Raw genomic sequence first — 144179 nt, 5'->3', positions numbered from 1 at the left:
TTCTTGTATAAGGGAATGGATTTACTAAAATGTTAAATCCTACTTATATTTGTGTTAGGTCAACGGAACAGTTGAATGACATTTTATTAAAATAATACTTGGATAGTTTTATTTTTATTTGGATAGAATGGATATTATATATTTATAGTAAATGCCATGATATGAGCTTGAATCTCATGATTAGTGGTTAGGGTGTGTATATTCCTAGAGATGTGTAGCTGGATATAGTGTAGTTGTGTGCTTTGATAGGTCTAGGTACTCATGGACTATAGGTTAAGGCAACCCTATAGTCTAGTGAGGTTCCTTTAATGTGTATATACATATATACGGACTATTAGTTATTATTGAATTACTTAGGATGTATATGAGTTCTGAGTCTCTGTATGGGATGTAGTAGATTAAAACTTGTTTGTAGGCCTGACCCATCATTATCTTTCAGGTGTTCGTTAGTTCCAGGCTTAGGAATTGTTCGTGCTGAGTAGAGACGATCTATTCACTCCTTCGTCTTAACGTAGAATTTCCTTCTTCATGTTTTAGTTGGATATTATTTTATTTCAGTTGGATTTTGGATTAGGGGTCCACAAGATGGATTCCCAAGTTTAATTAATTACTGATATCAGAGGATTTTGTTATTGGAGGTTTATTATTGGATTAATTAATGAGGTTTTATTACTTAATATTCGGTCAACTTTTATTCTTTATTTCTTTGTTCATTTTGTATTTCGTGCTTGTTAAACACTTTAATTGTTTGATATTCCCTCGAGTTTGGGCTTGGCCTGATCAACCAATGTCTCAGAGTCGAAGGGTATCACAGTTGGTTTCAGAGCATTCCAGGTTCAAGTGTCTCTAGGGATCTATTGTTATTTGACTTCCGCGTAATGTGTTCTTTTGTTTAGAGCCTAAGTTTAGGATTCATTGTATTCCTGTATAGTCCGTTTAAATCGTACTGATGTCTATCTTTCTATGTTAACAGAATGGTTAACGCTAGAAGAAGACGAGACAACTAGAGGAACTGGCAGCGAAGGTATGTTAACAGAATGGTTAACGCTAGAAGAAGACAGGACAATCAGAGGAACTGGCAGCGAAGGGGAGTAGCACATAGGTAGTAGGATTTCCTACGGCGTCACCAAATTGAGGAAGAGCAACAACTGCCTAGGTTTCAGGAGGAGAATGAGTAAGAGAAAGATGGTCAGTTGCACGTCGAGTAGGAGGAAGTACAGCAAACTCAGGAGTCTCATGATCGAGACTACAATTAAGGCAGGGATCCAGAGTATCCTCCTCAGATAAATGACCTTATTGCTCGGGATATAAAAGCAGATGTAGTAGCTGCACTTCGAAATCAGCCATAGGTTTAGCAGCCATATATACCAGCACTAGTGGTTCAGACTGATTCTTGGGAGAAGGTTAGGAGTTCTTTCATAAAGGGGAGCCCACTTGAGTTCTCAGGCTCCACTGTAATGACCCGGTCATTTCCTTCCTTTCTTTTTTCCTCAGAATTTTACGGATGAATTTTTTTCGTTGAAATTTCTTTTCTGAGTTTAGTTTCTCATCGCTTAGTGTCGTCTCGAGTGCTCGAAAATAGTTTCTGAGACTCTTTTCTTTGGGTTGACAACTTTCTTTAAGGACCGAGTCATTTCCACATTTTTCGTTTTTCGACACTATTCACTTTTCGTCATTTTCCCTATTTTGTCTTTTTCCTATTTGTCACTTTATTGACATAACTTCACTCCTTGTGTTCGGAGTTGGTTTTTGACTTCACGTATCTTCATCTTAAGTGGTTTCCATGAAATATGTATCTTTACTTTTGCAGAAAAGTACTCTGGTTGTTCCCGGTGTCCATAGGGCATGGATGCACAGTTCTTTAGAATCTTTTTCTTTTCTTGGGGTGTTTTTCATAAATATCTTTTGAAGATATTTTATTTCAGGGATATCTAAGAAAATATCTTTTGGAATATATTTTCATCTGGGGCAGTTTTTCAGTTAACCCTTTTTGTAGGGGTCATTGTGCAATTAACGAAAGTTATTGCAAAATACCTTATTTTGAGCCTGGATCCTTGTATAGGATTCATTTTCACATTTCGTCGAGTCGTGTACTCATAAAATTTCCTTCTGGTCATTTTTCTCCAGTTTTAGGGTTTCTGAACCCGGTTGCCACCGAACTTGTTTGGGGCATATCTCTCTGTTCGGGACTCGATTTTTGATGTTGTTTCTTCTATTGTTCATATTTTCTCATTTTGAATCTTTTTTGTTCACGAAGTTTCACCGTTTGAGCACGTCTGCTCAAATTCCACTTTTCCGAACCTACCGGGGCCCTTTCGAGGCACTTTTAGGGTTTTTCTATAAATAGGGTGACTTAAGAAGAAAAATCAGATTTTTCTCTTCTTCTTCCTCTCTTGGCCGGCAGCCATGGAAGACCATGGGGCTGCCACCTTCTCTCTCCTTCTTTGAACCACTTTTCCTTGGTGAAAAGTCTTCGGCCTTAATGTTTAATGCTCGCATTGACGACGCGCATCTTTCCCCCTTATTAGAACCCATTTCTGACCATTTTTTGAGTTTGGGTTTAAAGTCAAGTTTGGATTTTCATAGTACCTCCTTGGTGTTTAATGATCACCTTGTTGTTCCCGACAAAACCTAAGAGTATCGTAGGATTCGGAGCACATTTCTTTTGGTGGAGATTTGAGATTTCATCTCAAATGGAGGTAGGGGATGCTATAGGTTTGTATTTGAGTTGTATTGATTATTTTATGAGTTTATACAACTTGTATGCATGCCTTATATTAATCCTAGAATTTAATTTAATTATTTTCTATGTATATGATTTAATTCTAATAATTGTATATTTTTAGAATTAAATTGTGGCATGCTAGTAAATTAGGCCTTGATATGTTGAGTAACATATATTAAATTTGGAGCATTTGAATAAGAATTGCAAAACTTATTTAATATTTATCTTTTATGAAAGTTTAATTCACATAGTTGAAACAAACATGTAATCAACTTGTATTATGATATTAAAGTAGTCATTGGGATGTTCGTTAACCTATGTTAAATTGAGGACATTTAGAGTTGTTTAGAAATCTAGAGAAAATTAATTAATTAGCTTAATTAATTTTCTTTTAAGTGTTGTTGTCACTTAAATTGGTATTGGATGTAATATATGTGAAGATCGCGCCATATTCATTAACATATATTAATTTGATCTTATTTGGAATTGATTGAAAATCTAGAGATTTTTCTTGATAGGTTGATAATCTCTTGAAATGTAATATGTTTAATTACCTTGTGAGCATGCTACTAACTTGTTGTAGAATTAGTACTTATGGACTCTAAAGATGGTGATTTGACTTAGCACAATATGTGATATCATTGTCTTGAATAGCTTATTTAAATATGTCTTTTGTAGGTATATAGCTTGTTAGAATATTACAATTGCTTACCTTGAAAGCTTATTACTAAATTGTAGCTTATTTAATACTTGTGGCTTATGATGGTAATATGGTTCAATTGTTGTAAAACATTCTTGCTTTGTGTATAAATTGCATATTGAGGACATGACATGTCATATGCTATTTAGACTTGAATTCTAGGACATGAATTGTGTGGATTCAACCTTACTTGTGCATGGAATATGGTAACTTGCATTTGATTTTGTATAAGTTTTGAACTTATTGGTTTTGGAAAGCTTGTGAGGACATAATTTATATAATGGCTAGGGTTTGGCTCTAGTACGGAGACAAGAGTCTTCTAAGTCATAAGTGCACACTAGGTAGTACCTTGTGGGTCGTAATTACCCAAAATAACTTATACATGTGCGCACTAGGTGGTACCTTGTGGGTCGTAATTACCCGAAAATACTTGCTTGGTCTAGTGACCGCATGTCCTAGTTTTTCCACTATTTGATTTCGCATTTAATTTCAAGTTATTAATTATGGATTACTTGTAGCTTAAGAATTGATGCTTGCTTTGGATATTTGAATCCTATTTAGTATACTTGAACTTGTATACTTGCTCCGTGAGTTTAAATTTCATTTAGTATGCTTGTGTCATGTATACTTGTTTTAGGCATATCTCTTTTAGCTTAGTATACTTGTGTTTGTATACTTGATTTACGAGATTTTCATATAAAATGTATACTTGTGTAAGTATGCTTAGACATTGCATGACTTGTCTTAATATGGTTTAGTGTACTTGGAAATGTATGCTTATTTGTTGTATAACATGATTTAACATTGTTTTGTATACTTTAGCATGTATACTTGTATGCCGATGTTCACCTTAAATTGCATAAGTAGCTTAGGATGCTCCCTGAGTTTCATTGTGACATAGACGTTAGGTGGCATGAGCCCTTTGACATGTTTCACCTTAAGGTGATAATTTTGTAAAATGCTAGGTCAATGCATGCTTATCTCCTACGAGTAGATTTATGTTACTCACCCACGTAGTGGAGACATTTTTCAGGTACAGGGACCTTGATTTGGGGTGCACACTATGCCATGGAAGTTTCGTAGATTTGAAGTATCACTTCATGAAAATGTTGGCATGAAATCCTATTTGTAGCTTTGTATGACAAAACTTGTATTTTTGTTTTAAATATGTAATGTGTACCTAAGTACACTTTTTGTAATGTATTTAACATGTATGATATGAAGCCAAGGGCCACAAACTTTAAAGTTCAAGTGTATGTACGTAAATTTCAAACCTTGCCTTTGAAATGCATTTTTATCAACCTTGGGGGCTTGGCATGTCAAATTCTATAAATGAGATGTCATGAAGCCGTAGGCTATTGTAGTATGTTTAAAATGCCATATTACACTTGCGTGTATGTTCACATCATCACACATTAGCATATAATGTATTTTGATCATGCCATGGGGGATGCAAATGAAACTCAGGAATTCTGTGACTGCCCAAGTTTTGTAAACCCGGTGCGTCAGTGATGACTAAAAGAATGACCCGATAACGGATCCGAAATGCGGAAACGAAGGAAACTAAGTGGCCACTAGAGATGTACGTCATCCCTAAGGCATCAAAATGACTCCCCATGGCATGATCAAATTGCATTATATGCTATTGTATGATGATGTGAACATACACGCAAGTGTAAAATGGTATTTTAAACATGCTACAATGGCCCATGGCCTTATTACAACTCATTTACAACATTTGACATGTCAGACCTCCAAGTTAGAAAAATTACATTTCATAGACAAATCATGAACATTCTAACACTTGCATGTGAACAAGAATGTTTCTTAAGAAGCTCAACTCAGCAAATCACCCAAGCAATTGCAATCTCCAATCTTGTATCCTGTACCTGAAATATGCCCCAGTATCGTAAGGGTGAGTAACATAAAGCTACTCGTAGGAAATGAGCATACATCGACCTACGTTTCACAAGTGTACATGATTTAATCATTGTGGTTTATTTCACCTAACGTCTATGTCAAAGGTGAGACTCAGGGAGTATCCTAGTTACCTAAGATCATTTCTAGCATAAAACACATCCTTTATGCAATTTCAACAACACAAAAGCATGCTACACATAGCAACAAGATATAACATGCTTACACAAAGCAACTAGTTAGAAACATGCTTACACAAAGCAACCAGATAGAAACATGCTTACACAAAGCAACTAAATATAGATTCTCAAAGTTATCAAATTGAAATCTAAATGCTAAATTAACTAAATATAGCAATTTAGTATGGATGTACTTAACAACATCAAATCGTCAATAGCCAAAACCACAGTCACAATATAAACATGATTGATAACTTGGAATTGAATGCGAAAACAAATAGTGGAAGACATGGACATCACGTCTCGAACTAAACCAAGAACAAATTGGTTATTTCGGGCATTAACCCGCTGGGAAGACCACCTTAGTGCGCACTATCTCAATTGGGGAGAACTCATACCTCCCGCACTAAAGCCGAACTTTAACCATATCACAGTAACAATGTCCCAAGACTCCAAAATAATTAAATAAGTTCACAACATATACGTAATTTATATAATGCACTAAGTCACCTTCCATGCACAAGTAGATTGTATCCACACAACACATGCTCTAAATCCACAACTACTATAGAATGACAATGTCGAATCTTCAAAGTGCGATTCGTTACACGCTATAACAACATAATCCAATATTGAAAACATAAACTCATAAATTCATTATAAGTCAAAAGTCATGCTTTAAACATACTATCAATATCAAATACATGAGTTAATCAATAATACCATAGAAATGGAATTTAATCTATAAACTAATTAAATTCCCTAGGTTTCAAATCTCAATTAAATGGCCTCCAATTAATACATGATAAACAATATAGCATGGTCATTACACACACCACATCAAAACTCGATTAGGCCATAAGAACAATAAAGTGAAATTTAATTAAATCATGATAATCAAATCCCTAACTTCTAAAACAACATCAAATGGTTCCAAATTAACATATGCTAGAACATAAGTCATAGTTATCACAAATATCAAGTTAAACACTTAATTAGGCCAATGGAACCCTTAATTAGATTTTAATTAATCATTTTAATTAAAATCTCTAGATTTTCATACTTGTCCAAATGCTCTCAAATTAAAGTATGTTAAACAACATGCCAAGACATAATTTAAAAGCATATCACAAATCAATTTCATGCAAGGTACGGCCATGGGATTTAATCTTTCACAAAAGATAAATATTAAATAAAATATGCAATTTTTATTCAATCAATACCAATTTAATATATGTTAACAAGCATATTAATACATGATTTTCTAGCGTGCCACAATTCAAATCAAAGTTATATATCATCATGAATTTTAAATCTTATACAAAGAAATAAAAATTATCAACTTTCTAAATTTGATACAAGGCATACATATAAGTTGTATAATCATGAGAAACACTCAATACAACACATATAAATCCTAAAACATTTCATACCTCAATTTGAGATGAAAATCTCAAAAGCCATCAAAATGGAACGGCTCCGAATCCGACGAAACTACTAGGTTTTGCCAGGGACAACGCCGTGAACATAACCCCCATGAAAGCCCCATCAAAATCATAACTTGACCTCAAAACCAAACTCAAGAAATGGTCAAAACTGAATTCTAATAAGGGGGAAAGGTAGAGCACGGCGAGGGGAACAACAAACGTTAAGGCCAAAGACTTTCCATCAAGGAAAAGTGAACCAAAAGAGGAGAGAGAAGATGGCATCACCCCTTGGGCTGCCATGGGAGCTCCAAGTCGTGCATGAAGAGAGGAGAAGATGAAAAATGAAATATCTCACCCCTCTTTTATAGAAATCTCAAAAAGAGCCCCGAACGGGCCCCACCAGATCCGAAAAAGTAAATTTTGAGCAGACGGGCTCAAATGGCAAAACTTTGTGAACAAAAAAGATTCAAAATGATAAAATATAAACAACGGAAGAAATGGCGTCAAAAACTGAGTCCCGAGCAGAAAGTTATGCCCAAAACAAGTTTGGCGCAAACCGGAGCCAAAAACCTTGAAACTGGAAAACATCGACCAGGAGGAAATTCCAAAATTACACAACTCGATGAAATGTGAAAATGAATCCCGTACGAGGATTCAGGCTCAAAATAAGACATTTTGCAATAACTTTCATTAATTGCACAATGGCCCCTCCAAAAAGTGAAAACTGCACTTATAGCCCAGAATGAAAATATCTTCCAAAAATATTTTTTTAAAAACCCCTGAAATAAAATATCTTCAAAAGATATTTATGAAAAATACCCTAAGAAAAGAAAATAATTTCAAAGAACTTTGCATCCATGCCCCTATGGACACCGGGAGCAACCAGAGTACTTTCTTGCAAAAGTAAAGATACGTATTTTGTGGAAACCACTCAAGATGGGGACACATGAAGTCAAAAACCAACTCTGAACACAAGAAGTGTGGTTACGCCAACAAAGTGTCAAACGGGGAAAAGATAAAATACGGAAAATGACGAAATAGGGAAAATGACGAAAAGTGAATAGTGTCGAAAAACGAAAAATGCGAAAACGACTTGGTCCTCAAAGGAAGTTGTCAATCCACAGAAAAGAGTCTTGGAAATCACTTCAGAGCACTCGAGATGATACTAAGCGAAGAGGAATTGAACTCAGAAAGGAAAGACAACGGAAAAAAAATATCCGTGAAAATCCGGGTCATTACAAATTCTTTTCAACCTTGGTGCATAATAGGCTTGATTTTCACATTTTCGACTTGTTTCGGTCAACCGGTGGCTCATTTCGGTCGACCGGTTCATTGTTCAATTCATTTGCACAGTAAAAAGTCATTTTCCAGTAGCTTTTGTCCTGTTCAGGTCCATTTCGGTCGACCGATTCATCATTTCGGTCAACCTAAGTGATTTTTCTTCACTTCCAGGAGTTTTGGAGTTTTTTTGGTCATTTTGGTCAACCAAAATGGCTATTTCGATCTACCTAAATAGCTTGCATTCAGCTGCCTTCCAGTTTTTGTATCAACAATGTTGTTCCGACTTCAAACGGCCATATCTCCTTCATTTCTAATCCAAATGAGGTGATTCTTGAGCCTAAGTTCATGAATTTTAAGTCAGCTTTCCAATGATACCAATACCATTCTTAGATTCAAATTATAGTGGGAGTTATTCAAATTTTAGTGAAGTAGTGTCAGTTTTCGCTCAAACCGGAAAAGGGCGTTTTGTGGGATTCTTATCCAAAGTTATTAGAACCTCTTGGAATGTTGTGAAATAATTAGTATAGGTTGTGTGGACCTTATTTGACTTTGTTGGAGCCAAATTTCCCTTCTTAGTTGCAAATTGACCATTTTGCCCTTGATTAATGGGTTTTGCTCGTTTTTGTTCATCTTGTCATTTCTCCTTCGTTCAGACTCCGAATCATGCGATTCTTAAGTCCATCTTAATTAATTTTTCATTGTCTATCCAATGGTGTGCACGATGGCACCCATTTTTGGGTAAAAATGACCATTTTACCCTTGGTCCATTTCTTATAGGGTTTTGAAACTCTTGTTTCCTTCTTGCTTCCGTTGAGTCATGAGACTCCTTGAGAAGCCATTTTTTGTGTTTTAGGGATGATGTACATCTCTAGAGGCCATGGTTCTTTTTAGCTTCCGCATTTTTTTTGGATCCCTCTCGGGTCATCACAGGACACACTGGGTTTGTAAAATCCAGGGTCGTTACATCCACCGATGCGAAAGTAGCTCACCAGTGGAAGAAGGACATTGAGCGACATCTTCGTATGGTTCAGTACACAGAGGTTCAGAAACAGATGTTTGTTACCTTCAAGCTTGTCTAGGATACACTAAAGTGGTGGGAGTCAATTACTTCCGTAGAGGAGAAGACTTCATTGACTTATGATCAGTTCAGTGCTCGCTTTGATGAGAAGTACTTTCCATATGTGATCAGGATAGTTATGAAAATGGAGTTCCTTAACTTAGAGGAGGGGATCATATCAGTAGCAGAGTATGAGCAGCAGTTTACACGCTTATCACTTTTTACTCCAGATGAGGTGGATACAGAGGAGAAGAAACGTACTAGTTTTGTTAATGGACTGATGTGGTCTATTAAGCGATCTATTACAGGTAGTCCAACCGATACTACTTATGCTTAAGTGGTGGACGTAGCTTTACAACTTTATCTGCTGAATTTGGATTTCAGATAGACTAGGGGTGAGAAACGGGGTGTCAGAGACTCTACTAATCAGTCAGCTAAGAAAGAGAATGATAATGGGAACTGACAGAATGACAAGGGTAGATTCCAAGGACAGTAGTCTTGGAAGAAGCACAAGGGTGGTTCGGATGCTCACAGAAATGGAGCCCCTATTCAGAGGTAGCAGAATGGGGGACCACAGGCAGGACAGGGTCAGCCAGAGGCTAACCAACAGAGGAAACCGTTTGGCACCTTCAAGGGTAGTTATTATACTTGTGGAAAGTTTGGACACACTTCCAGGTAGTGTCTTAAAGCAGGACAGGGACAACATGTGCAGCAGGGACAGAGGGGATCATTACCTTTACCCGTTCCATAGATTTCGCGTATTCAAGGATAGACATTCTCGGCTTGACTAGCACCACCGCAACCGCAAGGATAGGCACCGCAGCAGTTGCATTATGGCAAAGTGTATAACCCCATGCCATAGGATGTTCAGGCACCTCACGCTGTTGAGAGTATGTTTCCTATACATGGCAGATTTGGTCATATTTTATTTGATACGGGTGCTACACATTCACTCGTATCTAGTTTATTTGTTACACTATCTGGTATTATGGCGCAGAAATGCGATAGAACTCATGGTATTTCTACACCTTTAGGCGATACCGCTATTTTACATGAGAGTGATGGGCATGTGACACTAGATATTGGTAGACTTAGATTTCTAGCCAATCTATTAGTCTTGGACATGCATTCTTATGATGTGATACTCGGGGATGGATTGGTTATCTCACTACCATACCCAAGTTAATTGTTATGATATGTGATACCCCCGGATTTCCGGATGCGGATTCGCCAGGCCCTCGCCCGAATACCCGAGGATATCAAAAACAAATCGATAATAATTGAACGTAGAGTACAAAATAGATAAATAAGAATAAATAACATACTGAAAGAAAACTAAAATGATAGTCTCAGAATAAAATTAAATAATAAATTATTCTGATACAATTAATCCTCCAAAATAATACAACTCGGGAATCCATACGATGTGGACCCCTAGAAAAACCCAACTGAACAAATGACAGCAATAACTGTCTACAACAGAAAACTGAAACATAAAGGAACTCTTATGTAGACAATTCGAAAGACTAAAGTAGATGATCCCTGCTCAGCACGAATAATCCCTACTCCTGACGAATACCTGAAAAATAATGGTGGGTCAAGCCCACAAACAAGTTTTACTCTACTACAGTCCAAGCAGAGATCCGACACACGTATACATCCTAGTCAATCCAACAATAACTAGTAGTCTGTATATATATATATATATATATATATATATATAGATACACACTAAGGGACCCTCACTGGACTACAAAGCGGTCTCAACCTGACTAGTAGACAACATGCAAAATGCACCAGAAATGAGCATGAGTACCTAGACCTAACAGGGTATACCACTAACCATCATAGCCAACTATGCATCCCACTGCATATACACTCACTAACCATTGATCATAAGACTTAAGCTCATATCATGGCAGTATAACTATATATATATATGTATATATAATTCATCCTAATCCAGAACATAAAATAAACATCCGGTATGTCATCCAACTGATTCAGCTAACCTGACACGAAAATATGTAGGATTAAACATTTGTTTGTTAATCCATTCTGTTACATGAATAGGTAGGACTTAACGTTTTTAGTTAATCTGTCCCTAATATGCCACCATTCCATATCAGTGCGTATAATGCATATGATCCATAAATGATGCAACATCCAAAGTAATACATCAAATAAATCCACAGTTGATGTAATAATCTAAATACATCAATTCTTAAGAAATAAGCATGATCAAGCTCAGATATAATACATGATTATATTACACAGCCAATATATGATTAAAATCATATAACCTCTATTTAAGTTGCTAGAATAGTTTTAAGCAATTAAATCATCCACACAATTCAATAATTGATGAAGTAAGCAAAATAAAACATCAATTAAATCCAGAACCAAGCATAATAAAATCAGACAAAAAACTGAATATATTATACTACTAATGCACAATAAAAATTATACAATATCCATTTAACTTGCTAAATTAACATTAAGCAATTAAATCATCTGTTTACAATATACAAATTATTTAAATTTCATATTGTTCAAGTCCATGGCATATTATTATAAATTATAGATTTTAAGTATTTAACATGTCCATCGTAGTCATTTACAATTCTTAAATTGACCTACATAGCCCTGAAATACCCCAAAACCAAAAATAGTAGCCAAAACTCACGTACAGTGAAGTCCCTATAGTAGAGCCGCCTCTACTCCAAGTAGAGCCAATTCTATTCTCAATAGAGCCGCCTCCATTCCTGCTACTTTCCGTCTTCTTCATCTCCGGTGTCCTTTGATCACTCTGACCATCTTCCTTAAGGTTCCTAACCTTCTGTTCTAAGTTCCAGATGATCCCAATAAATTTATAAAGTCCATATGCATTTTTTATGTAAATTAAAAACAAGGTTTTATGCAAGAATTATCAAGAATAAGCAAGAAAACATATAAACACATAAACACAGTTTTAATTCCAATTAAGCATGCATAAAGATCAATTTAATCTCTTATTACTCCTGGAATTAACCTAGGCATGCATAGAACACGAATCAAAGGGAAGAGATAGAAGAAGAACTTGCCTCTAGGTTTCAGATTGAAACCTTAACCTCTTCTTCCTAGTTTTTTCGGCGATCCTTGGCCGCCGTCGAAGCCTCTTATTGCTCTGGTTCTAACCCCCGAACAACCCTCAACCTTCCTCCTTGGTCTGACCTTATGTCCTTGGCCGAAACCCTAGTTTCTTCTCTCTTAAAAACTCTTTGTTTTCTCTCAAACCTTCTCTGTCTCCAATAGTACATGAATAGGGTTCTAAACCCTTGGCAGACATAAGGCAAATATATATACATATATGCTATACACTAAAACCCTAATCCTAATTATACCCCAAGAATAATCCAATAAAAGGAAAAAGAAAAGAAAATATAAATATAAATATACATACCTATACTAAGTCTGATAAAACGTGACTATATATACATATATAATATATAATTATAACTATATATATATATCACTAACTATCATAATTTTACTATTAGTAATAAATAAATGCTAATAATAATAATTAAATTATCCTTATATAGATATACGCATATATATATACACACAACCATCCACACAACCATCTATGGGTAATTATCCATACCCATCTAGCCTCCTATCCAAGTAGTTCTTGTGACCCATTGGGTAGTCCATTACTACTATACAAATCCAACTCCTTTTTAAATTAAAATAAAAATAAAAATAAAACAATTAATCATTTAAAACTAACAAATAATTTACAAGAAATTTCACACAATTAAACAAGCAATTCTCACACTTTCAATCAATTAAAACACATATTTCAAATAAAAAATTAATCAAATAAACTCATAGCCGCATAAGCACACAGCCACATAATCAATTAAAAATGCACATGAAATAAATAATTAAATTTCGATTATATCCTTTTGAAAATTAGGGGTATTACATGATAGGTCTATTATTTTCACTATACCTGGACAGGATATGTACATCGTCGCTATGCCACGTTCTAACAGGGTTTCTAGCACGTATTTGTTTTACGTTGAGGAGGAGACCGATGAGGAGGTTATAGTGTCATTGGATAGCATACCAATTGTACAGGAATTCCCGGATGTGTTTCAAGATATTCTAGGGTTGCCACCGAGTCGAGAAATAGACTTTATTATTGACTTAGCTTCAGGCACTACGCCTATTGCTAGGGCACCATACTATTGCAGGTTCATTCAGGGGTTCTCGAAGATAGTAAGACCACTCACACATTTGACTAAGAAGGGTGTACAGTTCTGGTGTGGTCAATACCGAGTTGCATAATTGTGGTAAAGTGTGGCCAAGTTTAAATTTATCGAATGCCACTACCACTACTAACTATTAATGTAGCTAGAGTGAGTAGGGATCGTCCCAAGGGAAATGAACGGTATTTTGAAATCAATGATGGAGTAGTAGGTCGAATGATCAAAAGAGGGGTTTCATTTGATTAAACTATTGGTTCAACTAAAATAATACAAGTAAATGACAATCTAGAAATTAGGGAAATATATATGAGAAGAAGGTCTTGGGGTTTAGAGTTCACCACTATGCTTCACTTCACCAAACACTAGCAATTGTAAATTAATGTGGAAATTCAAGTTGTAAAATGTGTGTGTGTGATACCAATTGAAAATAAAGCATAATGGATGGCAAATAAGCATAGACTGTCTAGTCAATCTAGTGAAAAGCACAACCTAACAAATGAGACCAAAAACCATTCAATTAAACCACAATTAGTACACACACAATAATCTAGAGAAATGTACTCTTTGCACTTATAAGTATGGAACATCAAACAACAAGAATAGATTGTCCACCTATCTAAGAAATTAAAGCAATTACACTACAACTAAGCTAGTGTCATGAAAATTAAGCTAATTAAACTAAAGGTGTGGCACAATCCATCAAGAAATAAGAATGAACCATCAAATAAACCACAAGAGTATTCAATTAAACACCATGCCTTGACCATCACTAGATTAACAACATCAACACACATAGACATGCATCAATTTCATTAAATCTAGAGAAAAATACATGAACATTCATTCTAGCACACATAAACATATGGATAGAATTAAATGATCAATTGAAAGCATTAATCCATACAAATCTAGAAAGAATCACAAGATCTATATTTATTCATGGTCAAAATATCAATTACAACTAAAATCCCCAAAAATACATAAAAACTAGGTTTAGAAAGTAAGCTTAGGGGCTATCTCTAGCCCCAAGAGAAAGATTTAGCCACTCATTGTAATGGTCATGGAACCCACAAAGGCTAGCTAGAAGGTTGGCATCATCATCTTCATCCTTACTTTCTTCCCAAAACCCTAGTTCTAGAGAGAGAAAACTATTTCTATAATTGGTAAGTAAAAACTAGATGATCTTCTTACAATATTGTCAATTAATCTATTACAAGCCTCTTTGAGTAGGCACCAAGTAAAAAATACAGCCTATGATTAGAGGAAATTCGCACCTACCAAAGTTAAGTAGAGTCCGGCGTGCTCGGGGAATTAAACAGCACACTGCCAGCAGTTATCTTGATCGATCGAATATTTTCGATCGATCAAACACTTAGCTTCGATCGATCAAAGATGACGTGCCATCAAAAATATCTTCTTAGCCCTATCCACTTTGCTAAGCTGGCACCGCTTCATTTCGATCAATTGTAGCCTACTTCGATCAATCGGGACTTCCTTCGATCGATCGAAATTCCTCTGGTGCAATTTTCTTGACTTCTTTCCAACTTTGCTCCTTAGCTCCAAAATTGAGCTAAATGGCTCTTATTAGCCTGTTTGATCTTTATTGACCTGAAATAGGCAAAAACATAAATAAGTACTAAGACATGAAAGTAAGATAGATGAATGGATTAAAATACCATAACTTAGGTACTAAAATGCGTCACATTTAAGCACTTATCACATTCTCAAACTTAGATATTGCTAGTCCCTAGCAATGAACTACAAGAAGAGGAAAGAAATAAACATCTATACAACTATGAACTAGAAAACAATAAAATGATAACGCCACTTTCGTAGGGAACACGATTGCATTTAGCGTATGCAACAAGCCTTTTGAATCCCTAGGTTACCCCTAGTGGACGAGTGAAGTTTCGTGAGGGTTTCCAGAATTGACACTCACAAACATTGAGCTCTGTCTCACTAAAGAGGTACCAATATACAAAACAAGCATTGGGAGAAAACTACCTCAAGTATGCAATTTTTGAACCATTTCCAAGCAATCTCCCAAAATCTCAACACCAAGCAAGCAAATATGGTCCTCCACACATCAAGATAATGATCATGCAAATCGAAACAACTCTAGAATCCTTTTTAAGTGAACCGGCATCAAATATGTTGCTATCTTAGCCAACCAAAGAAATAATCACATCTGGTCTCAAACTAGTACACAAATCTAGTATTGATCATTAAGACAAAGAATAGACCTTTTATTAAAGCTTTATTCAATTAGGTGCGCTTTTTCTTTTCACTGGATTTCTTTTTTTTTTTTTTTTTTTTTTTTTTTTTAACTAACCTAGAGGATCAAAGATGGAAGTATGGTGCAATGTGTTGATCTATTAAGCTTTCTAGCAATCCATGAGGCCGAGCGTTAGGCCAATGACTCCTAAACCGAACGGCTTTAGGGTATTAGGTATTTAAACACCCCTAAGGACTTACAAGTTCAAATTAACTAGGCTACAAATCAAAATAACCTCCATCTAATCATTTCTCACTTCTCACCTTTTGGGAAAAGTCCTCACTTTTTTATTATTTGCTTTTGTAACAACTTTTTTTTTTTTTTTTTAACCTAGAGTTTGGGCCCTCCACCTTTTGGCGCAAGAAATTCAGTGCTTAATGAGGCTAGAATCCCGCTACTCAATGAAAAGGGTTTGTTATCCACTTTTGTCAAGATGAATGCTTTCAATGCACTACTAGCTCAATTGGGATATAATTAAATCAATAGTCAACAAAGCATGTACCCCACAAATGAATGCTAGTGTGCGCCTGTGCTAGCGTAGAATCCTAGAATGAATCTCGTAACAATCACAAGATCAGGATGGTGTGGACCACAAATGCAAATAAGATATCAATCTTTCAAAAAATTTACTCATAAATGGCATCCATAAAGCATACAAACAGTATTGGACTCTCAAGTAAATCAATTTTTAAATTCTAAGTATTATGGTCCTCAAAAAATCAAAATCATAGCTCAAGACTCTCAAATCATACCACATACATAGAAAGTAAATGCGACATGTAAAATGTGCTAACACACCCAAACTTAATCTGTACGTTATCCTCAATGTGCAAAGAAATAACAGATAATGGAAAAAGTATACCAAATATATGAAGCAAAAGAGACCCAGCAACGGAACCTTAGCTTTGAAAGGCGCACCCCCAAACTTAGATTCTGAAAACCTGTCTGAAAATGGTCACACTAGCAATTGTCAAAGCATATGCATCAATGATATATATAAGAGGTGAAACTGAGAACTGGGCAAAAATCATGGCATCTAGCAATGTAAAGTGCAAAATATCCAAAACTGATATCAAAATCCCAAAAATCCATATATATAGTAAATCCAAAACCATATATCCAAAGAGCAATGTATAGCAAGTGTAATGCAAGAAATAATATCTAAAGTATCCAAAACTAGCACAAGTGTCAAGATAGTGCAAAAATATCGCAGTAACAGCAGTGTATCAGATAATAAGTAGAAGAAAGAGAAAATGGTGAAATCAGGGAATAGGATCTAGAGTCATCATATCAACAATGTGCTGCAGCATGTCAGACATCACATTGTTGTAGCGAGTGAGAGAAGCGGTAAGGTCAGTCCACAAAGCGTCAAGCTCACACCTCACCTCGGCTATATCTGTTCTCAAGTCATCGGATCGTCTGACTAAATCATCGTGCCTCCCTACCAAGTCATTATGTCTCATCACCAAATCATCATGCTGCCTCGTGACATCCTCGTGCTACCCGGTCATATCAACTTTGAAAGAAATGAAGTTTGTGTGCAACTAAGCGACCTCAGATCTGTAGCTAGAATTAGTACTGGTATGGCGGGATCGAGTGTCGATCTATGCTATCGGCTTGGTGGGAGGGATATGAGAAGGGCCAGCCTACTGAGATGCAGTAGATACATCTGGCTGTGAGGTAGAACCTAAAGTGGTAATGCGACGCCTCTATCTGGGGGGAGATCTATCTACGGCATCATCCTCTGGAGCTGCCTCCTTTGTTGCTCTTTGCTGCTCATGTTGTCTCTTCATATCCCTGTTCTTTCTGTTCTTTAGGCAAGAATTATAGGTCTTTGTCCACCTAGCCTGATCATAGGCTTTCTTATCACTCTCTATAACAGTCTCTGGAATCTTATCTGGGTCAAACTGATAACCCTGCTCAAGTAGTAGCTAAGTAATCAGATGGCCATAAGGTAAAGGCCAAGTCACAGCTCTAGAATTGTGTGTATGATGCAGATTCTTCCAGAACTTATGGATGAGCTCCCAAATAAGCGCAGGAACAAAAATCCAATAACCCTGGCTCAAACAGTATAGAGCCTGAAAATTTCCCTCTCGCCTCTGAGTACCATGTCCGGATGAAAAGGCATTGAGGTGCAACACGGAATCAATGAACCAATACCGGGGATCAATATCGACCTGGTCTGCAAAGGTGTTGCCCTCAAAGGCAGCATGTGGAGATAGAATAAGTACCATAGTCAGCTCAGAGGGATAAGGTGGAGCACTAAGATACAATGGATCCTGAAAATCAGCAGCCAATAGAGAAGAGTGGGGGCATTGGCTAGAAGCAGCTATAACCAAGAAAGAAATGTCGATCTCCTGACCGTCAATAGTGGTATACAGAAGAAGTCTGTCATCCTCATCCATCCGAATGTGCTAGTAGAATAGTGCAACCAACCAGGGATAGACAACTATGTCTACTGGTGTCATGATGGCATCAATGCCCCTCCGAACAAGTTCATCATAGGACCATTTGGTCTTGTCCAACTCGGAGAAAAGATCACGGTCGAATCTATACTCGGTCTCCAGCTTCCTACTAGAGTAAGACTCAGCAAGAACCTTTCGGACAATAGGATGGTCGATCTCCATAAAAGATGGTTTGGAATGGACTGTTGTAGATGCTGAAGATGAAGACGAAGAAGAAGACTCTGCCATTGAAGGTGGAGAAGGAGGCTGTAGAGCTCTTTATATTCGCTTTCTAGTAAGAGTTTTTTGTCTGCGCTGCATCTGTAAAAGCAACAAAAATATATCAGTATACATGTAGAGAATAAGATAAGCAACTGATAAGAAAACACAAAGCATGCCTGAATCAGATAGAAACAGTAAATAGACAAATAAGATCATGCTTGTGCAAGAAATGATTAAGAAAGCTTCAAAATCATCATTCAACATGCCTCAGTTAGACAGAATAAATCAAAGCACAATAAGCAAACTCAGATATGCAGTGATGGCATAGAAGGCAGAAAAGTCACAGTTAGAACATTTTGATCAAAATATGATCAACAGGGCATGCAGAGGCTGTGATGTGCATAAATGATGTAACGTGCATTCACAAACCTAAAACTCAAGTAGATACTGAAATGACATGACAAGTAGACCCTAGGATGACATCATATTAATTCCTAAGCAAGAATGTCTACAAGTGCAACAATTAAGATCAAACAGAGCAAATAGGATAACATGGAGCATATAATCATAGCAAATGTCAACCTAAGACTCAAGAAGCATGCATGTCATGTAATAAAGACTAAGTGGAATGCACGGTTGCAAAACACTACAATCCAAAGCATGTTATGATAAGCAAGTTCAAAATGAATCTTGGACATGGTATGCAACTAGATGGCATATATCTGAATAATGCACATATATCAACAAACTCAAGACAAAGAAATATCCTGTACTCTAATGCAACAAAATCAATATCCTATGATCACTCATGGCTCGTGACCCCCTCTAAGGCTTAAATGAAGCAGAGAATGGTCAAAATTTGAGAATACAATAAGCTTACCAGTGTGGAATCAAGATCAGGACCAGAAAGAACCTCGGTCATAAGCCCTTATGTGGCTCTCATAAATGGATCACAAATGCATGATATCAAGACGTTGGCATTTAAACAGATAAGTTACAAGGCATAGCAAACATATCCTCAGACTCATGTCAAATTGCATTTCAAAATTCAATTTCAGCTCAAAAGGTGATACTAAGGCCAAAGAACAGATTTCATATCCAAATCATGCATTTTAAATTCCAAAAATCCATAACACACCCCCAAACTTAGTCAAAGATCAATTCTAATAGATTTGAAATATGCACAATCTCTAAAAAACTGTCAATGTGACATAAGTGTGTGCAAAATGGTGTATATGCTAGCAATGAGTTATAATTATTCCAAAGCACACACAATTATTCAAAAAGGAACACATTTGATAAGTTTCAAGGTCAATAAGCAACAATGGAATCATATGACTTTAAAAAGTTGGGTTAGAAAGGCAAGTAATCGCATTTTGTAAGAGAAGATCAAAATCATAATAAGGAAGGTCAAAAGACATCAAATTTGTGCCCTAGCATGGCAAGAATCAAGAATTGCTTCACAAACAAGTTCAAAGGCACTTAGCACACGCAAATGGATGGCAAGGAATCAAATGGAACAAGTTTCAACTTAAGCAAGGGCATTTTGGTCAACTTTGGAATTACTTGACACTTTTGGGGCAAAATTGGGATTTTTGAAAACGTTGGAGTCAAAACATTCAATTGCATTATATAAAAACTTCATGACAAGAATCATGCAATGAATGAGCAACCAAAAGAATAAATTATGCAACTCGACTTCTCATTTTCAAAACAAAGTTCAAAAATTTCCTTTTTAATCATTTGAAACCCAACAAGTGTGATCACAAAGCATTTTAACAATGAAAGTTCATTTTACCAGAACAAGGCACTTGAATGACAAGCAAAAGTCAATTGGAGATAAAAAAATTTCAAAGAAATCCATCTGAAGCATTTTTAAGCATTTAAGACAAGACTTTGCATTTTCAAGTTAACTTCAAAGATACAAAATTCAAATCAAGTCATGCTTGCAAGCAACTAAGACAACTTAAAACACATCCATGCAATTCATATTTAAAACAAGCAAATGAAACAAGTCGGGATCATGCTCACAACAATTCAATTTTTTTTTTTTTTTTTTTCAATGCCATTACAAGTTCAAAATTTCAAGAATTTTACAAGTTCAAAGAAATTTCCATTTCATTTTAAATTTCAAGACAACAAATTCATGATATTTCACAACCAAAGTCAAGAACCGAAGTCAAGAATTATACACTTAAAAGCAACTTGGATTTTTAAAAATAATTTACAATTTTCTTTCTTTTCAATCCAAAACCAACATCTTAACTTCGAAACTCTTTTCAAATTCCATTTCAAGTCTCAAAAACAAACCACATGCCTTTTTGGAATCAAAGTTTAAATATAATTTTTTCAAAAATTCGGCATGGTTTTCCCTTAAAATGGACATTCCCAAAATTTCAAACACAACAAATACATACATATTTCATCATTCAATCAACAATAAAAAATTATATGTTATTCAAATCAACTTTAACATGTCAACGAAGGACACCGCCCACAATCACAAATCTAAGTAAAAATTTGCCCATTCTCCTTCTAAACAATTCCGAACTCCATTTACCAAGGCATTCCCATCACCGTTTAATTCACATTAAAGAATGCAAAACAAAGTTAATTAATCCAAAAAAAAAAAAAAATTTAAACAATTTTTGCATTTTCATTTTTTATTTGTTTTTTATTCTTTTTAATTTTTATTTGCTTTTCAATTTTTTTTTATTTTATTCACAAGCATATGTACAAATGACAAATAGAATACAAAATACAAAAATAAAATAAACAAACACAAAATAAAAATAAAAATAAATAAAAAGAAAATGATTTGGAACATACTCGATCTACAAGAGAGTGGAGAAGAGTGAAACAAAAAGATTCGGATCAAAATGGAGATTTTCCTGCCTCACCGTGGCCAGAGAAGATAACCGGAGACTCGCCGGAGTCTCGCCAGAATTTCAGAGGTTGTCGGAGTTTGGAAACCGAAATCTCCTTAGCCTAAATTGGCTGGAGATGATGGAAAGAGAAGAAAGAGAGTGAATGTTGGATTTGGCCTTTGGGCCTAAAATCCTCGCCAGAAATGATGGAGAAAACGGTGGCGAAGCTTTGACCTTACTTGGGTTCGCTCGTCGGTGCTTGAAGAAGAAGGAGGTGGGGTGGTGCTTGGTTGGAGATAAAGAGTGAGAAGGATTGAGATTGAAAGATGGGAGAGAGATGGGGAATCGGGGAGAAAGAGAGATGGGTATGCCGAGAGAGAGAAAGAAAGAAAGAAAATAAAAAGAAAAATAGGGGAGAAAAATAAAAATAAAAAAATGAAAAAGAAATTAGGGTTAGGGGGGAAGATGAACAGTCAAAGCTTTTTCCGGAATTTCAAATGACGCAATTTCGATCGATCGAAAGACTTCGATCGATTGAACACTTAGCTTCGATCAATTAAAGGCCAAATGGATTTTGATCGATTGAGATGGATTTCGATGAATCGAACAGGCTTTGGGTACAGAGTTGCATCTTAGTAATGCTTATCATCCTCAGACTAATGGATAGACCGTGAGGATTAATCAGATCATGGAAAATATACTTCATTCTTGTGTCCTTAACTTTAAGGGTCTCTGGGAGGACTATTTGCCACTTGTGGAGGTTACATATAACAATAGTTTCTAGAAAACTATTGGTATGGCACCATTTGAGGCATTATATGGCCGACCATATAGATCTCCTGTTTGTTGAATGGAGGTTGGAGAGAGTAAATTTTTAGGTCCCGAATTCATTAAGGATACTTGATGAGTACTCAAATGTGACGCATTTTAGCACCTAAGCGAGGGTATTTTAGTCCATTCATCTATTTTAATTTTCCTGTTTTAGTACTTATTTATGTTTTTGTCTATTTCAGGTCAATAGAGTTAAAACGGGCTAATTTCGGTCTACTAAGGCCTTTTTGGAGTCAAACTAAGTCTTGGTGAGAAGCTAGAGCAAAAAGGAGACTGATGCTGAAAACTGCCAAGTTAGATCGATCGAAGATAAGTTGGATCGATCAAAACCTGATCGATCACACCATACCTCTGATCGATCACACTATTGGTTGGATCGATCGAACTATTCGCAGAAGTTATAAAAAAGCAGATCTAAAGCTCATTTCGAACCAATTCGGGCTGTGCTTGAAAGGGGAGATCCTAGGGCCAAGTTCTCACATTTTTTGGCTCTAAAAGCCTTATATATAAGAGGGATTGAACCATTTTTGTGGGGAGATTCATATTTTTACATTGTAATTTATATATTGTTGTAGTTTCTCTCTCTAGAAAGTTAGAGATTAGGGTTAAAAGAAAAGAAGGAAGTGGAGGCTCATCTTAAGAACACATCTCTAGATCCACATACTTTGTATCTCTAGAGCTTCAAAGAATAAGAAAAAGAAGAGGAAAAAGAAGATGGAGTCATGTTTGGAGCTTGCCTTTGAGGATTTCATGACCACATCCACCTCCTCCATGATTGGCTAGATCTACACTTAAGGCTTGGATGAGCCCTAAGTCTTGTGTAATCTAAACCCTTGTATTTCTATTTTTGGGGATTTATAGATATATTATTGTGATTAGTGGTTAGCCTTGTGATTGTTGATTCAATTCTTCCTAGTGATTCTCTATTTTAATTACATGTTGTCTTATGTGTGATTATTTGAGAATTGATCTCCACACTAGATTATCTATGTTGATTGCATGTCTTTGTGTGATTAATTAAGGATTTAGTGATGGCTAAGTATGGGTTTTCATTGAATGGGTTTGTAAATTAATTTGATAGATTATGCTTACACTTGATGGATTGTTCTACAATTTAATTCATGTTTGTAGGTAGGTAGACAATCTATGTTTGGTTTGATACTCCACACTTATTATCGCAAATTCCATGATTCTCTAGATTGATGTTTGCTCTCATTAGATACATTTATTTATTAATTAATTGATTATGCCTTTGTCTTGGTGGGTTGTTCTACACTTAGTTTACTTGTTGGTTAGTGTTGGTTGAGGTTTGCTATATTAATGTCAAGTGCAAGTCAAAAGTGTTAATGGCTATACATCTTCATATTGGTATCTGTCACAGGGGTATTTTGGTCTCTACACTGTGTGTTAATAATATTTCACAGTTCACAAATCCTCATTTAGTTATGACACTGCAATATTCATTTTTAGTTTTATTCACATATGTATGGCAGCAAATTATAAGACTGATGAGAGGGCATTTGTGATATATCCAATGTGCAATGAAGGACCCTCCACATTGTGCTACGTGCACAATGGTCCTTGTGAGAGAAGATAGTGATAGAAATACAAATTCCCAGATGTAGATATCAGCATTATACATTGACCCTTTAAGGCTGCAAAAAATGTGGTTGTTGGGACAAAATGAGGGCTGTATAGGGGCATTTTAGTTCATTCACAGTATATATTATCTGCATACATCCCCATCTATGATTGGCTAGTGATGGAATATACTTATCCACACTAGGGCAGCAAATTCTCAGTATATATATGTTGTTATAGCTACAACAGTTGAGTGTGCCTTTTTGAGAGCCTGGAATAAACCTCTTTGAGCTGAAAATGTAGAGGGCCTTGAGAACTATAAATATACAATGATTTCATAGAGATTCTTTGATGTTTTAAGAAGCTTTAATCTCTGATATCAATTTGAAGAAGGTGCAAATTTAGGAGTGACAACAAGCTGCAGCTTTCCTGGTGTAAGAATCAAGGTCTGGAGGTGAAAATTGATTGTGTTTATTTCTGAGGCTGGAGCAAGGGATGAACAAGTGTATTTGAGGCCTTTACATCTGCTAAAGGCATCCACAAAATCAGAATTGAGCTAGTATAACTTTTCATATCTCAAACCTGCTCTAATTTGATTTTCTAATACATAGTTGTTGTCATGAGCTAGATATTGTGATACCTGATCTTACATGAACTACAACTTGATGAACATGCTTAAAGTGTTGATTAAAGTCTGTACAAGCTAATGTTTAAGACAGAAAGTGGCCTTTACTAAATTGATCCTCTAAACCCTTGTTTTCTAGGGTTTTTAGCCTAAATAAGCCAACCTTGTGAAGTAAGTGTGAATTATCTTGCTAGAACTGTGTTGATAATCATACAAGCAAGTTATATTATACAAATCAAGGTCGAGGGACTCATTTGCAGACCTGTGCTATCATGAATTTACAAAATTACCCTCAGCCACTAGAGTTCTGTAGAAACAAGCTGAGAGCAATTTTTAAAGCTGAATTTAATAACCTTATTGATGTGCTTTGCCCCTGAGATTTTGTGTGAAGTTGAACTGAGTATGTGACAGTACATTCCTAACTTGAGGCAGTTCAAAATACCTATTATACCCTCTGAACTGAGCTGTTTTGCTACTGAAATCATACTACAATGCTGTATACTTGCTTATGTATCTTGTATACTCATTTGAGCAAGCTCAAATCACTGTGTTGAAGTTGTGGAGGACATTGGTTAAAGGGTGTGTGGTGCATTCCAAGGTCGTGATTGATAAACCTTGTGTTTTGGTGTTTTTACTCTTGTATTGAAGCTGAGCTTACAATTTTTTGAATATCTTGCTGTACTTATGGTTTTTTTCTATTGAGGAAGATTCTATAAGTGTTACAAGTCTGTGGAAGTGGAGTTTGGGTTCCCATTGAAGCTATATTGCAGAGTTTCCCTTTAAAGTTACAATTTTAGTGTTTTATTGAGGGTTTTGGCTATTAGAGGTTATAATGCTATAACTTGTTGTTTGTGCTGTTCTTATTAATTGTTCAAGTTTATTTCATCTAGTGAAGATTGAGGAAGTGAGGTTTGGACTGATACTGAGGCTGAATTATAGTTTTACCTTTATGAGGCCAAAACTAAGATTTTGTGGTTAACAAGGCTGTTGTGTACCTTTTATACTTTACCTTGCTGGTTTCACTCAGTTTATCTTAAGCAAGTGTATCTAAACTATTGAGAGTTATGGAAGACAATTGCAGATCATTTCTGAAGCTACATTGTGTGGTTACCATTATACCATTGGTTTTAGGGTTTTGTTCAACTGAGCTTTAAATCTGTGTTACCTTGCTGAGATCATTGAGGAAGGTTCTATGCAAGAGTACTTTGGCTATACAGAGCTGTTGAAGTCAATTGCAGGCCATTCCTGGGGTTGCAATGTGAAGTTACCTATTTGCCCTTCATTTTAGGGTGTTTGCCTTTGAGAGCTATTATTAATCTACCTTACTTCTCTAATTGTGTACTCCATTCAAGCAAGTTAGTTTTGGTGCAACGAAGGTTGTGGAAACCTAGTTTGAGCTACCATTGAAGCTGCATTGTAATTTGACAGTTATATCCCTCTTGATGCAGAGAAATGAAACTAGTGTTTCTTGTGTAATATACTTTGAACTATGTATTCCATCTAATCTTGTGGTGCAAAGAAAAGAGGTGTGTTGACACCTTATTGTAAATGGTAGTGAGGCTTTGATACCTCACCCCATTGTTGATTTAGCTATTGAGAGCTTTGGAGTCCAAGCAAGGTTGCTTAGGATAGGGGGAGTGCATGTGTGCACTAGGGTGAGCTAGTGTGTGAGCATTGGTTGTGAAAACTAGTGTTTATTCTTGTACAAGGGTGTGTGCAGAGAGTGAGACAGCTGAGTGTGTAACAAGATTCTTACAACTAGTGGAGGCTTTTATTAGCTGTGGCCAAGAACCAAGGTTTTTTCCTATTGAGAGGGTTTCCTTGTACATCTTGTGTTCATATGGTTTAGTTAACTTAACTTGTTATATATATCTGTACTTAAGTGAAAAGAAGAAGAAGTTGTAAACTGACCAATTCACCCCCCTCTTGGTCCAATAGTTATGTAGACAATTCACTCTTGCATTAAATAGTTCACACTTTTACATGTAAATTGTGTTTATGTTTGTGGCTACATCTAGATTGCAATAATGTATTCCCCATTAATGGAAATCAAGTGGGTAATTACATGAGCTTAGTGGTGATTCCAACACCCTAAGACCTCTTTTCATATCTGTTAAATCTATATCTCTCACTAGTTTACTTTAATTGCATTTTAATTTCATTGTTTTCTAGAGTAATCAAACAACCAATCCTCTCTTTGCAATCTTTTGATACGCCAGAGTCGAAGTTAAATTCCAACACGTATAATCCCTGCGGACGATCCCTACTCGCTATACGTCATTAGTTGTAGTAGTGGTTTTTATAAATGTAAATTTGACTAGAAAGGCTTCCGAAACCACATTCATATTTTGACCTTGCGAAGCGACCTCTCGCATTAAAAAGTCCGTTTTCTTAATCACTTAGAGGAAGGGACGAGACTCGTCAACAACGGTTGGAGATGCTCTAACATTTGTCCAAACAATCAAAACATCATTTAATCCAGTAAAAAGGCTCTTAATTAAGTAAAGTACCAAAAAGAAAAAAAACTACATAGACTGAAATACCTAAAATGCCATTGAGAAAAAAAAAAGACACACTTAAAAAATTTGGGATTTTTATAAATTTTATTTGAGGTTTTTATAAAAAAATGGATTATTGGGGTGTTTTGGAGTTTTATAAATATTTTAGAATTATTGGAGTTTTTATAAAAAATTAAAGACTGAAATACCTAAGATATCCTTAAGAGTATTTTGAAGTTTTTATAAAAAAATTGGTCAAAATTGTTGACCACTAACAATTTGCCAATTTAAAAAAATATAGGGATTTATATACACTTTTTAAAATGCGGGGTGTTTCTTGCACATTATTTTTTTTTTTAACTTCACCTTTTTTTCTTTTAAAGGTTTTATTTTATTTTATTTTTTAATTTTATCTATCAGCAAAAGAACAAATCTGTAATTAAAGAAATCAGTTTGTTTTGACGTAAAATATTTTCTTTTTGTAGGTAAAATATATTTTTGATTTTTATTTTTCGGTAGTTGACAAAGGTTTAGGTATTTTTTTAATTTTTATTTTTTGATATTTAACAAAAATTTAGGTCGAGTCCATCGGCTGATTCGTGTAAAATAACTTGTCAAAAGTAAATTATTTTTATTAAATCTTAAATATATATATATATATATATATACATATTTTATAAATATTTTTACTGCAATCAAAAACCCAAAATTAAAAAAATATTTTAGTGGCTAAATTTCAGTCTAACTTGCCAGGTGAAGTGCAAGAACATAAAAACCACGGGCATATATGACGTCCATTTTAAATGAGCAACAAGGAGACCTTCAGAATCTATGAACGAGCGAGAGTGACATGCAAAATCCAGTGAGGGTGAGTCTCTATAGTGGGGGTTCTGGTTTTGACTTTTGGTTTGGGTTCGAACAGCTTAGGCGTCTCTGGTCAGTTGAGTATCGGTGTCGGCCGTAATCAGACACACACACAAACACACAGATTTCGTCCATCTTCTCACAGATCCGATTCATCCTCTCTGTTGTAAGAACCCTCCCTCCAACTCTCTCTCTCTCTATATATCTACATATGTATATGCATCTATTGTTTCATTTCCTTAAGAGAAAAAAAAAACTTGATTTTAGGGTTTAGAATGCGAAGAGGACAGTGCAATACTTAAATACTTGTGTGTTTGTGTGTGCATATATATGTATATATTTGCTGTTGAAGGTCTGAACAATTTCATGTGATTCGATCTCTACCTTAGACCCCTATGTTCTTTTAATTAAATTTGGTAATTGTTTCTTGTAAATTAGATTTTAACCTATATTTGGGTTCTGATATGTTGATAATTTGTTCGGTTCAATTATTTACAGCCATAATATTGATACTAAAAAGCTCCCAATCCCATCCACGACATACCCACATACCTCTAGAGAGAGAAACACTGAGTTTTAGATAGAGAGAGAGCATGCTGTATGCTAGTGCTCTTCCAATGTTGAAAGCAGAGTTTCAGAGATTTCTTTAGAAGTTTTCTCTGTTTCTTTAATTAGGTTCTCTCTCTCCATGGCTCAGTTCAAAATTTTCAAGAACATGTACTGGTTGGAGTTTCATTCAAAGGAATAACATTTTTGGTATTTCCTTTCCTTTGTTTCCAAGCAAGGAATCACATTCTTCCTCTATGAGTAATCTGTTTCTCTCTCTCTCTCAATACACACACACACACACACACACACAGATATATTATACTGTTTTTGTTGTTCTTCTTCTTCTATGCTGATTTGATTAAATCTTTTCACTTGCAATTGAAACTCTATGCAGGTTCCTTTGAGATTTCGGGGCACAAAATCTAAAAAAAAAAATCTTGAAATAGGTGAGTTAATTTCTGTTAAGATCTTTTAGTAAATATTGTCATTACTTTAGTTAAGTTGAATTCATCGAAATTAATGAAATTTACTGTATAACGAATTTTTGCAGTTTCTGAGAAAATTCATTTCGTGATAGAAACAACATCTTTACTTAAATTTATACACAAAACAAACCATCCTAGAAATTTCAAGTATATTTACTGATTTTCAAATTCTAAAAGAAATAAACAAATTCATTGGGTCCTTTCTACATAGCTTCACTGCTGTTTATTATAAATAGAGAGTGAAACATAATTATTTTTTGTTGATAAGTAAAGTAGTAAAGAAAGCATTCAAAAGGGGAATGCGTCCCAAGAATACACAGGACAAAGCCGAAAGCCAAAAGAGGGATCCCAAGGACCCAATGAGGCCAAGAAATAAAAAATCTCCTCTATAGATGTACAATATCTGCCCATACCCCAACAAAAAATGAAGCTAATAAGATGGAATTTCAAAGTTCCTATGGGAGACTCCTCCCCATCAAAAGATCTGCTATTTCACTCCTTTCAAATGCATCACCTAACACATAGAGGAGCTACCCTCCAAAAAAAGATGAGCGTGAGAGCCCACCCCACACCCTCTCCAAGAGTTAATCAAACCTCTCACCGTCTAGGGCATAACCCACTACACGCTAAACAAGCCAAAGATCAAATTCTAGCAGTCGTGAGCCACAGGGCAATGCAACTACAAGTGATCTACTGATTCACCATCCTTTTTGCACATGTAGCACCAATTAAGTGTAACTGCCTTCTCCTTCTGAGGTTCTCAAGTATCAGAATCTTGCCCTAAGTTGCAGCCCAAACGATAAATGCCACTTTGAGGGGAGCCTTCGAACGCCACACCTTTTTCCAAGGGAAATTAGTCTTTAGAAACCCGAGAGGCAACAAAAAAGGCCCGAAACTCGAATTTCCCCTGGGAAGGTGGCATCGAATAGAGGGAATCTGGGCCACCACTCTATATATCAGAGCAAGAAAGTTAGAAATATCATCCAATTCTCAATCATGAAAATGTCGCCGAAAATGCACATCTTCCGCTATCAAGCCAATAACAGTCAGCTACCTAATCATGTTTATCCACGGCAATCCTGAAGAGTCTAGGTGTTGCAAGGGTATTTGTCTCACATCGGATCCGGATGGAAAGTGAAAAGGGTATAAATGGGTGGGTATGCAGCACTACACAACAACTTAAGCTTTTGGGTAATTGGACAAGCACCCACCCGTTACAGTTGGTATCAGAGTCAGATTCAATCCTTGATTCGATGCCACGCCAAGTGCCCAGCCCGAAAGGCTTCCGGGTGAGCCACCCGAGTAGGTAGGGTGACCCGACCATAATGAGGGCTTTGTGAGTTCGGGTGGGGGAGAATGTTATAAAGGGTATTTGTCTCACATCGGATGCGGATGGAAAGTGAAAGGGGTATAAATAGGTGGGTATGCAACACTACCCAATAACTTAAGCTTTTGGGTCATTGGGTAAGTGCCCACCCATTACACTAGGGAACGAACAAGCCAATGGATGCTCACCACACTAAACGTCCTCCCAAAACCGAGTGTCCCTGCCATCTTGAACTTTGAATCTGATGTGTTTCGAAACCTCATCCCAGCCCTTCCGATTAAACTTCCAAAACCCAACACCACCAGGAGATCTAACCACACGGGATCACCACCCACCTCTCTCCGCCCATAAACGGCAAGAGATGACCCTCCTACATAATTGATGTCGCTCCCCTCCAAATCTCCAAAGCCACTTCCCTAGGAGAGCCCTATTCAATGGATCACCCTCCTAATACCCAAACCATCGAACTGGATAGGCCTGAACACCTGCACCCAACGAACAAGATGGTCCCCCACCCTGCCTTAAAGGAAATTCTGCTGAGGCCTTTCAATCCTTTTAGCCACGGTGGCCGGGATCTAAAAAGGACAGAGAAAGTATGTGGGAAGACTCGCCAATGTGCTCTTCATAATTTCTTTACAAGAAACAATAACTGAATTTAATTTAATGAGGAATCTAAAAATACAAACTATTTATGCTTTTAGGCACAGGGATTATCTTTTTCCTCAAAGCTAACTGCAGATACATGGCCCATCTCCCATGTTCATAATTGGCATTTAAGCAAAAATATTTTGTTTCAGAAATTTATTGGAAATTATTTTGTCTGCAAAAAAAATGCTGTCGGGTGAACTGCTGGATGTTGTGGAGTTTCACTCCCATAGAAGCTCTGCTGAGCTGAATACTTTCAAGTTAGTGGTGCTTATACCATGAATCTGTGAATGATATGAGGTGCTTTTACTTTTTTAGTTTCAATGTCGGCAGTGTTTTATTTAGCCCACCTTTAAAAGAATTATATTAATCGTTTTTGGACATCTGATACTCTGCTTCTCAAAGATTTGGTTGGTGCCACTTTATTTTGTATTCAAATCTGTCGAATGGCCTTTTTTGGTTTTACTCTCAAAATATATGTGAATGATAAAACCTGTGTCTCAGTTTGTCTAAATTTCATCTCACTGTTTAGTGCGTTTCTTTTCTAGCTGGTTGGCTTATGGTAGTATATTATTTTTGCAGGTGTTTGAATTGGAAGGAACAATGGGCTTGTCATCTGTTGCTACTGTTAGTGAAGCAATAAAATTTTGCATATTTGATTTGAGAAGGGGACAACATGAAGGGCAGGAGCTGGACAAAATTTTATTTTTCTTTCCTGCTGATTTGCCGTTCTCGACACAACTTTCTGTGATAGGGCTCAGTGAAGGACTTATCACTTTTACAAGGTGAGCAGTAGCTTCATTGTTGTAGTATATATCTTTTTTATTTTATTTTATAACTATTGTTGTAGTACATATCTGAAAACAAAGAGATGAAACCTAAGCAAAAAATTGTCTATGGTGTGATGACATGTATATATATATGTGTGTGTGTATATATATATATATATATTTTGGGTGCGGTTGGCTTCAAATAATCAGAAAAGACACTACTCAGAAATGATATGTCTTATTTACTCATGGAAATTTATTCTGCTACAATTTTTTTGTTGCCTATTTTGCTTCGCTACTAAGTTAAGATTTCATATCTTTTGCTTCTTTTTGGTAAAGCTTGGTCCTTACTCCTTGGATTTCAATATAATGGGAGATGATCCACTGACTCCTGATCCCTCTTACATATAAAACACCAATTGAAATAATCTGCCGACGCCGCCTTCTCAGATTGTCAACAGTCAAAATCCGCTCTAGAGCTGATGTGCAACCACAAAAAGGCCACTTCAGGGGGCTTTCGAGCACCATATTCCTTTTCACAAAAAGGATATCCTTTAAACATCCATCTACTGATTCAACTGGCAATAGAACGTTCGCACCTCGAATCTCCCATGGCTCGTGCCCGCCCAAAACCCACTAGTCCATCCTCTCCCCCAAGACTGGCTGTCGATAAATCAATGCCAAACTCAACCATATCCTCTGCCTCCCAATCATGCAAGATGATTGCAGTAAGTGACCAACCCAGCCCTATCCACCACAATCTCATCCAATCTTGGAAAGAGACTCTCTAGCAGCTTCTTGCCATACCAAGGATCCTCCTCGAAGCTATTAACTACTTCATGTTGGAGCTTGTTAGGTACAATGCTGTGTGAACCAAATGCTCCATGCACAAGTTAAGTTGTCATTTGGAAGATGTGCTATGTATTGCATGTGTATGCAGATTAAATCTTTAGAAAGAAGTGTAAAAAAGAAAGTGATTGATAAAAGAAGAAAACATTGAAAGTGAAGATCCATAGAAGCTTGAGTTAGAAATATAATAATTTTTGTGGTGCCAAAATTCTGTATTTGAAGTTTCTTGGTTTGGGAAAGTGATAATTTTGTTTTATTTTCAAAGAAATTTTGTAAGAGGAAAGGGCTAAGTCCAAGAGTGTGAACACTTCAAATTTACAAAGACATGAAAGAAGAATTTTGCATAGCATGCAAATTGTAAAGAGAGCTCAAATCTTCCAATATTCGTATATTTATATATATATATATATATTTTAATTTTAAAAAAAGGCGCTCAAATGGGGAGTGCAACACAAAAACTACTACACAAGGACCAAATGGGGCCCCTAATCTCTCAATATATTGACAAAATCCATAAACTCCATGACATTTACAACTCCTTCCCAAAACTCGGAAAAATAACAAGCTAACAATAGAAAATTTAAGCTCCCCAATAGGAGTCTCCTTGCCATCGAAAGTTCTCCTGTTTCGCACTCTTTGCAAGCCCCACCATAGACAAAGAGGAGCTGCCCTCCAAGCATCTCGAACTTGGCCTCCCTACTATACAACCGTGCCAAGCCTCGAGCACTGAAAACGTGGAAAACGGCATGACCCACTGAACACTAAACATACCCCAAAGCAAGACCCAACAATCCCGAGCCACTAGACAGTACAAAAGGAGATGTTTCATAGATTCCTCATCCGTTTTGCACATGTAGCAGCAATTCACAATAACCTGCCTTCTCAGGTTTTCGATCGTCAGAATCTGCCCCAAAGCTTCCGTCAACCCCAAAAGTAGCCACCTTCAGGGAGCTTTGGTGCGCCACACTGCCTACCATGGGAGAAAAGGTCCCTGAGGCCCCACCAGCCTCTTGTAAAATGAACGCACCTCAAAGCTCCCCTGTGAGGAAGCCACCCAAACCCACTCGCGAGTCCCCTCTCCGTCCACCTGACGGCGATACAGAATTGCCAACAGCTCAAATATGGCCTGCAGCCCCCAATCCCCGAAAGGCCTCACAGAGTGCACTTCCCAAGTCAGCCCTCCGCTATCAAGCCAATAACAGTCAGCAACTGAGATCCGCCTGTCCTTGTCAAGTTTTCTTTTACCAGCTCTTTGTTTGATTCTTTGTATTCTAGATTTTATTTTTTTGTGGGATCATTTTTTAGTTTAATTCCAATTAGGAGTGGTTTTTGGGTTGCTTTATTGCTAGGCCTTCCAAGAAATATTCAAATTGTCAACTTATGTAAACTCTTGGCAAGTTTCGGAAGTTTTTGGGCATCTTTGATAATGCTATTGTACCAGAATGTGAATTCAGAACTCAGAAGTGATATTGGAATTTAAGTTCTAAAGATGAAACTAGTATTATTTGCCTTCTATCTCTGTTGTAATCCTTCTTCTAATTCCACTCCTATTCATTATTGCTTTCAAATAATCCAGCAAGTTAATTTATGGAAAGACTACATCTGATACACATCAAACTTAATCTATTCCAACCCTATCCTTTTACAAACCACTACGCATTATTTTGAAATCGTGAGTGCTATTTGACAATGGTTTGGTACTGGAGCTGGACATCCTTTAAAATCTCTCTTACCTTTCCTTTTCACGTCCTTTCTTCTGAAACCCAACAAAAAAGAGTGGAGAGAATGGATAATTTATTGTAATCACGCGATGTTTAGTGCTATTGCAACGGTAAACTTATTGCAATTGCCCTGATGTTGGGGCTTTTATAGACTACAATTCTCTTAACATGTGCATTGGTGCTTTTTTAACCAAGGTCAAGGAAGTGTATGCGCACACAAAAGAATGATGCTTCAACCTATAGACTTTTCACTTATTTTATAATTTGTTTCCCTTTTCTTGACTAGTGAAAAGTATACTAAAAATATCACACAAAACTAAACAAAAAAACTAAACAAAAATGCATTTAGGAGCAGGCGATGTATTCAAAAGCATACAAAATTAAGCTCCATCTTCTAGAAATATAAAATTATAATGTAACATCATTTTCTTTGTGCTATGTATATAAACTTTATCTTCTCAGAAGTGCGCCTGTTACCTCACATAAATTATTGCTTTCAGAGTTTGCCCAACTATCTTATTGGCACACACCTTCTTTCCAACAATCTTAGCTTTGGTATTGACCATGACATGACCCAATGCATGCCGAAAACCTAAACAGCATACTCCAAATGTTAATTGCAAATCCGAAAATGGCTAACTGTCTCCTTTATTGCTTTGGCATATACAAAACCAATTTGGAAGCATTTCCACATAAGCCCTGGATTTTCAATAGTCAATATCACCCTTACATGAAATATGGAGACCTAAGAGGCACTTCAACGCCTACTAATAGCTTTTCCGAAAACCAAAAGCAATCACCACACAATACATCGAAATGATTGCACCCCAAATATGCCGCCTCTATTAGGCCTCCACTTCAAAATGTCCTTTAGCAGCAGTAGCTGAGAGCTTCAAACATCTCCAGGAAAAAAAAAAGAAGAAAAAAAAGGAAAAGGTATCCATAGGATAATTAGGGCTCGTACACTAGTCTTCTTTGAGAACATGAGATCATCCCTTATAAATGCTTCTTCTTGGATGCAATGTCAAAGTGATCCAGGAAAACCTCTTTGGGGGAATCCAACACCATGTTGATTTGAGAATCTCATTCTATTGACCATCACCTATAACAAAGCCAACATCCTTGGATAACTTCTCTTATTCTTCCTAATATGATCTGCATCCCCATCAAATAAGAGCTCCCAAACTCTTCTGAAATCCAATCTATTGTTTGATATTTGAATTTCTATACAATAGTTTATCATTTGAAATAATAGTTTTGACATAATATTCCTATAAGGGAGTCGCAATGGATTGTATGAGCAGTGAGCACACTCAATCCTCCTTTAAAGACACAGCTTATTTCTATACATAATATTGGGACGGAAAGAAGTACATGGTTGATAAAGGAACTTGATGAAACACAATATGGGCTCAGAAAAGAGAGATGGTAAAAAATGATGAAAAGGGAGAACCGACCTTATTTATTGCAACATCCTCTCTTCAGTTCACAAAAGAAGGCTAAAGAGAAGATTTGGGTGGAAATAGCATCATCCAAACATTTATTTGTTTTTATTTGTAGTCATATACCATGAATGACACATTGTGACTATAATGACACATGCATTTTAGTATGGTGACATTCAGATAAGGTTTTTATGCCAACTAAAGGGTTGCCTAATTAAATCTTAAATGGATGTTGTTGCATTTCTTTTGAAGCACATTAATGGTGATACCATTTCTAGTCAAGCCTCTAATTTGACGTGGTTGAGTTTATTCCGGAGCAGAAAGATGAGACAATAGGTTTTGCTTGGTTACGAAGGTCTCATCCTTTAGGGGGACATTACATCTAAAGAAGTATAGACACTTTTAAGAATAAGCTATGTTCGTGTTCGTGTTAAATACTGGCACTTTACAACACTCTTGGACATGTGTCGGACACATCTTGGAAGTGTCTAATTTTAAAATATGTCAACATGTGCTAATTTTTGACGAAGGAATCTTGAACATTAGATAAGACTTCCCTTTATCACACTTATCGGGAAAAAAAGAAAAGAAAAAAAGACTTCCCTTTATCATGAAAAAAATGTATAATTGCAATAAAAATCAAATTAAACATTTATATGAAGTTTTGCCATATTATAAAAACCAAAAGATATAAGAAGTTTTATTTAATTCGTGGACAAGAAAATAGGAGGAGTGTAATCAAATTATATGCATTTATATATAAGTACATGCATACAGAATACATTGGAATGCAACTTTATCAAAACTAGAAAGTGAGATGCAGTGAAAATTGACGGTCAAGAGATACCAACAAAGAATTTCAAATTGAGAAATGCATCAATCACAAGCAAACCATTATAGTCTGACAAACAGGCCAGTCGCCTAGCGGTACCAAGCTCTTACTTCTCAAAGAGAGGTTAGGGGTTTGAGCCTCTGTGGAGGCATGTGTGTGTGAGTACCCAACTAGGAAAAAAACCATTATAGTCTGAAAGCTTAAGGAGAGGAAAGTCTGTCGTAACAGAGATGCGGCCTGAGTTCACTACTCTGACCAGTCATCGGAGTCATAATCTCCGGTGAAATCCTCTATTATTTTTCTTTACGCTCCTCTTTCCTCTCTCGTGCTTTGCTTTTCAGTGGTGTTTTTCGTTTCTTGTTCCTTGTTCTCATTTGGTTGCTTGCATGAGAGCCCCTGATGGCCAGAAACTGTCATTTTTGGAGGTCGCAAGCCTCCCTTGTCTAGATCTACAAGGAGAGGTGGAGTGTGTATCTTCATTCAGAGGGCATGTTTTTAGGGTGGACAATCATAACACTTCCACTCGCGAATTGATACTTAAATCTTACTTTTTTGGAGATTTATCAGTGATGTGGGATCTTTGGAGGAGATTGAAAAGTGGGCTGCGAAGACATGGAGGATCTCGTGTGGGGTTAGGGTTTCTTCTCTGGCAGATGGTCTTCTACTGTTTCGATTCCTATAGATTAAGGAGGCACATAAGGTATTAGATAGGGGAAAGAAAACATGGGGCGACGCGCAGCTGTTCATCAACCTATGGTGTTACAGGGTTGGCTGTTTTGGGTTGAGAAAGAACACTAATCACCGACGAGTCATCATGTACGGTCTTCCTTTGCATTTATGGTGTCAAAAGCTGTTTGTTGCAATTAGGGATTTATGTGGAGGATTTTGGGATGTTGAGGCGTATGAAATGAGCGACACAGAGAGGATTGGTATTACTGTGGTTGAAGGCGGCGAGATCCCGGAGTCCATCATCGTGGAGGACAGGTGTTGGGCCTTCAGAATTTCATTAACAGAAGAAATTGCTCCATCCCTTGTGTCGTTTTCCAAGTCCTGCGTCGGAAGTGAAGGTTTGAGGCCACCTGTGGTGTCAGAAAGAAGGAAGCGACCGTCTCGCAGGCCTGGGACTGGGTTTGGGTTTGGGAATGTGCCGGAGTTTCAGAAGACGGATCTGGAGGACTGTTGGACTCAAGGACAGGTACGCTTGAAGTTGAACGCGCCAAAGGCGAGTGGGATTGGGAGAGACGTTAGCGGGACACGTGGTTGGCGGTCAGCTGCCTCCTGTTGCAAGTGGATGACAGCTGCTTCTACACGTGAAGGGGCACGTGAGAGTAGGGATATTTAAGTTCTGCATCTGGTGGGCCTGGTGGGATTGGGCCTAGATAGCATGGGCTTGTGTAAATTGGATCGTAGGTTGACAGAGCTTCAGAAAGTTAGGTCGATTGTGATACGCCTAAGTCATTTGGTCCAACCTCTTATGCTGGGCCTGCACAAGCTAAGTCCAAACACAAACACATAAGAGATAGGGTGGTGAGTTGTGCAGCCCAAACATGTGCTTAAATGTTTCTATCAATGGATTGCAGCCCAGCCCAACTTCTGTTAAGGTGCCCAGTAGGGTTTCTCAAGGCCTTATCCATGATTCGGCACAACAGAAGTCGGACTTAAGGTATTGGTCGCGATCGGAGTAGGAGCATTGGGCAAAGGTGAGTGTGAACAAGAAGAAGGGTGCTGGTTCGATATCGAAGAAGTTTTGGCACGGTGAGTGCTGTTAGAACTTGCTCTCTGGTAACAGATTTGGACTGCTTCAGTTAGGCTCTCCGTGTGATGTCAAGGATGGCAGTTGTTCATCCATCAAGGAAGATTGTCAATCTTCGATTAAATCGCATTAGTTCGGTAAAAGATGGACTAGAAAAGACGAGCAAAAATGGGTCGCCCACAAGGTTAATCATTCAGATCGTGGTATGTACCCTGCTCCTTTTCTCGGAGCTCTCTTTCTGCTCTTTCTTCTTCTTCTACTCCTTGTGGGGTGTTGTGGGGGAGGATTTTGATGGGATGGTGTTGATGTCTTGGATGTTATAGCCAGTGGTGGAGGTGGACTCTGTAGATGAGGTGATTGATACGGATTTTACTAGGTATGGGGCTTTTGGGCTGCCCGAAAGGGATGGGACGGTCAGTTTGCTTGTTGATGGGGGGTATTGATCGGAACTGTGTAGGCATGATGAGTTCTGCTTTGACTTTTCCTCTTCTATTCAATATGGTACGTCTGGGGATGATTTGGGTGGGCTGGCCGAGCCTCAACTGAGCAGGGAGGAAGGAATAAGTCTTTGTTTACCCAAAGGTGATGTTCTGGAGACACCTTAAACGGTTCTTTTGCTCGAAAAGATGACAGTTTGTGTTGGCAAGGATATTCGTATTACCCTTAGTGATGAATCAGCTACTTTGTTGGTCAAGGAATTGAAGAAGCACATGTTTTTGTCTGATGATGTGCTCACTAATGATCCGGATTCTTACTTTGATGTATAGGAAGGTGGGGTGGACAGTGTAGTTGACTGGATGTCCTGTGTTGATGAGGTGGAGGAGCCCGAGGGAGGTGATGTTGACGGGAGCAGGGTTGAGCAGGGCAGGTCTCTTGACATGATCTTGTGGGTGGAGGAGGGTCACCCAAATCTGTGGATGGTTGATCCACTGGCAGTTGTGAGGTCGGAGGGTATGGACAGTGATATTGTAAGGCAGGATTGTGGTGATATTGGCAAGGAATGGGTGATGGCAAATATCGGGGTCACTAGCGAATTGTTGGGTGTCTCTTGCAAGGGCAATCGGGACCAGGCCTTATTGATTCTTCATGCTACGGTGGAGGGGAGATGAAAAAGATCTCTAGAAGGGGGAGTAGAAGGAAAAAGAATTCCCCCCTCTTGGAGAGGGGAGAGGGAGTTGAGAAATCTTTGTTCAAACGTGAACTACGAAAGGAAGATAGGGGGGAGAAGGAAAGGGGAAGTGCTAAGGGGGGAGGGAGGGGGGAGGGAGAGGTGGGTGTTAATGTTTCCTCATGAAGCTAAGAATTTTATCTTGGAATGTCCGTGGTCTCAATGACCCGGGTAAGAGGAAGGTGGTGAAGTTGGAAGTGAGAAAATGGGGGCTTCATTTGGTGTGCCTTCAAGAAATGAAGATTGATTCAATGACCGATAGAGTGGTTAAGAGCCTTTGGGGAAGTAGGTTTGTTGAGTGGGAGGAGCTCAATGTGGTGAAGGGGTTGTGGTCTCTTCCATGGTGTGTGGCCGGGGATTTCGATGTGGTTAGGTCCCCATCGGAGAGATCTGCAGGTGGTCAATGGACTCCAGCTATGGTGCAATTTTTGGAGTTTATTGATGGACATTAGCTTATTGACCTTCCATTGGAGGGAGTTGCTTTTACATGGTTCAGCGGTAGGGAGATGCCCACTCTTTCCTGCCTGGATAGATTATTGATTTATGGGGAGTGGGAGGAGAAGTTTCCGGACGCAGTTCAGGCTGTTTTGGCTAGGATGACGTCGGACCACATTCTTTGGTTTTGGATTGTGGAGGATTGAGACCTCGTTGTACTCCATTCAGATTTAAGAACATGTGGCTTAGAACGGTTGATTTTCAGGGGAAAGTGCGGTCTTGGTGGGAGGAGGACATGGTGGTGGGAACGTCGAGTTTTATTTTTTCAGGAAAGCTTCGACTCCTGAAGAACAAACTCAAAAGATGGAACAAGGAGGTGTTCGGTAATCTAGAGTGGAGAAAGAATACGGCTCTCGCTGATATTGCTGAGATTGATAGATTGGAAGGGGTGGGTGGTATTGTTCAGTCTCAACGTGATAGGAGAGCAGCTTGTCAGGCAGAGATTGTAGAGATTGCTGTTATAGAGGAAATTTCGTGGCGACAGAAATCTCAGGCTTTATGGCTCAAAGAGGGAGACCGTAATACAAATTTTTTTCATAGAACTGTTAATGCCCATGGGAGGGGTAATCATATTGGGCGGATTTGTGTGGACGGAACGGTGTTAAGTACGGAGGAGGAGGTGCGTAGAGGGATCGTTGCTTTCTACCAAAGGCTCTACTTTGAGCCTTTACGTTGGAGGCCACGGCTCGATGGCCTTCATTTTGACTCTATATTAGCTGTGGATAGGGATGGGTTGGAGAGTCCTTTTGCAGAGCAAGAGGTTTTGAAGGCTTTAAAGAGTTGTAATGGTGACAAAGCTCCAGGTCCGGATGGTTTCACAATGAGGTTTTTATTGGAGAGCTGGGAGGTGGTGAGACAGGAGGTTATGGGCACTTTTAATGAGTTCCATTCTAATGGGATGTTTGAAAAGTCACTGAATGCATCTTTTATTGCTCTAATTCCTAAGAAGGGTGGTGCTTTTAACGTTAAGGATTTTAGACCAATAAGTCTGATTGGGTGTATCTATAAGCTTATTGCTAAAGACCTTGCGTTAAGATTGAGGGAGGTTCTGGACGGAGTCATCTTTGAATCTCAAAATGCGTTCATTGGGCATACAGATCCTGGATTCCGCTCTCATTGCCAGTGAAAGTGTGGATTATAGGCTCAGTAGCGGTGTTCCTGGAGTTTTGTGTAAGCTTGATATTGAGAAAGCCTATGATCATGTCTGGTGGAATTTTTTGTATTCGAAGAGAGATGGAGGAGATGGATCGAGGCGTGCGTTTCCTCTGTGAGATTTTCTGTGTTGGTGACTGGGTCTCCATCTAGGTTTTTTGGCAGTTCTCGTGGTTTGAGGCAAGGGGATCCATTCTCCCCCTTCCTGTTCATTATTGTTATGGAGGCTCTTAGTAGGTTGATGAGAAGGCTTGTGGATTTGGGATTTATCAGGGTTTCAGGATGGGTCCAGATTTAGTTCAACAGTTGGAGATCTCTCACTTGCTTTTCGCGGATGACACTCTGGTTTTCTGTGAGGCAGATGTGTCCCAATTAAGATATTTGAGATGTGTCCTGGTTTGCTTTCAGGCAGTCTCAGGTTTGAAAGTCAACGTGGGTAAGAGTGTGCTTGTTCCTGTGGGAGAGGTTTAGGAGGTGGCTTTTCTTGCAGCGGTTTTAGGGTGTGGGACGAGCTCCTTCCCTATTTTTACTTGGGCTTGCCGTTGGGTGATTCGTAGGATGGGAAGTTGGGACCTGGTGATAGAGTGTTTCGGGCGCGCGGGGGGGGGGGGGGGGTTGAAGAGTACATTGTACAGTCTTCCAACTTATTTTCTTTCGCTTTTCCAGATCCCCTCCTCTATTGTTGGAAGACTTGAGATGCTTCAATGGAACTTCCTTTGGGGCGGCATGGGGGAGGAGTTTAAATTTCATCTTGTCCGGTGGGAGCAGGTCTGAAGGCCCTTTAAGTTAGGCGGTCTTGGGATTAGGAGGTTGACCCCTTTCAACACAATGCTCCAAGGCAAGTGGTAATAGAGATTCGGTCGCGAAAGACATGGGTTATGGAGGAAGGTTATTTCATGTTGCTTTGGGGAGGAGAGAGGGGAATGGTCATCTAGGTTGGTTAGATTTGCTGTCGGTGTCGGGGTGTGGAAATCCATTGGGAAGGGATGGGATGAGTTCTCTAAGCATATTAGATTAAGAGTTCGGGAGGGAAGGGACGCCCGGTTTTGGGAGGATACTTGGTGCGAGGATCGCCCATTGTATTGTTTGTTCCCAAGGTTGTTCAGGATTGCTGTTGATAGACATGTTTTGGTAGCTGACTGTTATCGACTCGATAGCAGTAAGTTGTCTTGGGATGTGCGGTTCCGGCAATCCTTTCAGGATTGGGAGTTTGACGACGTGACTGGTTTGGACCTTTCTTATAGACAGGAGGTGGATGGATTGGTACTAGTTCGGATTCCTTGACTTGGGTGCCTTCTTCGCAGGGGACTTTTCAAGTCTGTTCCTTTTTTCTTCGCCTCTTCGGGTTTCACGGTTCCATTTTTGGCATTCAAATGCTTCTCTTAGGGTGGCCTTTTTTGTTTGGACTGTAGCTTTGGGCAAAATTTTGACTCTGGTTGAGAAACAGAAGACAAATTATAGTCAACCGGTGTGTGTGTAAGAATGATGGGGAGTCTGTGGATCACCTTCTTTTGCATTGTCCCGTGGCTCATGACTGTTGGAGTCTTATTTTGGGTTTGTTCGGCTTCCAATGGGTTATGCCCCGGACTTCAAGGGATTTGATTAACGTGTGGAGGGGCCCCGGTGGGGGGGGGGGGGGGGGGGGGGGGGTTGTTCATCCTCGTGACTACTAGAGGGCTTTGTGTTTGGTGGAGTCTTTGGAAAGAGCGGAATAAAAGATCTTTTGATGGGGATGAATCCTCCATTGGAGTGTTGAAGTTTTCTATTATTTGTTCTCTTTTTAGTTGGGTTATGGGGAGAAATTGTATATCTTTAGATGAAATCGTTGACTTTTTGGGTTCTTTGGGTCCATAGGACTCCCTTTTTGGTTTCGGTATTTGTATGGCTCTTGGGACGCGTTCCCCTTTTGAACGCTTTCTAATACAATTTTACTTATGCATACAGATAACATGTTGTATCTGTTGCATCTTTTTGTATAATATAGGAGTGGCAGTGATAATATGATTTATATGTTATAAATTATATATATATTTTTTGATAAGTATGGTTTTATAAAAGGCGCTCAACAGGGGAGCGTTCCCAAAGAAGAAACAGCTGACCAAAATCCACTCTATAGCTTTAAGCTATCCACAAAATCCAAAAGACTATTCATAGAATGTTATAAATTTTATATTACAGTCTAAAATATTAATTTACTTATTTAGTGTCTAAATTTTAAAGATTTACCATGTCAATGTCTCATATTTTCTTCTGTGCTTCTTAACCTGAAAGTAACACTTTGGACCCTTTACCACTCTAGAAGACTTCTGGTCCAATTGAAAGCGTCGTAGCAGTTGCATGAATACTAGTTTTATAGTTTGTTGAATTTTAGTATTTCAGGGCGTATTTTTGTCATTGGGGTGTCTTCTTCTTCCTCCTCCTCTTCTTCTTCCTATTCTTGATATCAGTTGGAGTATCAAAAAGCAGGAGTCATTATTTGGTGTGATGGTAAAAGTGTAAGTAAGTGTAAAATCTTAGCTTTGAGTCTCAGAATTGTCACTTTGTGCAACTTTAAAACAAATGTTAGGTTTATCTCCAATCTTCCCCTCATAGCACCCTGCACACTAGATATTGCAAATTAGTTGGAATATTGAAAGAGGAAATATGAGGAATCTTGATATTTGATTTTTTTTGTTTTTTGGGTGGTGGTAGGTTGATATAATTGAAGAAATTAAGGCACGGGCTTAAAATTTAGTTGTATGTGCAACTAAATTCAACTAAGGGTCGCGTTCCCCTTTTGAACGCCTTTTATTCATTTATTACTTATCAAAAAAAAAAAAAAAAAAAAAATTTAGTTGCATGTGGTATTGAGTTTAGGTGTTGTTTTAGGTCATTAAAGGACTATTGGTTCTTATTTTCATGAAGAATTATTCGAGTCCTATATAAAATTTAGAAAGTTTTCTTCTTTAAAAATTTCTTATGTTGAGAAGTTCAAACTCTTTAAGCTTCTAAAATTTGAAAAGATTTCTTAAGTTTGTAGTTTGATTCCACCTGGGAGTGTTACCTCTACATATGTTTATGAATCTTCCTTTTTATTTATTTTTTATTTTTTATTTTTATAATTGAGTCACATTTGATTATCGTAGGGGATGGTATTGTTGTAAGGAGTTTTCTAATTGTCAGTTTCCATACAAGTTTTGTAGTCCTTTTGGTTCTTTGTCTTACTTGGTTATTTAGCTTGCTTTCTTTTCTGCAGTGAAAATTTTCATCTATTTCTTCTCTTTTCACTTCTCTTCATTGCTGGCCAGAAAACTTAGCAAGCTGTTTTGTGGAAGAACAATACTTCATAGTTATCAAAGCTCATATTTTCTAAGCAAAATTCTAAGAATGCTATATGATCATCTTATCTTCACAACCCAAACTCCTATTTATTATTATTATTTTTTGATAAGTCAAACTCCTATTTAATTTGAACCTTGGGCCATTAAAAAAGTGATTGTAGACAGCATTATGTTAAAATCTTAAATGCTTCCGTATATCACTGTCATTTTGCCTGTAATCAGTTTCCACAACTTCGTGGAAAATCCTCAAAGTCACTACCATGAAAGAGACATCATCATAATTGTTACGACAAACGCCACGAACCAATTGCCAATCTAGAATCAAGCAGAAAAATAAACACGCCACACACAAAGAACACAAAGATTTATGTGGTTTGGTGTAAGCCTACGTTCATAGTGAAGATTTAGCGAAAGATTTCACTATGTGAAAATTGGGAGATTATAAGTTTCTGCCCCCAAACCCTAGCGCTCTGTCTCTCTTTCCTGCAGTTTTCAGTGTTCTCTTGTAACACACACCAAACCCTAACCGCTCTTTTATATTGGGCTACAAGAGAATTCTAGAACCAGGTCTATGACCCGCAAGAGAAAAACGGGTCATAAATTTTTTCCCCAGGGCACTGCCCCCGGACCCCTATGGCTTCGGTGGGGAATGTGCACAAAGACCATTTTTCGGGTCAATATAAAATTCGGGCCACAACTTCACAATATTCTTTGACTTGGTACATCATAATATGCTTAATTTTGGGTTGGGAAAGGTTCATCTGCAATGCTACGAACCACTGCAGGATTACGTTGATGTTTCTTCCTTTTCCACTCCGAATCTTTTGCTGCCTTGGCAATTTAACTATGCTCCATTTTATTTATTTTTAGCATACTCATATTTTAGCATCTCAAGAGATGGTTCTCTTCTTTTCATCTCAACCATCTAGTCTGTATCCATTGTCTAAGAGTCTGCTTCCTTAAGTTTACTGTTATAGACCTTGTATGCTCTTTTTATTTAAGCTATGGAGAATGGATTTGTACAATTTATTTTTGGTGTTTAAGAAAGTTTTGCATTTTTAGTCTTGCTGGTTTTTTAAAGGTCATTAGTTCTCTGCAGAATTTTCTCTCCAGAGGCAGCTTGTGAGGTCATAGAAGCAGACAGGCATTCTCATGTTTTTTACGAGGCAGAACCAGATATCTGGATGGTGATGGTGCGTTATCTGTCTATTCTGAATTATATTGCTGATGAGTTACTGTACTGACTAGTTTGATTTAATAGGTATTGTTGAATAGTCACTAGTTATATGTTCATCCACAGAGAGATTATTTTTTAACCTTCCTCCTTTGGTTTGGATATCCTTTTCTTTTTATATGTTTAGACCTGGCCTCCAGAATGGCATTATCGTTGTCTTACTGAACTCGCCTCATACTCCTTGCTTCCTTTATATTTCTTTGTAGGTGTATAATCTTACACAGAAAGTAAGATGCCTTGGGAACTACACATGTATACTCATTCACAGAGCATACCGAACTTACACATGCATACATCCACTGTGTGTACAAGGACATGTCTTTTCACATGATACTTCCTTCAAAAGGCAGTATGTATGAGGACATATGTCTTTTCACTTCTGCCCATTCATGTGGTTCAACCACTTGACATATTCTCTAGTACCCATGTGCCTCTGAGAGATCAACTCATGTCAGTTGAAGAATATCTTCCTATTCACTCTGGGGATATGGCATCCGTGTTCGACATATATCAGCTCAATGCCTTTTTTATGTTGTTCCACTTTTACATTTTCATTAATGAGAAAATATATCAAGGTCAATTTGTAGATTAAGTATGTATATTGTCATTTGTCAATTGTTTTGGGTACTGGGTTTGATTAGTGCTTTACCCTGTTGTAGGTAGTGGAAAAAAGTAAGGATTCAGAAGCTATGTGGCGGATTGATGCACTACGAAGAGTTCTCAAGGAAGTACATTCTCTTTTTGTGATGTTTCATGGATCTATGAGAGCGTTGCTTGATAAAGAACCCGGTGGAGGACTTGTTCGCTCTCACTTGTTTTCTTTTGTTATGGATTATTTAAGTGGTAAGACATCGTTTAATCACATTCCATTCAAGATTACTTGAAATCACCATTTCTGTTTTCTGTAGTTTAAATATTTCATTGTAAGTCGCTAATTGTCAGCATTTCAAAAGCGGTCTCCATTGGATTTGTGCTGCTGGGGTAATGCTGCAGTTGCTGTATCAAATAATTTCCATTGGATTTGTGCTTCTGGAGCAATGCTGAAGTTGCTGTTTCTCACACCTTACAATAACTTTTCTCTTTGAGGCAGATTTTCTTGTTGGGAAGAAACTTCATTTACCAAATTTCCGTGACTCTTTAAAGGAGCGTGGAACTGTACAGATGTTGACTGTGGGCCGGGAGGCTGCAATTGAAGTTCAGGTTTGTCTTTAGGAAGTCTCTAGCATATTCCAATTGAGTCGTGAAATACCTAGCTTCTCCACTTTTTGTCAAGAATAAATCTTATTAAATCTTCAGGGATGTTAGTGTAAAAATTTCCTCCTTAAAACTGATGGAACTTTCATTTTTGCCACGTTGTGACTTCACTTTTATTGGAGTTTACTGGTGATTCGGATGCTTCTCTTCGCTTGAAATTCGTTGAGATCACCCAGATCATCAATGTCTAGCTGAATGTCTCATGTTTTTGTGTGGGATATGTGTTGGGACTGACGGGGCATCCCTTTTGCAATTACTGGTAGTCTGATACTGTGATCAATTCTGCATTTTAGTTGATATATGTTCGCAACTGGGTCAGTATGTGCCTGTGGGTAGCGGGCACTGATTAACACTTCTTACTTTGTATGGTATGATAGTTTACATCAGCGTCACCAGAATTTGGACTAGTTTGAACTTTTGAACTATTCTGCCATTCCGTTCCTTCTAGGCTGAGGTGATGTACAAAATTGAAGCATCAGTGTTTAATATTAAAGCGTTGGTGTTTAATCTTCTTGTTGCCTCCCCAACCAACTTTTACTGCATTCGGGCAAAAAGTGATACCATTAGTATAAGCATTTAACTTTAGTTGCTTCTTCAATTTGTTTGTCGTGTTGCCAAGTTGTGATTTTTTATTATTTTTAAATCTGTAAATAGCTTTAGTTACTTCTTTTTAGTCTTAAATCCATAAATCCTTAAATGCTTTGTAAAAAACAAAGTGCTATGTCGACGTTGCTTATTTCTTGCAAGGTATGAACTATATCATTGTGGTCAAAAAAAAAAAAAAAAAAAAAACAGAGAAGTAATAGAGCCACCATTTTTCTGATCACTGAGCTCTTATTTATTTGTTTATTATTATTTATCATTGAGCTCTTTTTCTGTGGAACGACAAAAATATTAATGATACATTTAGCTCTTTCTGATCATCGAGCTCTCATTTACAAGTAAAACACATACTTTTTTAATGAATCAAGGGATGAAGGGGATCTTCTTTATGGTACTTATAATAAATTTTATTGTGTTTCAATATTATTTTTTCATACTTGTGTTATAAAATGATACAACACATTAAGTTTTCAACTTTCTTATCCAGCTTTAAGGATTTTGAATCAACCACTTATACGCACTCGCTCCCATGATCTGAATGATTGACAGGCTTTTATATGTATTTATCTATATATTATTTCAGTTGAGTCCATTCATATGAAATTAAGGCAAGGATGATGATGATTTGAGAAATATAATTTGTTTTTCTATTTAAAGTATTTTTTAAAATGTTAAATGTGCATATTTGATTGATTACATCTGGTTTTGGCAGTCACTCGTTCGAGTATTAGAGTCATCTGCTGGGAACTCATCATGCCACTCAATGATCTTGTTCCAGGACCTTTTGGTGTCCACAACGCTTTCTCCTGTATGGTTCAATCTCTATTGCCTCTACAATTTTTTTAATTCTTTCCTGAAAGGGTATTTATATTCTATTGTGCCTACCCATCTTGATGGGTTTCTTTATACATCACTATCACCATACACCATTTCTAGGTTACCTGAAAGTTGAGTGGATGCCTAGATCCAAATGGTATTTTATTGATAGAGTTCTGTATGGTCCAATGCAAAGGGTATTTATTGTATTAGCAGCTAATTTTCTCACTTTTTGTCAGGATGACACTATTAATTTGTTTACATATGCCATCCTAAGGTTGACTCCACGTGCTCTAACCTCTGGGGTAAGTTGGTCCTACTTACGCAAAGGAAATACATCATCTCATGCTGCCACTGGGTCTATATTGGCAAATTCTGGTTCAGTTTTGGATAATTTGTATAATTCAAGTGATATCTCTCCTGGTGGAGATTGCAATTATCATGTGGTTAGGCCCTTAAAGCATGACAAGTGGTCCAAAGGGAAGGATGGTTTTCTTGTCACTGATATATGGAATGAAGAAGCTGGTAGTTTGCCTCCTAGCACCACAACCATTTGGCTTCAGCAAACAGAGGAGAAAATGTATCTCTGTGCTTATCAGCATAGAAACCTCACCTTAATACTTCTCATTCCTGTCACTTCCATTCTTAGTGGGGAGCAAGTGGTATCAATTGTGAAGCAGCATGTTATTGAAAATGTTAGTCTCCTATCTTTTGGTTATTATATCTCTACTGTTGAGCTTTTGTATGCATGTTTGTTGTTGCAATAATCATTTTGTCTAATCAAGTATTTTCTTATATCAAGATAGATTTTACAATTTTTTCCCCTGCCTAAATCCTTCAACCTAAACTATAATAGTATGTTCTGTTTGGCCTCTGTGTTACAACTGGTATCTGTGTGAACACGCGCATGTGTGCTCGTTTTTGTATGTATTTTTATGTGTGTATTACACATATATGGTACCCGCTATCAAAGAAGGTCATTTTAGTGATATTTTAGTGCATCTCAATATATGTCTTTGACATGTTGGCACTTGCAAGAAAAATTTGCCCATTTTTAACCTTAATTACTTAACATATGATGTGATGCACTTTTGCAAACTTCATTAGGGGAGTGGTCGTATCCCTTGTGTTGGGCACCATTTATCAGTTTATTATTTTGACACCAACGGGCAGTGGCCTAGCAGTATCAGACCCTTACTTCCCAAAGGGAGGTTAGCGGTTTAAGCCTTAGTGGAGGCATGTGAGAAAAAAAAAAAAAAAGTTTATTATTTTGACCACAAACTTGGTTTTCTTAGACGAAATTAATAGTGATTGATTGGGCTTAATTAGTAAACGGAGACAAAAAAAAAAAAGAAAAAAAAAAGGAGAATAAAGATGGAAAGTGAGTTGAGTGGTGTCTGTTGAAGACTATTTATGTTCATATTCATTGGAACATATACAAAGACAGAAGTGGCAATCAAGGGTACACGTTTTTGTATGTATTTTTATGTGTGTATTACACATATATGGTACACGGCTACCAAACAAGGTCATTTTAGTGATATTTTAGTGCATCTCAATATATTGTCTTTGACATGTTGGCACTTGCTAGGAAAATTTTACCCATTTTTAACCTTTATTACTTAACATATGATGTGATGCACTTTTGCAAACTTCATTAGGGGAGTGGTTGTGTCCCTTGTGTTAAGCACCATTTATCAGTTTATTATTTGACCACAAACCTTGGTTTTCTTAGACGGAATTTATAGTGATTGATTGGGCTTAATCTATAAACGGAGACAAAAAAAAAAAAGGAGAATAAAGATGGAAAGTGAGTTGAGTGGTGTCTGTTGAAGACTATGTATGTTCATAATCATTGGAACATATACAAGGACAGAAGTGGCAATCAAGGGTACATATTGTAACTACTAATAGAATGAATTTACTAATGATGGAGTGTATTTTTGTAATTTTTAGCTTGTTTACGTGATCTCTAGTTGTGGTCCATGGGTTATGCATTAGAACAAGTTATAGGGTTTTATTTGAAAATTTTAGGTCTAAATAGGTTTATTTAGTCAATGTTTCAGTTTCTAAATATTAAATCCAAATCCTATAGATTTAGGAATACCTAAAAGTTATATGTTGTTACATAATGCCTTCAACTCAATAGAGAGATCGGTTTGGTGAATCTTTTGAATCTTCTGAAGCTCATTCATTGTTGTATAATGTAATTTTCATTTTAGGTGGGATGCCCAAGGGATCCTAGGAGTGATCGCTAATATATATATATATATATATATATATATATATATATATATATAATTTATTTATTAATTTTTAATTTTTCTTTCTATTTCCTACTCCTTTTAAGCGTTAAAACCTCCACAAACAGACATCATGTTTGTTTAGAGCTAAGGACTATGTTTTCACCAAGTGGGGAATCCTGTGTCTAAACCAACAAATTAGTTGCCAGATTACTTGCTTATTGATCATGTCAGTTGGAGCTTTCTGTTGTATCTGCTTGGGAGTTTTGGAGAGAGATGGAGGAGGTGGATTGAGGCTTGTATTACCTCAGTTAGAATCTCTGTTCTTGAGAATGGATCTCCTACGGGTTTCTTTGGTAGCTCTCGGGGTTTGAGACAGGGCGATCCTCTATCTCAGTTTTTATTCCTTATTATTATGGAGGCTTTTAGTAGGTGGTTGTGAAGGGCAGTGGATCTGGGTTTTATCAGGGGCTTTAGGGTCGGTAGAGACTAGGGACATCAGATGGAGATCTCTCATTTACTGTTTGCGGATGATACCTTGGTTTTCAGTGATGCTGATGTGTCCCAGTTGAGATATTTGAGGTGTGTCCTGGTTTGTTTTCATGCAATTTTTGGTTTGAAAATTAATGTAGGAAAGAGCATGCTTGTCCCTGTAGAGGAGGTTCAGGACACCGCATCTCTTGCTGTAGTTCTTGGGTGTGGGGTGGGCTCTTTTCCTATCTCCTATTTGATTTTGCCGTCGGGTGTTCCATCAAGGAGGGTGGGAGGTTGGGATCCTGTGATTGAGCGATTCGAAAGGAGACTGGCTCGCTGGAAGAAGCAGTATCTTTCGAAGGGTGGGAAGGTTAACTCTTTTGAAGAGTACGTTGTCGAGCCTCCCTACATACTTTCTCTCCCTTTTTCAGGTTCCCATCTCGGTAGTTGAAAGCATTGATAGACTTTAACGGAACTTCTTTTGGGGTGGACGGGGGGAGGAGTTCAAGTATCATCTTGTTCGTTAGGCAAGAGTGCAGGCCAATTCTGTTGGGAGGTCTGGGCATTAGGAGGTTGGCCCTTTTCAACAAGGCTCTTTTGGGAAAGTGGTTGTGGAGATTCGGAAGTGAGCGCCATCGTCTTTGTGGGAAGGTGGCTGTGTGCCGCTACGGGGAGGAGAGAGGCGGTTGGTCCTTTGATCAGGTCAGATTTGCTGCAGGTGTGAGTGTTTGGAAATTCATTCGTAAGGGATGGGATGAATTTTCTAAGTATATTAGATTCAGAGTATGAGATGGCAGGGGAGTTCGGTTGTGGGAGGATTTATGGTTTGGTAATTGCCCGTTGGCTCGTTCCTTTCCCAGACTTTTCCGGGATGCCGTGGATAGACATGCTTTGGTGGCCGACTGATATCGGTTCGATAACAGTAGGCTCGCGTGGGATGTGCGTTTTTTGGCGTTCCTTTCAGGATTGGGAGTCGGACGAGGTTGCAGGTTTGTTGGAGCTGTTGTACAGACAGGAGGTAGATGGTAGTGGCATTGACTCTTTGGTTTGGGTGCCTTCCTCTCAGGGGAGATTTGAGGTTCGTTCCTGAAGCTGCAATGAAAATGTTCTCTCAATTTGGAAAACTAATTGCTTACATTTCAAAATATCTCAACCCCTTTTCCCTCTTTTTTCCTTCTATTTATAGAGTTTTACAAATATTCTAGAAGTTTCTTCTTCTATCTCCCATGCTGGGCTGATCCCTTGGGCTTTTCTTTGGGTATGGATCCACTTCCTCTCCCTTGAGATTGGGCCTGGAGATCATCTTAAAGAGGATGGGGCCTGTTGGGTTGTCATCCGATCGGGTCAGCAGCTGTCTCCCGATCCAGTTCTCAGTTAGATGGGTCACACCCAGCCCATTTTATTTTTGGTATCTTCAGTTCCCTATTCCATTGTCTTTCTGATTTTCATGGTTCTATTTTCCCTTGGAAGACAGTATGGCGTTCCAAGGCTCCCCTCAGAGTGGCCTTCTTTGTCTAGACTGCTAATTGGGCAATATTTTGACCCTGGATAATTTGAGGAAGGAAGAGAGATTATAATCAATTGATGTTGTTTGTGGAAGAGGAGTGGCGAGTATGTGGATCACCTTCTTATTGCCCTATAGTTCGCAATTGTTGGAGCCTTGTCTTTGGCCTTTTCGGCGTCCATTGGGTTATGCCTCGGTCCTCGAGGGGTTTGATTGATGCTTGGTGAGGTTGTAGTGTGGGAGCCCATGTGCGTGAGTGTTGGAGGGTGCTTCCCCTTTGTGTTTGGTGGTGCTTATGGAAGGAGCAGAATTGAAGATTTTTTGAAGGGGAGGAATCTTCCTTGGGGGCTTTGAATTTTCATATTATTAGCTCTCTTTTTGGTTGGGTTTTGGGGAGAAATTGTATATCTATTGATAAGTTTCTTGATTTTTTGGGTTCGGTGGGTCCTTAGGACCTTGTCTCCGGCTTCGGCCTCTGTATAGCTCTTGGGCGCGTTCCCCGTTTGAACGCTTTCTAATACATTTTGCTTATCAAAAAAAAAAAAAAAAAAAAAAAATCGTCCTAAATCATATAAATGAATCATAAAAATAGGACTAGCAGTTAACAAATCAGACATGACTTACTGGCTTAAGTTTTCTTTCTTTTTATTTATTTATTTATAATTAAATAGTTTCATAGCACATCATTCTTTTATACCCTTGTTGCACCATTGCTAAACTGAAAAAATACTGATGGCTGCCAACACAGTTATGATAGAGATATTCAAAATATGTACTAAATACTGAAACTAGAGTTCGCACAACATGCTGCGAGACTAGTGATTTTCCTATAAACATAGGGTTGCACCAAGGGTCTGCACTTAGTCCATATTTTTTTTCCTTGGCACACTAAGTTCATATTTATTCACATTAATCCTAGATGAGATCACAAAAAAGTTACAAGAAAACATCCCTTGGTGCATGTTGTTTGCCGATGACATTGTATTTTAGACACTTCTAAAGAAAATTTAACAATTAAACTAGAAAGGTGGAGAAATGGGTTAGAATCAGGGGTCAAGTGTAAGTAAGACTAAAATTGAATATATGGAACACAAATTTTGTAAAGAGTTTGATATTAATGATGTTATGGTTACACTTCAAAATCAAAGGATTATTTAAAGTGAAACACTTTTGGTATTTAGGGTCATTAATACAAAAGGATGGTGAGATCGATGACGATATAACTAATAAGATAGGCTCGGGTTGGACAAAATGGAGGCAAGCTATTGGTGTTTTGTGTGACAAACGCATACCATTTCAACTTAAAGGAAAATTTTATAATACAATTATTATGCCAACCATTTTATATGGCGCAGAGTGTTGGGCGTTAAAAAAGAAGCATGAACAATGAATTCATGTAAGCGGAAATGAGGATGTTAAAATGAATGATTGGGATGACTAGAAAAGATAGGGCTTCAAACCAAATTATGAGGGAGAAACTAGGTGTAGCACTTATTAGTGACAAGATTAGAGAGAGTAGACTTAGGTGGTATGGACATAATACATAGAAGACCTATAGGCTATAGATGCACCGATGAGAAGAGGAATGAGAATTTGCATAGAGGGTAGGACGCAGAGAGGGCGTCCGAAATAACATGGAATGAAATTTTTAGAATTGATTTAAAAAAGTTAAATATTTGAGAAGAGATGATATGTACTAGAAAAGAATGGAAAAAAAAAAAGAATTTATGTGGCCGACCCCATTCACATGGAATTAAGGCAAGGATGATGATGATGATGATGATATTATACTGGAGAGGGTTATCCAGTTATTACCTTCAAGGTGGTGTCAAATTTTCTCTATTGTTGTTGACTCAATTGCATTACAATTAATTGCAGATATTGAGCTTGAAGGATTAGTTTTATATTTCTTTTGGGTGAAATGGCTCTAATGTCAAATCAAGATCACTGGGCTTGATTTATAAAATTAATATATGAAGTGTTGGAATAAAATGAGAAGGAAAAAGGTAAATTGAGTAGAGAGTTTAGTTGAGCTCTCAATTCCATCCTTGTTAGGCTATCCTTAGGTGATTCTTGGGCGATTCCTTGGACGCGGCTAGGGTTTGGTACGTGCTATGGTCAGGGGTGAAGTCCTTTCTTAAGGTTGCAAGGCTCCCAAGGCTTTCACTTGGGGGGAAAGTTAAGACGGTGATCCCTCATCAAGGGCCATCGCTGTATATTGATGAGGAGTCAGTTGAAGGGAGAAGAGCGATGCTTTTGTCTTGTTTGGTTGGACGATTTGATAAAGAGGTTGGGGGTGTGATCGAGTAGAGGAGTGGGCGGCACGGGCATGGAATACGTCATGTGGGGTGGGTGTGACGCCCTTATTCTCTTATCTTATTTAGGTTTCCATCTCCAGCGGAGGCTCAAAGGGTTTTGAAGGAAGGTCGGCGACAGTGGGGATCTACAACCTTGAGGATTGATGTGTGGTCCTTCAGGGTTGGTTGCTATGGTGTGCTCAGGGATAAAGGGCTTAAGCAGATTCGGATGTTTGGGCTTCCATTGCACCTATGGTGTCAGGCCTGTTTGTTGAAGTTTGTGAGAGTGGATGTGGATGAAACAAGAGAGGCTGAAAGTGTTCGGATTACAGTGATAAATGGATTAACTTGCCCGAAGTTTATGTTCATCCATGATAAGAGCTTGTTCCCACAACGGAGAGCTTAGAAGGAAGCGATGGGGCTCATCTAATGACGGAGGAAGAGTGGATCAGGATTCTTAGCAAAGGGGAGAAAGGGGCGTTTGAAATTCAAGAGTGGTTGAAGGAAAAGGAGACCCAGAGAGCAGTGAGATATGTGGGAGGAAGACGAAGTAGCCGCCATGCCCCGGACCGGCGCGTTCAGAAGGAATGGAGGAAGGTTACACGTGGAGCTCGCAGAGGTGCCTATCCAGATTACAATCCCTTATCTTCAAATACAGGATATGGGGTTGGTGATAAGGTTTTTTGGGCATGATTACTCAGATGTATCCAACTGGGTTGGGGATGGTGGTAGGTTGGGCCGGAGGGTGTTAGGGCGGGCCCAAGTTGAGCCCACGTGGAGGAGGAAGCGTGGGTAGATGCCAGTTAGTGGGCGGATGGGCCAATTGAGTGATGTGGTGAGTCATAAGGATGGGTTTACTCACGTTGGCCGGAAAGGAAGATCGAAGGGTATGGGCAGTTTTTTGGGCCAAGATCTGGGGGTGTGGGTGTGGGTGTGGAGTCGCATGGGCTGCAAGTGGTTAATGGTTTTGGGCCTTTGGGGGAGGGTCGCAGTACTGGGCTTGAGGAGGCCCATGCAGGGACTCGGGTGGCTGGGCTGGACCAATATGGGAGTAATTTTAGGGCTGTGTCTAAGGCATTAGAGGGTATGCTTTCAGTGAAGGGGTCCTCGCAAAGATTGGCTAAGGCTAGGCGTGGAGGTCAAGAGGAGAGGGACGAGATATCGGGTGATTTGTTCCAACCAATTCGTGCTATTAAGGCGAGTAGCTGGTCGATGGGCAAAAAATGGTCGAGGTTTCAGAAACAAAAATGGGTTGTAGCGAGATGGTGGTCTAGGTATGTCTACTGTCTTGTTCCCGCCGAAATCTTCTATCTCTACCCATGATTCTTCTATTTCTACTCCTTCAGGGGAGGTGAGGATAGTGGGTGAGGGAGGGAAGGGGGAGGCCATCGATAGTTCAGAGGCTTACGCTGGTATTTGAAGTGGAGGGCGAAGGGAGGGGTTCAGAGTTTTCAGTTAGGGATGATGGAGGGTATGAATATCAAGTGGAAGAGAGGGGGTTTGATCAAGTTGAGGCCGAGTGATACAGACAAATGGGGTTCTAATTTTTGTGTCGGGTGTAGGTGTATGTTGATTACTGATGGAGGAGCTGTAGACCGTGTGCGACCAAAGTTCAGTACATGCAGTGAAAAGGATGATCTAAGTGATAGCGAGGTTGATGCGTAGCAAATGTATCCTCTATGGGATATCGGTGATGGAGGGGGAGCGAGTACGGTGGAAGTTCATCTTCCTTTGGCAGTGGTTAGTGCTGGTCAGAGATTGTCGGCTTTGGATGGCTTAGAAGACAATTGGTTTATGAAGGGCATCGAGGAGGAAAGCAAACTTCTGGGACTGACGTGGGAAGGGGAGGATAAGCAAGTTAAGGAGTTGTTTTAAGAAGTGGAGGATGAATGGGTAAGGAAGAAGGCAAAGAGCATGCCAGTTTTGAAAGGGATGCGAGAGCTGAAAGGCCTGTTTTCCGATGTTAATTATAAAGGAAGGAGTGGAGCAGGGAGAGTGAAGAGGAGTGGGGGAAGGAGGGAGAGTGGAAGACTTAGTGTTTGTCAATGAAGCTTAACATTGTGTCTTGGAATGTTCGGGGACTAAATGACCCGAGGAAGAGAAAGTTGGTGAAGGCGTTGATTCGGAAATGCTGAGTGTAGGTGGTTTGCAGGAGATCTTTGGGTTGGGTGGGGGGGTGGGGAATTGGGAGGTTATTGATGCGGAGGGGACTGCTGGGGGAATTGCTGTTCTTTGGGATAGGAGATGGGTGTCGAAGGTTGATGTTTGGAAAGGGAGGCATTCATTATCAGTTCTATTTGAGTTTGAGGAAGATGGGTCGAAGTGGTGCTTTTCGGGGGTCTATGGGCCTCTAGGTGATCTGGAGCGTCGAGAATTGTGGGAGGAGCTGAGTATCATTAGCAACAAATGGGGGTTTCCGTGGTGGTGTGTTGGGGGGGATTTTAATGCTGTCCTTAGCATGAGGGAGAGATCTTCTAGGGGTGCATGGGATGGAGCAATGGCTGATTTCTCTGAGTTCGTGGAAGCTAATAGGTTATTGGATCTTCCCATGGTGGGAGGCGTATTCACATGGTTGAGTGGGCGTGATCCTCCTCCTTTTTCTCGGCTGGATAGATTTCTTATTTTAGTAGAGATGGAGGAGAAGTTTCCGGATGTGTTCAAGTGGCGTGTGCACAGGTAATTTCTGATTATGTTCCTGTTTTGCTGGATTGTGGGGGGATTAGGAGAGGAAAATCCCCATTTAGATTTGAAAACATGGGCTACGAGTGGGAGATTTTCAAAGACTGGGTTCAGAACTGGTGGTGTGGGTATGATGTTAGGGGTAATCTAAGTTTTCAATTGGCATTTAAGTTGAGATGCCTGAAGGGCGATATCAAGGTTTGGAATAAGGAAGATGGTGAGGGGATTTTTGGGTTGGAAAGGAGCAGAAGGGAGTAGTGCAAGGCTGAGTTTGAAGAGACTGTAGTGATGGAGGAGGTTTCGTGGAGACAGAAGTCTTGAGCTTTGTGGCTTAAAGAAGGTGATCAGAATACTAAGTTTTTTCATCGCTTGGCTAACGCTCATAGAAGAGGGAACAACATGGGGAGTGGAGCAATGGCTGAAACTGAAGAGCAGATTCAGACAGGTTTTGTGGCATATTACCAGGAGATGTTCACAGAGTCTGTCTCTTGGAGACCGAGGTTGGATGATATTGAGTTTGATACAATTTTTGACGAGGATAGGGTGGGGTTAGAGAGGCCTTTTGGGGAGGAGGAGGTGTTGGAAGCTCTAAGGAGTTGTGACGGTGATAAAGCGCCGGGGCCAGATGGGTTCACAATGGCGTTTTTCCAAAGGAATTGGGAGGTGATGAGAGCGGATGTGATGAAAGTATTGCATGCTTTCGTTGAGGAGGGTTGTTTTGAGAAGAGTTTGAATGCTTCTTTCATTACCCTCATACCTAAAAAGGGTGGAGTGGTTGAAGCTTAAGGATTTCAGACCAATTAGTTTGGTGGGCTCTGTTTATAAGATTATTGTGAAGATTCTGGCTATTAGGCTAAGGAAAGTTTTGGATGAGGTCATTTCGGAGTCATAGAATGCGTTTGTTGGAGGAAGGCAGATTCTTAACCTTGATTCTTATTGCTAGTGAATGTATTGATGCAAGAGTCAAGAGTGGTGAGCCGGGGATTGTGTGTAAATTGGATATTGAGAAAACCTATGACCATGTGAATTGGGTGTTCTTATTGTATTTGTTGGAGAGGATGGGGTTTGGAGCTAAATGGACAGGGTGGATACATCAATGTATTTCGTTGGCTTGTTTCTCTATCTTAGGGAATGGGTCACCAGCAAGTTTTTTAGCAAGTTCGAGAGGTTTACATCAGGGGGACCTGTTGTCCCCTTTTCTGTTCATTATTGTAATGGAAGCTTTGAGCCGACTCATGAAAAGGGCAGAGGTACTAGGCTTTATTCAAGGTTTTTCGGTGGGGCGTGCGCCAAATCAAATTGTTACATCTCACTTGCTGTTTGCTGATGATACTATTGTTTTTCGTGATGCGAGTGCAAATCATTTAAGGCATTTGAGGTGTGTTTTGGCTTGGTTTCAAGTTGTCTCGGGGCTGAAAATTAATATTGGCAAGAGTGTGATTGTTCTAGTGGGGGAGGTGGATAATATTCATGATTTGGCAGCAATTTTGGGTTGCGGAGTGGAGTCTTTTCCCTTTTTGTACTTGGGGCTGCCCTTGGGTTCGTCTACGAGGAGAATTGTCGTTTGGGATCTGGTGGTGGAATGGTTCCAAAAGATGTTATCCGGGTGGAAGAAGCAATACTTGTCGAAAGGGGGTAAACTCACATTGTTGAAAAGTACTCTATCTAACCTTCCTACATATTTCATGTCTCTGTTTCCGATTCCAAGAACAGTGATTAGTAGACTGAACAAGATTCAGGGGAACTTTCTGTGTTGTTGGGGGGGTGGGGGGGGAGGAGTTTAAGTCATCTGGTGAAATGGGAGAAAGTTTGCACCCATATTAAAAGAGGAGGGTTGGGAATTCGAAGGTTGGATATGTTTAATAAAGCTTTGTTAGGGAAATGGTTATGGAGATTTGGGTGTGAAAGGTCTGTGCTTTGGAGGCGTGTTATTGCTTGTCGTTTTGGGGAAGAGGGAGGTTGGATGTCTAGAGGTGTATCTTCATCAGCAGGTATGGGTTCTTCGAAAGGTATTAGGCGGGGTTAGGACGAGTTTTCTAAGCGGATATGGTTTAGAGTTAGGAATGGGCAGCATGTGAGGTTTTGGAAGGATGTATGGTGTGGGAATGTGGTGTTGGCTTGTAGGTTCCCTCGGCTTTTTAGGATGGTTGAGGATAAGTTTGCTGTGGTTGCAAATTATTTTTGGTTAGAGAATGGGAGAGCTGTTGGGATATGCGCTTTCGTAGAAACTTTAATGATTGGGAGCTGCTGGAATTTACATATTTAATGGGATTAATATATAGTCAAGGGGTGGTGGGGTAAGGAAGGGATGAGATGGTGTGGATGGGGGTTCTAGAGGGGTATTTGAGGTGAGGTTGTTTTACCAAAGTCTTACGGATTCGTTAAGCAACGGTTTTCCTTGGAAGGCTGTATGGAGACGTCAGCTCCACTAAAGGTGGCGTTTTTCACATGGATAGCGGTACTTGGCAGCATTCTTACTCTTGATAATCTTAAAAGAAGAGGCCGAATAACAATTAATTGGTGTAGCATGTGTAAGATGATGGGCGAATCGGTGAACCATCTCTTGTTGCACTGCAAAGTGGCAGCGGATGTTTGGAGTATGGTTCTGAATGTGTTTGGGGTTGAGTGGGTGGTGTCAAGGAACACGGTGGACATGTTAGAGGCTTGGAGAGGGAGACCAATAGGTAGTCGGTTTAGAAAATCTTGGAGGTTCTTTGTGTTTGGTGGGGGCTATGGCTCGAGTGGAACAGGAGATCTTTCGAGGGAAAGGAGGCGCCGATGTGGGTTATTAAGTCGCATGTTTTGCATTCTCTTTTTTCTTGGGTTAATGGGAGAAATTGTCCATCTGTGGACAATTTGTTGGATTTTGTTGACAACTTATCATTGTAATGGCGCCTTTTGCGTCTTTTGTTTGCTTTGTTAAGGGTTCGCTCCCCTTTGAGCGACTTTGTTAATATATATTTACTTATCAAAAAAAAAAAAAAAAAAAAAAAAAAAAAGTTAGCACTTAGAGAACCAAAAACCTATATATTGAGACAATAGCTTGAAAACCAATTCAGAGGATGATATAAGAAACCATTTGTGTGTTCCTTTCAACAAAATCAGCTTTATTTACCCATTTCATTCTTGTATACTTTGATGGCTTGTAGGTTAGTTTTTACTAGAATAAAATAATGGGTGAACCACATTAAACCCCCTTCTCTATTTGCATTTTGCTCTAAACCCCCCTTTTCTATTTTTTTCCCAAAAAAATCCCCCCAACTAACCGAGGGGGGTGACTTAACAGATGGACGTTAGATGAAATGGAGTTGTTTGGACATTGAGTTTTCTCAGATATTTTTGAGGCAAAAATGCCCCTGTACCTGTTTTATATGTACCTCACGTATAATATCTAATCCATTGTCATTCTTAGTTGCATATCCTCCACCACTGCAGCATCTGCTACTCTTCTTCTTGCTCAACTTCTTTTGTTTACCCATGATATTTATATATGTTATATATACCTTCATAATATTATATATAATATATACTATTAAATATTATTTACACTATATTTGCATTTCCAACCAACTTTCGTACTTATCATTTTTCCAGTTTACAGTTAGGTTCACAACTATGATTTAGAAAACGTGAAGAAATTTCTTTTAAAAGCTGCATCAATGGTGGAGTTTTTTTCGAATTTCACACGTGTAAAAGTTCTCAAGACCTTTGTATTTTATGTCCCACTGCCTTTGTTCACACAAAGCATCATTAATAACTGCACCATTAAGAAGCAATTACATCATATTAGAACCAACAATCACAAAAGTAAACAGAATATGAAGTGTGAGGTTTGGAGTAGTAGTACTGATGTCTATCGTGAGGTTTGGGGTGAGTGAAATATGAGGTTCGACTCATGCCTATGAATGATTCTAGGTTAATTGATTAAAAAAAAAAATCAAGTTCATCCATAAGTAGATTTCCAAACAGTTTAGTGGGTATTTTAGTCAATTTTTATTTCAGTTCCCTTTCATCTACCGTTCATCTGTTAAGCCACCCCCCTCGGATAGTTGAGGGGGTTTTTTTTGCCAAAAAATAGAAAAGGGGGGTTTAGTGCAAAATGCAAATAGAAAAGGGGGGTTTAGTGCCGTTCATCCTAAAATAATTTAGAAATTTACTTCTCAATTGTATAGCCTCTATAGTTTTATAGCCATGAGAGTTACTCAGTTTTCTTTCTGTATGCAGTACACTCCTTTCTCTATTGCCCATGAACAAGAGTTTCAAACTGCTAGTGTTAACGCTGCCTAGTTTGATTTCCTACTCACAAGCACCAATAGATCTGAATCTTTATGGACCATCTTTTAGGCAAATTCAAGTGATAAAGAAACATTTAAAAAGTCAATCTTTTAAGTGTAGCTTTTGAGGGATTCGTTCCCCTTTTGGATTCTTTTTATACAATCTTTACTTATCAAAAATAAAAAAAGTTAATCCTTTAAGTTCACTGGGATTGAATTTGTAGTTAGCTTGTTTTTCTTTCAACAAAAAGTAAGAGTGTTCCCAACAAAATTTATGGAGTAGCATTGAAGATACTAACAAGATTCAACTGAAATCCACTGAAATTTTAAATGTAATTGGCATGGCGATCAATGGTAATGGTGGCCAAAATTCATTACAACTTTAGATAGAAAGGATAGTTATACTTCAGTGATGCTATTACTCTAGAGAATAATATGAGTATACTCAACTCAACAAATCCTTTTCCCAGCTATATGGGGCCGTTTATATAAATCCTTTTCTATTGTGTTCTATCTAAGCCTAATCTCAGTCAAACCATATTTTAGCACATCTTTATATACTAACTTTGCCCATGTTAATTTTGGTCTTCCCTATTGTCAAGGGCTTATTTGTTATTACTTATATAATATTGAGGCTTATGTGTATTTTTTGAAACTTGTTAGTATAAATAGAATGTGGTGGAAGGATGAAATTATTCTCTCTCTCTTTCTCTCTTTCCCCATCTCTCTCTTTTTCTCACATTATCTTTCTTCTCCTTTTCTTCTTCTTCTTCTTCTTATACTTTACTCTTGATTTGAGTATCTCTTAATGTCAACATGGTATCAGAACATGGTTTGTAAAGCTCTAGGTGTGTAGTTGAAGCCCTAGGGCAAGTTTGTGCAAACCCTAATGGGTGTGAAAGGTTTTGAAGAGATTCCAAGATGGGATTTGTTTGCAAGGAATAGTGTTAATCAGATCCACACGTATCGTAGATCCAACTGTTTTTGATATGTTGCTATTGCAGTCTCGATTGGTGTTTTTTTCGTGTTTGCGTGGTTCTGTAACGACGACTTTTTCTTCGTTGTTCGCGATTCTGATGTGGTCTACTTTGTTGCTTTCTAGGGTTTGTGTGGTGACTACGTGATCGCTTTTTTATGCATCCCAGAAGACGGTATTGAAGTTTGTGCGTTAGAGACGAGGTTCCTCTACGTATTTTGTTGCTGATTTTGTTTCTGAGGATTGTATACCCAGAAACTGTTTGATAAAATGTGGGGAGGGAAGGGACGTTCGGTTTTAGGAGGATACTTGGTGCAAGGATCGCCCATTGTCTTGTTTGTTCCCAAGGTTGTTCAGGATTGCTGTTGATATGCTTTGGAAGTTGACTGTTATCAACTCGATAGCGGTAGGTTGTCTTGGGATGTGCAATTCCGGCGATCCTTTTAGGATTGGGAGTTGGACAACTTGATTGGCTTGCTGGATCTTCTGTATAGACAGGAGGTGGAAGGTACTGGTTCGGATTCCTTGACTTGGGTGCTTTCTCCGCAGGGGAATTTTTAGTTTCGCTCCTTTTTTCTCTGCCTCTCTGGGTTTCACGGTTCCAATTTCCCTTGGAAAACGGTTTGGCATTCGAAGGTTCCTCTTAGGGTGGCTTTTTTAATTTGGACTGCAGTTTGGGGCAAGATTTTGACTCTGGACAATTTGAGAAAGAGAAGACAAATCATAGTCAACTGGTGTTGTTTGTGTAAGAATGATGAGAGTTTGTGGATCACCTCCCGTGCCTCATGACTGCTAGAGTCTTATTTTTGGTCTGTTTGGTGTCCAATGGGTTATGCTCCGGACTTCAAGGGATTTGATTGAGGCCACAGGGTGGGGGTTCATGGTTGTGACTCTTGGAGGGCGACCCCCCTCTATGTTTGGTGGAGTCTTTGGAAAGAGTGGAATAGAAGATCTTTTGATGGGGACGAATCCTCCATTGGGGCGTTGAAGTTTTCTATTATTTGTTCTCTTTTAGTTGGGTGATAGGAAGAAATTGTATATCTTTAGATGAAATCGTGGACTTTTTGGGTTATTTGGGTCCATATGAGTCCCTTTTTGGTTTTGGTATTTGTATAGCTCTTGGGGCGCGTTTCCCTTTTGAATGCTTTCTAATACAATTTTACTTATAAAAAAAAATGTCCGGCTTCAGAGGTGACCTCAAAAGAAGCTGGGTGTTCTCTTAGTCTGACTCCAGTATTGGGAGGTAGTGATGATCATCATCCAGGCCTTTGTATTACGATTGTTAGGCTGGATGAGACAAACTATATGAAATGGGCTCAATGTGCTCGTATGAATATCACTGGTCGTAGGATGATCGACCATATTGAAGGGACTGTTACGTATCCCTCCAAGAATGATCCTGAATTCAAAGAGACACTTGTACCCTAGCATGCTCGTCTCTCGGATGTAGACCACCCAAGAACACATAGATTTGATTCCTTTATACTATAGCATGAAATGTTTTACCATGAGCAGCACAAACAGGTGTGTAGTCTTGGTAGTGATCTAACTCTTCCCATTTTCCACGTAGAGTGTAGTAATATGTAGCAAGAGTTTGGTCTTCCTACTTGAATCTTGAAATCTGCTGTTGGAGTTCATACAATTTTGCAAAATTACCAACCGAGGAATACGTCTCTTCCACAACTGTCCATAGCTCTTTAGTTGTTTTCACAAACATAATCCCTTTGCTGATCTGTGGCTTCATTGACTGCAACAACCAAAGAATGAAGCTATGTCTGCACCTGTAGACACTAAGCTTGAGCCAGAAGTATCATTATCTAAAAGGTCTGCTCTTGCCACACAACAATGGAACAAACCCAATCCTCTAAAAGGAGGGAAGCAGGATTCCTTTTTTTGCTGATAACGGGATTGTCTATCAAACCTCCTATGTTGATACACCATCACACTACTTTGTTTACTATCCCTCCGAAAGTGTTTGGTTGTGTTTGTTTTGTTCACATTCATCATCATAAGGACAAAATAGACCCTAACCCTACCACTCAGAAAGGGTATCGGTGCTATAACCCTACCACTCGTCGTCACTTTGTCCCCATGGATGTTACATTCTTTGAGTTTGTTTCTTTCTTTTCCACTGCTCGGGATTCTCTATAGGGGGAGACTACTATACAGGTAGAGAATTTGTCGTCCATTCAGAGGGAATGCCCCCTTCCTTTGCTTGTTCCCATTCAGGGGGAGCTTCTTACTAAGGTGCCTACGTGTAGTCCTCCTAACACTAATGATCTACAGCATGGAAAACAGCCAATTGTCTTCAATAGGAGGGCAAAACAAGCCATTGACTCAACCCAGGACCGAGAAGTCTCCCTCGATCGAGGTAATTCCTCAGTTGACATTGATACTCCTGATTCTTTTCCTAATAGCATTCTTGTTGATCTTGATGTCCCTATTGCCTATCGTAAGGGTGTTCGTAGTTGTACTAAACATCCCATATCTCAGTTTGTATCTTATGATACGTTATCTCCAACATATCGTGCTTTCACTTTGTGTATCTCCTCTGTATCTGTTCCTTCTAGTATTTCAGATGCTTTCAGTCAAACTCCATGGAAGGAAGCCATGCTTGAAGAGATGAAGGCCCTTAGGAAGAATGGTACTTGGGATATTGTTCCATTCCTTAGGGGTAAGAAACCCGTAAGCTGTAAATGGGTCTACATAATAAAGTATCATGCAGACGGAACGATTGAGAGATATAAAGCCCGGTTAGTTGCAAAGGGCTTCACTCAGACCTATGAGATTGATTATCCGAAAACATTTGCTCCAGTTGCCAAGATGAACTCTATAAGTGTCCTCCTTTCTTTGGCAGCTAATTTGAATTGGCCTTTACATCAGCTGGATGTAAAGAATGCTTTCCTTCATGGTGATTTGGAGGAAGAGGTGTATATGACTGTGTGTAGATACCTATTGCTTTGATGCCAATAAAAAAGTCAAAAGAGTCTGGGATATATCACTTAAAACAATGTGAAGAAAACAGAAGAGCTGAAGAAGGGAGAGAAAGCTAGCCCAAAGTGACGATTTTGGAGTGATGGCAGGAGAGATGATGCCTAGAGTGTATATTCAAAAGCAGCCTGCCTTTATCTTTTCCTACTCCTTCCTTTTATAGCCCTAGGCCAGTTTAAAAGGCACTTATTGGGCCTCCTTCTAGATAGGGTAGGGCCTGCATAATCATAAAGACCACGCTGCCTTGATCCTATCCTTCAGGACCCGTTTAATAAGTGTAGCGCTCATCCTTAAATGACCGAGGTAGGATCGTGTATAACGGCAGCGATGTTTACTCCAGCTATCTCTCACTCTGGTCCTCGAATTGGGTCTCGTCTTTGCAAGACTTGACTAGCTTTCTTTCCTCCATTCCAAAGTCCATTCTGTATCCCCCTGATGACGAAGAGTCCTACCACTTACTCTTCATTTTGGTTAAACCAGGTCGAGGCTCTAGGCCCGTTGATTGATGCTTCATGCTCGTTGATCGACGATTCGTGATTGGATCAGATCAAGGTTCTAGGTCCGTTGATCGACGATTCATGGTTTGTCGGATCGAGGTTCTAAGCCCGTCGATTGACGATTCGTGGTTGGGTCGGATCGAGGTTCTAGGCCCGTCGATCGACGATTCGTGGTTGGGTCGGATCGAGGTTCTAAGCCCGTCGATCGACGATTTGTGGTTGGGTCGGATCGAGGTTCTAGGCCTATCGATTGACAATTCGTGGTTGGGTTGGATCGAGGTTCTAGGCCCGTCGATCGACGATTTGTGGTTGAGTTGCCGTACTCCTCGACCCACTCTTGTACTTTGTTGTGATTTTGTCTTTCTTGGTTGTAGGAATGATGTCGTAGGGGCCACCTAAATTTGACTAGGTGACGTGGCTTTACCACATCCACACTATGCCATTAGGGTTTAAGCTTGCCAATGGTCAGAATTTAGTGTGCAAGCTAAATAAAGCCTTGTATGGATTGAAGCAGTCGCCACGTGCTTGGTTTGAGAGGTTCAACACTGCAGTGAAAGAAGTAGGGTACATACAGAGTTAGGCAGATAATACTCTCTTCATCAAGAAGCACCAAGGCTGCACCACTGCCCTTATTGTATATGTTAATGATATTGTTATCTTTGGAAATGATCTAGAAGAGATTCATCGAATGAAGTCATTCTTGGGGACAAAGTTCGAGGTTAAAGACCTCGGATTATTGAGGTACTTTCTTGGCATCGAGGTGTGCAGATCGAAGAAAGGGGTGTTCATTTCTCAACATAAGTATGTGTTAGATTTGTTGTTTGAAACAGGCAGGCTTGGAGCTAGACCTATTGATATTCCCGTTGAGCAGAACCATAGGCTTAATGATGTAGATGGAGACCCCTTAGATGATGTGGGAAGATTTCAACGATTGGTTAGGAGACTGATTTATCTATCTCTCACGCGCCCGGATATTGCCTACGCTGTTAGTGTGATTAGTTAGTTTATGCATGCTCCACGTACATCTCACCTTGAGGCAGATCATCATGTTCTTCGCTACCTCAAGGGTTCACCTGGTAATGGGATATTATTTGGCCGTCATGGCAACTTGAGTGTTGAAGCCTATACTGATGCTGATTAGGTAAGGTCTATGATAGATCGACGATCTACTTCAGGATATTGCACATTTATTGGAGGTAATCTTGTTTCATAGAGAAGCAAGAAACAGTCTGTAGTAGCTAGGTTTAGTGCAGAGACTTGAGTTTAGATCCATGGCGCATGGAGTTTGTGAATTGTTATGGCTACGAACGATGTTGGGTGAGTTGGGTTATCCTGTTTGTGAATCAATGGAGTTTTATTGTGACAATAAGGCTGCTACTGGCTTTACCCAAAATCTAGTTCAACATGACATGACAAAGCACATCGAACTCGATCGTTCATTAAGGAAAAACTTCGTCTTGGGCTGATTTGTACTCCATACGTCAACACACATGATCAGGTTGCCGATGTTTTGACTAAGTGTGTGAGCAAGACTAGTGTTGTTAAAGGCACGCCTAGGCTTGAGGCGCAGGTCTAGTGTCTGTTGTCTTCCCAAGCTCACTGATGTTTACTAGGCGCGCACTTCGCTTGTGCGTCGTCCTATTTGTCAGGCGTGCCTCGCTCATTTAAAAAAAAACTATGATTATTCTATTTCTTAAGCCGAAAAGGGTACTTTTGGCAACTTAAACAAATAAGAAAGCCCAAGAGTCAAAGTTTCAACCAAACAGAGAAAGAGTGAGACGAATGATGAAGCCCTAGTTGCATTGATGAACGACGAAGCCATGTCAATTCTTTCTTCTTTGTCTCTCTCTCTTCTCGTTTACTTCTCTCTCCTCTCTTCTCCTTTACTCTTTTCTTATCTTTGTTTACATCTCTCTCTTCATCTAGTTCGCTTCTCTCTCTGTCTTTTTTTTTTTGGGGCTATATTTTTTCTCCTTTTTTTCTTTTAACACTTTTTCTCTCTTCTCTTCTACTTCTCTTTTTCATCTACTTCTTCTATCTCTGCCTTTTTTTTTTTGGCTCTATTTTTTCTTTTCTTTTCTTGTGAACAATTTATTTATTTTTTGTTAATACATTTATTTCTTTTTGTGCTTTGTTTTGCCATTCAAAAAAACAATTTTTGCTTTGCCTTTCAAGAAAACAAATTTGTGCTCTATTTTGTGGTTGTCGGATGCTTGTTTAGTTGATGGATTTACTTTTTAATATTTGATATTAATTTTTAGAATATTGATATGACATATGAGATATTAATGTTTTTATGGTAGTTTAAATTTTCAATTGTATGCCTCAGTTCACTTAGGCGCGCGCCTAGCGCTTAGGCTCCAAAGGACCTCTGGTGCCTTGGTGCGCCTTGGGCCTTTAATAACATTGAGCAAGACTTGCTTGCAAAATATGTTAGTCAAGCTGGATATCTTTGCACGAGCTTGAGGGAGAGTATTGTTAGGGGCTTATTTGTTATTACTTATATAATATTGCGGCTTATGTATAATTTCTGAAACTTGTTAGTATAAATAGAATGTGGTGGAAGGATGAAAGCATTCTTTCATTCTTTCTCTCTTTTCCCATCTCTCTTTCTCTCATTCTCTTTCTTCTCTTTTTCTTCTTCTTCTTATACTTTACTCTTGATTAGAGTATCTCTTAAAGCCAACATTCCCCTTCCTCTCCTATCCCTTCATGGTTACCATGTCACTTGTCCTAACTGGAGCACTTGGTGATCTTCTTCTTTGTACATGTCCAAACCATCTTCTTTTTTTTTTTTTTTTTTTTTTTTTCTCTAAAGTATGCCACTTCAACCATCTCAGTATTCTATCATTTCTTGTCTTGCCACACATTCGTATTATACATAAGCATTTCTGCCACGACTTTGTGAATATATATATATATATATATATGCTCAACATGATGGTCACATTAGTATTATTGGTCTCATAGTTGTTCTATAGAACTTCTTTTTCAATATTTGAGGGATACGCCGATCACCCAATCTTTCAGGTGCACTCCTCCATTTAAACCATTCACCCTTGACTCTATGATTAACATCATATCTAAATTCCTATTCACATTAATTGTGAATTGTTGGGCCCAAGTAGTGGAAATTATGTTGATCTAATGAGTTATCTGTCAAAGAATTTGGATCTCCCCCCCAAGGGGGCAAAAAAAAAAAAAGGAAAAAGAAAAAAAAAAAAAAGAATTTTGATTTCATGATGTTGCAATTCTATCCATTGCAATGTTTTATGTAATTTGTTGCCACTTGTACAAAGATTTTGAGTCTTTATCATATGCACTTTATCTGGAATTGGTATTAAATTTGTTCAGTATTCCCATTCTCAACAAATCAGTTGTTTGTTTATCTATTTAAGCATTCTTTTAATTTTCTCTCCCCTTAAAGTGGTCATAAATGTACATTGGAAGCTTCTCTTGGATTTGGATTTTTTTGATAAGTAAACAATTCGATAAAAAGCGATCAAAAGGGGAACGCGTCCCTAACAAAACCACAAACACCTGGAACCCCTAGGCCCCAGGGAAGCCAAAAACTCGACAGTCTCCTCAGCAGAAGAGCATAATCTACCCTTCTCTTGGATTTGGATTAAACTCTGTTTTTTAGGATATTTAATGATTGACATATAATTATTATCTGTTTGCTGAATATTTTCTTTTTTACATTCTGAATATGCTAGGCATCTCTAAAGATGTTGAAAGTTGAGGAGAAACTATCAAAAGGATGGGGTGGTGAGAATGCATATCATGTGAGCGGGTACCGATACTTACTACTGGATGATGACAGAAATGTATCTAGGGCTTCTCCTCCAGGAAAAGTAACAACCCTAAATAAGGTCAGCAATCTATCTTTATTAGTCCAGTAATATCATGGTAGTTTTGGTTTCACATGCAACATGCAATTGGTCCCTGCCTTCATGTATAGCTAAAATTGCAGCTAGTTATATACCTTAAAACTTGCTTTGTCATTTTAAAGCAAAAATAAATTTCTCACTAGGTAATTAATTAGGTTGGGCCACGAAGTAGCTTCTTCGAGGATGTAGGATTCTGAATATCTGAAAACCACCCCCTCTTCTCTCCTTTCACATCAAAACAGATGATTTCAAATTCACTAATGAATGGATTTTGTAGTTTGTGGTGCTTTCTTGAAAAGTTCATTCTGCCCTACTCCTAAGCTTGCCATTAGTGCCTTGTGGAGTTATCGGGGATGTTATGACAAACAGAGTGAACCCAAGATAAAACCAAGAATCACGATACAAAATAATCACACCACACACAAAGAACACAAATTTATACGTGGTTCGACAAAGCCTACGTCTACGGTGGAGATCCGGCTAAAGTCTTCACTATCCGAAAAATAGGAGGTTACAAGTTTTAGCCCCACTCTCTTTCTCTGCGATATTCAGTGTCTCTCGGTAATTCATTCCATACCCTAAACACCCTTATATATTCGGTTACAAGAGAGTACTAATTAGGGTCCACGACCCACAAGCAAAAACGGGTCAACAACATCACAAATCTCCACCTTGGCTTGAATTACGCCAAGCTCCACAATCTCCAGCTACTCCTTTCACCTCCTCGACAGGCCCCTAAGGGCCTTAACTCCTACAAGTACCAATCAAGTCCAGACAATGGGTGAACTTGAGAGTAGGAATGACCTTAGTCATTATATCTGTCGTATTCTCTGCTGTCCCAATCTTCCTCACTGTAATAGCACCCTATGCTGTCTGAATTTGAGAGTAAGAAAGACCTTAGTCATCATATATGTCGTATTCTTTGTTGTCCCAATCTTCTTCACTGGAATAGCACCCTGTTCAACCACATCTCTGATGAAGTGATCGCTAACATCAATATGCTTTGTCCTCTCATGGAAAACTGATTTTTAATCAGATATATGGCATTGCAGGGATGGCAATGGGGCGGGGATCTCATTCCCCATTCCCATCCCTGTTAAATTTTTTTTTTATCCTCATCCCCGCCCCCATCCTCGTTTAAAATTTTACTTCAATCCCCATACCCGCCCTCCATTCCCCATCCCTGCCCCGCAATCCCCATACCCGTTTAATATACACTATAATTTTTTTAACACTTAATTTTTCTTAATATAGTTTAGTAATATATCATAATTTATAAGGATATTTTAGTAAATGTACACCCTAAACGGCCTCCGCTGGGTTTTCAAAAATTATCCCCATCCCCATCCCGTTTGCATAAAAGGGTCCCCAAACCCGCCCCTTTTGGGGCGGGGCGAGGATGGGGAATTTCCCATCCCTAGGTTGTCGCAAAATATAGTCAAATCATCCTGCTGCAATTCCAAATTACCAACCAAGCCTTTCAACCATGTAGCTTCCTTAACTGCCTCTGTCACTTTCATGTACTCGGCCTTGGTTGTAGACAATGCAACTATGGGCTGCAAAGTCACCTTACAACTGATCACACTCCCACAAAGAGTGAAGACATACCCTGTCAACTACCTTGTCGTATCAAGATCTCCAGCATAATCCAATCAACATATCCAAGAACACTACCACACGTGATGCTACCTCTGTCATAGATTAAGCCAACATCTGTAGTGCCTTGCAAGTACCGCAATATCCACTTCATAGCCTGCTAATGGACCTTCCCAGGTCTATCCATGTATCTGCGAACTACACTAACTACATGTGAAATGTCTGGCCTGGTGCACGCCATATCATACATGATGCTACCAATTGCACTAGCATAAGGAACACGAGACGTGTTCCACCTCCTCCTCGGTCTGTGGTGACAATCGTGCTGAAAGTCTAAAATAGGTAGCTAATGGAGGACTTACTAGCTTTAATCCTTGTATACCAAAGCGTTCGAGCACCTTTTTAATGTATTCCCTCTGTCACAAATACAATTTGTCCGCTCCTCTATCCTTGTGAATTTCCATACCCAATATTCTCTTTATAACACCAAGATCCTTCATCTCAAATTCACCACTAAGCTGAGCCTTCAACATGTTGATTTTAGACATGTTCTTACATGCTATCAACATGTCATTAACATACAACAAGAAGTACAAATACGAATCATATGAGCGCCTACTATGATACACACAACCATCAAACTTATTCGTACAGTATCCATTCCCAACCATAAAGGTGTCAAATCGTTTATACCACTGTTTGGGAGACTGCTTTAGCACATACAAGGACTTCTTCAGTAGACTAACATGATCCTCCTGTCTCAGAATCTCAAACCCTTCAGGTTGATGCATATAAATCTGCTATTGAGTTTTTGGCTTCCTTGGGGCCTTAGGGTTCTAGGTTTTTCTGATTTGTTAGGGATGCGTTCCTCTCTTGAACGCTTTTTTTAATGAATTATTTATTTTTCAAAAAAAAAAAAAAAAAAAACTGCTCTTCCAACTCACCATGCAAGAAAGTAGTCTAGACATCAAGCTGCTCAAGCTCTAAGTCATACAGAGCAGCAACCATAACAAGTAACACTTGAATTGAGCCTTGTTTCACCACGGGAGAAAACACTTCATTAAAGTACACCCCTTCCCTCTGTGTATAGCCCTTCGCCACCAAGCTTGCCTTGTACGTTGCATCTTCCACCATGGAGTTCTTCCCTTCTTCTGACCCTTAGTGACTAGCTCCCAAGTTTGGTTCGTATGAAGAGACTCGATCACCTCACTTATGGCAACAGACCACTGTGCTGACTCTCTACCTGTGATGGTCTCATGATAAATACATGGTACCTGCTCATCAATATCCTTTACCACAGCAAGTGCATAAGCAATTGAATCAGCATGTGAAAACCCATACTTCTCAGGTGGCCTAATCTCCCTCCTAGTCCTATCTCTAGCCACACTTTACTGCTACAACTGTGTATCTCCCTCAGCCCGAAACTGCACCTGTTTATTAGTCGACTGATCAGGATTATCCTCTAACTAAACCTTTACATGCTCCACCCCACTGACACCCTTAGCTTTCCCTGAATCATCTAGCTTCTTCTGCGGACTAAGCATCGCAAACTCATGAAAGGTCACATCCCTGCTAACAAGTATCTTCTTTCCCAAAGCCTCTAGGAACCATTATCTGTATCCCTTGACCCCGGGCTGATAACCAAGAAATATGCATTTCTTAGCCTTGGGTTCAAGCTTCCCCTCATTCACATGAGTATATGCAGGACACCCAAATATTCTCTGTAACTAGCAGGAGAACCAGATAATACCTCCTCTAGAGTCTTAGTGTTGATAGGAGTTGTTGGAGACTGGTTCACCAAGTAACAAGCAGTGGAAACAGCTTAAGCCCAAAACCTTTTGTCTAACCCTGCATTGGACAACATACACCGTGCCATCTTTAATAGCATTATTTCATCCGTTCTGTAACTCCATTCGAGTCTTCCTCACTCTGTGGTGCCTCACAATCTCGTGAGTCTTGCAGAACTCAAAACCAAGCTATCTATTTATGTTGCGTTTAGTGTGCAAGAATGGAAAGTCTATTCCAACCATTCCTTTTATTTGGTATGCAATTTAAAGTGGGAATGGTTATTTTATTAGAATGAAAATCCATTCTTGGGAATGAAAATTCATTCCACAACTAAACCTATGGAATGACCATTTCATTCCTAAGTAAATTTTTTCAAAAAATCAACTTTCTAAAAAACCATGTTCTAAGTCCAAAAACCACCACTACCTTCCACCACAACCACCTTCGCCTTTCACCCCCACTGCCTTCCACCACCACCACCGCCACCGGCTTTTGCCATCGCCCACCGCATTCCACCACCACCGCCGCCGCCACCGCCTTTCACCACCGACACTGCCTTCCTACCGCCGCCTTTCACCACCACCGCCGCCTTTCACCACCACTACTGCCACCACCTTCCACCACCGCCACCGCCACCGCCACCGCCACCGCCGCCATCGCCTTTCACCACTGTTGCCATCGCCTTTCACTACAGCCAGCCACCGCCTTCCACCACCACTGCCGCCACCGCCTTCCACCACCTTCACCTCCTTTCACTACCTTCATCGCCTTCCATCGCCATCCACCACCACCACCACCGCCATCACTACCATCGCCTCATTTCACCACCATAGCCTTTCATCACGGCCAACGCCTTCCATCACCTTCCACTGCCTTCCACCACCACCACCGCCACCACCTTCTACCACCGCCACCTCCACTGCCTTGCACCACCACCACAATCACCTCCATTGGCTTCCACCGCAGCCACCTACACCACAATCTCCTTTCACCACCACCACCACCACCACCACCACCACCCTACTGCCATCGCCGCCTTCCACTGCCGCCGCCACCTTCCACCATTGCCATCACCTTCCACCTTCCACCACTACCGCCGCCGCCTTTCACCACCACCACTGCTGCCGCATTTCATCACCGCCATCGCCTTCCACCACCCACCACCGCCACCACCACCACCACCACCGTCGCTGCTGCTTTTCGCCACCACCACCGCCTTCCATCACCACCACTGCCATCACCACCACTGCCATCACCACCATTGCTATCACCTTCCACCACTACCACCTCCACCTCCACTGTCTTCCACCACCACCACAGTCACCTCAATTGGATTCCACCACTACCACCTACAGCACAATCTCCTTCCACCACCACACTACTGCCACCGCCTTCCACCACTGCCGCCTTTCGCCGCCGCCGCCGCCGCCGCCTTCCACCATTGCCACTGCCGCCACCTTCGAACACCACCACCTACACCACTAACGTTTTCCACCTCCACTACCATCGTCAGCACCATCCACCACCGCCACTGTCACCATTTATTTTAAAAAAATTATAGAAGAATGTCATTTTGTTAATTTAATTTATTTGTTACTAACAGGGATTTTTTGGAGAGCTCAATTTGAAATCTATTCCATTCTAAATTTTAAATTGGTCCAACCAAACACTAGAATGGTTATTATCATTTTATTCGTACACATTTCATATTTACAACCAAACAATAGAATGAGAATGGTTATTCCATTCCATTCCCATTCTCATTCTATTTTCACTTGCATTCCATTCCATTCATGTACACCAAACGCAGCATTATAAAGTTACAAACACAATTCCTTGTTGGACAAGAATTACAATTTCTTATAGCCCATGACTTGCTTAACAAGAGATTTCCTAACACAATACAGATTTAAAATAGAAATCTAATTAGATTAGGAATTTGAGAGACAATTTCCAACACAGGATTTAATTCAAACTTACATAGTTGCCTGGTGTTCTAAGTGGCCTAGTAATGTTATGTTTGTTTGGTTTCACACGCAACTTGCAGTTTTTTTATGTAAAGGGACTCCTTTTATAGAATATATTCAGAAAGGGTCATTGGGTCCTAGGAGCGCCATTAATGTCCCAGGGGCCCGGGCACCTAGTGTAAACTTACATAGTTGCCTGGTGTCCTACCTTGAGAAGTACTTTGTGTGAATTGGTGTGAATGCACTAACATTTTAGACAACAGTTACGAAGTTATAGGAAATACTTGGCTGATGTGGGTTTTGAACTTTGACACTCAACAACTCTTGATGTCTAAGTAAAGATAATTATTGAGTTAAATTTGGTTCTCAACGAGCCTGGACATGGAGACAACCTTTACAAAGTTATACCAAGTATTTGGTTAAGGAAAGGGAATTATTGAGGTAAACTTGGTTCTCAACCAGCTTGGACATGAGTAGGGACACCAGTGATTATCAAAGGAATTCATTTAAGAAAAAACACCATGGCAAAAGATGGACCAAGAAGCAAAAACAGAAATGGGTGGCTCGTAAGGACAGAGAGCTCGAACCTGGTATGTATCCTACTTCCCACTCTCGGAGCTCTCTTTTTGCTCCTCCTTCTTGCGGGGTGTTGAGGAGTGATTGGAGGGATTGTGATGGGTTTTCAGTGAAGTCTCGGTTGCTTTCACATGTGGTAGAGGTGGTGTCTAAGGATGAGGTGGTTGACTCGGATTCGAATGGATATGGGTTTATTGGGCTGTCAGAAAGGGATGGTATGGCCGGTGTTGATCTTTTTGGGTTATCAGAAAGGGATGGGATGGCCAGTGTGGATTGTTGTTCTGATTTGGATTTCTTGAGGCATGATGGGTTTCTTTCTGAATTCTCTTCATTGGTTCATCCTTCTTCGGTTGGGGAGGAGCTGGGTTGGATTTCCAAGCCTACTATGGGTAAGGTTGATGATTTGGGTGACCCTATGCTGGATGGAGACAGAATGGGGAGGTCACAGATGGACCATTTGACTAGCGCTTCCGAAAGGATGGTAGTTTGTGTTGGGTTGGACCTTCATTTTACCCTTAGTAATGACGCAACTGCTCTGTTGGTACATGAATTGATGAAATATAGAACTTTGCCTATTAATCATGGTGTTGGTACGGATACTCAAGTTGACGGATTGGAAGGTGGGGAGGATAGTGTTGTTGATTGGATGTCGTGTGTAGGGGAGGAGGAGGAGATGGAGGATGGAGTAAGAGAGGTGTTGAGGGATAAACAGTGTGGGGCTTTGGATATGATTGTGTGGGCTGAGGAGGGACATCCAAATTTAGGGGTGGTTGAGCCCTTGACTGTGGTGAGATTGGAAAGTGTGGTGACGGATGGTGTTAGACAGGATTGTGTTAATGAAGGAAAGGAGTGGGTGAATGATCATATTGATGTTGTTAGTGAACAGGGTTTCCTTCAATGGTAATCGGAACCACACATTGGCAATCCTTCACGCAACGGGGGAGGGGAGAGAAAGGGAGGTGAAGAAGTCTAGGAAGGGGGGTCGTAGAAAGAGGAATGCCCCCCCTTTGGAAAGGGGAGAGGGAGTTGAGAAATCGTTTCTCCGACGTTAATTATGATAGGGGTGTTGGAGAGGCGTAAGGGGAGGGAGGGTAGGGGGGTGTTGGAGGGGTGTTGGATACTGTTTCCTCATGATGCTACGACTTATTTCGTGGAATGTCCGGGGCCTCAATGACTCGGACAAGAGGAAGGTTGTGAAGTTGGCAGTGAGAAAATGGGGAGCTCATGTGGTTTGTTTGCGAAGATTGCTGTGATGACGGATAGGGCGGTTATGAGTCTTTGGGCAGCAGGTTTGTTGAATGAGAGGTGTTGGATGCTATAGGGGCCTTTGGAGGTATTCTTATCATGTGGGATAGGAGATGGATGACAAGGGTGGAGGTGTGGAGAGGGAGATTCTCCATCTCATGTGCCTTTGTGATAGAGGACGATGGTTTTAATTGGGCATTGTCTGGTGTTTATAGGCCTGTGGAGGATAATGAGAGGTGTGCTGTGGGATGAGCTCGGTGCTGTGAAACAGACGCGGTCTATTCCTTGGTGTGTTGCCGAGGACTTCAACGTGGTTGAGTCGCCTTCTGAGAGGTCTACAGGTGGTAGATGGTCTTCGGCTATGTTTCAGTTTTTGGAGTTCATTGATGGGCATTATCTCATTGATTTTCCTTTTGAGGGCACTGCTTTTACGTGGTCCAGCGGGAGGGACTCGCCCACTTTCTCACGCTTGGATAGATTCTTGATCTCTGGTGAGTGGGAGAAGTTCTCGGATGTGGTTCAGGCTGCTTTGGCTAGGGTGAATTCTGATCATATTCCGTTGGTTTTGGATTGTGGAGGTTTGAGGCCTCGGTGCACTCCTTTCATATTTGAGAACATGTGGCCGAGATCGGATTATTTTCAAGGAAAGGTGCAGGGTTGGTGGGCGGAAGCCTTTGTGGTGGGTACTCAGAGCTTCATTTTGATTGGGAAGCTTTGTTTTCTTAAGATGGAGCTTAAAAGATGGAATAAGGAGGTCTTTGGAAACTTAGAGTGGAGAAAGAATAGGGCTTTTGCTGAGATCCTGGGGATTGATCGGTTGGAAGAGGGGGGTGGTATCATTGACTCCCAGCGGGATAGAAGAGCAGGTTGTCGAGCGGAGATTGCAAAGATTGCTGTTATGGAGGAGATTTTGTGGCGCCTAAAATCTCGAGCTCTTTGGCATAAGGAAGGAGACCGTAATACGAAGTTTTTTCACAGACTTGCCAATGCCCACAGAAGGGGCAATTACATTGGGAGGATTCATGTGGATGGAGTGGAGTTGTGTACGGAGGAGGAGGTGCGTAGGGGGATTGCTTCTTTTTACCTGAGGCTCTACTCTGAGCTGTTATAGTGGAGACCTCGTCTTAATGGCCTTCACTTTGACTCAATTTCTTCGATTGATAGGGATGGCTTGGAATATCCTTTTTCAGAGGAGGAGGTGTTGAGGGCGCTGAAGAGTTGCAACGGTGATAAGGCTCCAGGTCCGGACGGATTTACTATGAGATTTTGTTGGAAAGCTGGGAGGTGGTGAGATGTGAGGTGATGGGTACCTTTTATGAATTCCATTCTAATGGGAGGTTCGAAAAGTTGTTGAATGCATCTTTCATTACTCTCATTCCTAAGAAAGGAGTTGTGTCCGATGTTAAGGACTTTAGACCAAGAAGTTTATTGGGTTGCATTTATAAGCTTATTGCTAAAGTTCTCGCCTTGAGATTGAGGGAGGTTTTGGACGGTGTCATCGCAGAGTCTCAAAATGCATTTATTGGGGAAGGCAGATTCTGGATTCCGCTCTAATTGGCAGCGAATGTGTGGATTTTAGGTTGAGGAGCGGTATTCCAGGAGTTCTGTGCAAGCTCGATATTGAGAAAGCTTATGATCATGTTAATTGGAATTTCCTATTATATTTGTTGGGGAGGATGGCTTTTGGGGAGAGATGGAGGAAGTAGATCGATACTTGTATTTCTTTTGTTAAATTCTCTGTACTGGTGAATGGGGTCCCCATCCGGCTTTTTTGGAAGCTCTCGAGGGTTGAGAGAAGGGGATCCCCTTTCTCCTTTCTTATTTCTTATTGTTATGGATGCCCTCAGATTGATGAGGAGAGCAGTGGAGTTGGGTTTTATCAGGGGTTTCAGGATGGGCCCGGATTCAGGGCAACAGATGGATATCTCTCATTTACTTTTTGCAGATAATACTTTGGTTTTCTGTGATGCGGATGTGTCCCAACTTCGATATTTAAGATGCGTGCTGGTCTGGTTTTAGGCTGTGTCAGGGTTGAAAGTTAACGTGGGTAAAAGTGTGCTTGTCCATGTGGGGGAGGTTCCGGAGGTGACTTCGCTTGCGGCGGTTCTAGGATATGGGATGAGTCCTTTCCGATTACTTAACTGGGTTTGCCTTTGGGTGCTTCGACCAAGAGGGTGGATGTTTGGGATTCAGTGATTCAGCGTTTCAAGAATAGATTGGCCGGATGGAAGAAGCAATATCTTTCGAAGGGTGGGAAGTCACTTTGATAAAGAATCTAACATACTTCCTATCCCTCTTTCAGATCCTGTGCACTGTTGCTGATAGACTGGAGAATCTCCAACGGAATTTTCTTTGGGGTGGAAGGGGTGAGGAGTTCAAGTATCATCTTGTCAGGTGGGTACATGTTTGCAGGCCATTTCAAATGGGCGGTCTTGGTCTTGGTCTTGGGAGGATGATCCCCTTTAATAGGGCGCTTCTTGGGAAGTGGTTATGAAGATTTGGTAGTGAGAGACATCGCTTATGGAGGAGGGTTATAGCGTGTCGCTTTGGGGAGGAGAGAGGGGGATGGTCATCCAGACCGGTTAGATCTGTTGCTGGCGTGGGAGTGTGGAAATTTATTCGTAAGGGTTGGGACGAGCTGTCTAAGCATAGTATATTCAAAGTTCGGGAAGGCAGGGATGTTGGTTCTGGGAGGATTATTGGTGTGGGGATTGCCCATTGGCTCGGTTGTTTCCAAGACTTTTTAGGATTGCTGCGGATAGACATGCTATGGTAACGGACTGTTATCGGCTTGATAGAGAAAGGCTTATGTGGGATGTGCGTTTTTGGCGTTCATTCTAGGATTGGGAACATGAGGATGTCCTTGACCTTTTGGATCTTTTGTATAGACAGGATGTGGATGGTAGAGGGTCTGACTCCTTGGTTTGGATGCCTTCTCCTCAAGGGAGGTTTGGTGTCCATTCTTTATTCCTTTGCCTCGCCGGTTTTAATGGCTCTAGTTTCCCGTGGAAGACGGTTTGGCTTTCGAAGGCTCCTCTCAGGGTGGCATTTTTTGTTTGGACTACAGCTTTCGGTAAGATTCTGACTCTGGACAATTTGAGAAAGAAAAGACAGATCACAGTCAACTGGTGTTGTATGTGTAAGAATGATGGAGAAGTCTGTGGATCACCTTCTCTTGGATTGTCCTATGGCTTATAATTGCTAGAGTCTTATTTTTGGTCTTTTTGGCATCCATTGGGTTATGCCTCAGTCTTCAAGGGAATGGATTGATATTTGGATGTCCAAAGGGTGGGGGGCCATGCTCGTGTTTGTTGGAGGGTAACCCCCCTTCGTGTTTGGTGGAGCATCTGGAAAGAGCGAAACAAAATCTTTTGATGGGGAGGAAACCTCCATTGGGGCGCTGAAATTTGGTATTATTAGTTTTCTTTTTAGTTGAGTGATGGGGAGAAATTGTATGTCTTTAGATGAGATTGTTGACTTTTTGGGTTCTTTGGGTTCATAGGTCTTTTGTTTGGTTTCTTATATATTTCTTGGGATGCGTTCCCCTTTTAAACACTTTCTAATACATTTTATTTATAAAAAAAACAAAAAGACAAAAATGGTATGGGTATGTATCCACGCGTCGGATGTGTCAAATTCATAGGACACATGAAAACTGCTAAATGGTCATATTATTTAATAATTTTATTATATTTTTTAGTGTAAAATAATGTGTAACATTGGGTTTAATATTAATATTTCACTCGTTTTGAAGTAATAGTCTAATAAAATTGTTGGGTTCTAGGGAGATATTGTAAATCCTTGGAGGAGCTTGTAGATTTTTTGGAGTCTTTGAGGGTTGAGAGGCCCTATTTGGCCTTGTGTAGCTTTTGAGGGATGCGTTTCCCTTTTGGACGTTTTTTATACAATCTTTTACTTAAAAAAAAAAAAAAAAAAAAAAAAAAAAAAAAAAAATGAGTATAATAAAATTGAATTATTGGATGTGTTTGTTAAGTGCATGTCGAACCAAAAGTGTCACACACATCCCAAACCCATGTCCGACACGGGTACTTTACTTTTCAAGAGTCCATGTAACATTGCCCCATATATGGGAGAGGAGAAATAACATTCTGGAATTGTGCCAGAATTGTTTTTGGCTGGTGAGGAGAAGAAAAGGACTACTGAGAGAATTAGTTGCTGTTAGCTTGACTGGCATCTTCAATCACGCTTGAGATATGAGGTGCATGGTTCAAGTCCTGGGTAGAAAACAGATTGGTCTTACTAATATAAGAGGGAAAAAGAACTGAGGAAGGTAGTTGTTTTTAACATGTTCAGAATAAAAAATATACCAAAAAATGTAGGCAAATGGCTAGCAGAACTAATTTGCAGCACATGCTCTTAATTAATTAGTTCATTTTGCTGCTCTTTTCTTGCAGGAGTCTTTAGTTGCCTTGAGTAATCTTCGAGAAGAGGTTGATTTGGAAAAGAGCCGTGCAAAATGGGATGGCCCAGGATGTGAGAAAGATTTGGAAATATGCATCAGAGCAAAAAACAATGCTTGGGTGATTGCTCGCGTTACAAGAGGGAAGGAGCTTTATATGGTTCTAGAGAGAGCCAATGAGACTCTTCTCTATGCTTCTGATGCCATGGAGAAATTTAGTAACAGGTAATACATTTTTCTTATGCTTTGATGATAGTACTTCTGTTATGTGTCTTTTGTTGTCCAAATGTTTAGAATTCTGTTCAGAGGAAATAATAACAAGAACAAGCTCTGCATAAAATCTGTGGCCAGATTCCTTCTACTTGTTATATTCAAAATGCAAGACCCATGGCTTATAGTTCAAACAGGCCTGCGCCTTATGTCGCGCCTTGTGCTTAGGCCCCAGAAACCATAGTTCTTGAGTGCACTTCAAGCCTTTTAATTAGAATGGATTAGCTGGTATAGCCAAAATTACCCTATCCTAACCTTATTTTACTTTCTTTTACATTATTGTACTGAGAAACTGGTAATTTACTGACCAACATGACCCAGTCAAGGCTGTCATGGTTGTACAAGAAGTAAAGATGACAATGTAGCGGGTTTGGATGGGTTTGCCTAAACCCTACTGGGCTACCCAAACCTGTCTAAAAATAAAATGTCTTCTACCATCCAGGTTCTTAGCCACAGTCCAATCCCTGTCCCAAGAACAAATCTAAGAACCTTGACCATGGAGTGTGTCGGAGCGTGAGAGAGAGAGAGAGAGAGAGAGAGACCTTACCTTGATCCCTTGCGCTTGACCATTGTGTGTCGGAGCGTGAGAATCGGTTATGAATACAATTGACCGTAGCTCATTGGAGGATGCTGGCTGTGTGGGAGAGAGTATAGTTTTGTGTGCGCAAGAGTGGTTGTATGGGAAGAGATTAGGGTTAGGTTAATGAAATGAAGGAGTGAATGAGATTAGGGTTAGGTTAATGAAGTGAGAGAGACATCTAAGGGTGTTTAAGGAATCTTAAATTAATGAGGGATATATATTAAATTTTACTATATAAGCGGAGTGGGGCAGAAAATCTATGTATTCATTCCCAGCCCAAACCTGTTTCGGGTTATAACTCTTTATCTCATCCCAGCCCCTATCCCGTTCAAAAGCATCTCAAACCAGTCCAAATGCAGTGTGGGAACCAATCAGGTCGGTGCAAATTGCCACCCTTAATAAAAAGGCAACAATTGTCTCGCTTGAACAATATCTTCTTTAAAGGCAACAATTGTATCGCTCAGTATCTTCTTATGATGGAAAGGAAAATAAATAGTTTCAAAACCCATTGAACTCATTGATTAGATACATAACAAGAGTTGTGATGATAGTTTGTGATGATTTGGTGATTTCTTCCATTCAACATCAGCAATTATAGCTTGCGGTATATTGCAGATTTGCCCTTTTGTCTCAAGTCCTTAATTATTCTCAAAAAGGGTTGAATAATGCATATTCTCCTTAACCTGTCCCATTTGATCTGAATTGCTTGCCCTTTTAAAGTATTTTAAAATGCTTCTCGACTTGCTCCTGTGTATCATCCGCAAATTATTCTCGAATTTAGAATTTGTAGTATATTCATGTTTCTGGCTGACTTGAAATCACGAATCTCCATAGGAAGCATACTTGTGATCTTGTACTTTATAGTAGTAAATGCTCCATTTTGGAAAGAAAAAAAAGTCAGCATTTTATTAACATTGGATAAATATCAAAATGACCTATTGAAATTGATTCTGGAAGGGAGTATAGACCAACCGAAAGTCCAGTGCCATGTATTGGCTAAATAAATTATTAAGAACAAGAAAATTTGGAAAGTGCGGGCCAAATATGAAAATAGTTTGTTAGCTCATAGTTATTAATAGTGGCCTAGTGTCACGACCCAATAAGTCTCTACGCCACGTAGGTGCCACATAAGTGGTTACTGGATAATGAAAAGGCAACTGCATGGCATCCTAGTTTGCAAGTGTTTAGAGAGTTCTTTAGTTCTGTAGATTTGTATAGTGGTTTGTAAAGAATTCTAGAATACCCGGCCCATTACATTAGGCCTCTTCAGTTAGGTCCATATAATGCCCTTAGACTATTACTTTTTAGCAGGCCCAGGTTGCGCCATTATTTTTTAATCATCATATAACATTATTTACATGCTCTATATCACAAGAAAGGAGCAAAGATTACGAAAATTAAAAAGATGCCTCTAAGTTTTCTGTTAAAACAATAAACCAAATTCTTAAAGTTAAGCATATCTAATTTGATTTTATGTTGTATCTCTCGATAATGTTTCATGATAGGTCCTGAATATTGTAAAGTTATCCCCTTCTCTAAGTCTTTAATCATTTTCAAAAAAACAAAAATGTTAAATAAAGCATTTTCTCCTCTACTCGTTATTTATTTTTTATTTTCCCCCTATTCCGTTTGGTTTGAAACTTTGAATTGCTTGCCTCAAAATTATTTCAAAAAGCTTCATGGGTTACTCCGGGTTGCCATCCGCTGAATTTAGAAAATACATTTATGGTTCTGGTTGACTTGGAATTACGAATATCCAAAGAAAGAATAATTGAATTTTGTTCTCACTTATGCAGGTATTGTGATGGATCATTTTCTTTGGATTAGGGCTTTTGGATTGGGATACTTTTTAGCTTTCAATACTCAGAATAATAGGTAAGATATGCATGTGCATATGCTCAGCAGATATTCTTTTATTTCACGTCGTTGTTCCCAACAACTACTGGCACACTTTCACCATAGATTTTTGTAACCATGCAACAGGAATTAAAATTAAAAAAAAAATAGTTATGTATATTTGCTGATCCATGTATGTAAAAATGTTCTCCCAACTGTTAACTGTAGGCAATATGCCATTTGTACTGAAATTTCTAGTTCATATATGATTTCTTCCACTTCCTCATGTGCATTTTAGTTTTGTTATAGAAAGTGTATTATCTTGAAAACTATTTCTTTACCAAGTTTTTACTCCTCAAAGAGGCCGGGTTCTAACCTCTGTGGAGACGCGCGCGCGCCTGTGTGTGTGTGTGAATTTTTTTTTTTTTTTAGCTGTTATCTTTTTGATTGGTATATTTTTTGAATGATAAATTGCAGATGTACGAGTTTGAAATATCATGTAAATTTTCTCCAGCCAGTCAATTTTTTTTTTCAGTCAATGACTGTCAACTGCTACTCAGTCATAATTGTGTTTCCTCAAATTCTGTGTGGGGTTTATTTAATTTAGTGATCTGAAACAGGTTTCAGATTAATTTTTTTTGACAATAAAAGCAGTATTTAAAGAATTTGGAAACAAAATATCAGACCAAGAAAAATCCAAGTTGCCCCTGACCATTTCATTGGTTGATGATGTAATGATGAAAACTTGAGCGGCACCAGTTTGGTCTCTCAAAGTCCTTTTTAGTTCACACTTTAAAAGATAATTGGGCAAAATGCAGAAAGGCCCCCCAACTATCTAAAATATGCAAATATCCCCCTATTGAAGCAATTAACTCAAACTATCAAAAAGTTGCAATTAAGGACAGTTTGTCAACAAAGTTGCAATTAAGGACAGTTCGTCAACTCAGGTTAATGGCAATATATATGTCATGTAAGGGAAAGGGTTTATTGCAAATGGAATGTCCTTGTACTACTTGAGTGTTTGCAAGAGACGACCTTAACTTTAAGGCTAAATTGCACTTAAACCTTAATGTGCTACCAAAAAGTTGCAAAATACCCTTTTAAGTATTTTTTATTATTATTTTTTTTTTATAAGCAAACACTTTCAATTTATCAAAAGTTGCAATTTATTCTCCTCTGGCATACGGAAATTGAAATTTTTGGTGTTAAAGTGGTTGAGTGTAATGCACACGACACATTTATTGATTATTAAAATGGTATTGTTGACTAACTGTCCTCGATTGCATAGTTTCATTGGCAAGTTTAAGGAGTATAAACTTGCTGACACATAGACACACCGCTAAATATTTATATTACTTAATATTTTATTTTATTTTTTATAATAAGATATTACCATTATGTAACATTGTGTTGGATTCGACATTTTAGTCCTTTTGAAGCAATAATATAATAAAATTGAATTATGGAACATCGATTTTAGGTGCATACTCAATTAAATGTGTCACATACATATTTTGTGTCCCGTCTCATCCGTGTGGGGGGTGATGTTGGCACTTATATGTGTGGATACCCCTTACTTACATAGACAGGTTTTGAGAATAATTGTGAATACCGAGAGAAGAGTGTGCAAAGTGAACAATATTTACACAGTTTGGAAGGACATGACAAATGATATCAGAGTCGATTCCTATCTTGAAGCCGTGGTGCGTGCACAAATCCATGCGGGTCAGGCCAGTAAGAAAACTGGTTCTTCAAAGAGGGTGATTGTGACGTTTCATTGCTCCCCATCGTTTGGGAAAGAACTTGTTGACACTTGTATGTGTAAACACTCTCTAATTAGGAAAACGCATTTTGAAAAAAGGTTAAACCACCAACTAAGCATACAATAGTAACAAGGTGAGAACGAGTCTTGGCATTTTGTACTATGTTGGAGAAATGTGTGTCCCACACAACCATTTCCCTCATTAAGAGTCCGTCCATGTAAACATCACAAGTAAGTGGGTCGTGCATACACACATTATAACCTGTGTCAGTCGTGTGTCATATGAAAGGTCAGGATAAAATATCACGAGTATTCAGTACACAAAACACTTTTTTTTTTATATCAATATTTGGCTCCACATTACAGTAATGGTTCAGCCCCATGCTGCTGTCGTTGAGTGCAAACTCAGAAGGGTGTCCACTGTCCACTTAGTATTCGCTAACTAGAAGCTCTCCAATAAACAGTGAAACAACTGTTGCTGAGAGAATGAACTAAGAAAATTCAATTCCCAGAACAGTAACTAAATAAAAAATATCAGTTTTGAAGTGGCTTCAAAAAGCATCTTTAATCAGGGCTTGAAAATGACTCATGCATTGTTCTTTCTTTTATGGTAAAAAAAAGTGGAACCACAAAAGCTTCCTTTTGCATGCATTGGTCAAGTATAGAAAAGACTCTGCCAGCCTTACGTACATATATACTGCAATTTGTTTGCAAACAATCATATATAATAAGAGTTACAACCAAATATGGTAATGAGAGCAAGTATGACCAGTATAGCTATATAGAGAGAGAGAGAAAGAGAGTGGAGGGGGGAGAGAGAGAGAGAGAGAGAGAGAGAGAGATGGAAGGCAAAAGTGGGGAGAATTATAGTGTGAGGTTTGGAGGCGAAGGTGTAGAAGAAGATACAGAGACCCTAAAGAAGAGAATATTAGGGCATCCTCTGTATGGACTGTTGACTGAGACACACTTGAACTGTTTGAAGGTTCATATCTCTATCTTCATAATTTTCTTATATATATATATATGTTTTTTTTAGTTTAATTGGCATAACATCATTTTCACATTTTCATATTTGTTGGTTCCTTTCTTTCATTTTCTACTATATGAAACATAATGATGTTATACAGGGTTCTTGGCTTAACTGGTATGACATATACTTTCGAAAGGGAGGTTGAGGATTCAATCCCAAATAGGGCAAAACCGTGCTTTGCTTGAAGTTCACCTCATTTAATGAAAGAAACTAATTAGTCAAGCGAAGACACAAAATCAATTTTCCTCGTGTTGAGTATTTTTTTATGACTTGAAATTGCTTGTGTATGAATCTAGAAGGAACTTCAGTTCATGGAAAAGCCAATAGGGTTTAAACAGGACCACATTTACGGTCCATTGTTAGATACTTGGACCATACCCATAAGTGGAAGAAAAAAAAACACACAAAGATTTTGGAATATTCTGATGATGTGTGTCTGTTTGGGTAACAAACTATGAGGCGCAAGTTAATTTATTGCTGATTGGATGACCTGAAAAAATATTAGAAGCAGAAAGGATCCTTGTCTCCTTTTCCCATATATCTTTATGACATTGCTGAAACGTGTGTCTTCATGTATTGTCTTACTTTCTTGGTCTATAAGGCTTTTCTTTGAACACTGCCTAACTATTAGGGTAGCCTTTCTAACTTAATTTTATAGTACTAGTACTGTATTAACCTTTTACATCATATTTGTTTTAGGTTAATTTGGTCACATATGTTACATGTAGATGGTCGTAAATAGAGTTGATTGTCACTAGCTTAGTCTACAAGCACATGGTTAGATTGATAGTTATTTGGACATACCAGTCACAGGGACAAAACTCTCTTTCTCTGTGTGTGTATGTGTGTGTGTTTTGAACAAGATTGACTTTCAGGTGTGCTTAGGTGATATTGAGGAGGTTGATATAACTGCCTTGAATCAAGCTGATACAGAGCTCAATGCCACCATTCCCAGGTCTTCAGAACTCGATAACTTTATGGTATGACTCTTTAACCATCTCAACTCAACATTAAACTACATATATAATTGTTATACATTGTGCTATGAGTTCCCTCAATAAGCCAAACTCATGTGACAGTTATGACTTATCCTCAACTGATCATAGTTTCCATCATAATGTTTGACCCGAATGTGACTTATTATATTTTTGGAACCATGATCATAATTTTAGCTGAAAATAAATGGTAGAAATCATCATTTATTCTTTATTTTTCAATATAAACTTGATATCTTTACTTACCCAAAAAAAGAAAAAAAAAAAAAGGGAAAAAAAGAAGAAGAAGAGATGATGACCATGTTTAAGTTGGTATTATTTAGATCTCATGATAGTTTTTTGGGCCATAAATCTGATAAAAGAGCCAAGATAAGCCCAAATACTTTGCTTTCATTATTTCCTATTTTGTTCAAGAACTTACAATTTTGATCAAAGCCTTAATTAAACAAGATTGAAACCTTTAAAAAACAAAAAACAAAAAACAAAAAAAGGAGAAAAATACATCTGGAGTGAAGTAGCTAACCCGAGGGATCACAATCTCAAACAAAGTATATGAAAATACAGTTACATTATGAAAACATACTATCTTATTCTCATGAAAAAGATATATCAAATATGGATGAAGTTACTGAATGAAGATTCACGAATATTATATTAATTGTGGGCTAATGTTTGAATGGGCAGGAAGTTTACTGCATGGCACTAGGCAAATTGAAGGACGCCATGGAGAAGCCATTGCAAGAAACAACTACTTTTATCAACTCCATGTATACTCAACTAAACGAGCTCAGCGTAACCCAAGAGCCCACCTCTCCCCTTCAATAGAATTATCAAAGGCATTAGAGGGTATGCCATGAAAGAACAATGTGAGCTAGGTTAAAGTGTAGTCCATTGCTTGTGACTTAGATGACCTACAGTATTAAGGTTTATCGTAGTTCTTGCTTTCATTTTTACTTCTATGTGTCTTGTGATTGTGAGAAACTTCTATACCTAAAAGCCCACTATTAAATATTCACAACTGTAGTAACTGTGAATCCTCAAATGTCAAATGGCTTGACTTCATGGTAAAGTCCACCTTATTAAGTGAATGAGGAACTAAAGTGGCTAAAATCACCACCGCAACTAGCACTTTTCTATATATCAAATAGCAAATTGTCCAAAAGCCAATTTAAATCATATATATATATATATATATAGATCATTAATCAATGTCCATGAAGTCAACCAATGATACAAAACAAAAAGAGAACAGTCTAAATTTGTTACTTTGAGTTTCAATTCCTAATTTGGCTGGTTTCCGTTTTACAGTTCTATTTTGTTTAATATTTATTTATTTGGTAATTCAAGTGTATATAAAATAAAAATATATGTACATCTTTACAAGGGGCATGACCCCAGAGCCCAAATGCACATCAAGGCCAAAGGGGAAGGAAAAAAAAAAACCCAACAAATTCCCAAAAAAGAGTACATAAGCAAGGCTACAATATCACAGCATAGAGCTAAGAAAAAAAGAAAACAAAACATAATGCCCCAACCATCAGTTAAACTGAGAACAATAGGGCATACCTTAAGCATATAACATAGCAACAGAGCTAAAGATGACCATGACCTAGCAGCCATGAGCAGACCTTGAGTATTTAGAGCACCAGCAAAACAGAATATATACACACATATATACATACATATGTGTATAAAACGGAAAAGATTGTTGTCAGCAGCTCAAAAAATGAGTTAGGAAGTTTCCATGAACAATTTGAGTTTCAATCTACAAAAAAAGCCTTGCCACCCCCTCCAAGTCATCAAACCTTGAGGGTCCAACCCTTGAGTCATCAAGCCTTGACACCCCATCAAGTCATCCAACCGCAAGAGGGAAAACCTCAAGTCATCAAACCCCGACATCTCACAAGGTCACCAGACAAGTCATTAAGCCTTGAGAGGGAAACTCTCGAGTCATCGAAACCTTGACATCTCATTAGGTCACCAAATCTCGAAAGTCCAACCCTCGAGTCAACAAACCTTGGCATTGGTAGTCGCTCGGACTGAGTTGCACAAAAATGTGGTAGAGTGAAGTGTGGCCAAGTTTAAATTTATATAATGCCACTACCACTACTACTATTAATATAGCAAGAGTGAGTAGGGATCGTCCCAAGGGAAAGGAAACGTGTTTTGGAATCAATGTTGGATTAGTAGGTCGAATGATCAAATGAGGGTTTGTTGGTTGAATTATACTACAATTTAAACTAAAGTAATGCGATGAAAGCAACTAAGTAAATGAGATATAAAGAATGAAAGAAGAGTCTTGGGACATAGAGTTCACCACCAAGCATTGCCTTCATAGACATTAAATATTTAATAGATTAGGGGGATTATGTGTTGTAAATGAAAGTGTGTGCCATTAATTGAAATAATAAACATGGATGACCAAGTAAGCATATATTGTTTAGTCAATCTAGTGAATAGCACAACATATCAAATTAAGCCATCAATCTTTCCATAAGCCCATAATTAATGCACACTCGATAATTAGAGAAATATACCACTTGCATTTATAAGCATGGAACATCAAACAATAAGAATGGATTGTCCACCTATTCAAGAAAGTAAGGCAATTACACTACAACTATGCTAGTGACATGAAAAGTAAACTAATTAAACTAAGGAGGTGGCATAATCCATCAAAAAATAAGTATGAACCATCAAATATACCACAAGAGTAATCCATTGAAGCACTATGCCTTGACCATCACTAGATTCATAAAATCAACACACATAGACATGCATCAATGTCACAAAATATAGAGATAAACACATGAACATTTATTCTAGCATACATTGTGACGGCCCAAGTTTTTCGACCCGGTGCGTCAGTGATGAACTGAAAGTTAATCCGATAACGGATCCGAAATGCGGAAGCAAATGATAAACCAAGGTCTTAAGAGATAAGAATTTCTCCTAAGACACAAATGTGACTTTTTATGAGATCACGGGACTTAAAGAGAGCAAAAGCGGGAACAAATGTCAAAAATGACAAAATTCGTTATCAAAGGGGCAAAACGGTCAATTCACAAATAAAGTGAGAGACTTGACTCTAAACAAGTCAAAAAAAGGTTAATAAAACCTATTCTAATCATTTCAAGACATCCCAAGAGGTTTTAAGAACATTGGTTAAGAATTCCACAAAATGCCCTCTCCCGGTTGAAGTGAAAACTGACACTATTCCACTAAAACATGAATATCTGTCACTGTATTTGGAATCTGAGAATGGAATAGGTACAATTGGAAAGCTGACTCAAAATCCTTGAGTTTAGGCTCAAGAGTCACCCCATTTGGATTAGAAACGAATAAGTTATGGCCTTTCGAAGTTGGACCATCAGTGCTGAAACTGAACTGAAGAGCTGCGCAAATGAGGGCTATTTCGGTCGACCAAAATAGAAGTAGGGTGAGTTTCGGTCAACCAAAACTCATAGACTACTTTATGAAAATATGGTTTTAAGGCTTGGTTGATTCGGTAGACCGGTTTGAGGCATCGGTCGACCGAAATAGAGTTTCGGTCGACCGAAACTCCTTGAAACGCTGCTGAATGCTCCTCCAAACATATGGAATTGCAATGGAACCTATGGGATTCATTCTACCCACATGCATAGATCAAAATTTGTTTCATTTTAGGGAAGATTGAACATATGAACATGTCAATTACAAGAATTTTATGTGGCAAACCTCCAAGATGGTTTAAATACATTTTTGAAACAAAAGTTGGCACCAAATAGATACAAGTACTAATTTAAACTTGCTTAGCCCTTGGCCTCCATACATAGATGCTTCTAATATAAAAAATAAGTACTTATGTATCATTACACATTAAGGTAGCTACATTAGCCCCCAAAATACCATACATCCATGGTATGCAAAAATAGAATATCCGAAAGTGAAGCATGCTAAACACTTGCATGTCAAAATACAAAAATGTTCCAAATTGCTCATTAGCCTCTAAGGATGATGAGCATCCAAGAACATAGTCTCCTTACCTGAAAAATAATCCAAACCACTAGGGTGAGTAATCAAGTTACTCGTAGGAAGAAGCATTCTACTTAACGTCTATGTTTAAGGTGTTCTAAGGGATCATCTTAAGCTAACTTAAATATTCCTTAGCTACACATATCAATATCAATGTACTTAACAACATCAATTCGCCAATAACAAAATCACAAGTTACAATTAAGTATTGGTTGTCAACTTGGAATTTAATGCAAAATCAACTAGTGGAATACTTGGACATCATATCTCGGACTAAACCAAGATCAAAATGGTTATTCCGGGCATTAACCCGCTGGGAAGACTACCCTAGTGCACACTATCTCAATTGGGGAGAACTCATACCTCCCGCACTAAAGCCAAACTTTAGCCATGTCACTTTAACAATGTCCCAAGATAATCCAAAATCACAACAAGTTCAAAACTCAAACACTACAATTAAGGCATATAAACTACCTTCCATGCACACGTATTTTGAAATCACACAAACCATGCCTTAGGGTTCCAAATCTAAAATGGCATAATAAATGACAAGTATTCATCATGATATAATGTATAAAACAATATCACTACTTATCAATTTAGATCATGCCTCAACAATAAATTTTATCTACTAATCATCAACAATTTAGCAACAAGCTTATAAAATAAACACAATAAGTCCTTGACAAGCATATAGAATTATCACCACCATAAGATAACAATTTAAATCAATAGAAATTGCATATGGCATTTATAATTCTACAAGAGTCCTATATTACTACCACATGTGAAAACACTAGAATTTAGCACACTACTAAATCATACAACCTTTCTACATATGGTATATACAAATTATACATGCTTAATTCAATAAACCCTAAGTCAACAAGTGAGGGTTTCCTACAATATGCAAGACTATCATATTAAAAGCATGTATACAATATATATTAAACCCCAAAGGACTTAAAACACTCAAAATATAAACATACTACCACCCTTACCTCAATAGAGAATTGAATCTCTATAATCCAAGCAACCAAGCTCAAAATGTAAAACAAGTTTAGGGTTAATGAAGAGGAGAATGAGGGGAAACTTTTGTGTTCCAAGGTCTTTGATCTAAGGTGAGTGGAAGGAAGCCAAAAATGAAGTCAAAGCTATGAACCAAGCTTTTCTCCAATGGTGGCTAGGTTAGTGTTTTGAGAAAACAAGTGAAATGAAAAAGATAAGGTGTGAAATGGTGAGTGGAAGGGCTAGAAATCATCCACTCACTATGTGTTCTTACACTACCTCTCTCTCACACACAATGCAAGACTTATTTTGGTGCCTACATTTGTCACAAATCCATGGCTCCTTCCTAGGCTCAATCTTAAGCCTACACTTATCAACCATCTAAGCCAACAAGTGCACCAATCCTAGGCCAACAAGTGGGTGAATCTCCACCCTCCAAATGTCAAGAGATTACACATGCAAGTCACTCCACCCCATTGCCAACAAGTGGCACCATGAGTATGTGACACTTGTCACATTTTTCAAAAATTACAAAATGGTCCTTTTTCAAAATATCTTACAAATTAAATTACAAAAAGGTCCCTAAGGCAAAAAAATAATTACTTTATGTAATTACACAAAAACTCCAAAAATAATGAATAATTACAATAAGGTATGCATCCATGCCCTTTATGAAAAAGCGAGCAACTAGAATGCATTTTCTGCAAAAGTAAAAACACAAATGTCTTGGAAACCAAGTATCATGAATTTATGCAAAACCGGAATCAAATCCGAGCACAATAAGTGAGGTTATGCAAGGAAAAATGAAAAACGGGAAAAAGACGAAAAAGGGAAAAGACAAAATAGGAAAAATACGAAAAAGAAAATTGCTGAAAAAGGAAAAGGAGGAAAAAGACCGAGTCATTACAACCTATCCTCCTTAAAAGGATTTCGTCCCCGAAATCGAGTCGTACCTGAAAGAGAGAACAAATGGGGATACCGAGAGCGAACCTCCTGTTCGAGCTCCCAGGTAGCCTCCTTAACGCCATGATGTCTTCACAAGACCTTAACCAATAGAATAGTCTTGGTCCGCAAAACTTGCTCCCGTGAATCAAGAATCTGGACTGGACCCTCCTCGTAGGTTACATCCTCATCAACAACAACATCCGTCCACCGTAAAACATGTGATGGATCCGGCTCGTACTTCCTCAACATAGATACGTGAAAGACGTCGTGAAACCTATCCAGGTCTGGCGGCAACGCCAAACGATAAGCAACTTCACTGACGCGTTCCAAAATCTGAAATGGTCCAATGAACCTAGGAGACAACTTGCCCGTCTGCCGAAATCTCAGAAGTCTTTTCCGTGGGGAAATCTTGAGAAAGATGTGGTCCCCTACCTCAAAAGACAAGGATCTCCTCCTCTTATTAGCATAACTCTTCTGCCTGCTCTGAGCTGTAGCTAACCATTGTCGAATTAGCTTAATTTTCTTTGTAGTCTCAAAGACAATATCGGGACCCAAGGCGACTGTATCACCTACCTCGGTCCAATAAACTAGAGATCTGCAAGTTCTGCCATATAACGCCTCAAAAGGTGCCATGCCAATACTGGTCTGGTAACTGTTGTTATAGGCAAACTCCACCAAAGGTAAGTAGTCTTCCCAATTACCCCTAAAATCCAAAATGCAAGCTCGAAGCATATCCTCCAATATCTAAATGGTATGCTCCGACTGACCATCAGTCTGAGGATGGAATGCTGTGCTGAAATGAAGCCCCGTGTTAAGAGCCTCCTGAAAACTCTGCCAAAAGTAAGACGTGAACCTAGGATCCCTATCCGAAACAATGGATACCGGAACCCCGTGAAGCCTGACAATCTGCCCCACATACAGTCCACTGAGCCTCTCTGCACTGTTTGTCACTGCCATGGGCAAGAAGTGAGCTGTCTTAGTCAACCTGTCAATAATGACCCAAATGGCATCATTCCCTACCTTGGATCTCGGAAGTCCCATCACGAAATCCATAGTGATGTGCTCCCACTTATATTTTGTCACTGGTAGTGGTTGCAACAAACCTGGCGGTCTCTGATGCTCTACCTTCACTTGCTGACAAGTAAGGCATTTAGCCACGAATTGAGAAACATCCCGTTTCATGCCTTTCCACCAAAACTGTCTCCGCAAATTATGATACATCTTCGTACCACCAAGATGAACTGCGAGTCGAGAATGGTGAAAATCCAGAAGAACAACGTCATGATAAGACAGAGGAACAACCATCTTCCCTCTGTACCTGAGACCACTGTCTGAATGCAAGGTCCAACCCTCTACATTCTCACCGCCTGAAATCCGATCGTGGATGGACTTCATCTCCCCATCCTCCTGCTGTGCCTTAATAACTCTGCTAACAAGAGCCGGTTGAGCCACAAGGCTAAACAAAATAGCCAGTGAAACATCCTTATATTGCAAACCAAGATCTGCAAGCTCTTCTAACATCTTCCATCTATGAATGGAAATGCTAGCAAGAGTACCCCGTGACTTCCTACTAAATGCATCGGCCACCACATTGGCCTTTCTTGGATGATACTGCAACCCAAGGTCATAGTCCTCCATGAACTCAACCCATCTGCGCTGTCTCAAGTTCAAATCCTTCTGAGAGAAGAGATACTTGAGACTCTTGTGATCTGAGAAAACCTCGAACTTCTCCCCGTACAAATAATGTCTCCACCCTTTCAGGGCAAAGATAACTGCTGCCAACTCCAAGTCATGTGTCGAATAGTTCAACTCGTGAGTCTTCAACTGTCGAGACCCATAAGCAACCACTCGTTCTGTTTGCATCAAGACAAAACCCAATCCTTCCCACGAAGCATCACAATAGACCACATTCAGGTATGATCAAAACTGAAGCCGATGTCAATCTGACCTTCAACTCCTGAAAAGTAAAATCACAAGCCTCATTCCATATGAACTTAACTCCCTTGCGAGTAAGTCGAGTCATAGGTGCTGCTAGACGAGAGAAATCTCGTACAAATCTCCTGTAATAGCCGGCTAGGCCAAGAAAGCTCCGAACCTCGAACACTGTCTTTGGACGCTCCCAATCCATCACAAACTCAATCTTCGACGGATCCATTGCAACACCGTTCCTTGACACGACATGTCCAAGGAACTTTACTTTCGATAGCTAAAATTCACATTTCTCGAACTTGGCATACAACTGATTATCCTTAAGGATCTGTAACACTGTCCTCAAATGATACTCATGCTCCTCTACCAAAGCCAAGTATACCAGAATGTCGTCAACGAACACCACCACAAATTTGTCAAGATAGTCACTGAATACACGGTTCATCAAATCCATAACAGCTACTGGAGCATTGGTCAAACCAAATGGCATCACCATAAACTCATAATGGTCATACCGTGTACAAAAAGTGGTCTTAGATATATCCTCATCCTTAACCCTTAACTGATAGTAACCTGATCTCAAATCAATCTTCAAAAAGCATGTCGCTCCCTTCAACTGATCAAACAGGTCATCAATACTAGGCAAGGGATACCTGTTCTTGATCGTAGCATGATTCAACTTGCGATAATCGATGCAAAGTCTCAAAGACCCATCCTTCTTCTTCGCAAAAAAAATCGGTGCTCCCCATGGTGAAGCACCAGGATGAATAAAGCCCTTAGCTTTCAAATCATCCAACTGACTTTTCAGCTCATCAAGCTCTGCTGGTGCCATACGGTACGGTGCCATAGAGATGGGCATTGTACTGGGAATGACATCAATGGCAAAAATAACTTCCCTTAAAGGAGGTAACTCTGTCAGTTCCTCTGGAAAGACATCAACAAACTCCTCAACAACTGCCGGAAGAACACGGCCCAAACTGCTATCCTCGTCAACTAGCAAACTAGCCAAGTAGGATCTGTGGCGACTCCAGTCACCAATTCTGAAAACCATCGCCCGGTGGGAATTGCTCTGATCTCCTACAAAATGGAAACAATCTCCCTTGGGTGTGCAAATGGACACCCTCCCACAGAAGCAATCAATCATAGCCCGAAAGAATGATAACCAATCCATCCCGAGAATAACGTCAAAGCCCGTCATGTCGAGAACGACGAAATCGAACTCTAAGGTCCGCCCAGCTATTTCAACAGCACAACCCCAACAAACACGATCCAAAGACACTGGACCCCCAACTAGTGTGTCAACACACATAAGACTATCTCGAAGTGTGACCTCCAGACCCAATGAATGTGCAAATGATGCAGAAATGAAAGAATGTGATGCACCTGTGTCAACAAGAACCCGTGCCCAAGAACTGAAAACTGGAAAGATACCTCGAACTGAAGAGGTGCCTGCGGAAGCATCCGCCTGTAGAAGAGCATAGGCTCATCCCTGAGCCCTACTGTGAACTTCCCTGATAGCCTGACTGATGTGTAGAAGCAGTAGGTGTAGAACCCCTGGCTGGATAAGTGCCAACTGGCACCACTGGCTGTGGCGCCTGAGGAACTCTGAAACCAGATTGAACCACTGCAGACTGTGCCGGTACCATCTGTGAATCTGTGCCACCACGTGACTTATTCAACAACCTTGGATAATCTTTTTTGAGATAACCTGGCCACTTGCAATATAAGCAAGCTCCCTTCCCTGTCTTTGTAGAAACTGAAGTCTGACTGGCCTGTGCCCAAAGCTATGGGCAGCGAGGCTTGATATGTCCCGGTTGCTGACAATGGTAACAAATCACTCCATAGGCTAATCCCGAAGATACAGGAACTGTGGGTGCAGAACGGTTCTGCTGCGATGCCCTCTGAGAGTGAGTATTGCTCCCTGCCCTTGCCTTTTTCCATTGACCCCCGGAAGATGATGGATTATCTCTGCGAGGTTGCTTATGTGAACCCCTGATCCGTAATTGATCCCATTCCTCTGCTTCAGCTAGCATAGCCTTCTGGACCACTTCTCTGTAAGTCCTCAAATCAAGAATTAAGACCTGTGGCCTAATGTCAAGATGTAGCCCATCCTGAAACTTCATTGCCCTGGCCTTGTATGTTGCTACTATATCTTCGGCATAACGAGAGAGAGAAGTAAATCATGTCTCATACTCAATGACACTCATAGTGCCCTAATAGAGACCTGCGAACTTTGTCCTCATCTCCCGCCTCATAGCTCTAGGAAAGAAGCGCTCGAAGAACAAATCTCTGAACTCGTTCCAAGTCATCAACTCAACATTGTGAACATTGGTCATAGACCTCCACCAGATATCTGCATCCCCTATAAACAAAGAAGCAGTTAAGGAAATCCTCAACCTGTCCGTAGGTACCGCCATACTATCCAACTTGCGAACCATAAGGTCTAACCAAGCTTCTGAGACTAGCGGATCTGAACTCCCCGTAAATAGATCAATCTTGACCCTCTGTAGTCGCATAAAGTACTCTAGTGCCTCATTGACTATCGGTGCCGGTGCAGGAAACTGTATCCCTGCCACCTGCCTGCGTATCAACTCCTGTAAGGATTCAGCGATCCCCTGATTGATTCCCTGAGCAAACTGCTCTTCGTAAGTTGGTGCCCGTGGCGGATTAGCATTCACGCCACGAACTAGAATCCTGGGCCTCCCTGGACCCCTCGTGAACTCGGTGTCAGCCACCTGCTCCTTAGTGCCCTGACGTGAGGACTCTCCATGTGTGACAACCATGGTGCTAAACGTGTAAAAGAAGGAAGGTCAACAATAACACAAGTTATTATGACTGAGTGCAACTCACACTATGAATGCACGAAACACCAAGCAAGACAAGGTATGCAATATACAGTCATGCTAAAGCAATTAAGGAAAGCTGTGTAAACAGTTAAGCACTTAAGCAAGTAAGCATAAAGACAATGATGTTTTTAAACATATAAGCATATAAGCCTAAAGACATGTCATACTACCAAGCGTGTTATAACGAAACACATAAACATGTTATAAAGCCAAAACATGTTATCAAGAGCATGTGAACATATCAAAGTAAATCAACTAAAGCATGATATACACCCAAAACCCGTCGTCCTAAGGTGTTCAAACCTAGGAACTCTGATACCACTTGTGACGGCCCAAGTTTTTTAACCTGGTGCGTCAGTGATGAACTGAAAGTTAATCCAATAACGGATTTGAAATGCGGAAGCAAATGATAAACCAAGGTTTTAAGAGATAAGAATTTCTCCTAAGACACAAATGTGACCTTTCATGAGATCACGGGACTTAAAGAGAGCAAAAGCGGAACAAATGTCAAAAAGGACAAAATTCGTTATCAAAGGGGCAAAATGGTCAATTCATAAATAAAGTGAGAGACTTGACTCTAAACAAGTCAAAAAAAGGTTAATACAAGCTAAACTAATCATTTCAAGACATCCCAAGAGGTTTTAAGAACATTGGCTAAGAATTCCACAAAATGCCCTCTCCTGGTTGAAGTGAAAACTGACACTACTCCACTAAAACATGAATATCTATCACTGTGCTTGGAATCTGAGAATGGAATTGGTACCATTGGAAATCTGACTCAAAATCCTTGAGTTTAGGCTCAAGAATCACCCCATTTGGATTAGAAACGAAGAAGTTATGGCCTTTCGAAGTTGGACCATCAGTGCTGAAATTAAACTGAAGAGCTACGCAAATGAGGGCTATTTTGGTCGACCGAAATAGAAATAGGGTGAGTTTTGGTTGACCAAAACTCACAGAATACTTTTTGACAATATGGGTTTAAGGCCTGGTTGATTCGGTAGACCGGTTTGAGGCATCGGTCGACCGAAATAGAGTTTCGGTCGACCGATACTCCTTGAAACGCTGCTGAATGCTCCTCCAAACATATGGAATTGCAATGGAACCTATGGGATTCATTCTACCCACATGCATAGATCAAAATTTTTTTCATTTTAAGGAAGATTGAACATATGAACATGTCAATTACAAGAATTTTATGTGGCAAACCTCCAAGATGGTTTAAATACATTTTTGAAACAAAAGTTGGCACCAAATAGATATAAGTACTAATTTAAACATGCTTGGCCCTTGGCCTCCATACACATATGCTTCTAATATCAAAAGTAAGTACTTAGGTATCATTACACATTAAGGTAGCTATATTTGCCCCAAAAATACCATACATCCATGGTATGCAAAAATAAAATATCTGAAAGTAAAGCATGCTAAACATTTGCATGTCAAAATACAAAAATGTTCCAAATTGCTCATTAGCCTCTAAAGATGATGAGCATCCAAGAACATAGTCTCCTTACCTGAAAAATAACCCAAACCACTAGGGTGAGTAATCAAGTTACTCGTAGGAAGAAGCATATGCGTATATCCTAAAGTTTTAATATCTTTGCAAGATCAATATAGACGAATACAAGGGAGCATTCCACTTAACGTCTATGTTCAAGGTGTTCTAAAGGATCATCTGAAGCTAACTTAAATATTCCTTAGCAACACATATCAATATCAATGCACTTAACAACATCAATTCGCCAATAACAAAATCACAAGTTACAATTAAGCATTGGTTGTCAACTTGGAATTTAATGCGAAATCAACTAGTGGAATACTTGGACATCACGTCTCGGACTAAACCAAGATCAAAATGGTTATTCCGGTCATTAACCCGCTGGGACGACCATCCTAGTGCGCACTATCTCAATTGGGGAGAACTCATACCTCCCGCACTAAAGCCAAACTTTAGCCATGTCACTTTAACAATGTCCCAAGATAATCCAAAATCACAACAAGTTCAAAACTCAAACACTATGATTAAGGCATATAAACCACCTTCCTTGCACACATATTTTGAAACCACACAAACCATGTCTTAGGGTTCCAAATCTAAAATGGCATAATAAATGACAAGTATTCATCATGATATAATGTATAAAACAATATCAGTACTTATCAATTTAGATCATGCCTCAACAATAAACTTTATCTACTAATCATCAACAATTTAGCAACAAGCTTATAAAATAAACACAATAAGTCCTTGACAAGCATATATAATTATCACCACCATAAGATAGCAATTTAAATCAATAGAAATTGCATATGACATTTATAATTCTACAAAAGTCCTATATTACTACCACATGTGAAAACACTAGAATTTAGCATACTATTAAATCATACAACCTTTCTACACATGGTATATACAAATTATACATGCTTAATTCAATAAACCCTAAGTCAATAAGTGAGGGTTTCCTATAATATGCAAGACTATCATATTAAAAGCATGTATACAATATATATTAAACCCCAAAGGACTTAAAACACTCAAAATATAAACATACTACCACCCCTACCTCAATAGAGAATTGAATCTCTATAATCCAAGCAACCAAGCTCAAAATGTAAAACAAGTTTAGGGTTAATGAAGAGGAGAGTGAGGGAAAACTTTTGTGTTCCAAGGTCTTTGATCTAAGGTGAGTGGAAGGAAGCCAAAAATGAAGTCAAAGCTATGAACCAAGCTTTTCTGCAATGGTGGCTAGGTTAGTGTTTTGAGAAAACAAGTGAAATGAAAAAGATAAAGTGTGAAATGGTGAGTGGAAGGGCTAGAAATCCTCCACTCACTATGTGTTCTTACACTACCTCTCACACGCATACAATACAAGACTTATTTTGGTGCCTACACTTGTTACAAATCCAAGGCTCCTTCCTAGGCTCAATCTTAAGCCTACACTTTTTAACCATCTAAGCCAACAAGTGCACCAATCCTAGGCCAATAAGTGGGTGAATCTCCACCCTCTAAATGTCAAGAGATTACATATCCAAGTCACTCCACCCCATTGTCAACAAGTGGCACCATGAATATGTGACCCTTGTCACATTTTTCAAAAATTACAAAATGGTCCTTTTTTAAAATATGTTACAAATTAAATTACAAAAAGGTCCTTAAGGCAAAAAATAATTACTTTATGTAATTACACAAAAACCCCAAAAATAATGAATAATTACAATAAGGTATGCATCCATGCCCTTTATGAAAAAACGAGCAATTAGAATGTATTTTCTACAAAAGTAAAAACACAAATATCATGGAAACCAAGTATCATGAATGTATGCAAAACTGGAATCAAATCCGAGCACAACAAGTGAGGTTATGCAAGGAAAAATGAAAAACGGGAAAAAGACGAAAAAGGGAAAAGACAAAATAGGAAAAAGACGAAAAAGAAAATCGCCGAAAAAGGAAAAGGAGGAAAAAGACCGGGTCATTACATACATAGACATATGGATAGAATTAAATGATCAATTGGGAGTATTAAACTACACAAATCATGTAGAAATAAGATTTATATAAATAAGAAATTAAGACAAGAATTACAACACAAATCCCATTAGTTACAAAACATCAAAGTCTAGAAGACATGCTTAGGGCTATCTTTAGCCCTAGGAGAATGGTTTAGCCATTCATTGATGTTGTCATCCAACCCTCAAGGGCTATCTCCATGGTAGAATTCATCTTCCTCCTCTTGTGCTCTTGGTAGAAACCCTAGATGAGTGGAAGAACTTTCCAAAATTGTATGTATTTCTCTCTAATCTTTAGTTAAGTCCCCCTTTCTAACTAACCTCTTTTACTCAAAATAACCAAAGTTCTTATATAGGTAGCTCAAATGTCACACCCAATGGTTAGACCTCGTGCACCAAGACCTCCAAATGATTGCACCACGACCACACCTTTAATTTGGTTTGAAATTTATTTTTCTCGTAATTTAAGGCAGTTCAATCGATCACATGGTTGCTCGGATCAATCGAAGCATGGCGATGCACTTTTTGGATAAGGACAAGGTTGAGATATTTTTGGGAAAAAGGACAAAAGTGATACGTGAGGATAAGATCAAAAGGGTTCGATCGATCGAAGGAAAGGTTGGATCGATCGAATAGGATATTTTCCTGAGGATAAGGGCAAAGGGCTCGATCCATCATGACAGGGTTGGAACGATCACAATGTGATCGATCATAGCTTGGTCTGATCGATCAGAGAGGATTTTTTCACCACTTTGCTTCCATTTTGCTCCTTTCTTCCACTAGGCTTGAGATTGCTTCTTTTAATGCTTTAATTCAGTTGAATTGACCTATTTTGGGGATAAGTGCCTACAAAGGGAAATAACATGAAATTAGATTAAAATGGGAAAATAAGATAGAATAAGGTCCTAGAACATACAAGATTAAGGGGTTTAATGCGCATTTTTGACCGTTTATCACACCCCCAAACTTAAATATTGATAGTCCGTAGCAATGAACTAAAAAGAAAAGAAAGAAATGAACAACTAAACAACTATGAACTAGAAAGCAATAAAAGGATAACGCCACTTTCGTAGGGAACGCGATTGTATTTAGCATATGCAACAAGCCTTTTAAACCCCTAGGTTACCCCTAGTGGACGAGTGAAGTCTCGTGCGGTTTTCCAGAAATGATACCCAAAAACATTAAGCTCTTTCTCTCTAAAGAAACACCAATATTCCAAACAAGCATTGGGAGAAAACTACCTCAAGTATTCAATTTTTCAACCATTTCTAAGTAATCTACCAAAATTTTAACTTGAGCAAACAAGTATGGTCCTCCACACATCAAGACAATGATCATGTAAATTAAAACAACTCTAGAATCCTTTTTAAGTGAACCGGCATTAAATATGTTACTATCTAAGCCAACTAAAGAAATGATCACATCCGGTCTCAAACTAGCACACAAATCTAGTACCGATCATCAAGACAAAAAATGGACCTTTTATTAAAGCTTTATTCAACTAGGTGCACTTATTCTTTTCACTCGATTTTTTTTTTACTAACCCTAAGGATCAAATATGGAAGCATGGTGTAATGTGTTGATCTATTAAGCTTTCTAGTAATCCATAAGGTCGAGCATTAGGTCAATGACTCCCAAACCGGATGGCTTTAGGTGTTTAAACATCCCTAAGGACTTATAAGCTCAAATCGACTAGGTTACAAATCAAAACAACCTCCATATAATTATTTCTCACTTCTCACATTTGGTAAGAAGTCCTCACCTTTTTTATTTGCTTTTGCAAACTTTTTTTTTTATTTATTTATTATATATATATATATATATAACCTAGAGTTTGGGTCCTCCACCTTTTGGCGCGAGAAATTCGGTGCTTGATGAGGCTAGAATCCCGGCTACTTAGTGAAAAGGGTTTATTATATACCTTTATCAAGAATGAAAGCTTTCAATACACTACTAGGTCAATTGGGATATAACTAAATCAATAATCAATAAAGCATGTACCCCACAAATGAATGCTAGTGTGTGCCTGTGCTAGTGTAGAATCCTAGAGTGAATCTCAAAATAATCACAAAATCAAGATGATGTGGGCCACAAATGCAAGTAAGATATCAATCTTGCGAAAAATTTACTCCTAAATGGCCTCCACAAGGCATACAAGGAGTATTGGACTATCAAGTTAAGTAATTTTTAAATTCTGAACAATATAGTCCTTAAAAGATCAAAATCATAGCTAACATGGACCAATTATAGTAAATCTCTCAAATACACAAGGCATGCTCAAAATCTTGAATTGAATGCAAAGAACATACATTACCCCCAAACTTAAATAGCACAATGTCCTCAATGTGTAATGAGAACAAAAAGAAGAGGAAAGAGTATATTAGTGTAGCTATGGTGATGAATGGTCAGGACACCAGTATCCAAAGTGGGTGGTATAACCCCCCCCCCCCCCCCCCCCCCAAAACTTAGAATTAACTGTAGTCCTAAAAAGATGGCACTGGGATAAACTCTCATCATATAATAAAATGGGATAAATAATGGTGCACGGTGGACATGTCTGTGTAAGTGGGATAGTAAATGAAAGAGAGAAAGGGATAAGGATGGTCTTGAAAAATATGGGTTGTACTCTCTCACTGAAATCATTGGAATGCACCTGATAATGGAGTTAATCATAAAAAAATATATCAAAATATGCACCGGAGATTCAAAATATCAAAAATAAAGAAAGTATATTGTACATCACAGTAAACAGGCCAACAGACTGGCTGCAAAAATGGAATAATAGTATCAAAGTAGTAGTCTAAAAACATAAGTATAAAGATGAGATAAAATGGGAGGTCAAGCAAAAGATGACGATCTGGCAGGGCGTGAACACCAGATCTGATTGGATATGTCTTGTAGCGTAGTCATGACATCTGTGCAGAGGGTGGCCATATCTGCCCTAAGAGACAGGATTGCTTCCTCTAATGTCCGGATACGCTCTACTAAGCTGTCTGACTAAGCCTGAGAATCAGGAATGAATGGATAATCTCGACGGTGCAATCTGAGTCATCAAAAGACTGATGATCGTCCTAGCTTTGAGAGTGATGACTCTACTCCTGAGAAGGGAGTGGTGATCCCATTGGAGGCTCCTGCTCCAATTCAATACCAACTCTCACTGCTGCTGCTGCCTCATTCTCTACCTCTGCATCCTCCACTGCCTCTATCTCTAAACTCTTAATAAGAGCATTATAGCTCTAATTCTAGTCCTTCTTCCTATAATGGCATGCACCAGACTCAGTAACCTCTTCTGGGTCAAATGGGTAGTGCTAATCCCGGAGGATCTGTGTAATCACGTGAGCATAAGGGATGAACTTAAGCCACTGCGGGTCACTCTTGCTGATAAAATCATCATACAGCTTCATCATGACACTCCAGTAGAGTGTACGAGCTGAAAATCAATGCCCCGTATTGATAGCATATAAAGCTGTAAGGAAATCTGCCCGCCGCTAGGTCTTATTCCCAGCCATGTATACATTTCGGTATAAAATCGAATCAAAGAACCATATGCAATCAAGCAGGTAGGTCTGAGTGGCAGAAGTGTCGGCGGCAGTAATGGTGCGATGAAGAGCTGTAGCCATATCTGCAAATGATGGCTGATAAGCGCCGAATATTATATATTCAAGCGCCCTAAATTGCATTAGTAAAGTCCGTTGTATGTTAATTTATGTAGATTATCTTCATTTCTATGTTTTTATGCATTTTCAGGTTCATTGGCCAAAATGGAACAAGAATAAGGCCTTGTGGAATCTTGAGCAACAAAAGGTGCCAATGCTGAATTCTGGCAGCAGTAGAACCTGGACTTTTCTTGCCATTTTGACCTTCCAAACTCGAGAACTGGACTTCCCTCATAACATGAAAGATTTAGAGCTCTGAATTAGCTTTCTAAATCTTCAAACGTTTTGTCATTCGGAGCTCGGAGCAGAGAGTTATGGCCTTGTTACCAGAGGTGCGCAGAACTGCCTGGCAGCAATGAAATTCTGCCTTGATCTTCATTTTCGACCAACCATCCTTGAGAATTGGATCTACACTAAAACATGAAATATTTAGAGCTCTGAATTAGATTTCAAAATCTTCAAACGGTTCATCATTCGGAGTTCGGAGTGCAAAGTTATGGCTGTTTAACCAAAGTAGGTCTGGGCGGAGCAAGTGAAGCATGGGCATTTTTAAACTAAATTCGAGTGCTCGAGGCCTTGCTTAGAGTGCTCGAATTTTGGGCAGAATGCCCTTCGGAAATGGCTCATTTCAGCCCACTTGCACCTTGGTTTCTTCATTTTGCTTTCCTCTTTAATGAAGTGGTTGGAGATGTTGGTTGGTGGCCTTTTGGTGGTAGATAAGAGGGATATGAGCCACACAATAGGAGAGCTTCATTCTACAAGATTAGAGGAGAGAGAAGAGAGCAAAGAGGAGGAGTTCTTCAAGCCAACACAAGGGAGCACGAAAATGGAGTTGGATGCCTTGCTTCCTCCTTCATCTAGAGCTACCATGGGTAACTAAACCTCTTCTTAGGGAGTTGATGTAACCCTTGTCAAGTAAATATATATTAATTGTGTTTATATTTGGGGAACTTTGCATTTATGTAACAAGTTGTCTAATCTAGAGATACACTTTGATGTATTTGTGTTTCATTCCATATTTAATCTTATAGAGACTCTTATCTTGTCTTAGAAATTGTTTCTTCATGATTATGCTACTTACATCTTTATAGTGAGAATGAAGATGAGATTATACAATGGTTTTAATGGCATGTTGTTTAAGAAATTTGATATTCCATGGCTTAGGGAAACCTTTGATGGATTATGGCTTAGTTCTAGACTTCATGTGCACTTACCACACAAATTGAGGACTTTGATAGTTCATAGCTTAGGAAGGATACTTCATTCTATACCATAGTTTAGATAGATGACTTATGCCAACCTTGGATGGATTATACTTAATTCTTGAATGTGTGAACTTCTTAAAGATATTGTAGTTATCTTGCATTTCTACATATCATGGTTGCATGTATACTTTGTTCCCCAAGTTAATTGTAATTAGGCATGTTTATATGGCTTGTGGTGAAGTCAATTCCCTAGTCTTTTCTCTATTGTTCTATCTCTTTACTTCCTAGCACACTATTGTTTTATGCACTTTGAATTCCTAGTTTAGTGACCATCAAACAAACCCTTATTACCCCTTATCATTCTAAGAACAATTCTAGACACTTAGGTTGCCATAGACTAGCGCAGTCCCAGTGGTTCGACTTACCCGACCAATAGCCCTATTTTACAATGATTCGTGCTATTGCGAAGGTTGATGTTTAGTTGATCAACCGATCAATTTTTGGCGCCGTTGCCGGGGACTGCAAACGGTTTAGCGACCAAAATTCTAGGGTTAATTTTAGTTTGATTGTTAATGTTGTGTCTTATGAATATGCCTTGTGTGTTTTGATCATCTTTGTGTTGTAAGATTCTAGGGACTCGAAGCTCGCCATGGGATTGCTAGCAAATTGTAAGTCTAGAAGACCCCAGGTAAGTCTCGTGACTTCTAGTTTCGAATTGTGGATATCGTGCATGTGTTAAGCTTAGAAGTAGATAAATTGCAAGCCCTTGTCGAGGCTATTTCAATTGTGTATTTTCAATTCCAAGCATCGGTCCTTGTCGTGGCCATTTTAATTTTTGTCTTGATAATTGAGGAGAAAGGGAATATCATATGTGGAGGTTATGGTGATGAAGTGTTGTGTTGATTGCTTTGTGTGTTGTTGAATTACTCCTAGATGGAGAATAATTATCTCCCAACTCAATTCTACACACCACATGCGTTTTGTGCTTTTTGCTCTAGTAATACACATCATACAAGAGATTGTCTTCCAACGAGACAATTCTCGGATTTTTATCTAGAGCAACCAAATGCAAATTTCTCTGAACCGGGTAGTGATCCATACTTCAATGGTTACAACTCGGGTTGGGGAGACCAACAAAACTTCTTGTGGCATGACATAGGAAATTCAACCCCACAATCTCATATGCAACCTTTTCAACCCAATGATCATTCTTTCCCGCCCTCTTCTCCTTTTCCACCGTCTCCATTGGATGAGCTAATTGTTGCTAACAAACAAATGATAGAGTCTATGCACACGCAAATGATGGACTCCAACAATCAACTATTGGCTTCCCTTGCTAGCATGCAATCCACAGTAGAGTCTATCAATCAAGTGGTACCATATCACCAGTCCCAAGTTAGTGCAATGATAGATGACCAAATATCTCAAATTCAACAAAGGATTAATGCTAAAAATCATGAAGAGGAGGAAACATTTTCATTTGAATTTATGGCCAATCCAAAAGAAAATTCTATGAATGATGAGATTACTCCTAGTAACTTTCATCATGAGAATGATCAAGTGGTCATCACATATGAAAATGATGAAATAGTGGTTGAAGATCAAATTGTTGCCACTCATAAAATGGAAGAATTTGTGGTTAAAAATGAGGAAAAAGATGATGAGATTGCATCCTTTAAAACTCTAGAACAACCCCTAAATAATCCTTTGCTTGATGCACCTCCTTCAATGGAGGATCCTCTAAAAGCTTGTTTGGCTCATTTCAATTGTGAGGATTTTAATGTTGACAATTCCATTTCAGAGGTGAATTCTTTGCTTAATATTCATCCACCTATTCATTCTCTTCCTTGGTCAACATCAAATGTATCTCTTTCTTGGGAGCTTGCACTTCCTCTCATTCCTTCTCCTGAGTTATCTCAAGCTATTGAGCCCGAACCCCCGGATAAGTGTGAGGAGGATGCTGAAAGTCTGAAGGATAACTTGTTGAACATTCCCGTGCTCAATATGACCCTTCATAAGTCGTTGCTTGGTGCACCTTCACCTAATCCATCTTCCCATAATCCAAATAAGCCCCATAATCCAAAGTTCTTCATAGAGGATGAAGAGTGGATTGAGGTCTTTCCATTACCTCTTTCCAACTTTTGTCTTCAAGCTCTTTTTCTTCCGCTTCCAAACGAACTTTCTTACTTAGGGAAGCTTGAATCTCTAGAGAGACATGGTATAGGGTAAGGAGGACTAACCTGATCTCGGTGTGTCTAGCTATCGAGATTTTTGAGGATTAGTGCCTGCTCTAACTTCGTCTAGCTATCGACATTAAATTTAGCAAAGCAAGGGAAGAAATTCTTTCGATGTTCCAAGCTTCCCTACCTTCTCAAATTGCTCGTGCCTTGAAATTTTCTGAGAAATGGTTTCGAAAAGCCAAAAATTTGATTTTTCTGAAATGGTCTTCAGTTGTGTTTCGCAATTTTAGACCGGCTTCTTAGACCTTCTCAGCCCTAATTTTCATTCCCGAAAATTTCCATCGCTTCCTAGCAATTTCATCGGATCTTTGGCATGCAACTCATGTGCACAACCTCTCATTTTCAACGCATTGTTGGATCATGGTTTTCTCAAAATTCTCCATGCATTAGAGAGAAGCTGCAAGGTTTGAAAATTTTCCATGCATTGGAGATGAAATGCAAAGTTTGAAAATTTTTCATCCAGGCATTAGAAATGTTGAGCAATTTGACAATTTTTCCAAAAATTTTCCACCCATGCATTGGAACGGACTGAATTTGCAAGTTTGAAAAATTATCCATGCATTAGAGAAAAGTTGTCAAGTTTAACAATTTTTTAAAATTCATCCAAGCATTGGCGCACAATTGCAAAGTTTGAAGAATTTTCAAAAATTAATCCATGCATTGGATTGACATTGCAAGTTTTAAAAATTTTTCTACATTCATCCATGCATTCATGTTGGCTGAAAAATTCATTTCCATGTTGCTCACATTGCACATTCCATTGCAATGAATTCATTTTCGAGCCTACTGATCCAATTTCGAGCAATCTACCTTCCCTGTCAAGTGCTCGTTGCTGCCTCCAATCTTGCATGCACCACTGTCCTAATTTCGAGCATTCAAGATCCAAGTTAGAGTGCTCGCAGCTGCACACCAATTTCAGCCCATCATTCGCAGCTACTGCCTCTATTTCGAGCCCTCGAATCCCAATTTTGAGTGCTCGAACCTCCTCCACATCTTGCCAATCTCTCTGCCCCAAGCTCGAGCACTCTAGCTCCCATTTGGAGTGCTCGAGCCTAGCCAACATGCCCACCATGCAACAAACCAAGCAACCTTCCAATCATCAACCAACCTCTTCACCCCATCCTCTCCACCAACCTCCAACCAACCCACAACCCCTTCACCTCACCACCTCTCCCATTCTCGGCAACCCAGCAACCACCACGCATCCATCTTCACCCTCCACCATCAGCCCCATGTAACACACCACCCAACTCCAACCTCACCACTGAACACTTCTCTCTCTCGGTATCCCTCCACCAAACCACCACCCCTCAACCTTAAACCTTCTTTCTCTCTCAAACCAAGTTTCCACCATGCAGCTTCCCTCCCTCACTCACTGCATGTCCTTCGAGCACTCGAAGAACCCATTTCGAGTGCTCGAATTTCTTACCACCCATCTCCTCAACCTCCAACCCACCTCACCATGCCACCCACCAACCCCACACACCCCCACCATCTTGGCTTCACCCATTCCCACCCCTTCACCCAACCACCACCTTCTCTCTTTCTCTCCTCAACCCACACCATGCATGCACACCACCCACAAACCAACTAACCAACCTCCCAACCTCACCCCCTTAAGCCACCTCCACTCTCAGCCACCATGCAGCAATGCATGTCACAACCATGCCCCCCCACACCATGCCAACCATCTCCACAACAAACCCACCACACCAACCCAAACCCACCCCTCTCTGCCGATTTCTAGAGCACTCGAACCCAAGTTTCGAGTGCTCGCCATTGCCCGGGCTCTCTCATGCAAACCAGCCGAGGCCACTGCCCCCATTTCGAGCACTCGAAGGCACCGTTCGAGTGCTCGAACCAAGCCTCTCTCTCCCTCCCTTTTAAAACCCCAGCCCACCACTCTCACTCAACCTCATCTCCTCTCCTCGGCTGCCAACCCCTCTCCTCCACCAACCTCCCAACCTCACCACCCCATGTAAACCCACCTTCACCTCCTCCGCCTTTTTCCCCACTCTCCTCTCACCCAAGCACCATCATCAACCTCCCACCCATCCCCACCATTTATCCCACGCACACAGGGCCCTTGGTTCTCCATTGTGGGGTAAGTTTCTCCTTCTCTTTCTCTTTCACATTTTTGGTATCAATGGAGGATGGGCTTGCATGCAATGGAGATTTGTGATTGTTTGGGAGTCGTTCTTACAATTGCAGGGCCAAAAATTTTTGGGTTTCATCCTCCACCCCACTCATTTTCACCTTCTCCTTTTTGTGGTGCACGCCAGGTGTTCGCTGAAATTCCTTAACCATGCCAACCAACCTCAACCCTCCTGTATGCATGCATGCAAGCCCATGCATGCATGCCCCTCACTCTCTCATGCCACCCTCTCGGTATCCCCACCTCTCCACTCTCCACCAAACAACCCACACCTCCCCACCCAAGCATGCAAACCATGCATGCTCCCCACCCTCAACCATGCATGTCTTCCACGGCCACCCTCCCAACACAATCCCAACCATTCACATCAACACCATGCACACACCACCCAAACCAACCAACCTTGGCGTCTATCCCCTTCACCCTCGGCATCCACCCTCACCCACCTCACCTTCTCACTCACCACAAAATCATGCATGCCATTCCTTCCAAAAAAAAAAAAAAAAAAAAAAAAACATAATACTATATATATATAATAATAATATTATAACAAAATATATATATATATATATATATATATATATATATATATATAAATAAATAAATAAGTCCTGTTTTTCTTTTTATTTATGTTTTGATTTTTACCTGTGTACATTAGTTGTGTTTTGATAGGTCTTCATGTCCAAGTTTGGGGGACGCATTTGCACACTCACATGACTGACCATCTACGTCGTCGTCACTCCACTTGGTATTATTGCTCTTTTCCCCCCTTTACTCTTATTTTGTTTAACTTGTCTTCACACATTGAGGACAATGTGACATTCAAGTTTGGGGGTGCAATAGGACATTTTTGGTTTCACATTTTGACATTTTTGGTTTTATAATTTTTGCTAAGCAATGATAGTGTAACTTGAAACTTGTCGGAGACGAAGCATATGTTTAATACCTTATTTATAGAAGCAATTGACATTTTTGAAAATAAAGAAAAATTTGAGTTGAAATGATCATGTAGATTCAAATTAGTCTGTATAAATGTCTCAATTAAATTCTCGCTGGATTTGACACTCTTTTAAGCTTCACAATGCACAGATGCACATTGGAAACTTAACTGTGAGGCATGCAACTTGATTGAACTTGACCTTGCCCTAGTTAATCTAATTTGATGAACCTAATGGATGAATACTTTTGGCATGAATCTAAAAAAAAAAAAAAAAACAAAAAAAAAAAAAAAAAAAAAAAACTGAGAAAGAAAGAAAATAATGACCAGTTGACGTTCGTAGCCTTTCCAACTCGAGCTATTAAGCCATAGGAGTGTCTCTACACTTAACACCCTAAAGCCATCTGGTTTGGGAGTTGTTGGCCTAACGCTTGCTACAAGGGTTGGTTAGAAAGCTTAAAGGACTTAAACATTGCACGGTCATTCAAAAAAATAAACTGGTAATAAACATGGTTCGTTGGAGTTCGTAGCCTTTCCAACTTGAGCTATTAAGCCCTATGGAGTGTCTCTACACTTAACACCCTAAAGCCATCTGGTTTGGGAGTTGTTGGCCTAACGCTTGCTACATAGGTTGGTTAGAAAGCTTAAAGGACTTCAGCATTGCACAACCATTCTATGTTTCGCTTATGAGTTACAATAAATTGTCAACAAGCAACAAAAGTTGTCTTGTAAATAAAATCATGCCTTAGGGACCTCATTTAAAGGGGAATTCAATGATTTGAAAACTTGTGCTTTGGAATTGGAAAAGAAAGTAAAAGCCGCATGTTGAGAATCCAATTCACTTTCACTGAAGCTAGAGTTGATTTCCATTCAAGAGATGATAATTGAGTTATTTATATAGACTTTGATGTTGATGCATGTATGTGGAAATGTATTTAGCCAATTTTTGTATCAATGCTTCATATATGCAAGGTAGTTTTCCCAATGACCCCATCTCCAGTTTTTGTCTGTTTCAAGTTGTATTTGAGCTATGTATCTATCTCATTTTACCATGGATGATATTTTTGTAGTAGTATGCCCATGGTTGTCTTTTCATTGAAGTATTCATTGTAGTTTTGCTAAGGGACTAGCAAAATGTAAGTTTGGTGGTGTGATAAGCGCCGAATATTATATATTCAAGCGCCCTAAATTGCATTAGTAAAGTCCATTGTATGTTAATTTATGTAGATTATCTTCATTTCTATGTTTTTATGCATTTTCAGGTTCATTGGCCAAAATGGAACAAGAATAAGGCCTTGTGGAATCTTGAGCAACAAAAGGTGCCAATGCTGAATTCTGGCAGCAGTAGAACCTGGACTTTGCTTGCCATTTTGACCTTCCAAACTCGAGAACTGGACTTCCCTCATAACATGAAAGATTTAGAGCTCTGAATTAGCTTTCTAAATCTTCAAACGTTTTGTCATTCGGAGCTCGGAGCAGAGAGTTATGGCCTTGTTACCAGAGGTGCGCAGAACTTCCTGGCAGCAATGAAATTCTGCATTGATCTTCATTTTCGACCAACCATCCTTGAGAATTGGATCTCCACTAAAACATGAAATATTTATAGCTCTGAATTAGCTTTCTAAATCTTCAAACAGTTCATCATTCGGAGTTCGGAGCGCAAAGTTATGGCTGTTTAACCAAAGTAGGTCTGGGCGGAGTAAGTGAAGCATGGGCATTTTTACACTAAATTCGAGTGCTCGAGGCCTTGCTTAGAGTGCTCGAATTTTGGGCAGAATGCCCTTCGGAAATGGCTCATTTCAGCCCACTTGCACCTTGGTTTCTTCATTTTGCTTTCCTCTTTAATGAAGTGGTTGGCGATGTTGGTTGGTGGCCTTTTGGTGGTAGATAAGAGGGATATGAGCCACACAATAGGAGAGCTTCATTCTACAAGATTAGAGGAGAGAGAAGAGAGCAAAGAGGAGGAGTTCTTCAAGCCAACACAAGGGAGCACGAAAATGGAGTTGGATGCCTTGCTTCCTCCTTCATCTAGAGCTACCATGGGTAACTAAACCTCTTCTTAGGGAGTTGATGTAACCCTTGTCAAGTAAATATATATTAATTGTGTTTATATTTGGGGAACTTTGCATTTATGTAACAAGTTGTCTAATCTAGAGATACACTTTGATGTATTTGTGTTTCATTCCATATTTAATCTTATAGAGACTCTTATCTTGTCTTAGAAATTGTTTCTTCATGATTATGCTACTTACATCTTTATAGTGAGAATGAAGATGAGATTATACAATGGTTTTAATGGCATGTTGTTTAAGAAATTTGATATTCCATGGCTTAGGGAAACCTTTGATGGATTATGGCTTAGTTCTAGACTTCATGTGCACTTACCACACAAATTGAGGACTTTGATAGTTCATAGCTTAGGAAGGATACTTCATTCTATACCATAGTTTAGATAGATGACTTATGCCAACCTTGGATGGATTATACTTAATTCTTGAATGTGTGAACTTCTTGAAGATATTGTAGTTATCTTGCATTTCTACATATCATGGTTGCATGTATACTTTGTTCCCCAAGTTAATTGTAATTAGGCATGTTTATATGGCTTGTGGTGAAGTCAATTCCCTAGTCTTTTCTCTATTGTTCTATCTCTTTACTTCCTAGCACACTATTGTTTTATGCACTTTGAATTCCTAGTTTAGTGACCATCAAACAAACCCTTATTACCCCTTATCATTCTAAGAACAATTCTAGACACTTAGGTTGCCATAGACTAGCGCAGTCCCAGTGGTTCGACTTACCCGACCAATAGCCCTATTTTACAATGATTCGTGCTATTGCGAAGGTTGATGTTTAGTTGATCAACCGATCAATGGCCGCTGCAAAGTCGGGTAACCAATGCCCGGAGGACAGGTATGTGGGCACTGAGATGCTGTCGATAGTGTCTCGACAGTGATACGGATGAGGTGCCCATCAATGGTGGTCCACAGCTCGGCTAAGTTGCTCGAACTCAGCCTAAGGTTCTGGTAGAACAGCTGAACAAGTCTCGGGTAAACTGGGTTGGTTATTGGGCCAAGATAGAGGAAAGACGGCAGCGGTAGATCCTCAGAACTCGATAACTTTATGGTATGACTCTTTAACCATCTCAACTCAACATTAAACTACACAACTAAGACATATATAATTGTTAGACAATGTGCTATGAGTTCCCTCAATAAAGCCAAACTCATGTGACAGTTATGGCTTATCCTCAACTGATCATAGTTTCCATCATAATGTTTGACCCGAATGTGACTTATTATATTTTTGAAACCATGATCATAATTTTAGCTAAAAATAAAAGGTATAAATCATCATTTATTCTTTATTTTTCAATATAAACTTGATATCTTTACTTATCCACAAAAAAAAAAAGAAAAAAGAAAAAGAAGAAGAGATGAAGACCTTGTTTGAGTTGGTATTATTTAGATCTCATGATACTTTTTTTGGCCATAAATCTGATAAAAGAGCCAAGATAAGCCCAAATAGCTTTGCTTTCATTATTTCCTATTTTGTTCAAGAACTTACAATTTTGATCAAAGTCTTAATTAAACAAGATTGAAACCTTTAAAAAACAAAAAAACAAAAAACAAAAAAAAGAGAAGAATACATCTGGAGTTAGTAGCTAACCAGAGGGATCACAATCTCAAATAAAGTATATGAACATATAGTTACATTATGAAAACATACTATCTTATTCTCATGAAAAAGATATATCAAATATGGATGAAGTTACTCTATGAAGATTCATAAATATTATATTAATTGTGGGCTAATGTTTGAATGGGCAGGAAGTTTACTGCATGGCACTAGGCAAATTGAAGGACGCCATGGAGAAGCCACTGCAATAAACAACCACTTTCATCAACTCCATGTACACTCAACTAAACGAGCTCAGCGTAACCCAAGAGCCCACCTCTCCCCTTTAATAGAATTATCAAAGGCATTAGAGGGTATGCCATGAAAGAACAATGTAAGCCAGGTTAAAGTGTAGTTCATTGCTTGTGACTTAGATGACCTACAATATTAAGGTTTATCGTAGTTCTTGCTTTCGTTTTTACTTCTATGTGTCTTGTGATTGTGAGAAACTTCTATACCTAAAAAGCCCACTATTAAATATTCACGACTGTAGTAACTGTGAATCCTCAAATGTCAAATGGCTTCAGTTCATGGTAAAGTCCACCTTATTAAATGAATGAGGAACTAAAGTTGCTAAAATCACCACCGCAACTAGCACTTTTCTTTAATAAAATAGCAAATTATCCAAAAGCCAATTTAATCATATATATGGATCATTAATCAATGTCCATGAAGTCAACTAATGATACAAAACAAAAAGGGAACAGTCTAAATTTGTTAATTTGAGTTTCAATTCCTAATTTGGCTGGTTTCCGTTTTATAGTTCTATTTTGTTTAATATTTATTTATTTATTTGGTAATTCAAGTGTATATAAAATAAAAATATATGTACATATTTACAAGGGTCATGACCCCAGAGTCTAAATACACACCAAGGCCAAAGGGGAAGAAAAAAAAAAAAAACCCAACAAATTCCAAAAAAAGAGTACATAAGCGCTACAATATCACAGTATAGTGCTAACAATCATCACAAAAAAAAAAAAAAAAAAATCCACCATCAGTTAAACTGAGAACAATAAGGCATACCTCAAGTATATAACATAGCAACAGAGCTAAAGATGACCATGACTTAGCAGCCATGAGCAGACCTTGAGCATTTAGAGCACCAGCAAAACAGAATATATACACACATATATACATACATATGTGTATAAAACGGAAAAGATTGTTGTCAGCGGCATCAAAAAATGAGTTAGGAAGTTTCCATGAACAATTTGAGTTTCAATCTACAAAAAAAGCCTTGCCACCCCTCCAAGTCATCAAACCTCGAGGGTCTAACCCTTGTGTCATCAAGCCTTGACACCCCATCAAGTCATTCAACCGCAAGAGGGAAAACCTCAAGTCATCAAACCCTGACATCTCACAAGGTCACCAGACAGGTCATTAAGCCTCGAGAGGGAAACTCTCGAGTCATTGAAACCTTGGCATCTCATCAGGTCACCAAATCTCGAAAGTCCAACCCTCGAGTCAACAAACCTTGGCATCTCACCAGATCACTAAACATCAAGAGGGAAACCCTTGAGTTATTAAACCCTGGAATCTCACTAGAGTAGTAAACCTCGAGAAGGCAACCCTCGAGTCATCAAACCCTCGCATCTCACCAGGTTACCAAACCTCGAGGGCCCAATCCTAGAGACATCAAACCATTTCATCCCACCAGGACATCAAATTAACCTCGAGAATCTAACCATCGGGTCTAAAGTATGATCCAGCAATAAATCTGATTGCCAAACCTCAAGCTTGCCCGAACCTCGACTTAGAGTTGTCAAAAGGAAAGCAAGATAAAGGTAAAGACCTCTTGCATGTTTACAACTATATCATTCGGACACTTTGAAATATCTTGGATTGGTGGGTGAAAAGTCAGAAGATGCTAAACATGAGCAAAAGGGCCTGGCTAGTAAGATAGTGGACATATATTGTGATAGAGAACCTTACCATCACCATTAATGTTCTGAAAAAGCCATTAATAACCTAGAAACATCTGTTTTCATAAAGTCGAATGCATTTAACACTTATAATAGAAATACCTGGCACATCGCACTACACAAGGGGATGACTCGATAACAAGGTGTGACCTTTTAAGTGCCTAGGAGCATTATGTTAATATGCTTAGGTATGATGCAAGAATTGGGCATGTTAAGGATCGCAGATGGGCTATGGGCTATAAATATCATCCTTAGAGAAAGCATTAATGACAAAATAAGAAGCGTTAACATATCGATACTCAGAATTTGTCACAAATACAGAACATACCTACCTCCACTAACATTTTCACTAGTTTGTCTTCTTTTTCTTTGTAATGTCCCGGATTTTCTCAGAATTTTTGGTAATTATTTTATTAATTTTTCATACATCGTTTTGCGCGTTGTGTGGGCCTCGATATTATTTTCTATTGTCATGTATTTATTAAACTATGAGATAATGTGTTAATTGAGTATGCATATATAAGTGTATATGTGGCAAGTGAGTGGAAGAAGATATTTGTGGGGCATACTTGGTATTGTTTGATAAGGAGGGGTATTTTTATACTTGGGCTAGTCCAGTTGTAAGACTAAAGGAGGACCACTTATTTGTGTGGCTAGAAATGGTCTTGGGATTCTTTTCCTAACAACCCACATTACCACCATCATTCTCTCCCTCTCAATCTCATCTCACTCTCCATCTCTCCTCCATTTCACTCTCTCTCTAAATCTCAAACTTCTCTCTAAGATTTGAGTAGTTAAGGTGAGATCTAGGCAAAGTGCAAGAAGGGAAGTTGATTCTACTCTTCAAGGGCTTTATTTTTATACTGTCCTTGCTTCTATTAGGAGGATTTTAAGATTCGGATCTAGGAGCTTTGCGTTCACTTTTGAGGTAGGCATGTCTAAAGTATTATGTTTTGACTTCTATTTGAGTTTTCCCTACTTAATCCTATGCTATATTTTCTTAAATAAAAATTATTAGAAATTGAAACAAAATATATGTTCTTGATGAAAGTGCTATGTTATACATTGTTGGGTGTATGTTGAAATGCTAGAATTGTTGGAAAACATGTTAAAGTTGGAAGTTGTTACCTTGAGATTGTTTAGTTTATCATGGTGATATAGCTTCATTGATGTAAAATATGGCTATTTGACTATGAGAAGTATGATTTATGATTGTTGTACTTGAATAATGCATGATTTCATTCATGGCATTAGCATGATTGGGAAATGCGTTCAAAATGATTTTTAAGTAAGTATTTGGAAAAGGTTGGGAAAATAGTTTTATGAAAGGAATCGGGTTTCACGAGCCCGGGGCTAATTCGACCTAGAGGGAGTGCGTGCCGGATTTGGACGTGTAACGTTGATTGCTAGGCCCCAAATAGTTGCTAGATTTGGAATTAGGGATAGCCAATCGATTTTGCCTCGGTAAAGTCGGATAACGTTAGCGATTTTCGGTGTGTGTTGTGTTGGGAAGGGATTATGGTCTGGAAGACATTTTTTTTTCCTAGTTGGTACTCACACACACTTGTCTCTTCTGAGACTTGAACCCCTGACCTCCCTTTGGGAAGTAAGAGGCTAATACCGCTAGGCCACTAGCCATTGCATTCATGACATGTTGATATACTTGTATTAAATATAAATTCTTGATATTCCCGTGTATGATCCCAATATTCTTATATCTATTCTTGGTGTGCTAACTCAAGGGAGCCCAAAGCCAATACTTTAGGCATTTCTTATTAAACTGTTATGCTCACACCTTATTTATCATTTTCAGGACATGCCAAATAAATTTTAGATGAAGCACCCTCGCAGGCTTAGGATTTGTTGATGTATTTTGTTATCTTTTGGAATGTAATTACATAGACAGTGAAATCATGTAATTTAACTTTATTATTTTGTTAGCTTAATGTGAAGCTTTTGTAATCATGGCTATGGAGGCCTTATTGTTTTGTAAAATTATTCTTTTGGTTTAAATCGTAAAATTTTTGGGATATGTACGTACTGAATGATAAAGGTTTAAAATCCGTAAATGATGATTCACGTGTTCATTTTGGTGATTAAATGCATTGTTGGTGAATTAGTTGATGCCGTGTGTTTTAATTTTCACGTTCATACACGTTAGTGACATTGGAACAGAGCAAAGGGAGTGATTTCATCGATCACGTAGTCTTTGGGTACCATATATCTAACCGGTTAGATGGGGTCATCTAACTAGTTAGATCACGTTTGAGGACCATTTATACGATTAGATAGGTCTGTCGGTGAGTGTTGTAACCGTGAATCATTTATCTATGCGCACAGATCCCTGAAGTGTGCGCACAGATGAGTATCTGTGCATACAGATAAGGGCAAGTGTGTGCATAGATGGGGTTTTGGGTTTTGCACAGCCAATAGAATCTCATATAAATGATTAGATGAGACCAAGTGTGTGCACAAATGGTTTCACAATCACTTTTTAACCCTCAATTTCAACCAAAGTATAGAATCACCCTAGAAAATGATAGAATTACCCCTAAAAGGTATGGATGTTGTATTTTGACTAGTAAATGACCATTTTGCCCTATGGGTTGTTAAATCACTTTTGGCCACGGTAAAGGTCTATTTTACCCTTTTTGGGTTCTATATTATTAATTGATCACGTAAAGTGACTATTATACCCTTATGAACCCAAGGAGCATAGAATGACGTGGGACGACCCTGAGGCCCCCGAATCTCATTTAAATCATTGGATGACTTTAGTAAATGATGGTTTTACCCTTAGTGAACCTTAAAGTATTAAATTAATGTGAAATGACCATAGTACCTTGTGTTTCCTTGGGTCCGTGTAAGGACCCGGTTAGCTATTCAGATCTCTGGATTTAGGTTATTACAGATTTGGTATCAGAGCAAAGGTTCAAAAACCTTTAGGGACTTGGTTCCACCAAGGGGTGTCCTCACTAGGAGGGGAAATGTAGAAGCACCTATTGTGATGGGTGAAGATTCTGTCAGGCCGACCCTAACCACACTTTTACCTGATGTACTTTGGGCTACGACTGCTACTATTACGCAACTGACACCACAATCGGTCCCACTACTAGAGAAATTCGAGTTAGAAAAGACTCTTGATTTCTTTCTAGGTTCGTGAAGTTGATGCTGACGTTGTTTAAGGGTGGCCCGGATCCGCTTATTGTGGATAGTTTCATTGATAGGGTGGAGAAACATCTTAATGCTTTGGAGTTACTGTCGGATCGGTTGAAGATCATTTTGGCTACATACAATTTCGTGGATGATGTAGAGATTTGGTGGAAGACTATTACTCACACTCATGACGTGACTACTATAACTTATGATACATTCAAGCAGTTTTTTTTATGAGAAGTAATTTATGGTTCCCAAAAAGTGGGAGTTGAGGACAGAGTTTGTCAATCTTAAGCAATGGAACATGTCAGTCACATAATACAAGAACATGTTCGCATCTCTCTCAAGGTTTGCACCAGAGATAGGTCATGACGAGGAAGATAAGACGTTAAAGTTTGTTGATGGCCTTGATTTCACTATTAGGCTAACAGTAGTAGTGGCAGAGTTGACGGAGTATGCAAGGGAAGTGAGAAAGGCCTTAGTTGTTGAGGGAGAGAGCAAGAGCAAACGGGCTATACGAGAGTTATATAGGCAGGGCAGGAGTGTGGGTACTTCTTCTGAGGTCGATATATAGAAGAGGTAGAAGAGTGAGTCATCAGGTTTCCAGGGACGATAGACAACTAGATCTATACCAGTAGCTTCAGTCTCCTTAGGGTTGTCTAGACCAGAAGTGATATGTTTCAAGTGTAAGTAGCCCAGGTACTACAAGGCATAGTGTCCACAGACTCAGTCAGTTCAGGGAGGTTGTTTTGGGTGCGGCCAGGGCCATATAGTGAGGGATTATCTATGACAGGGTGGTAGTACAGTCAGTGGTAGAGGGACACAGCATAGGCTAACATAGTCTCCCATAGTTTAGTTAGGGTTTCAACCATCGCCACCACAGCCAGCTATAACATCTCAGGGGTATCAACCAGTTAGGGGAGCTCCATCTAGTATACCAACACAGCAGTTTGACTATCATGCCAGTGGTTCTTAGAGGCAAAGGACCCAGGGTCGAGTGTATGCAGTTACTTTGACTACTTCTCAGCCGAGTCATTATTTGTTCTATACGTTAGGGGTATGTTTCTTGTGTTCCTTTCACAGGCTAGAGTGTTGATTGATTCTAGTGCATCATACTTATTTATTACATCATCTTTTACATGTGCTTTGAGGTTGGGGGTTAGTCAGTTAGATAGGCCACTCAGTGTTGATACGCTTATCGGGGTTTCAATTGTTCTTGATAGAGTTTGTTGTAGTTGCACTATTACTGTTGAGGGATGGACACTCGAGTTTGATCTTATCCTTCTTGAGTTGGCGGGTTTTGACATCATTCTTCGGATGGATTGGTTAGCATCATTTCAGGCAGTTGTCGATTGTTTAAGGGGTAGAGTATCAGTTTGTACTCCGGAAGGGGATTGCTTTTGTTTTGTGGAGATTAGAGTGATTCCCTTATTTCTTCATTTTATGGCGTTACAGGCAGAGATCATTGTGATTTCTTCTTGGCTAGTCTTTTGGCTGACGACGATGACTCTTTTGGGGACATGTATATGGCAGTTGTGTGTGATTTTCTAGATGTGTTTTTGGAAGATTTGACTGAGTTATCACCACATAGAGAGGTAGAGTTTGCTATCGATCTTATGCCAGGTACTGTGCCTATTTCTATGGCGCTGTATCGTATGGCACCGGCGGAGTTAGAGGAATTGAAGAAGCAATTGGATGATTTGAAGGCAAATGTTTTTATTCAACCTAGTGCTTCGCCATGGGAAGCACCTAGGGGGCCATGCCCCCCCCCCCCCCCCCACCCACACCAAAAAAAAAAGAACTAGTTGTTTTATGCGCAATTAGGGCACTATTGTTGTGATACCCCTCGGATCCGAGACACGGGTTGATCAGGCCTAGGCCCAAACCCGAGGAAAATATTAAACAATTAATATTTAATGCGAATACAGAATACAAAATTTAAGAATAAGAAATAAATAATAATAGCTGAAAAGAACTCTAAATGAAAATCCTCAAAATAATGTTATAAATATCCAAACTCCAAAACCTCCAATTAATTAACAACTCGGGAATCCATCTCTAGTGGACCCCTAATAAAAATCCAAACTATAATAAAAAAATAACTGATAGAACATCTAGAAGTAAGCTATGGAGAGATGTCCTACGTCATCGGTAGAGTGAGTATAAATCTCTACTCAATACGTTCAAGTCTAAGTTAGGAACTGTCGTGTACCTGAAAAATAGAAGGGGGTCAGGCCCACGCGCAAGTTTTATACTATTACAATCCAAGCAGAGACCCGATACACATGTACATCCTAAACAATTCAACAATAACTAATAGTCCGTAACTATATATATATATATATATATATATATATATATAGATATATAGTCACACTAAAGGACTCTCACTGAACTACAGGCCTATCTCAACTTGAATAGAGGTAACATGCTAAAACGCACACGAATTGGGCATATGTACCTAAGCCAAAATAGGTACACCTCCAACCATCATAGACAGTTATGCATCCCAATGCATATACAATCCCTAACCGTCGATCCTGAGACTCAAGCTCATATCGAGGTACCATAATAATATATATAAAATCCATCCAGAATCCCCTAGTAGTGTCGCTCAACTAGTCGTTGCCATGACACTACAAATCAATAGGACTTAACTTTTAGTTAATCCAATTCTTAATCCAAAGTAGGTAGGTTCTGGTATTTTTTAAACCAAACCATCCCTAGTATACCACCATCCCATACCGGTGTATACTATCTAATCATCTAGCAGTTGATAATACCAACAATTAAAGTAAACATCAACTAAATCCATATCTCCATCACTGATACTAACAGGCATAGTGTAAGCATCAATAAACATAGTTAAACTATATACGTAAACATGCTCAGTTTAGGTTGTTCCATAAGATCTGATAAAATGATAAGATTAATTCAAAATATCATTCAACACTCAGCAGTTGATATTATAGACAATTAGAGTAAACATCAATGAAGTCCATACCTCCAACAGTTGATACTAACAGTAATAGTGCAAGCATCCAAACGGAATTTTAGTATTTATATAAACATGCTTTGTTTAGGTTGTTTCACAAAATCCAGTTAATGTTAAATTTAAAAATTAATTTCATTCAACACTAACACATCCTACCCATGTATAATTTAGATACATGATCATGGTATATGGTGAAACATGTTTTAATTCTATTGTTCATCTTAGAAAATTAGTAATGCAGAGAACTAAACACTGCAAGTACTTTAACTCTAAACACAGTGTAATTATTTGTTCAAGTCCTCTACTGTCCAAGCTATTCTAAGTGAATAGATTAATTAACACTCCTTCTAAAACCTTAACACAGACATGATCCTCTTTTAAACCTTCCACATTCAGTCCTAAATTCATCTGAAAATTCCAGAAATCATCCACTGCATGAAGAAACTTACAGAAAACGAAAAAAAAAAAACTGGAGCAAGAGCCTGCTCTAAGCAAGTGTGGAGCCGGTTCTTTGCCCTTGGAGCCGGCTCCCACACCTTGGGAGCCGCCTTCCATCAAAGGGAGCCGGCTCTCTCCAAGGGAAACCCGGCTCTCTCCCTCTCTGCCTCTCGTCTTCTCCGTTTCCGACTTGTTTACTCCTCTGTCACCTCTCTACCATGGTTCCCAGAAATTATAACCCAACCCTAGTATATTCCCAGTCCATGTTTAGGTCTTTATTCCATCACTAACATGAATTTAAATCAAGAATTATGCACACAACTATCAAGTTTAACAGTTTAACAACCATGCAACACATACTGGTATAATTTAAACTTTAGCACGAACAGAGAATGTTTTTAATTTTCAATTAATCCTGGAACAATTTAGGAATGCAAAGAACACGAAGCCTAAGGGAGAGAGTAAGGATAGAACTTGCCTTTGAGATTCGGTTCAAAAATCTCAACGTCGTCTTCTTAAGTTTCTCCAACGAACTACCGTAATCCTCCTCTGTTCCTTCTCTGCCTCCACAGTCGTGAATAAGGTTCTAACCCTAGGCAGACATCTTAAGTGAATATTTATAGGCCACACTAATTGTAAGCTCAACTAAACCCTAATTTGATTTACTCGGCCCATAGAACAACTTAGGTTATATTCAATGACAGCTGTGAACTATAAACCTAACGTATGCAACCAATCCTACAGTCACGTTAAAACTAATTAAATTTAATTAAATAAGTTCATACCATTAAAGCAATAATTAAAAAAACTAATTAAAACAACTAATTACAACAAAACAATTAAATAATTAATACAATTAAAACAAAAAGTAAAACAATTAAATAAATTAACTACAACTAAATCAATTAAATAAACATATATACACTTAAACAATAAAAATGAAATTTAAACAATAAAGAAAATACCAGGACTATCCTTTTTGAAATTAGGGGTATTACATTCTTCCTCCCTAACAAAAGGAATTCCGTCAATAGAATTCGCTCTTACCTTCTTCCAAAATTTCAGGAAATTGTGAGCGATTAACGTCCTCCCACTCCTAAGTAGACTCAGCCTCATTGTGATGACTCCACTAGACACGAACTAAAGGGATAACCTTGTTACAAAGGATTTGATCCCGACAGTCGACAATACGATATGGTGGCTCCAAATAAGTTGCATCCGGCTGTAACTCAATCTCCCTAACATTGATTTGCTGATACCGATCCTCATCTCGCAAAAATTTCCGCAACATGGAAACATAGAACACATTATGGACGCGATCCAAATTATCCGGAAGTGCCAACCAATAAACGACAGCTCCAACTCGATTCGTAATCATGAATGGACTAACAAACTGTGTTGACAATTTCCCTTTTTTCCCAAAGCGCATTACACCCTTCATAGGTGATACTTTGACTAGAACCTGATCTCCATCCTGAAACTCCAAAGCACGTGTGCGACGATCCGCATAACTCTTCTGCCTACTCTGGGCAGTGCGCATGCGATCCCTAATAAGAACAATCTTCTCAGAAGTATCCTTGATGAACTCAGGACCCAAGAATCTGCTCTCGCCAACCTCCATCCAACAAACAGGCGATCGACACAGTCGGAAGTATAACGCCTCAAATGGTGCCATCCCAATAGTCTTCTGAAAACTATTGTTATAAGCAAACTCCACAAGCGGTAAGTAATCCTCCCAGTGGCCCTTGAAATCAAGAACACACGATCTAAGCATATCCTCCATGATCTAATTCACCCTCTCAGTCTGTCCATCAGTTTTAGGATGATAAGCAGTACTAAGGTGTAATTCTGTACCCAAAGCCTGCTGAAAACTCTTCCAAAAGCTCGACACAAAGTTCAAATCCTTGTCTGATATAATAGATAATGGAATACCATGCAACTTTACAATCTCTAAAATATAAAGTCTCGCCAGCTGCTCCGAAGTGAAGTCAGTACGGATAGGTAAGAAATGAGCTGATTTCGTCAATCTGTCCATGATGACCCAAATGGAATTGTGATCCTTGAAGAAATTTGGCAATCCTTCCACAAAATCCATAGAAATGCTCTCCCATTTCCACTCCGGTATCGGCAGTGGCTGTAGAGCTCTGGCTGTCTCTGATGATCAATCTTGACCATCTGACAAGTACTACACCAAGAAACAAAAAGAGCAATGTCCCTCTTCATACCTGCCCACCAAAATTGCTGCTTCATATCCTGATACATCTTGTCGCCTCCTGGATGAACAGAGAACTCAAAGTGGTGAGTCTTAGTCATCACATCCTTCCTTAAATCATCAGCAGAAGGTACCACTAACTGTCCCTTGTACCTCAAACCTCCATCAGCCCCAACGTAGTAGAATGGAACCTCATCAAAAGCTATCTCTGCAATTTTGTCAATGCACTGCTGATCCGTTAGTTGTGCCTTCAAAACCTTGTGAATAATAGAAGGTGTAACTACCATGAAAGCCATAAAAGCATCCGACAATTTATCCACCTTCTTCAACGCATTCCACTCAGTAGTCAATAAAGCGGAAAGACTACCAACAGGTCAGCGACTGAGTGCATCTGCCACCACATTCGCTTTCCCCGGATGGTACTGTATAGAGAAGTGATAGTCTTTCATAAACTCCAACCATTTGCGCTGTCTCATATTCAGCTCCCACTGAGTGAACAAGTACTGCAAACTCTTGTGATCGCTAAACAACCTAAAGGATTCACCCAACAGATAATGCCTCCAAATACGTAAGGCAAAGACCACAGCTGCCAACTCCAAATCATGCGTTGGATAATTAAGCTCATGAGGCTTAAGCTTCCGAGATCCATACGAAATTGGCCGTGATCGGTCATTGACTATCATAATAATAATCAACCCTTTGTAATAACACAAATCATTGTAAAATAGGGCTATTGGTTGGGTAAGTCGAACCACTGAGACTGCTAGTTTATGGCAAACAAGGTTGTTAGATTCACTTTTAGTTTGATGATGGTGGTAGAGAGTTTGTTTTGTTTTTGTCACTTAATACCTAGAATTAAGATTATGCATAAGACAATAGTTTCGAGGAAATTAAAAGGGAAAGAAATAAAAGTAGAGAGGACTAGGGAAGTGAATCCACTACCAACCCTATACACATGCTAGATTATGATTAATTTGGGATATAACAACATATAATATGGTCATGATATGCAATAACACATGGTTGCTACATTATCTTCAAGGAGTTCATTAAATCAAAAAGCAAGAATAATCCATCAAAGGTTCACATGCTTGCACTACCTAAACTAGGGTGTAGCCTTCAACATGCTCACTAAGCCAAAGATTGTCAAGCCCTTAATTAAATAATGAAAGCACATAAAGCTAGGAATCAAGCATAGACCATCAAAGGGGGAACCTAAGCCATGGACTATCAAGGTTCTCCAACTTCATGCCATTAAAAACCATTCCATGATCTCATTTCCATTGTCACTATGAAAGTGCAAGCAATATGATCAAAAGAGAGAACAAGCTAAGACAAGATAGTTAACTCAAAATGATCATTTATAGATATTAAAATCCATACAACAAGTATGGTGCTCTAGAACATGAAATAACAAAAATTTATACATTATTATCCCAAAATAGAATCTAAACTAGAGCATGCTTACAAGGGAGGGCTTCATCACCTCCCTAGATGGAGAGTTAGTTACCCATGGATGCACTAGAGGAAGGAAAAAGCTTGGAGAGACCTTCCATTTTCGCACCTCCCACTTTTAGCCCCACATAACCTCTATCCTTCCAATATTTCTCTCTCTTCACTTGCCGAAATGTGTGATGATCCATAATACAAGCTTCCCCCCATCTTTTGTAGACAAGATGTCTACCAAACCACCTAAAAACCGAGGTCCATGTCCCCTAAAGGTCTTTCACCAACAACCCAATTAAGGAGGGAATCCAAATTAAAAGGTTCAAGGAGACAAGTGGGTCTACAGTGTGTTTACGAGCGCTCGTATATCATAGCACAAGCGCTCGTAGATGCCTTAGCAACTTTTTCATGGCTCGAGACTTCATGGACGAGAGCTCGTAAGTGGAGCTATGAGCGCTCGTAAGGGCCTTTATTCTTACTGCCTTGAATTAGAGTGCTTGTAGGAAGTACGAGCGCTCATATGCATCTTAGTTCATTCTGCCTCAAGTTGGAGCGTTCGTAGGTGGTACGAGTGCTCGTGTGACATGGCTGGTTGCTCATGAACGCAGTACGAGCGCTCGTAGAACGCAGTACGAGCGCTCATAGATGCCTTTGACTTTATTTTTCTTTTCTTCTGCTTTGAACTTCTTTCACTTTGATCTTGGCTTTAGGTCATTGAATCCATCTTTTGCCCTTTTGCTTTGTAGAGAGTCTTTATGAACACATTGGCAATTTCTTCATGGAAATCAAAGGATGCAAAAGCCCGTAATGACTTGTTCTTCAAAAAGCTTTCAAAAGCTTCCATTTTATTTCTTTATGGAAGACAAACCTGAAAATACACAGAAAACATGAAATTGGAGAAAATCTATACAATAAACCAACTAATGGACTTAACTAATGCAAATAAGGGCGCTTGAATATGCAATATTCGGCGCTTATCACACCCCCAAACTTACATTTTGCTAGTCCCATAGCAAAACCAAAAAGAGGCACTCAATGAAATGACAACCATTGGACTGCTACCAAAAATATCAACCATGGTGTAAGAAGACGCACGAAGCTCAAATGAAACTCAGAGCATAGAGAATATTGGAGATAGAATCATCATGAAGACTACTGTGTGTATATGAAGCCTTGATACAAAAAATGGCTAAACACATTTCAACTCTCATGCATCAACATCATAGTCTATATAAATAATTCAATTGTCATCTCTTGAATAGAAATCAACTCTAGCTGCAGTGAAAGTGAATTGGATTCCCAACATGTGGCTTTTACCTTCTCTTTCCAATTTCAAGACACAAGTCTTCAAATCATTAAATTCCCTTTTAAATGAGGTCACTAAGGCATGAATTTATTCAAACTACAACTTTTGTTGCTTTTTTCTCTTTCTCTCTCTCTCTTTTTTAAAAATTATATTATGGTCTTGCAATGCCAAAGTCCCTTAAGCTTTCTAACCAACCCATGTAGCAAGCGTTAGGCCAGCAACTCCCAAACCGGACGGCTTTAGGGTGCTAAGTGTAAAAACACTCCTAGGGCTTAATAACTTAAATTGGCAAGGCTACGAACTCCAACGAACCATATTTATTTATTTATTTTTATTTTTTTGTGAATGACCGTGCAATACCTAAGTCCCTTAAGCTTTCTAACCAACCCATGTAGCAAGCGTTAGGCCAGTAACTCCCAAACCGGACGGCTTTAAGGTGCTAAGTGTAAAGACACTCCTAGGGCTTAATAACTCGAGTCAGCCAGGCTACGAACTTAAGCTAGTCATTATTTATTTTTTTATTTTTTTTTAGAAAGTTATAATGCCAAAGATATCCATTCATTAGGGTCATCAAATCAAATCAACTGAGTCAAGGTCAAGGTCAATCAGGTTACATGCCTCACAATTGAGTTTTCGGTGTGCATTTGTGTAATGTCAAGCATAGAAGAGTATGAAATTCGACGAAAATCTAATTGAAGCATTTATACAAACCAGTTTGAATCAACATGATCATTTCAGAATTTCTTTTATTTTCAAAAACTATCATTTGCCTCTATACATAAAGTATTAAACACATGCTTCAATCTTCAACAATTTCCCAATTTCCAAGATTACAAGATCATTGCTTCCCAAAAATGATTTTATTAACTTAAATGAATTAAATTAAACATTTAAGCAAAAGTGTAATACCACAAATGCAATAATGCACCCCCAAACTTGAATGTCACATTGTCCTTAATGGGAGAAGACAATGAATGAAAAGGGAAATGAAAAGAGGGTACAAAGAGCAATAATACCAAGCGGAGGACAATTTGTGGCGCTGTGACAAGAAGTCACAATGGGAAGTCCAAAAGTCACGCCCTTAAACTTGGAATGTACAACCCGCAAAGGGAACACTGAGAGAGACAGATGTGAGAAGATACAAAGGACAGAAATAACAATGAAACATGCAATACAGATAAGTAGCTAGGAAAAAAATAAAAATGGGAATTTCCATTGAAAATGAGGTTAACATGTTTACAATAGGTAATGAAACGCTAAAATGGCCAACCTAACAAGGTAGAGTAAAAAGTAGTTTCCCAAAGATCCACAAAAATAACACATAAAATAAAACGATCCTAGAGATATGAATAACCATAAAATGTAGAACATAGAGCAGTGACAAGAACGGGGCAAGCTAGCTAAGGGCCAAGAGGAAAACGGGTAAGGAGTGCATTCAGGAGGGATCGAGTTTCACGCCTGTCTTCTTAAGCCACCTGACGCTCCTCCGTCGCTGCACGACAGTCTTCTGCAGCAACAAGACGGTCTTCTGTGGCAGCAAGGTAATCTTCCCACATGGTCCTATTGTAGTCAGTTAGGGCGGTCTCAAAGTTGTCCATCCGAGCATGGATACCAGCAATGCTAGTCCAAAGAAAAGCATGGTCATGCTGAGGTGCAACAGGTGGCTCCTCCCAATCAAAATCTTCGGCCATTGGATAATCCTCTTGGATGGAAGGAGATGGTTCGCGTGGAGGAATAGCAGCAGCGGCTGGGTTGGGTGGGAAATGGCCGAGCACATCATTCCATCGCTTGATAGAAAAAGGCTACATCTTTTTACCCTTCTTTTCATGAGGAGGAATGATGAAGCCGTTATGTTTCAGGAGCTTGGTGATGAAGAATGGGAACAACAAAGCCCAGGTTTAGGCTCGTTGATGCCTTAAATTTATGCATTCATCCCAAAACCTCATGAACTAATTCCAAATCAACTCCGGAATAGAAATCCAAAAGCCTTGGTCCAGGGCATACAAAGCATTTAACATCAACCAGCGACGCTCAGTGTTGTGTACCAAAGGGCACACATTATGCTTAAGAACCGAATCAAGAAACCAAACCTGCTCGGGGAGAGTAGATTTGAGAGTGTAACTGTGGGGTCGATGAGGGTCAGCAACATTGCAAATGGCGGCAACAACTTGCTCCACAGTTAGATTATCAGCCTCCTCATACAATGGAAGACCCTCACGATTTAAAAGATCATCGGGGCACTCCAGAGGACAGCCGGATACAGCCACAATGTCAGCAAGAGTGAATGAATAGAGAGTGCCATCAATTGAAGTGGTGAGAGTATTGGGCGACTCTTCCGGGCAAGTGAGATTTTGGTAAAAGAGGCGCACCATGTGGGGGTAGGCAACCTTGGCAACCGATTTGCAAATGCCATGGAGGCGTCAGTTGGTTAATTCAGTGACAGCCTAAGAGGATGTAGGAAGAGCGGCAAAAACATCCTTAAGTTAGAAAAAGGAGCTCGTAGTTGAGTTGTTTAATGAGCCAAGGAGCCCGTGGTTGCTCTCGGACAATAGGAGGAGCATCTGTAGAGGGCCTAGGACGGTGAGATAATTCCCCACGAGTCATTTAGAGATAGAGAAGTGGATGGGGACTTTTAGCGAACACCTGGTGTGCAGAAAGAAATAGAAAAGGTAAGAAAGGTATTAATAGAGGAGAAAATTTGAAAATTTTGTGCTAGAATGGACTCTAGCCAAGCATCAACATCATCATCAACACCCAAACCTCTAAATTTTCAATGCCCACACTCCTTAATATGAAAAGAAAAGAAAGAAATAGAAGGGAAGAGAGCTTACCTTGGAGGAAGAAGTAAGGAAGCTTAAAGGGGATAAGAAGAGAGGGTTGGAGGAGTAGAGTATTTGTAAGAGAGGGGTGCATGAATGAGGAAGAGGATGTGTTGGGGGAGTTATGGAGAGTGCATGTATGAGGAAGAGGAGGGGTTGGGGGAGTTATGGAGAGTGCATGCAAAGGTAGGGGGGTCATGAGGGAAGGGAAGTGAATGTGGGAATATGAACAAGTGAGAGAGAGAGGGTCATTTTAAGAGGTGGCCGAAACAGGACGAGCGCTTGTAAATGAGGTTACGAGCGCTCAAAAATGGGGCAGAGAAGCTATGAAGAGATACGAGTGCTCGAAGAGGAAAACACGAGGGCTCGTGCGGCGTCGGGGGCTGCGAAGAAGTAGTGGGTTAGACGCACGAGCGCTCGTCTGCTTGGATGAGCGCTCGAAAATGGGACAGTGAGAAGTATTGGAGCTACGAGCGCTCGAAGACAAAGCAGTGAAGGTTATGGGATCAACGAGCACTCGAAGACGATGGAACGAGCGCTCGAAAACAAGGCAGTGCCCTTTTTTGGATTTACGAGCGCTCGAAAACGATGCTACGAGCGCTTGCCCATGCCTTGGAAAAAAATTCAAACCCTTTAAAGCTGGCTTTTCATTGTTAGCCGAATAGGATCAGTACCGAGGTCCAAGAATTTTTCAATTCGAACTTAAGCTCTGGTGAACCCGGGACATCTCGAAAAAACCTTGGAATGGGAATTGTAGCGCACTATCAAAGGCATAAACTTTTAGGGTTTAAAATTCCCGTGATTTTTTGAGAGAAGTGCCGTAGCGACTAAACGGTGCCGAAATCTAAAATTGACCAAGAAAAAACCAAAGGTGACTTTCGAAATGGGAATTGAGACAATTCTAGAAAAGGTCACCGCTTGGCTAAACATAGCTAATTGCCGAAAAATTCATGGTCAAGGAACTTAGAAGAGGGAAGCTTGAAAGATGGAAGAATTGCTTCCCATGAGTGCTAAATTTAACGTCGATAGCTAGACGAACTAGGATTGCATGGCGCATTAGTCCTCGTAGATTGGGTCCGTCAATAAGACTTTCTCGATTTTTTGGATTGGGACTATGCCATTAACATAAGGCTTAAGCCGTTGGCCATTAACCTTAGAGAGAGATCCATCGGTAGGATCTTGGAGTTCTATTACACCATGAGGAGAGACGACAGTGATGATATATGGACTATCCCACCGAGAACGGAGTTTACCGGGAAAGAGTCTCAATCTAGAATTGAAAAGCCAAACCTTCTATCCAGGGGCAAAAGACTTTTTTACAATGTACTTGTCATGAAATGCTTTAGTTTTTGCCTTATAGATTTTGGCGTTTTCATATGCATCATTGCGAATTTCCTCAAGCTCATTAAGCTGCAATTTACGAGTAGAGCTGGCTTGTTTGAGATCAAAGTTGAGCCTTTTTATGGCCCAATAAGCACGGTGCTGTGGTTCAACTGGGAGATGACAAGCTTTGCCAAAGACAAGGTGATATGGCGACATGCCAATTGGCGTCTTATACGCTGTCCGGTTGGCCCAAAGCGCATCGTTTAGTCTTAATGACCAATCTTTGCGGTCCGAACGAACCATTTTTTCCAGAATATGCTTGATTTCTTGATTAGATACTTCCATTTGACCACTCATTTGAGGGTGGTAAGGTGTGGCAACCTTATGAATAACAGAGTACTTGGAGAGGATGGATTTAAGGTAATAATTTTGGAAATGAGATCCACCGTCACTGATGATTGCTCGGGGCGTACCAAAACGACTAAAAATATTGGACTGAATGAATTTGATCACGACTTTATGATCATTGGTTTTGGTAGCCTTGGCTTCAACCCATTTGGGAATATAATCCACTGCTACAAGGATATACTCATAGCCATAAGAAGATGGAAATGGTCCCATGAAGTCGATCCCCCACACATCAAAAATTTCAATAATTAGGATGGGAGTGAGGGGCATCATGTCTCTCCTAGACATGGATCCGAGCCTTTGACATCACTCACATGACTTGCAGAAGTTGTAAGCATCCCGAAATAAGGATGGCCAATAAAATCCGCTTTAAAGGACTTTGTTAGTTGTCTTTTTGGCACTAAAGTGTCCCCCACAAGCAAAAGTGTGGCAAAAATATAGGACACTTGTGGTCTCGGTTTCGGGAATGCATCGCTGGATAATTTGATCCGGGCAATACTTAAATAACTCCGGATCTTCCCAAAAGAAATGCTTGACTTGGGAGAAGAAACGATCTCTTTCTTGTTTTGACTAATTGGAGGGAATTTTGCCAACCGTTAGGTAGTTGACAATATTCGCAAACCAAGGGAAATTTGAATTGGAAATCTGAAATAGTTGCTCATTCGAAAAGGAATCTCGGACTGCAGCAAATTCAGAGGATTTCTCAATGAGTAGGCGAGAGAGATGGTCTACGACAACATTGTCTGTTCCCTTTTTATCCCGGATTTCAATGTCAAACTCTTGGAGTAAGAGTATCCATCGAATTAGGCGAGGTTTGGTCTATTTTTTGGCGAGCAAGTGCCTAGAGGCGGCATGGTCCGAAAATACAATGACTTTGGATCCAAGAAGATAAGAGCGGAATTTATCCAAGGCATACACCACAGCTAGCAATTCTTTTTCAGTGGTGGTGTAATTTAACTAGGCATCGGAGAGCGTCTTGCTAGCGTAATAGATAACATACGGAAGCTTGTCCACACGCTGGCCTGAAACTGCACCCAATGCATAATCGGATGCCTCACACATGATCTCAAATGGAAGAGACCAATTGGGCGGTTTCATGATTGGGGCTGATGAGAGAAGAGAACGGAGCTTCTTGAAAGCTTTTAAACAGGCTTCATCAAAATTGAACGGAACATCCTTGGCAAGAAGATTACACAAGGGCCGAGAAATTTTGCTAAAATCCTTGATGAAGCGACGATAGAAACCGGCATGGTCAAGGAAGGAACGGATTTGACGGATTGAATTTGGAGGATAAAGATTAGAAATTAACTCCACTTTGGCTTTGTCAACCTTAATTCCCCTTTTTGAAATGATATGTCCTAGGACAATGCCCTTTTGGACCATAAAGTGACTCTTCTCTCAACTTAGAATTAGATTTGTCTCCTTGCATCTTTGAAGTACAAGGGATAGATTATGGAGACATGAATCAAAGGAAGATCAAAAGACGAAAAAATCATCCATGAATACTTCCAAAATATTTTCAACCATATCCAAAAATATGGACATCATGCATCTTTGGAACGTAGCCGGTGCATTGCATAGCCCAAAAGGCATGCGTCTATAGGCAAATGTTCCAAAGGGACATGTGAATGTGGTCTTCTCTTGATCTTGTGGATCAATTGCCACTTGGTTATAGCCGGAATAACCATCAAGAAAACAATAAAAGCTTTGGCCGGCTAACCTCTCTAGGATTTGATCAATGAATGGAAGTGGGAAATGATCCTTCCTAGTGGTAGAATTTAGCTTCCGGTAGTCAATGCACACACGCCACCCAGTGGTGGTGCGTTGTGGCACGAACTCTCCCGCGGAATTTTCAACGACGGTGAGGCCGGATTTCTTGGGGACCACTTGAGTGGGGCTCACCCACTTGCTATCAGAGATGGGGTAGATGATTCCCGCATCTAGCAATTTGATCACTTCTTTCATGACCACTTCCTTCATGTTGGGATTCAACCGGCGCTGCACCTCTCTAGAAGGTTTAGCTTTATCCTCCATATGAATGCGATGCATACAAATAGAAGGGTCGATTCCTTTCAAATCAGCCACTGCCCAGCCTTTGTGCTCTTGTAGCACCGCTAAAAGTCTAGTTTCTTGATCCTTTAAAAGGTCCGAAGTAATGATGACTGGAAGAGTTTTACTCGCACCAAGGAACACATACTTGAGGTGGGCCGGGAGCGGCTTTAACTCAAGTTGTGGTGGAGATTTCAAGGAAGGGACCGGAGGAGTAGTGGAGAGCTGAGGAAGTGGTTCTTTTGGCATCTTCCAAGGTGGACAATTCATGATAGCATTAATGTCAAGCAAAGAGTTTACTTCTTGGATTGATTGGTCAATATCAAAGTTTGAGAAGTTAAAGTGTGACATACAAGTTTCCAAAGGATCTTTGCTTAGAATGAAGGGGAGACATTCTTCGACCATTTCATCTACCACATCAATGAGGAAACAATCATCCTCTTCGGAAGGATGTTGTGTCGCATGGAATATGTGGAGTTTGACTTGCATATTTCCAAAGGCGTTATCCATCACCACGGTTCGGCAATTAATTGAAGCATTAGCCGTAGCTAAGAATGGCCTACCGAGGATCACGGGAATATGCTTCTTTGGGTCATGGACCGGTTCTGTGTCAAGAACCACAAAGTCTACCGGGAAGTAGAATTTGTCCACTTTGATAATGACATCCTCAAGAATGCCTCATGGGTGCTTGACTGATCTGTCGACAAGCTGCAAGACTACGGAGGTTGGCTTTAGATCTCCCAACCCTAGTTGTAAGTAAACTGAATATGGAATCAAATTTACACTAGCTCCTAAGTCAAGGAGGGCCCTTTCTATATTATTATCGCCAATGACACACGAGATAGTTGGGGCGCCCGGATCCTTATACTTTGGAGGAGCACTGTGTTGAATGATTGCACTCACATTTTCAGTTAATCTCACCTTCTTTGGCAATTGATTTTTGGAAGTGCGCTTTTGAGTGCACAAATCCTTGAGAAATTTTGCATAGGGAGGGATTTGCTTTATAGCATCCAAGAGAGGCAAGTTGATCTTTACTTGCTTGAAAACTTCCCACATGTCTTGAATTTTGTAATTCTTGTTCCCAAAATGTGTCGACTCTTGGAGACGTTAAGGAAATGGAGCCTTAGGTTCATAAGACGTCTCCACATTTGGGTTGACAAACTTGGAATTTTCAGCATTAGACTTTGAATTTTCCAGAGTGACTTTGGATTAGAAGAGAGGAGATTTGAATTTTTGGGAGGAAGAACTTTGTCATTGCTACTTCCATCAACCTTGCTGTCCATAACTCGACCACTCCGAAGGGTAGTGATTGCTTGGACTTGTTCATAAGTTGGCCCACTTGGAGGAGGGGTTTCGTCAATCACATGAATCCCTCTAGGATTCTCAAATGGTTGAGCGGGAAGCTTCCCCTTATCTCTTTGAAGGAGTTGGTTCATTGAAGTTGCTATTTGCCTCACTTGATTCTCAAGTTTAGCAATAGACTGAGTGTGGGAATGAACCATTTGGAGAGTGGGCTGCAAAGATGACAAGAGTTACTTGTTGGATTCCATTATTTGCTTATTTAGAGATTCCATTATTTGCTTATTTGCAGCCATAATCTCATCCGTTGGGAACATAGGAGGTTGATTAGAGACATTTGGATTATAAGGGGGACGATAGCTTGACGAGGCCTGATATGGCCTATTTTGAAATTGAGAAAAGGGCTGATTTTGCTGCCCTTGATTTTGAAATTGTGAATTTTGTGGGGCTTGTTGCCTTCACAAGAAATTCGGATGATCTCTCCATCCCGGACTGTAAGTATTGGAATATGGATTATTTCCTGGCCTTGAGAACATTGCATTTGCTTGCTCTTGATTGGGATTGCAAAATTGTTCCAGTGTGGGACAATCTTTCGAGAGATGGAAAGGACTAGTGCATGATACACACACCATACTAGCTAAATTTTGAGACAAGGAAGGAGATAGATCTGGTGCCATTAATTGATAGAATTTATGAGCTATGGCATCCACTTGAGATGATTCTTCCCTCATTGTCTTCGATTGACAAGGGTTGGTGTTCTTTGTATTGGTTGAGGTTGGTTCATTACGAGAATTATGCTGTAACGAGTTTTCACTCAAATTCTCAAGTAAGGTCCATGCCTCATCCGCACTTTTAGACATGAACATCCCCTCACAAGATGAGTCAACCATGAATCTATGTGGGTCGGTTAACCCAGCATAGAAAGCTTGCACCAATTGCCAATTTGGAATTAGGTGGTGCAGACATTTCCTTAAGAGGTCTTGAAGTCTCTCCCAAGTCTTATGGAGTTATTCCCCCTCGCTTTGGGAAAAGCTAAGAATGGAACACCTCATTAAGTTGGTTTTAATAACTAGATAATACTTTTTTAAGAATTCTTGTTGCAATTGAGCCCATGTAGTAATGGAACTTGCAGCAAGGGAGTTCAACCAATATTTTGCCCTTTCTTTTAATGAGAATGGGAAGAGATGCAAATGGAGAGCATTGTCAGGAAAGCCCCTAAGCTTGATAGTAGAGCATATTTCAAGGAATTCGTCAAGGTGCTTATAGGGGTCCTCATTCTCAAAGCCATGAAAAGATGGAAGCATTTGGATGGTGCTAGATTTGATTTCATATTGAGCGGCCTCGATATTTGGCATCACTATGCAAGAGGAAGAAGCATAAGTGGTAGGGATGAAGTGGTCCTAAAGAGTCATGGGAACCACATTTGGAATTTCAGCTCTATTATTATGGATTCCCTCATTTTCGACATTTTCTTCATTATTAGCCATTGTATTAAATTCGAGTTCGATTCCTCTTATATTTGCAGATTCCCTAAGGTTTCTTCTAAGAGTCATTTCAAGTGAATTTATGTCAACTGGCGAGTCAAGAGTTGGTAAGGAAAGTAATCTACGACCAAACATCAACAACTTACAACACAATCAAAACAACAATGCATCGCCATAACCTCCACATACGATGTTCCCGTTCTCCTCAATTATCAAGACAGAAATGTAAACGGCCACGACAAGGACCGATGCTTACAATTGAAAAGAATAACAAATAGCCTCGACAAGGGCTTCACAACTTAACTAAATCTAATCTAAACACATGCAAAATATTCACAACTTTGAAACTAGAGCTTCGAAAACTTACCTGAAGTCGTCTAGACTTACAAATTTGCTAGCTTTCTCAGCAAGCCTTGAAAACCTAGAATCTCACAAACACTTAAACAGTCACAATGATCAAAACCACGCAAGAAAATATTCTCAAGACACAATATTAACAATCAAACCAAAGGTAATCCTAAAACCTCGGTTGCAAAACCGTTTACAGTCCCCGGCAACGGCGCCAAAAATTGATCGGTCGTCGACTATCACAATAATAATCAACCCTTTGCAATAGCATAAATCATTGTAAAATAGGGCTATTGGTCGGGTAAGTCGAACCACTGGGATTGCTAGTTTATGGCAAACAAGGTTGTTAGATTCACTTTTAGTTTGATGAAGGTGGTAGAGAGTTTATTTTGTTTTTGTCACTTAATACCTAGAATTAAGATTATGCATAAGACAGTAATTTCAAGGAAATTAAAAGGGAAAGAAATAAAAGTAGAGAGGACTAGGGAAGTGAATCCACTACCAACCCTATACACATGCTAGATTATGATTAATTTGGGATATAACAACATATAATATGGTCATGATATGCAACAACACATGGTTGCTACATTATCTTCAAAGAGTTCATTAAATCAAAAAGCAAGAATAATCCATCAAAGGTTCACATGCTTGCACTACCTAAACTAAGGTGTAACCTTCAATGTGCTCACTAAGCCAAAGATTATCAAGCCCTTAATTAAATGATGAAAGCACATAAAGTTAGGAATAAAGTATAGACCATCAAAGGGGGAACCTAAGCCATGGACTATCAAGGTTCTCCAACTTCATGCCATTAAAAACCATTCCATGATCTCATTTCCATTGTCACTATGAAAGTGCAAGCAATATGATCAAAAGAGAGAACAAGCTAAGACAAGATAGTTAACTCAAAATGATCATTTATAGACATTAAAATCCATCACAACAAGTATGGTGCTCTAGAACATGAAATAACCAAAAATTATACATTATTATCCCAAAATAGAATCTAAACTAGAGCATTCTTATAAGGGAGGGCTTCATCACCTCCCTAGATAGAGAGTTAGTTACCCATGGATGCACTAGAGGAAGGAGGAAGCTTGGAGAGACCTTCCATTTTCGTACCTCCCACTTTCAGCCCCACAAAACCTTTATCCTTCCAATATTTCTCTCTCTTCACTTGCCGAAATGTGTGATGATCCATAATACAAGCTTCCCCCCTTCTTTTGTAGACAAGATGTCTACTAAACCACCAAAAAACTGAGGTCTATGTCCCCTAAATGTCTTTCACCAACAACCCAATTAAGAAGGGAATCCAAATTGAAAGGTTCAAGGAGGCAAGTGGGTCTGCAGTGTGTTTATGATCGCTCGTAGATCACAGCTCGAGCACTCGTAGATGCCTTAGCAACTTTTTCATGGCTCAAGACTTCATAGACGAGTGCTCGTAAGTGGAGCTACGAGCGCTCGTAAGGGCCTTTCTTCCTACTGCCTTGAATTGGAGCGCTCGTAGGAAGTACGAGCGCTCGTATGCATCTTAGTTCATTCTGCCTCAAGTTGGAGCGCTCGTAGGTGGTACGAGCGCTCGTGTGACATGGCTGGTTGCTCATGAATGACGTACGAGTGCTCATAGAACATAGTACGAGCGCTCGTAGATGCCTTGGACTTTATTTTTCTTTTCTTCTGCTTTGAACTTCTTTCACTTTGATCTTGGCTTTGGGTTATTGAATCCATCTTCTGCCCTTTTGCTTTATAGAGAGTCTTTATGAACACATTGGCAATTTCTTGTTGGAAATCAAAGGATGCAAAAGCCCGGAATGACTTGTTCTTCAAAAAGCTTTCAAAAGTTTCCATTTTATTTCTTTATGGAAGACAAACTTGAAAATACACAGAAAACACGGAATTGGAGAAAATCTATACAATAAAACCAACTAATGGACTTAAGTAATGCAAATAAGGGCGCTTGAATATGCAATATTCGGCGCTTATCAGGCCACTCCTCCTGTATCAGAACACATCCAAGACCCTGCAACGAAGCATCTGTGTAGACCAGATACTCTATCCCGCTCTATGGGGTAGACAAAACTGGTGCAGAAGTCAAATTAGTCTTCAGCTCATCAAAAGCTCTCTAATAATGTTCATCCCACATGAACCGTACACCTTTCTTAGTTAGATGAGTGAGTGGTCCTACTATCTTTGAGAACCCCTGGATGAACCTCCTGTAATATCTTGCCAAACCGAGAAAACTCTAAATCTTGGTAGGCGATGTAGGCTGTCCCCACTCAACCATTGCTGAAACCTTGGCCGGATCCACCGCTATCCCACTTTCTGACACCACGTAACCCAAAAATTTCACCTCCCGCTGCCAAAATTCACATTTCTCAAACTTGGCATACAACTGGTGCTCACGAAGCGTCTGTAACATAATCCATAGATATCTAGCATGATCGTCCTTAGACCTAGAATAGATCAAGATATCATCAATGAAAATAATGACAAACTAATCCAAATAGGCCCTGAAGACTCTGTTCATTAAATCCATAAAGATTGCTGGTGCATTAGTCAACCCAAACGGCATCACACGAAACTCATAAGATCCATATCTAGTGAGAAACGCTGTCCTCGGAACATCCTACTCTCGAACCAGAAGTTGATGATATCCAGACCGCAGATTAATCTTAGAGAAGTACGTAGCTCCCTTCAACTAATCAAAAAGATCATCAATCCTGGGTAACGGATACTTGTTTCGAATAGTAAACTTGTTCAATTCCCTATAATCTATACACAGCCGAAGTGAACCATCATTCTTCTTCACAAACAGAACTGGTGCTCCCCAGGGTGAAGTACTTCTACGAATAAAACCCTGGCTGAGTAATTGTTGAATCTGATCCCTCAGCTCTCGCATCTCTACTAGTGCCATCCTATATGGTGCCCTAGCAATAGACGTAGTGCCTGGAGCTAAGTCTATCATAAAGTCAATCTCGCGACTAGGCGGCAACCCTGGAATCTCCTGAAATACATTCAAAAAATCCTGTACAATTGGTATGTTATCCAATGATACAGTAGTCCCTTCCTCCGTGTCCTCCTCCATATGGAATAAATAGGTGCTAGTGACCTCGCTAAAACGCGGCATAGCGACGACGTACATGTCCTGACCAGGTATGGTGAAAACAATTGACCTATCATAACAATCAACCTGGGCATGGTAATGCGATAACCAATCTATCCCAAGTATTACATCATAAGTGTGCATGTCCAGGACCAAAAGATTGGCTAGAAATCTAAGTCTACCAATATCTAGTGTCACAGGCCCATCACTCTCATGAAGAATGGCTGTATCGCCTAACGGTGTAGAAATACCCTGTGGTCTATTGCATATCCGAGTCACCATCCCAGATAAAGCAACAAATGATCTAGCTACAAACAAGTATGTAGCACGCGTATCAAATAACACACGTCCAAGTAGACCATGAATAGGAAACTTACCCTCAACAGCCTGAGGTGCCTGCATATCCTGTTGCATGGGATTGTACACCCTGCCATAATGTAACTACTACGGTGCCTGTCTCTAAGGCTGCGGTGGTGCTGGTAAAGCTGGATATGTCTGACCCTGAATCCGTGGAACCTGTGGAGCTGGTAAAGGCACTGGCGCTCTCTGCCCTTACTGCACATGCTGACCCTGTCCTTGTCTCTGTCCCTGTCTGGCTGTAGGACACTGCCTGGAAGTGTGACCATACTCTCCATAAGTGTAACAACTACCCTGGAAAGTACCAAATGGCCTCCTCTGTCGGTTAGCCTGTGGCTGACCCTATCCTGCCTGTGGTCCCCCATTCTGCTGTCGTTGAATAGGCGCCACATCCCTGGGAGCATCTGAACCACCCTTGTGCTTCTTCCAAGGCTGTTGTCCTTGGAATTTGCCCTTGTTATTCTGTCGGTGTCCGTTCCCATTCCCTTTCTCAGCTGACTGATTAGTAGAGTCTCTGTCACCTCGCTTTTCACCCTTGGCCTATCTGATGTCCACGGTCAACTGGTACTACTGTAGAGCAGCGTCTACCACCTGAGCATAGTTAGTATAGGCTGGACTACCTATAATAGCTCTCTTGATAGACCACATCAGTCCCTTGACGAAACTGTTGCGCTTTTTCTCCTTTGTGTCCACCACCTTCAGTACAAAGAGAGACAAACATGTGAACTGCTGCTCATACTCCACCACTGTCATATTCCCCTGCTGCAGGTTAAGAAACTCAGTCTTCATGGCTGCCCTGACTGCATAAGGGAAGTACTTCTCTTTAAAGCGTGCACTGAACTCATCATAAGTCAATGCCATCCTCTCCTCTATGGTGGTAACTGACTCCCACCACTACAGTGCATCCCCAACTAGCTTGAAGGTAGCAAGCATCTGCTTCTAAACCTCCGTGCACTGAACCAAGCGAAGATATCGCTCGATGTCCTGTTTCCACTGGTGAGCTGCTCTCGCATCAGTGGAGCCTGTGAACTCAGGTGGGCTCCCCTTTATGAAAGAACTCCTGGCCTTTTCCCAAGTATCAGTCTGAACAACCGGTGCTGGTAACGGTGCCGGCTGTACCTAAGGCTGATTCCGAAGTGCAGCTGTTACCCCAGCTTCTATAGCCCGAGCAATGAGATCATTGATGTGAGGAGGATACTCTGGCTCTCCCCCCTGATCCTGAGTCTATTGAACTGCCTCTTGAAACTGACCCTCATCATCCTGAAACCCAAGCCTTTGCTGCTCTTCCTCCATTTGCTGACGCCATAGGAGATATTGTTGTCTATGAG

The 144179-nt window shown here is 39.4% G+C and overlaps 2 protein-coding genes across 5 annotated transcripts; both read left to right on the top strand.

The window, feature by feature from the left end:
- The first annotated feature begins 27672 nt into the window (after positions 1-27672).
- LOC132295507 (vacuolar fusion protein CCZ1 homolog B-like) lies at positions 27673-84556 on the top strand. 4 transcript variants are annotated; one of them, XM_059793801.1, is made up of 12 exons: positions 27674-27915; positions 28693-28744; positions 31338-31540; positions 45360-45453; positions 46154-46337; positions 46437-46475; positions 46585-46694; positions 48064-48159; positions 48407-48862; positions 69819-69974; positions 81580-81809; positions 84231-84556. In XM_059793801.1, exons 3-12 carry the CDS (start codon positions 31359-31361, stop codon positions 84259-84261), a joined length of 1578 nt encoding a protein of 525 aa, XP_059649784.1. In that variant the 5' UTR covers positions 27674-27915; positions 28693-28744; positions 31338-31358; the 3' UTR covers positions 84262-84556. The 4 variants fall into 4 exon arrangements, with proteins under 4 accessions (XP_059649786.1, XP_059649784.1, XP_059649787.1 ...); XM_059793802.1 differs by lacking the exon at positions 27674-27915 and adding an exon at positions 28481-28556; XM_059793803.1 differs by lacking the exon at positions 28693-28744 and having other exon boundaries at positions 27673-27915.
- Positions 84557-86873: 2317 nt separating this feature from the next.
- LOC132296573 (homeobox protein knotted-1-like 2) lies at positions 86874-89214 on the top strand. Its single transcript, XM_059794759.1, has 3 exons — positions 86874-87014; positions 87845-88042; positions 88742-89214. The coding sequence occupies exons 1-3, from the start codon at positions 86874-86876 to the stop codon at positions 88880-88882; spliced, it is 480 nt and encodes a 159-aa protein (XP_059650742.1). The 3' UTR covers positions 88883-89214.
- Positions 89215-144179: the final 54965 nt, after the last annotated feature.

The sequence above is a fragment of the Cornus florida genome, unplaced genomic scaffold (assembly GCF_030987335.1).
Source record: "Cornus florida cultivar Cherokee Brave unplaced genomic scaffold, ASM3098733v1 CherokeeBrave_3.0.0_Hap2_Chr02, whole genome shotgun sequence".
NCBI classification, from domain to species: domain Eukaryota; kingdom Viridiplantae; phylum Streptophyta; class Magnoliopsida; order Cornales; family Cornaceae; genus Cornus; species Cornus florida.
This window is presented reverse-complemented; position numbering and strand designations above follow the sequence as displayed.

Bases quoted from the DNA above. Each gene is read 5' to 3' on its own strand.
- LOC132295507 (XM_059793803.1), top strand. From the start codon at position 31,359: ATGGGCTTGTCATCTGTTGCTACTGTTAGTGAAGCAATAAAATTTTGC. The intron at 31,541-45,359 runs GTGAGCAGTAGC...AGTTCTCTGCAG, and splicing joins GGACTTATCACTTTTACAAG to AATTTTCTCTCCAGAGGCAG. The intron at 46,338-46,436 runs GTAAGACATCGT...GCTAATTGTCAG, and splicing joins TGTTATGGATTATTTAAGTG to CATTTCAAAAGCGGTCTCCA.
- LOC132296573 (XM_059794759.1), top strand. From the start codon at position 86,874: ATGGAAGGCAAAAGTGGGGAGAATTATAGTGTGAGGTTTGGAGGCGAA. The intron at 87,015-87,844 runs GTTCATATCTCT...GCACATGGTTAG, and splicing joins CACACTTGAACTGTTTGAAG to ATTGATAGTTATTTGGACAT. The intron at 88,043-88,741 runs GTATGACTCTTT...TTGAATGGGCAG, and splicing joins CAGAACTCGATAACTTTATG to GAAGTTTACTGCATGGCACT.